This window comes from Argentina silus, assembly GCF_951799395.1.
Source record: "Argentina silus genome assembly, chromosome: 1".
NCBI classification, from domain to species: domain Eukaryota; kingdom Metazoa; phylum Chordata; class Actinopteri; order Argentiniformes; family Argentinidae; genus Argentina; species Argentina silus.
The window spans coordinates 16,803,462-16,946,542 of NC_139655.1; the positions used below are offsets into that span (position 1 = coordinate 16,803,462).

At 40.9% G+C, this 143,081-nt stretch overlaps 11 protein-coding genes across 14 annotated transcripts; 9 read left to right on the forward strand and 2 right to left on the reverse strand.

Moving 5' to 3' along the window:
• Window positions 1-3,101: 3,101 nt before the first annotated feature.
• Window positions 3,102-4,167, forward strand: LOC310807180 (putative nuclease HARBI1). Its single transcript, XM_083673524.1, has 3 exons — window positions 3,102-3,390; window positions 3,501-3,803; window positions 4,032-4,167. The coding sequence occupies exons 1-3, from the start codon at window positions 3,239-3,241 to the stop codon at window positions 4,072-4,074; spliced, it is 498 nt and encodes a 165-aa protein (XP_083529650.1). The 5' UTR covers window positions 3,102-3,238; the 3' UTR covers window positions 4,075-4,167.
• A 4,195-nt stretch (window positions 4,168-8,362) lies between these two features.
• On the forward strand, window positions 8,363-10,770 carry gdf15 (Growth differentiation factor-15). The gene is made up of 2 exons (XM_083683479.1): window positions 8,363-8,748; window positions 9,339-10,770. The coding sequence occupies exons 1-2, from the start codon at window positions 8,400-8,402 to the stop codon at window positions 10,133-10,135; spliced, it is 1,146 nt and encodes a 381-aa protein (XP_083539605.1). The 5' UTR covers window positions 8,363-8,399; the 3' UTR covers window positions 10,136-10,770.
• A 5,327-nt stretch (window positions 10,771-16,097) lies between these two features.
• Window positions 16,098-37,105, forward strand: crtc1a (CREB regulated transcription coactivator 1a). The gene is made up of 14 exons (XM_083668755.1): window positions 16,098-16,232; window positions 18,206-18,322; window positions 18,429-18,574; window positions 18,904-18,957; window positions 19,129-19,223; window positions 19,754-19,839; window positions 19,931-19,974; window positions 20,263-20,480; window positions 20,888-21,039; window positions 21,293-21,523; window positions 24,837-24,941; window positions 27,143-27,226; window positions 28,478-28,658; window positions 30,711-37,105. The coding sequence occupies exons 1-14, from the start codon at window positions 16,107-16,109 to the stop codon at window positions 30,914-30,916; spliced, it is 1,845 nt and encodes a 614-aa protein (XP_083524881.1). The 5' UTR covers window positions 16,098-16,106; the 3' UTR covers window positions 30,917-37,105.
• A 555-nt stretch (window positions 37,106-37,660) lies between these two features.
• On the forward strand, window positions 37,661-42,472 carry crsp7 (cofactor required for Sp1 transcriptional activation, subunit 7). Of its 2 annotated transcripts, none has more exons than XM_083675550.1 (3): window positions 37,661-37,927; window positions 39,029-39,106; window positions 39,195-42,472. In XM_083675550.1, exons 1-3 carry the CDS (start codon window positions 37,856-37,858, stop codon window positions 40,881-40,883), a joined length of 1,839 nt encoding a protein of 612 aa, XP_083531676.1. In that variant the 5' UTR covers window positions 37,661-37,855; the 3' UTR covers window positions 40,884-42,472. The 2 variants fall into 2 exon arrangements, with proteins under 2 accessions (XP_083531676.1, XP_083531677.1); XM_083675551.1 differs by having other exon boundaries at window positions 39,032-39,106.
• A 3,365-nt stretch (window positions 42,473-45,837) lies between these two features.
• cnn2 (calponin 2) lies at window positions 45,838-53,804 on the forward strand. Its single transcript, XM_083676649.1, has 7 exons — window positions 45,838-46,029; window positions 49,848-49,969; window positions 50,317-50,383; window positions 50,687-50,824; window positions 51,107-51,223; window positions 51,877-52,023; window positions 52,257-53,804. The coding sequence occupies exons 1-7, from the start codon at window positions 45,973-45,975 to the stop codon at window positions 52,554-52,556; spliced, it is 948 nt and encodes a 315-aa protein (XP_083532775.1). The 5' UTR covers window positions 45,838-45,972; the 3' UTR covers window positions 52,557-53,804.
• A 2,763-nt stretch (window positions 53,805-56,567) lies between these two features.
• On the forward strand, window positions 56,568-58,364 carry rps15 (ribosomal protein S15). The gene is made up of 4 exons (XM_083667423.1): window positions 56,568-56,612; window positions 56,981-57,066; window positions 57,555-57,789; window positions 58,189-58,364. Exons 1-4 carry the CDS (start codon window positions 56,610-56,612, stop codon window positions 58,300-58,302), a joined length of 438 nt encoding a protein of 145 aa, XP_083523549.1. The 5' UTR covers window positions 56,568-56,609; the 3' UTR covers window positions 58,303-58,364.
• A 587-nt stretch (window positions 58,365-58,951) lies between these two features.
• Window positions 58,952-77,417, forward strand: LOC310812422 (dipeptidyl peptidase 9-like). 3 transcript variants are annotated; one of them, XM_083680971.1, is made up of 21 exons: window positions 58,952-59,083; window positions 60,474-60,557; window positions 60,868-61,106; window positions 61,431-61,543; window positions 64,400-64,573; window positions 64,913-65,084; window positions 65,510-65,620; window positions 65,892-66,020; window positions 67,145-67,206; window positions 67,321-67,421; window positions 67,752-67,929; window positions 68,268-68,427; window positions 68,945-69,024; window positions 69,653-69,805; window positions 72,103-72,238; window positions 72,788-72,933; window positions 74,232-74,378; window positions 74,634-74,786; window positions 75,433-75,575; window positions 76,035-76,146; window positions 76,432-77,417. In XM_083680971.1, exons 2-21 carry the CDS (start codon window positions 60,502-60,504, stop codon window positions 76,522-76,524), a joined length of 2,658 nt encoding a protein of 885 aa, XP_083537097.1. In that variant the 5' UTR covers window positions 58,952-59,083; window positions 60,474-60,501; the 3' UTR covers window positions 76,525-77,417. The 3 variants fall into 3 exon arrangements, with proteins under 3 accessions (XP_083537097.1, XP_083537099.1, XP_083537098.1); XM_083680973.1 differs by having other exon boundaries at window positions 64,916-65,084; XM_083680972.1 differs by lacking the exon at window positions 58,952-59,083 and adding an exon at window positions 60,138-60,253.
• Window positions 77,418-79,258: 1,841 nt separating this feature from the next.
• angptl4 (angiopoietin-like 4) lies at window positions 79,259-86,244 on the reverse strand. Its single transcript, XM_083667610.1, has 7 exons — window positions 85,646-86,244; window positions 84,712-84,822; window positions 84,522-84,612; window positions 81,767-81,880; window positions 81,423-81,518; window positions 80,689-80,967; window positions 79,259-80,553 (listed from the first exon to the last, which is right to left on the reverse strand). The coding sequence occupies exons 1-7, from the start codon at window positions 86,156-86,158 to the stop codon at window positions 80,369-80,371; spliced, it is 1,389 nt and encodes a 462-aa protein (XP_083523736.1). The 5' UTR covers window positions 86,159-86,244; the 3' UTR covers window positions 79,259-80,368.
• A 23,117-nt stretch (window positions 86,245-109,361) lies between these two features.
• On the reverse strand, window positions 109,362-112,385 carry rps28 (ribosomal protein S28). The gene is made up of 4 exons (XM_083680999.1): window positions 112,317-112,385; window positions 111,989-112,036; window positions 110,837-110,962; window positions 109,362-109,482 (listed from the first exon to the last, which is right to left on the reverse strand). Exons 1-3 carry the CDS (start codon window positions 112,353-112,355, stop codon window positions 110,840-110,842), a joined length of 210 nt encoding a protein of 69 aa, XP_083537125.1. The 5' UTR covers window positions 112,356-112,385; the 3' UTR covers window positions 109,362-109,482; window positions 110,837-110,839.
• A 2,856-nt stretch (window positions 112,386-115,241) lies between these two features.
• Window positions 115,242-117,935, forward strand: LOC310808046 (potassium voltage-gated channel subfamily V member 2; the record flags this gene model as incomplete). Its single annotated transcript, XM_083674743.1, has 2 exons — window positions 115,242-116,564; window positions 117,609-117,935. 2 exons carry the CDS (start codon window positions 115,242-115,244, stop codon window positions 117,933-117,935), a joined length of 1,650 nt encoding a protein of 549 aa, XP_083530869.1.
• Window positions 117,936-120,436: 2,501 nt separating this feature from the next.
• On the forward strand, window positions 120,437-121,314 carry insl3 (insulin-like 3 (Leydig cell); the record flags this gene model as incomplete). Its single annotated transcript, XM_083674863.1, has 2 exons — window positions 120,437-120,626; window positions 121,019-121,314. 2 exons carry the CDS (start codon window positions 120,437-120,439, stop codon window positions 121,312-121,314), a joined length of 486 nt encoding a protein of 161 aa, XP_083530989.1.
• Window positions 121,315-143,081: the final 21,767 nt, after the last annotated feature.

Consider the following 143,081-nt stretch of genomic DNA (forward strand, 5'->3'; position numbering starts at 1 on the left):
TTCTGCCCCAAACGGAGGATTTTGTTGAATTGCCAGCGGTTTGGTCACCTGATTCGTTGAGAATTTGGAATAAATGTGCAGAGAGATACTTCCGATTGTGGCGGAGGTTTTAGGGCTCCCAACCTAAGCAATCAAACCTTTTTTCCCAGGATATCCATGGAAATTGTCAATGAGATTTTTTTTTTTTTTAGCATTTTATCACTTCAATCACAGGTGGAAATGTCCACTAACTGGGCCAGCAGGCTTGCAATTTACAGGTATGCACCTGCCAATTATGAGGTAGGCCTATAACCATTTCAAGGTAACCCATGGCCATCCTCATTTGTTGATATACAGTGCCCTGCATACGTAATATGAAATCAGAGAGGGGACTATGATTCGGTCTCTGTCCGTTCATATGTCACAAGCTTTTTCTCTGACATCACTGGGACAATTTTCTTTTTTTTTGTTATTGCTTGGCTACCTGATACAGTGCTTTTAGGCAGCTAGCAACGATTATGCAGACACGAACTTTGTAGGCATTTCTGGAATAATATTTTATGAGTGAGATAATGAATAAACGTCTTGCCTCATTCACAGGTTTCTTCATCACTCTACTGTTATAGATAACTCTACTGTTATCATTGGTGGGGGACAACATGTTTACTGTACACTTGTTTCTTTTGGCTCTATACTCCAAATGTTTGAATCAAACAATTAATATGAGGTTAAAGTAGCTTCAGCTTGTATTTGAGGGTATTTGTGTACATAAAACATAGAAAAATTACAGCACTGTAGACATAGTCCCCCTTTTTCAGGACACCAAAAGTAATGGGACAATTGGCTTGACAGGTGTTTCTGGTAAGTCAGGTGTGTTTCGTCACATAATTTGTACAGGCAGAAGAGAGCTGTCAATGTCTAGTATTGATTCTAGGCTTTGTGTTTTTGGAGTCTGCTATTGGTGTCTGTCAACCTGAGGACCCAAGAGGTATCAGTGACAGTCAAGGAAGCCATTATTAAGATGAACAATCAGAAGAAAACAACTGAAACATGGCCAAAACCTTGCCAATATCAACAGTTTGGAAACATCATTAAAAAGAAAAAAGCTGGTAAGCACAAACAGGCTGGTAGGCAAACAAAGACTTCTACAGTGGATGACCAAAGATTTTTGAGAAAAATAAACTAATAGAAAAAATACTTAGTAGTTTGACCTTCCTCTCAGGTCTTCCTCGACAGACTCCACAGATTGACTCCTTTATCTTTGTGTCAGGAGGCTGTCACAGAGGCTGTAGCTCTATGACCGTCACGATAGAAATGCAGATTCTGTGATTGCTGATGACTAGCAGGGTAGCAGCCCCTCCCACCTAATGATCAGTTAACGACCAGACAGGTTTCATGTAAATGTAATGTAAAAAAAAGATTTTAGGCAAAAATACCTCAAAACAAAGCACTTGAAGATGGCTGCACTACAGGCCTGGTATAGCATCACCAGAGAAGATACCCAGCGTCTGGTGGGGTCAGTGGGTCGCAGATTTCAGTCAGTTATTGCATGTAAAGGATTGTCGACCAAATTAATGCTTAATTTGGACATTATATTAATCTGTCCCATTACTTTCGGTGTCCTGAAATAGGATAACTGTATAACATTTTTTGTCATTTCTAAATGTTGAAACCAATAGGTACACACATATCATCAAATAAAAGCTGAGAATCTCTACTTTAACCTCATAGTAATTGTTTGATAAAATCCTAACTTTTGGAGTATTGAGCCAAAAGAAGACAAATGCTTTACTGTCACATTATTTACACAGGGCACTGTATGTTGCTACCACATTCCATGTTGAATTGCAAAAGGTTCATATAATCCCATGAATATGTACACTGTGTTGTTTACTACAGGACTGATCACTTACATGATCCCAAACAACGTGTTTTTGTGTGAAGAGAAACCTTCAGAGGACCACAAACAAGGCTGGCAGTTGAATGGAAAAATGCTTTGATTGATGATACCAGTCTCCAAGTGGCACCATCCAACAATGGCTGTGTCTTGTCATGTGGTGTCACACGTCCATTGATGTTAGTGTGAATCCTCCGTTGTTCTCAGCTTTTGCTTATTTTGGGCGCTGACCTCAGGTTTTTTATGTCACCCTAGTCATAGGCTATGTCTAGTAGAGATTGTCTAGACTCTACAGTAGAGATTTTCAATGTTATGGTTGTGTTTCCAAAAATACTCAGACCAGAAGCACAGAGTGGTGACGTTAGTCATTCACAGAGCTATTTGGGAGTGGATAAGTACTAAGTAACTGCAGATATAGCGAGGAGCAATTCTCAATAAAATGTGTTGAAAGGTTGTTTGACTACAGTAGGTCGCAGAAAAGCTGGTCAAGGGGGTTTGGAGGGTTATATTTGACTCTGGACTCTAACTTTACAAACAGTCTAGCCGCGTCACACTTCAGGGCCCGTATCTCTAAAGAATTTTTGTGCAAAAAGTGGCTCCTAGCGGCCAAATTCTAAGAAAATTCTCAGAGGCATGACGTTTTCTTAGAATTTCCCCTAAAAGTGACACGAAAATCCCAGTTAATATAAAAGCTATTCCTCAAGAGTCCTAGCGCTTAAAAGGGCTCCTAAGGCGAGATCTGCTAAGAGCAGGGAAGAGGACTTTTAGTGGCTTAGGAGTTACCCTAAGCAGCTGCACAAAATGGCCAACAGAGGAGTCAGGAGAGATGTCCTGCAAACACTGGATGACAGGGAATTATTGAGACGCTACAGATTGGATCGTGCAGGAATCATGTTTGTGGTGGATCTCCTTAGAGATGCAATTACTTCACCAACTCGACGCCACAACGCTATTACACCGGAGAAGAAAGTAATCACAACCCTGAGGTATTTGGCAACAGGGAAAATGCAACAATGCAGCAGTGATGACTTCGGTCTGTCCCAATCCTCCGTCAGCAGAGTCATCACCCAAACACTGACAGCTTTGTCACAACCTAATATTGTGACACAATTTGTTTCATTCCCGCTGGATGCCCGCACTTTACACACACATAAAAGGGCATTTATGGACATTGCAGGATTCCCTGGCGTTGTGGGTGTAATTGATGGAACATATGTGAGAATAATTGCGCCATCAGAGGACGAGGCTGTCTTTGTTAACAGGAAGAATTTCCACAGCATCAATGTGCAAATAGTGTTCAATGCGGCCTGGAAGATTTTGGACATTGTGGCTAAATGGCCAGGCTCCACACATGATGCGAGAATGCTCTCCGAGAGTGGCATCAGACAGCTTTTTGAGAGACGCTATGTGCCAGCTAATTGCCACTTGTTAGGGGACAGTGGCTATCCATGCAAACCATGGCTCCTTACACCTTACCTCCAGCCACGCCAAGGGCCCCAACTAAACTATAACAGGTAAGCCAAACAATACAAAAATCATGGAAATGAAATGCAAGCAATATGTTAGAGCATCCAAGTAGTGCAATATTTCCATCAAATAATTAAAGGTCTGTATTCTATTGTAGGGCCCACAAGACAACAAGAGCGGTGGTGGAGCGTGGCATAGGCCAGCTTAAGAGGCGCTTTCATGTTCTCCACGGAGAGGTGCGGCTGAGGCCTGAAAAAGTCAGCAAAGTCATCATAGCCTGTGCAATATTACACAATATTTGCAAGGTTAGACAGATTGCAGAACCTCTGGAGGATGGCGATGAGGATGAGGATGGAGACAACGATGAGGATGGTGGTGAAGAAGATATTCACATTCCACAGGGGAACCTAGCCCAGAGTGGACTGCCTTACAGGGCAAACTTCACAAATTTACATTTCAGGCAAGCTGTAGCCCCATGTCATTTGAGAACTTGTGATGGTATTAAGAACTACCACAGTTTTACTGCACATCACCTGCAATTGTTAAATGCAAGACACAGAACACAATCTCTAAATGGTTTATTTTTTAGGTGTTCAATTTTAAGGCGGTAGTACTCCTCCTGAAGGGAAAGGACTTTTTTTTGTTGTTCAAACACATCAATTGTGAGTTGCAATCTTCTCTCCAGCAGGGATGCTGACGGAGCAGGTGCTGCGGATGGGAATGGTGTTTGATCCGCCGGGCTATCCTGAGTAGCAGCTGCAGATGGTTCAGGCGGCAAACTTGATGGGCCCGGTTCTTGTGATGGCTCCATGCTACAGAAATACATAGGCCTAGTTTAATTATTGTTTTGATTAAATTAATTTAATACAATGAGCATGGATAACACATGAAATGGCTTCTGCAATGAATAAACACTGTTGATATGAATAACCCTGTGTCCTACCTTTGCTGCATTTCAAGGGCCTGCATCATTGACGTGTCAATGCCTGTTGGCAGCCCGGTGACACTGACCTCAGAGTGTCCCAGGACTTGAAAGACAGTGTCGGCCACCTGGGACAGCCGCTTTGCAGGTGGTCCACCCCCTAGAAAGAAACAGTCAATGAACACAGTACTTAGGCATGTAAATTAACTTTGCCAGCAGGAGCAAGTTGCCAGATTATGTGGTAGGCCATAGTATTTTGCTCACCTGTGAGTGAGGATTCCCGCTTGTGTGCTGCAATCTCATATTTTGCCTTGGACTGCAGCACATACCACCTTTTCTCACAATCGTCGCCTGTCCGCACCACCAGTGGAAAAGAGGCATTGATTGTTTGGGATATTGTGTCCCAGGCGCGCCTCTTGCCTTGGCTAGTGACAGTTGGGCCAAATTTTCCTCGTAACATACCTTTATGTTCGTTCACCAACTGGGCCAGCAACAAACCTTGCTCCTCAGTCCAGTTCGGCTTGCGATTCCTTTTTTTCTCCATTTTCTGTGTTTGTAGGATATTTGTTAACAAGCCTTCATAAATAGACCAGCCAGCAATCACAGACATTGTTAAAAGCTGAGCTGTGTTACCCTCGTTAAGTTCACACTGAGTTGTAACGTTGCAATTTCTACTTCATTAAGGACAGCTCCTTGAGATAGGCCATCTTGTTTTCAATGGGGTCCATATGGAAGTGAAAGTACAAAATATGCCAGCTAGGATATTAATATGAGCAAATGAGACACAAATCATTATTTGAACAGGGTGTAATGAGCTTAAGTTTTCACATATTTTAGATTCTAATGTTAGGCTATAACCCCTACAGCTTACTATTCATTTTCCAGATATTTTCTTGAATGTGAAATATTATTTACAATTATAGTCTGCATAAGATTAGAGTGTATAATTATGTTTATTGATTTGAGGGTACATCCTTTGCTCATTATCACCAAAAGTTCATTTTCATCAAACTTGTAGGATCAACCAATCACGGCTTTTGAAATGATGACTCATACCTAGCAACGGGGTCAACCACACCCCCTCACTAAGATAGGATTTTTCATCCATTCCTGGCTCAGAGTTCACTGAAAATGTTCTGGAATCACTTCTAAGCTAAAACTCCTGGCAAGGAATTTTTAGGTTAAGTTAGGAGCTCTCTGAGAGGATTCTCAGAATCTTTAAGGATACGGGCCCAGATCTCTAGAGCTGTGTGAAATGTCATATGTCGTGGCACATGGGAAATCAGTTTAGGAGGAGCTAAGAAAATAGAATGTATCACTGAAAAACACATACTTTGACCTAAATGGCAATTTTCAGACTTGAATGTGCAATAACCTTGTGCAGCACCAGGATGTCATATGCAGTATCAGCTAAAAACATCAAAATGACAAATGTGGGCCTTTAACCTTCTGACTGTTAAATAATAAATAATAAAACATTTTATTTTCATGATGAGGATATAAACAATATAGTAAATCTATGAGCCATTGTATTCTTCCTCTTTTTGTTATGTGGTATTTGCATCCGGATCCAGGGCAGGTCAATTGGAAATGATCTGTGCTCGTTAGTGGAACCAATCAGGCATGAAAATGTCATCCGAATCTCAGAACCCAGAATAGTGAGACTACCAGGAGCCCATTCTTTAGCAGATTGGAGGACCACAGTATTTTCAGTGCCACTAGAGGGGGCCATGTAGCTATTCTACTGTATGCCCAAGGATCCCAAACTGATACATACCCACCATGCTTGCTTAACAATCTGTCCTGAGGCACCTTACAAGCAGTGCATTTGTGAATATGTTTCCAGACTGCCTCCTAATGGGACGCAACACAGTGTTCACACACACACACACACACACACACACACACACACACACACACACACACACACACACACAAGAAGGTCTTTGTGAATGGAGCATGGAGCTGCCACTGCACCATATGTTGGCATGGCAAGGCATCATCTTGCATTCTACAGGAGCTCATCTCAAATGCCTGTCTTCTTTAGGAATCAAATTACTCTTTAAAGGGGCAATCTGGGATTCAAACAACAACAAAATGTATACCATGCCACTTATTTTGCCAAACATTTGAGGGATGGGGCTGGAGAAATGTAACCACTCTCCCAATTCTTAGACGGAGCTATGGATGCAAGGACTTTAACCATGTTTTGAAGCTATGCAGTGTTTCTTTGCAATTACATTTTTTACAAAGAATTTCGTAAACAAGCTTATATTTTGAGTTCTGATGGGGTAAGACAGTTTAACTAAATTCATTAGGTATTATACCGATTGCCTCTTTAATCCATGTCATACTTTATTGTTTTAATGTGTTTACAAACTCTCAAGTTCATATGGCCATTCAGCCCTGTGCAAATGTCTAACCATGTTGTATATGATACCCATTCATGCGGAGATACTGTATTTTTTCATGGATTGAAAATAATAATGATAAATGGTTAAAATCACTACCAGACACTTTAAGTAAATTGACATACTCTTAGAAGGAGCCTGCCTACATAAAAACCCATATAAGATGAGAAATGAGTGGTCACTTACATCTTCACTCCAAAGCAGATACTGCCCTAGTCTAGCAGAATGTGCTTGTGATAGGGAGTGGTGGCACTCTAGCAGCAGTTTACATATTGTATGATGAAATTGTTACAGTTTGCCTCAGTCTCAGAAATAGCACCTTCCTTTTGTCACGCTGACAGCAGGCCTTAGCCTGATTACTCAACCCTGTTCTGTTTGCTCTCGCTTTCTCTGTGACATGAGAAAGTTATTGTCACAGTCAGTCTGTATGAATCATACCCCATCACCTTTATCACACTTTCACCCCCAAGGAGGAATCCACAGAGCACATGATTATTTCATCATGACAGTGACTCATCGATTGGAAAGTCCAATAAAGCCTTACGTCAGAAATGGCATTAATCTTGGTTCAAGAATCATGTAATGTTAAGGTATCATTGTTAAACCCAATGGGGGGAGGTAAGAAATAGTACAATATACAATGTATGTATTAATCGAGCAAAGTATAAAGAATAGAGTAATTGGGGAGATGTTACAACTGTATCTTTGTTCCAAAGCAACAATACTCGCAGTTTCCATGATGGGTTTCCAGACTTGGTGCTCTCCTTTACAATGTACAGTATGCAGGAGACTTCATATAACCATAAAGTAAAGTCTCTGTTTGAACACAACTGTGGGATTGGAAGAAGCCGTGACGGGAAAGAATAAGGTCAGTCACATTGGGAGACACGTCATAGGGTGGGGTCACCACAATAAACACGGTGTACTGATCCTCCTCAGATACTGGTTTAAGAAGCTTGACAGACTCCCACATACTCTGGAAAAACTTCCAAAACTTCCACTTTAGAGATGGAAAGAATTAACTGTATAGTATAAGTGTCACCCACAACATACAGATCATTTTGGTGCACCCAATTACATCACTTGATGTGGAGTATGTGTAATAAGTGGATATTTGCTGTGGTACTTTCCCTTTTGAGGCGGATAAGGCAGACTGAGAGGCATCATGAGGATACAGCCAAAAGGTAAATTAGGGGGTAATTACTTGATACTCATCCAGATGATTATAACATACAAGTAGCAGACCAGTTACTGGACCAAATGATCTATATTTTGAATAATTTGCAATGCCGCTGATGAAAGTTGAGTCAACATGTTTCTACTTTTCTAATGTAATCATACTTACTAAACCTTATCTTCTTCATCCTGGTTGGGAATCCTGCTGAGAACCCCTTGTAGAACTCAATGGAGGAATTTGGAGATCCTCTTCCCAAACTTTAATGATATGAATACCATTTGAGAAGTGTAAAACTAAGTAAAACACGTTTTCCCATCTTGTGGAACATAATTTCTAGATAAACATGTAATACATGCTACATAACCCTGTATGTAATGATGACAATACATAAGCCATAAAGGATAAGCCATAAAGGAGTGCTCACCTGACACAGAGGAGGGGTGTGGCTATGCAGGAGCCATATAAATGAAAGCATGTCTGGAATTTCATTCATAACATTGACAAACACATCTAGGGAGCTCCACTTAGAACCAAACTTACACTAACATGCCAAGATCACTCGCACTGAGCTCTCTCCTTACCTGGGTGGCCCTCCTCTCCAGCCTCTGTCGGGGGGAGAGCCAGCCCCACCTGACCCAGGGAGATCCACCCCCCCTGGGCCAGGAAGTGAGCCAAAGGGCCCTGCTCCTTGAGGTGGTAAAGACAGGCATCCTGAGCTCAATTGGGATGGAGAGGGAGCCCAGGCCCAGGGAGAGGGCATCAGAAGAGGAACTGAGGAGGATGCATAGGCTCTACAGGGAAACACTGAGGGAGCTGAGAGGGAATTTCAGCCAGGCAATGGAGGAATCCTGGCGATCCAAACAGATAAAATCCACTGTGCTTCTCCCAGCCACAGGTGAGTCTCTCTCTACTGTCTTAAGGAAACATAGCTACAGTACTGGTTTTCTAAGAATACCTTACCCTGATTGTTCACATTCTAACTAAAGATAATGATCTGACTTCATGGAATTTTAAGCTTGATATTAATAACCTGGTGAAAAGGTCAGCAATGGAAACCTTCCAGTGGTCCTTGTCAGTGGCATTGTAAAATACAATGACTTACGAAACACTGTCTATAGTTTGTGTCTTAGGTATATTTGAAATGCTCTTTTTGACAAAACAAAAGAAAAGCATTCCACACAAGCTTTCATAAGTCTTAAAGTGTTTTGTCAAGCCACATGCCGTCAGAATGTATGAAACATTGAGCAGCAATTCTATCTGAAAGTACTTTGTTTTTGAGACATTTAGGCTTCATTGGTAAATTGTAAGTGAAACCTACAATTATATGAATTAGAATTTAAGATGAGGTTTGATGGTTATCCTGATACGCCAAAGCCTTTATTTCAATTTTGAAATCCATTGCTATTCTTAAAAACACAGCTTATCCAAATCAAAACAGTAAATCCGAAACTTTTGATTGACAACCCTCTGTTCTATCTGTTTCAGTGGAGCCTGTAAAAGTGCTTAGGAACGAGGAGGAACACCCAGAATCAGATCTGCACTGGTACAGAGCAGTCTTCCATGGGAACTCTAACATTAAAACGGAGCTCACACTGGCCCGAGCTGAGCTGAAGCTATACAGAAATCTATTGAACAGCTCCAAGTCTGCCCAGCCTCATTTAGGACAAGAGGTTCAGGTTAAGGTCTCTGAGATGAAACCGCTGAACTCCACTGCATTAACCCACATTGACACATTCATTCAAACAAATGCTTTGATGACTGGCGATTTGACTTTGGACATTCGATCTGCGGTGAATAGGTGGAGAGGGAGGTGGGGTGTCCACTCTCTGGTTGTGGATGTGGGATTGGTTATGGGAGAGGAAATAGATCCTAAGGTGATCCCTCAAATGATTCTGGAGGTAGGCCTCATGGAGGCCAAACCGGTGGGGAGAAAGAGGCTGACTCGCTCAAACAAGGAGGACCACTGCGATGACGATGGACGGTGCTGCAGAAAGTCTGTCAATGTCTCCTTCAAGGATATTGGTTGGTCGGACTGGGTAGTGGCCCCCACTGGTTACAACATGCACTTCTGTGATGGCTCCTGTCCCCAAAACTATAAGCCAGCCAGCATGCACACTCAGGTTAAGTCCCGTCTGCACCATATGACCAAGGGAGCGACACCTCGCCCTTGTTGCGTGCCGGCATCCTATGAGCCCATGATCCTCATGCACTACGACAGTCGGGGAAAGTTGATACTCACGCCCTTCAACGACTTGATTGTCAGTAAATGCCACTGTGCTTGAGGCCTCCTAGGCTCCAAGACTAGGCAAGGACAAACAAAGTCTGAACAAATGTTCTACTTTTGTCAAGCCATTTAGATGCAATTATGCCACATGCTAAAATAGAAAGGATCGTGTTTTCAAAGGGCTTTAGAAAATAACATTTGTCATGCTCAATTAGTAAAATTCCTTGCATTCTTTTCAACGGTTAAACAAACAAATATACCCATCATCATCCATCATCATGTGGATTTTGAATTGATTGCTGTTTCATTTGGTGGATAAAACATCAGGCAATCCATTCTGTTATATCTTTCCAAAACATATGATATTATTTATTGTAATTTATCTCTTATTTAAAAAACAAAAACATATGTGTGTTATTTGTAGTTTTACCAATGTTACAATCTTTGCAGTACATCATTAAACTGTAAAGGTTTTCTTCATCTGATGATTGTATTGCACTGTATCAATTCCAGATTGGAGGTTGGTTCAAACAGAGAAATATTGGTCTTGATGCTTTTTTAAAAACATTTCAATAATGAAAATATGAATGTTAAATACTATTTATGTTGGGTTGTTGTGCTTGTAATATGTACACATATTTTACAATAAATACTTTTTACTTGAAAATGTGTTCAATGTTTTTCAGATTTTCTGGAATTTAAAATTGCATTTGTAATTTTAGACATTGACAGAACAGTTGTTTGAACTAATGAATAAAGGGCAAATGTTCCTTTATAATTAAGGTACTATTTCAAGGGTAGGGTGTGCCAGGAAAGACATGTAAAAGATAACGAATATCTTCCAGCTGCAGCCTTGAAATCATTTACACTGAGGCCTTGAGGAGAAAGTGAATGACCTACAGGGCAAATTGATTGATTTTTGCATGACAGTAGGCTTGCAGAAACAGCACATATGACACACTTTGTAAACTCAGCACTAAGAATAGATTACATATCCTTACAAGTTACTCTAAATACAATTTCATTTCAGATTATCAAAGGTAATGTCTAGATAATCAGTATTCAATATTATTGAGATAAGTTATGAGGAATAAAGAGAGAACAAATATGATCTGAGATACTGTGTGATAACTATAAGCATCATATCTCCGTTTTGTTTATCTACAGTGTGACAAACAGAACATAAACAACTTACGAGTTACTTTATTTGATTGGTTTCCAACAAACAACCAAGCTGAGAAGAATATTTTGACAAAACACCCCAACAGATGTACTGTAAGCAAGTTGGGCTGGAAAGCAAGTTGGGCTGTGAATATTGAGTTGGGATGGTCTGTAAGCGAATTGAACTATTGGGCTGGAAACTTAACCTAACAGTATTTTGGTATGTATTATTTAGTAAATGGTGAGATTTTGAAATAAAAGCCAAAGATAAGGCTACAAGAGAAAGAACAGACTTCCTTTTTCATCCATTCCATTATTATTTTTAAAAACACACACAAAACAAAATAAATCCAGTATTTCAAACCATGGTATTTCAAATCATCAAAACATATTGTACAGTATTGAAGTGGCATACACATTATGTAGAGCTACAGTGATTGAGTAGCTTTAATAAAGGGTGTGGCATACTAAGTGTCTCCGGAAAGCTGAACATTAATAGGTAATCAATCTCTGGGCATACACAAATAAGTACAAATATTGCAGTCTTCTTACATTATGGTAAATGGTTCGGTAACTCCCCAAGTTCTTTGTTCAAAAAGTACATCCTCTTTTATTTCTCCACAGCCAAGACCTGATGTTAATGTCCTCAATCTTACATTTTGAAAGGTCTCGTTACCTCCCAAAGTATACAGTTAGGATGGAATCAAAAGTCAGTGTCACTGTGCAAACTGGGGTGGGTGGCATTGGATCTTGTGTTTGGCAATTCAGGAGGAAATATTAAGCCATTTTTAAGTGTCTCTCCCTCTTTGAGATGAACTCACTGAGGCTTGATAAATCTGAAAAGTATCCCACAACTGTAAAGTGCAACTAGGTCATCAGGATATTTTCTTCCTTTCGATGTGTCTCCTTTAAAATATGAGTACAGTATAGTACAGTACAGTACATAAAATTCAACCTTTCAATCCCACAGGGAGACCTGTGAGTTCATCCTAAATGTTTGTTGTATGTATTATATATTTGTTTATAAAATCCATAAAGACCACTGCTTTACATATATAATATTGTATAATTTGTTCAAATAAAGGTCACAAGTAGGAGCAGGAGTAAGCATTGCAATTTCTTTATCCAGCTCCTACTGTATGCCATGTTTGGGATGTTTTGTTCATGTTGAGTTCATAAACAGGTCATTTGAATATTCTCCTCATATATCAGCGAGGTTGCTTTTCAACATCTCTGGCGCTGTTTATCATCAATGTATTCATTAATCACATGAATTAATACAAACTTGCATTCTGAGTGCAAGAGTATTATTTTTGTTTTGACCCCAGAATCGTGAAACTACTTCTCTGATTGAATAAGACCTTTGAACTTTCAGAACAGACCCGACTGAAGGTATGACTTCACTTCACACCATTTGTTAACCCACTGTCAGATTCAGAAAGGGTCTTCTCCTTTTTACATTCAGTTATTTTCTAAATATACAAGAAAGCAGAAGTTAAGAATTGAAGCTATCAGCAACTCTGTAGCCACCAAGTGCAAGGGAAAAAGGGATATGGATTTGTGTATTGAGCAAAACAGGGACTTCCTTCTCAAAGATTTGAGAAGTACGTCAACTGCAAAAATAAAACCCTAAATGATTGCAATTTAACTGTTGGTTAACACTTCCTACATAAGTAGAAACAATTTTTAAGACAGTGTTTTCCCCTCGCCCCTTACTATAAAAAGATGACTCAAGGTTGGTGGGGGATATTGGGACTCTGATAGAGTCATCTTGGTCACTAAACTTATAAAGCATCAGGCATTATATAAAGATCATCGTCCTCCTGGGTGTCAGGCAGAATAGCAAGGCTACAAGATGGGTCATTGCTGTAAATTGCGTCATCAGGTGAATCACACTGCAGATATAGTTCTTCGGGCTCACCAGGTGACCTGGAAAGACAGATGGGCTAACATCAGGTGCTTCCCTGTATAGTTACACCACAACAGACATTCTGTAATCCATGCTAACTGTTGTGTCATTCACATTCCTCAGCCTTGCAAAAGTCCAGTTTTGAAATTAATGGTCTACAGTAGAATTAATACATTTCAAATGTGAAACTCAAGAGAGTCATGAAATCTCGGAAATCTCAGCAAAAAGAGAAAATTAAAACCCCTGTAATGCAGCTTACCTGTTCATGTCTACGACAATCTTGGTGCATTCAGTGAAGTTCTCGTAGATGGGGCTCTGCTCAGTTGACTGAGATCTGATCATGCCAGTGTACTGAGAAATCTCCTGTTTATGTAGATTATCCTCTGTGGTCTTGAGTTTACCTAACTGCAACATGTTCCTTAATTTACTACGCTGGGTATACACCATCAGCGCAATCACTATTCCCAGCAGCAAAAAGAACACAGGCAGACCCACAGAAAGTCCCAGGGGAGAACGGATCGAGACCAAGCACTCTGTTGTAGAGTTTCCATGGGGACAAGTCACATTAAGAGCCATGACCTGTGAATTAATTAAATTTGGATGATTGGATGACAACAGTTCAGAGGGACTAGGTTGTAACAGTGCTATACAAAAACATCTAAACATAATTTGTTGAAGAACTGATCAAAACAAAACAAAACCCAAGTCATTGTGTAAAAGAGCTTGTTCCCATTAACTTCCTTAGCTAAATAACAGTTTAATTGATAAACACAGTTAAAGTTTTGTTTATCTCAGTTTAAACAAGATATTGATTAAAATGTGGATTCTTAATGGATGTCTTTTATTCCAGCATTGAGAGAATAGCACCCTGAGAGAGCACACCAAGAGATATAGATTAAAAAGATCAATAAATAAACAGTAATGTCCTACCAGGCAGGGTGACACAAGTTGTCTGGTCAGAGTCTTGAGTCTTTTGATCAGAGATGATGACGTTTTTTCACAAAGTACCCTTACAGATGCAACTTTGAACTTCCCTTGTCCATGGTGAAACAGTGGAACTTAGCAAATAAGAAATGAATATCTTAAAGATATCCTGTCTCATTGTCAATTTTAACAGTAATTGTCTATTTGCACACTTACATTGCCCATACAGTAGTTCTTAGAAACTAAATCAGTGTGCAATTATGTTTTACAAATCACTTCTTTACAGGAACGCTTTGACATGTCGTAACCTATTACACATTTGATATTGGGTTTAGTGTCCATAAAAACTCCTGCTGACATATTTAAAAAATAATCTGTTACAGCCAAATATACTGAATCCAATTAGTATAATTCTTATGCAATATACAGTTTCCATAGGAATAAACTGTATACAAAAAAATATTTGAAGGGAACAGTACAAGTATAATGTGAGCATTTCTACATGTATTCAAACTTCCTGCTGTCAGTGATGAATGTAAAATGCTATTTTACAAAGCATTTGAAGGAAGTACACCACAAAAAATGTCTCATCCGTTTCCAGAGATTTCTGTAAGGCTGTGTGAGATGCAAATTATGTATCTCTAACCAGGTGTCAGTCAAAGCAAACATTACAAACATATGAAGATAACAGCTCATTCTTCCGCTTTTGTCAATTCTCTTGCAAAATAAACACCTTTCTTTACCACAGAAGCCTTTACTGAGCTGTCAAGGTAACAGACAAATCCAGCGTTTCAACAGCTCTTATACAGTACCTCCCCCTGCTGACAACTTTACATTAAATTGTCTTGAATAATAGTTATTATGCTTATCCACCTCAACCTCAAATGTATTTATTCTCCAATGTGTTTATCTGTTTATATCAATTTATACATTTGTCAAATTCATGTAAATTAAGCATAACAGTAACCTTAATGTACTATGTCTTTTGTGTGAAAATTCTTGCTTGCCTAAATGTTTTGAAATATATCAGACAGGGCACTTAAAGGCAGGTGAAGTCTGGGTGGAATGACTTTGAAGCATAACATAAGACACTCAAGCATAACTGACATCCTAAAGAACCCCTTTTATCATTGTACTGCATGTCTATGCACATGGACGTCTGCTGTCTCATGCTTTTGAAATGCTTGCTGCTCTCATGTTTACATTACAAGCTGAACATAAACAATATCTGAAAAGCAGGACACAGGAATCCACTAAAAATTGTCCTTTCTCCATTTTACGCCTTTTCATTCAGCAAGCTGAACTTCAAGGTTTTTCCAAAGCTTAGTCGGCAATAACAGCATAATCCCACACTCCTCCCATTGCTCTAGTATCACCTATTTTTCAATGGTTTCCTTGGTTACTTTACAGCCAATTTATTTTCACTACTCTGAATCGCGGGTGAAACAGCATTATTGCCTCATTATGCTTTGCGCCTGTAGCTAAAAACCTCATCTTTGGCCTTGAGCATCTGCAGGAAAAAAGAAAACCTTGAGATTTTTGAGCCAGTATTGGTGCTTTAAGCTTGTATTACTGATGTGGTTTACAGTGCATCTTCCCATTCACTCCATTCAGTTAGTCTGGTCAATGGCCACAAACACTAGACACGAACAGGCAACACACACAGGCTTTCATACACTTTCAGTGTATTCATTTATTCTGAAGCAAAGAGGGGAAACAGGATAAATATCTAGTGATATACTCACACAAGGCTACTGAAATGCACTCACATTATAAAACATGTTATTTAGAGGAGTAGGCCTATAAAAGTTATCTGTTTGCTAATTGTCCTTACAAAGCGTTTGAGTGGTGAACCTTAAAAAACATTTTGAAACAGCAAGAGGAGGGTGAAAATGATCCCACTACTGTACCCATCCCTGGTGAAAAAGGTGGAGAATGCGGGCGTTCCAGATGTGCGTGTTAACTACGCCCACGCGCAAGGACGTGGGCACGCAACGTCTCATTGAAGGGAAAGCGGAGCAGCAGAGGAGCGAACATGGCGACATCGAACAATCCGCGGAAATTTAGCGAGAAAATAGCTTTACATAATCAGAAGCAGGCAGAGGAGACAGCAGCGTTCGAGGAAGTGATGAAAGATCTAAGCATTACCCGAGCAGCGAGGGTAAGCGTCTCTGTTTTAACCGCATTTGCCGTTTGTTGCCAGCAAGCTGTCAAATATGCAGAAATAATGCGCGTAGCTTGTCCAGAGAGATAAACAATAACAAACAGCCACTCAGTGCCAACAATGAGTCTCGTTCCAAAGGGTAACGAATAGCCTAATGAAGAGATACGTGTACTTATTCTAGAATGGTGAGCTATCACGAGGCTCGCCGTCCTAAAGTTGCACAATACAGCTCTAGTGAAAAGCAAACAGCAATCTAATGGGGCGTGCATGCGTGATTGACAGCACGTATCAAAATAGAGTTGATTTTTTGTGTGCTAGTGCTGAAGACCAGGCAATTTCTGCGCATTATTGCATTGGACAAGCAATGTTTTGCGTCTATGAAATGTAAGAACCTTTGAATGTGAAATAACCTAGGCAGGGAAAGATTTGAGCTTGTGCGTTTATTGTGAAACTGGGCTTTTGTACGCTGTAAATACGATTGACAGCGTCACATGAAAGATGAGACCCCCCCCCCCCAGATTATATGATAAATCGAATACACGCCAGTATTGAGATCGGTATCAATGTCAGTGTCTTTATATGGTTACAGCAATGAAACATTGCAAGGGGATGCTTCATGGACGTTTAGTTGAAGTGCCTTTACAAAATGTGTGTGACAGGGAATTGTCCATCAACGTTGAAGAAATTGGCCTACTATCCTGCTTATATCAATAACATCAGCATTGGGTTGTCTATTTTGTGTAGGTATTATTCATTTATTTTGATGGATGTCATGTCATAAAGGCATACCTGGCAGTAGCAGTTGGGAAGTGACACAAGGGTATTCACTTATTTCACATACTCAAGTGTCTGCACTTCATGGATTGCTTGTGGCCCAAATATGGAGAAAAAACAAGTAGCATATCAACTTAATTGATAAAGTTGACCTGTATATCCCCATTTGTTCAGTTTCAGTTTTCACAATGCACTCTTGAGGCCCTTTCACATCAGATTGCTTGTAGATTGCTTGCGTTCGTTCCTGCAATTGCTGAATTTATTATTATTATGCTGTTATTCACAGGTCTCCAGATTTACAGAAATAGCCCTGTAGTTGGAGATTCACCTGTCTTCTCTAGACTATCTGGGTATGGTAGTATTTACAAAACACAAGATTGACTGCTTGCTCTCTGATCCCAAAAGTATAATGTATAATCCTTTGTCAACACAATTAAGGTACATAGGTAGATCTAGACCTATTCAGAATTGACTCTCGATATTGAAATTAGTGTCCTGTTAAAATACCCTGCTGATAGCCCAGTCTAGGCTTAGCTTGTTATGATTAGAATTCATTCTCTGCTTTAGTCAATGGTGGATTACCATTAGCATGAGAAATTGGAATGGCCATGGTCTGCATACAGATAAAGAAGTTCAGAGCTATTTGTCAAAACAATTAATATTGTTTACATTAACTATAATAATAGGCATGCCTTAAGGGATCTTCCTGCCCTAAAAATGGTTACCATTGTCTCATAATGTCTAATGTAATTACCCTGTTTCTCTAGTGCAATTGGACAGTAGAAAACTTCCTGTAATATGTGTGGCCTCCACCTGAAATCCCAACCAATCACAAGTTATCTTTGTAAGTTTGTATTGACAACAGGAGAACTGTTGAACTTACAAGGGTGTGACCAGGACAATTTGTGTGTATGGCTGTTAATATCCTGATAATTATTCTATTGTAATTAAGTAGGCCTAGATGTGGCCCCATTCAGTGACACAATTAGTTGAAAGGTGTGTAAATGTAATTTTCATTTAATTTAACTTTTACACTTTGTCAAACAATTAAAGTATTGTGAATCTTTCCATCCAGAACAGCCAGTTTTGTGCTATTTTTTATTTGATTGCTTTTTCAGTATTTCATACTGTACCTCATGTAATCTTTATCTTTATTCTGTGCTATTTGTTTTGTCTGATCATACCCCTTTATACAGTTACAGTTGCAGAAGACCCAGTATTTACAATTGGGACAAAACCGTGGGCAATACTATGGTGGATCATTGCCAAATGTCAACCAGATTGGAAACTGCACCATTGACCTACCCTTTCAGGTAAATGCTGTTTTTTGGACTCTGTTTGGCACTCATGGGGTCTTACCATAATATTTTAAATAACCATTTTAAATTCTTAAGGTTTAAGGTTAACTATTCTGTGCAGACTCCCTTTGAAAGTTCAGGGCTTGACACAAGCAGAACAACCCGGCACCACGGGCTGGTGGACAGAGTTTACAGGGACAGAAACCGCATCACTTCCCCGCATCGAAGACCCCTGTCTGTGGACAAACATGGCCGCCAGATATCCTTTCCTACCGGTTTGCACAGCACTTAAGTAGCTTTTCTTCATTTGATGACTAGCTTTACTTAATTTGATGCCAACAGTGAATGCTTTATTTTACCATCTGCTATTACCTGGAATTTTGTATAGGCTATGTGACAGTGGTAATTACATAATAATTAAAGTACTTACATTATTAAATTATGTTTTCTTTGGGATACATTAAAACCATAAACTATCAACAGTACCAAACAGCACTGTAGTAACATGCACTGCAGTTTCTCACATCCATTGACTTCAGTTATGAAATGCATGCTACAGGTTTTTCCCTCCTTAATGTTGGCCCTCACATTGATAGCTGTCCATATGGCTCAGTGTATCTGTCACCCCCACCTGATACCAGTTGGAGGAGGTAAGAAAACCCAGCTCTACTGTTGTCAAAAGTATATTTTGATGAATAGGTTTATACTTTGCAGAAGCAAGTTAAGAACAGAGGAATGGATGAATTTTGTTTTTGTTATCATTGGTGATACATCTGGTCACCCCACTGAATGCATTGAGTCTATTTTTCCTTATGCTTTAGGACTAACTCAGACTCAGCACTCCATCAGAGCACTTTGAACCCCAACCTACAAGACGCATTCGCTGGAGGGTCACAGGAACTGCAGCCTAAACAAGGTTCAGTTGATACGAATTTGATACCTGTTTACGATTTATTTCCTTTCCGTGCTCCATTACAGCAAGGATTGAGTAGTCATTACAGGGTGCAATTGCAGGGTACATTTCTTGCACATACAAGACCCCCTCCAGAGGGGTGAAAACTGTTTTTTGTCACGTGGTATACCTGGCAACCTGTACGTTTCAGGTGAGAGTTGGCTCTGTGGTTACTAGACTCCACACAAATGAATATGCAAGACCGTGGGGGTAACGTTAGATCTTTTGTTTTGCAACAACCCCCCCATCCCTGGTCAGTGAAACAATGGTAAACAGTGACTAGTGGCACCCTGTCCTAACGGACAGTAAAAAAAAAAAATCATTGGATCTGTTTCCTTTGACTCAATTCTTATTCATTCTTATCTTATTCACTACAATGGCAATTGGACATATGGGACTATGGTAATTTCAACTAATTGTGAACATGTAACTCATTTGTGTGATTTCTCTCTCTTTCTCTCTCTCTTTCTTCTTCTTCTCCTCCTCCTCTCCAGTGCTCCTGCTAACTGTACCAGGGTCAGAAGAAACCAAATCAAATATGGACAAAGATGAACAAGAACAGATCTGGGACGGCAAAAAGGTGAAGTACGGTCCTATTAGAGGCTGCACCTCCAATGCATTGTTATGCACCCATCTGTTCTAATTGTATCATCATTTCTATATTGCCTCAGAGTGTTCCATCTAGGTCCAAGCCCTGCAAAGTGCCTGGGATCAAGTGAGTAGACTGTGACATCTAATCTCCTCTGCTTCACTAGAACTTTGTTCGAGAGTCTAATTTTGATACATTTGATACAACATTTGGCCAATTACAACAGTTGACAGATTATGGATGCCTTAGTGATGTGCTACTGTATTTCAATTTGGTGAGGAAGAACAAATAACCCGCTAGACAGCTTAGATTTTGGAATGTCTCAGATTTGTGTGCATATGCTCTCTAATCGATTAGTAGAGCTTAGTCATGAAGGCTACCTTTTTTGCCCACCTTCTCCTTTTCTGTTTGCAGCATATTCCCTTCCCCAGACCAGGAGCTGACTGCTTCCCTGATCCCAGGGGCCCACAACACAGGTGGCTCGCTGCCTGACCTGACCAACATCCAGTTCCCCCCTCCGCTGCCCACCCCCCTGGACCCTGAGGACACAGCCTCCACCCTCAGTGCCTCCAACAGCACAGGCAACCTGGCCACCACCCACACGCACATGGGCCTTAGTTCTGCCAACCAAGGTGACCACTTCCACCCAACCATACCATAGCCATAGATATACAGTTCAGCATATATATATATATATATATATATATATATATATATATATATATAGTTCAGCAAACTCAGATTTTTTGAGATTTTTAATTTGTATGGACAGCCGTGTTGGCTCCAAATGGTCCCAAGACCAAGGTAGGATTTGTTATTTTTTATATTATTTTTTTGCCAACATACATTTGCCAGTTTCAAATTATATATCTTTGGCTGAACATTGTGGTGACGTTAAGTGGTTAAACTTATTTGATCTATGTACAGGCCCAATTAGTGGAATCCTAAACTTTTTATCAATCTTCCCATGAAACAGTGGAACTGAACTGAACTGCTTGGGAGATTTAAAGGAGATCTTTGCTGTTTTGGGTGCCTGTAGGAGTGACCACCTCACAGCCCACAGTAACCATGAACATGCAGCCCATGCAGGACAACATTGTCCCCCTCATCCTCAATGCAGACTCCCACCACCAACACCAGCCCCTACAGCAGCTCTCCCCAACCCTGTCGCCACCCCTCAACCTTGCCCAGGTAATGCATATGGTACGCTTTTATTCTAGCAGTATGTGAGCGTCCCATTTCTGAAGATTTGACCTACAGTAATTATGAAGTATTATTAAGTATTATGCAGTGGTTTGCCCTCCCTGTTTGATTGTACTTAATGACTAGTATGTGAGTCCACAAAACACACAATATAAAACAATCATACACACAGAATGAAACCACACATATAGACAGGTTGGTAACTGTTACTGATTGTATTGATTAGTTATCTCTGTCTCAGGAGGTGACCATAGACGCCATGATGCTGGAGCAGCAGCTCTCCCAGTACGCATTCTTCAGCCAGCCCTCTTCCCAGACACAGACCCAGGTGGTCAGTGGCCTACAGCAGCAGACAGCTCCAGGCCTGGCCAGGCTGGTCCAGCTCCCGTCCCCACCCAACACCACCTCCACACTGGCCCAAACCTCCCCCGGCAGCCAGACACAGACCTCCGTGGGCATGGACATGAATTCGGTGAGCTCACCTTCTTGAAACCTCCCGTACTCAGACATCTCTCTAGCCATGCACAATATCATGCAGCCCAGTGCAAGCCCAGTAGATGGTAGATGAAGTGCTGTTGTTTCAGTGCTAGGTTAGATGAACTTCTTCAAGTACAGTCATGAGAAAAAGTTAGGACACCCCCCAAAATATTAAGTTATTCTCTTAAAAATATGGACATATCAATATGTTATCTTCTTTCTAACAATGTCTATAGATAAAGGGGATGTAATTGAACAAAAAACTATGAAAATGTAACTTTGTAATCATTTATTTAACGAAAAATTAACAATAATGCCAATTCCTACTGAGGAAAAAGTTAGGACACCCTATGCCCTAATAGCTAGTATTGCCCCCCTTGGCTGAAATAACCTCAATTAGACGTTTCTTATAACTGTCGACAGGTCTCTGACATCAATTGGGAGAAAGTTTTTCCCACTCCTCCTTGCAGAATTCTTTCAGCTGTGTGATGTTCGAGGGGTGTCTTGCATGCACAGCCAGTTTCAAATCAATCCACAGCATCTCAATAAGATTAAGATCCGGGCTTTGACTTGACCATTCCAGAACTCTCAATTTATTTTTCTTGAGTCATTCCTTGGTAGATTTACTGGAATGTTTTGGGTCATTGTCATGTTGCATGGTCCACATCTGCTTCAGCTTCAACTTTCGAACAGATGGTCTCACATTTTCCTCAAGCACCCTCTGATACAATACAAAATTCATAGTGGATTCTATGATGGTGAGCTAACCAGGCCCTGCTGCAGAAAAGCAGCCCCAAACCATGACATTTCCACCCCCATGCTTCACAGTTGGTATGAGGTTCTTGTTCTCAAATGCTGTCTTGGTTTTGCGCCAAACATGTCTACTCTTACTGTGCCCAAATAGTTCAACTTTGGATTCATCTGTCCAAAGCACATTGTTCCAGAAGTTCTGGTCTTTCTCTAGGTGTTCTCTGGCAAACTTTAGTCTTGCCCTGATGTTTTTTTTTGACAGCAGGGGTTTCCTCCTTGCACACCTCCCATGTAATGCAAACTTGTTCAGTCTCTTTCTTATGGTGGATGCATGTACTTTGACATCAATTGTGGCAAGAGATACCTGTAGGTCTCGTGATGACATTCTGGGATTGTTGGAGACTTCTTTAAGCATCTTTCGGTCAGCTCTTAGGCTGAACTTGCTTGGGCGGCCTGACCTGGCCATGTTGGTGGTGGTTTTAAATGTTCTCCACTTGTAAATTATTTTCCAGACAGTGGAATGGCCAATTTCGAATAGTTTGGAGATCTTTTTATATCCCTTCCCAGACTCATATGCATCTACAATTTTTCTTCTGAAGGCCTCAGAGAGCTCTTTTGATCTCGCCATGGTGATGCAACTCACTTCAACAATCAAGAGCAAACCAAACTAAATATCTGAGGTTTAAATAGGACAGGCTCCTCCAAAATCCTCTGTAACGATGTTCTAATCATTTGCACCTGATGTGGTGCTCTTTATTATAATTTTAGGCATTTTAAGTGGAACTAAATGTAGGGGTGTCCTAACTTTTTCCTCACAAGAAGATTGCATTTCTATTAATTACATTTTACCAATAATTTTTTAAATAATTTGTTTCAGTTGTATTTGTTTAGTTATATTACCTAAATGTTTCAATATTGTTCAAATGAATATCAAATGTCCATATGTTTGAATATGTTGAAGAAGACAAAGGTTTTCATAGGGTGTCCTAATTTTTTCTCATGACTGTATACTGTATGTTGTTTTTTGCTGCAGGAATATAGATTTGTGAGGTTGCAACTCTGTGAAATCAAACAGGTGTAGTGGACTCAGATGCACTTAAAAAAACATGATGGACAAAGAAAACAATGAAGGGGTTATATCAGAGGCGCTTGAGGGAAAAAAGGAAGATGATACACAAAAATGAATTATGAAGATAATGACTGAGAAGGCATTTCTTTTGAGTGCCTTTCACCTTTTGCATACCTGAATACCTGAGAACTTATGAAGTGACGCTCCTTTGGAACAGCATGTGAGGATTTTTGATTATATTTTGTCATCACACACTAATGATTCGTATTGCAGCAGCCAGCTGTATGTGGCCTAATCCCCATAAGATCCTAACAGGAATAGTGCAGGCCTATTGACCATACCTATCTGTAGCACAATGTTGGCCTATATTAGTGCATTACCTGCGCACATGAAGGTCAACAGCTTTATCTTTTGCTACTAATATTTTGATATCTTATCTGTCAATTGATTACAATTGCAGCTAGTAAGTTCTTGGTCCATACAGATAATGCGAGAACTACTACCACTGTTGATTCACTTTTAGATAATGGAGCTACTCACTAGTGTATGCAGTATTAGGCCTACATGGTGCTGGTCCTGTTTATCTTCCATGCCAGCTGATCTATCTACAATTACGCTTACTGTTGAAGTTGATTTGGTAATGCTCTGGAATTCAGAATATACAGTATGCTAAATATGGCTTTGCTTAGCATTTATGACTACTCTCTTATTAAACATCTCTTTTATGTTGTGCCCCAGACAAACCTGTTTTACAGGCAGATATTGGGTTCTCCATTTAATTTGGATTGACTCGTATAGATAGTTTGTTGATAATTTGATCATCAACTGCAACTCTGTTGACATGCAACAATTTACTGGGGTTAGGCTGAGGGTTATGGATAGGTTTAGGGTTAGTTTTGGGGGGTTTTTACCTGCAAATGAGTTGCCTAAAACTATTGCTGAAGTAACAGATGTTATTGCTTTAATTCACTACATAATTTATTCATTTATTCATTAATACAATTTATTATTCATATACCCTTAGCTGGGGTAGATAAAAGGTGATGCTGAACGTTTCTATCAACAATGTGTTGTATGGTATATTACGCTAGGTATTGGGGATTGAGTATTAACATTCATATATGGGTCTTGTGGAAGTTTGTCAGTAGACTGTTGTTTCGAGGTGAGAGCTACTGTAGTGTAAACCTGAGTGACTTGTATAACAGCTGGATTTGATGATCACTGAAGCCAGAGAGCCAACAAGTTTCTTGAGTCATTTGATCGTAGTGTTAATTGTGATCACTTTGCACAGTTAAGAAAATCACCCCTTTCAAAAGGCCGTAATAATTTCAAGTCAACATACAACAACAACTTTGGCACTGCAAAAGACATTAGCCCCATTCCTTGTGTGTTCCTCCCCATAGCCAGCTAGACACACACCATATAGCTGCTCAGAGGACCCTTAAGGGACTCCTCCAGTGAGTCTAACCCAAGTATTATCCTGTATCAGGCCTCTTCCCTCCAACAGTACCGCAGTAGGGCTGAGTCCTCGGCCAATCAGTCTCCAACCTCTCCAGTCTCCAATCAAGGCTTCTCTCCTGGAGGCTCGCCTCAAGTAAGGGCGTGTGACCAAACTTGCCGAATGTGTATACTGTTACTCCATCGTAGTTCTGTTTTGTTGCCGAATGGGCCCCTGGCTGCCCCTCTCGGCTGCTCTTGTGTCACAAACAACCCCACCCCCCCACCCCCTCCCATCGTTGTGTCACTGGACCCCCCATGCTGCTTCTGTATCTGCATCCCACATCGCCTCGTACCGTAGTCTCTCTCCTATTGCTTCATTTGTAATGTTTAGCTATTAAGGGTGGTAAAGCAAATTGAGTGATCGAGCATCATATGTCTGTTCAGATTCTTACACAAGCCTCTGTAAGCTAGGGGTTTCTAAGTTGTAAGTTCAATAAGTATCTGTATACAAACCTTGCACAAGCCCTTACTTGTTTGGAGAGTCAGAAAAGCTTTCACTCAGTACTTACTTGTATTGTGTGTGTGTGTGTGTGTGTGTGTGTGTGTGTGTGTGTGTGTGTGTGTGTGTGTGTTTGTTTATGCTTCTTCTGTTGGCTTTGCCCAACGACTCTTTGTCTAACCTGGCTCACCTAGAATGTGATACGATATATGCTGCAATTGACAGTCCATGCTCTATTATTATGCTCTCCACTGCAGTGCTTTTGGCTGAGCACAGATAATTTGGTTTTGAACAAAGAGTGGCATAGCAAAGGCTGCCATACTGATTCAGACTGTGAATATGATCCTATTACTTATACATTAAGGGGTCGATGAAAGAGGAAACTTTGTGGGTTTAATAAGGATTTAAAAGTAGAACTTAAAGAGAATTACTGGATGATTTCATGTTTGGGTTATAAGAGCATTAGGCACACAAGGGATTTTATATTATTTCATTTTATTTTCAAATGACTTCAACTACAGTACCTGTGTTATTTCCCATGTAACTCAATTTGTGAATTAACTGGGGCTTCATGACTGAGACATACTGATTGTGACAAACATAACATATTTTTCACAAATAACATAATTTAGCCAATTTAATTCCACATGTAATCGAGGGACGGAATACAAAGGGCGAATTATAAAATGCGTATCCCTGCCTGCAACCAGTTTACAATAATATGTAGCCTAGGCTTTGATCAAACCCCTTCCGTTTGAGTTTGACCAATGTAGGATGGCTCCATGTTATAAATAAAAGGACAATCTTATTTCATCCTTAGAAATTATTTCATAAGTGAGAAAACAATTCCAATGTAATTATTTTATTATCTGAGATGATAGTTTTCATCAACTTCATTCATCTAGGCGGGTGTACAAATTTAGGCAGGTGGTTTCGATAATTCAGATGGGCGGGGGAACAGAACCTCAGACATGATGTTTTAAACCATATTTTTAAGCTATACATTGTTTGTTTACATAGACTTGTTTACAGGTTAAAGCAACCTTATATTTTGGGTTATGACAGTAGGACAGTTGTACAAAGTTCGTTTGGCATATTCTTCAAGAATCAATAGGTAAATATCACGAATTGAAATAATACTTGAACAGCAGAATAAACCCCAAATTGTGCTTAACATCAGAGGAACAAGAGGGAAATGTAATTTATGTGTTTTGAGTCATATTTAAAGGGGAAATCTGAGATTCAAACAACAACAAAGCAGTCACCCTGGGGGATGGGGCTGGAGAAATGCAACCCTCAACTTCATAGACGGATCTATAGATGCAAGGACTGACCATCCATGAGATCAAAATGATAGTTTAACCATGTTTTGAAGCTATACAGTGTTCAACTCCAAACAATGGAGAAAAACAAGTTTATATTTTGCGTTCTGATTGGTTAGTTCAACTGTGTTACCCAATCCCAGATGGCCCCTTTCAAGATTAGGTGAGAATGGATCAGAAGAGGTTGCCATGACTAGATCAACTAATGGACGGGCTTGAGGTTGATGGCTCAGTGAATTAATTGATGGGCTAGAGAAATATGATTCTTGCTCTGTTTGTTCTGTATCATGCTTTATCTCGGCTATGCAAATATTTGTTGGAGGATTGTTGATGTGTGCAGTGGTTTCTGTGTTGCCTAGAGCTCAATGATGGAAAAGAAAAAAAAAATCCTTTGATTTTAGAAATGTCTTATGAATTGTGAAATCATTCAGCGAAAATATTTCAATGCTTCCTCTCTCTTTCTTACATCCTGTTTTACCCCTGTACATCATTTTAGTATTTTTAACAAAAAGAGGTGATATGCTTTTGTTCTAGCACACCTCCATATTGGGCAGTGTTTTTGCGGACTTTTATGACCAGCAGCTCACATCCAGGCAGACCAGTGCTCTCTCCCAACAGGTGAGCAAGGATCATCATTCAACCAATGGTCAGTTTTGTAATCTCATATTCTATCATTTCTAATAAATGTTAAATCAATCAATATCATTAGTTTTATTAGTCAGTCCTTCTGGACTAATCATGGTAACTAATATTAGTTTAGATACTTTGCAATGAACTATACACCTTGAAAATATTTTTGAATCTCCACAGTAGTGTAAGGTGTATCCAATGCTTTAGGCTCTTTGAATTATTGTCCCCCACCGTTGAAATCGGAGAGGGGACTATGATTCGGTCTCTGTCTGTTCGTATGTCACCAGCTTTTTCTCCGACACCACTGGGACAATTTTGATGAAACTGGGGTGAATGATGGGTCTTGCCATACAGATGAGACATGTACGAAATTTCACTAATTGGCCCAATTTTGACGAAACTATGGTGAAAGATGCGTCTTGCCATAGAGATTGTTTAGGAGTTTCCAGGTGACACCGATTCGTCATTAAACACGTCATAATGGGATGCAAAGTGGAGATCTACGAGTGTAGTTAGCGTGGTTAGTTTTGGAGTTGGGAGGCCAGTTGTTGATATTGTGCTCCTAAATTAGGAGTCTGCTGCAAAAAAGAGCATTCCACACAAAATCGGTCATTATCCTGTCCTCTGCTTCCATTCCTCACAGAAAAGATCTTATGATATAGTGCAGAAGAAAATATTGCAAAGCATTGCTCTTAACTCTTATGGTTAGAGTTAGAGTTTTTTTAACATTATGAAGTTGGTTTGGTGTTTCTATAGCTTCAACAGTGTAAAAGCAGAGGGGAGTCTTCAATCTACTAAACGTCAATTAAACCTTATGTCAACAGTAAATGTCATTTCTATACATAAGTTGTTGAAGAAAGAGATAGTTACAGATAGATATGGACAAACAGTAAAATGGTATGAAAATTATTTTGCTTAAGCAAGCCCACTAATTAGAAAGAACAATAGTTGGACTTACTAGCAAGCCAACTAATGCATCATATGAATAACTATAGTTGAACTTGCTGATGCAAACCCTGCTGGAATTCCGGTTAGTTACCCAAAACAACGACAATTGGCCCAGAACTGCGGGAAGTTATGCATTGCACTCCCCTTGCTCTTAGATTATTATATAATAGGTATGATATAAATGCCTGTTTTAATAGTAGAGAAATTAGAACTTTCTTTGCGTTGAGTATCTGCTACCTTTAACATGTGAATCAATGGTAATGTTGATATTTTGTTTTCTCTGGTCCACAGCTGGAGCAGTTCAACATGATGGAAAGCACCATGAGATCTAACACTTTTTATGGCCAGGTCTCCACTCTTAACTACTCCCAAGCAGCAATGATGGGTTTGACGGGTAGTCAAGGCAACCTGCAAGACTCCCAGCAGCTGGGTTACAGTAGCCATGGCAACATCCCCAACATCATTCTCACAGGTGCTGTTCCTACCACACCAGGTGGCTCACTCAAGTCTTTACAAGGCTAGAGGAATAGAGTTCACTGCATACAAAGCCACCTTTGTTTTGTTCTATAGCCTAAATCTTGACTTAATGCACTTCTCTACCTGGTACTGGCAGTTATTGCCTGCATCTTGAGATGTTTAATGATGCTATACTACCTCCATAAGTATTGGAAAGAGGAAGCATTTTGCTTAATTTAATTCTGTACTCCAGCAGTTTGGATTTGAAATCAAACAATTACTATGAGGTTAAAGTAGAGTAGTTAAAGATTCTCAGCTTTAATTCAATCTTTTCTTTTTTCAGATTGGTTTCACCATTTAGAAATTACAACCCTTTTTAAACATAGTAAACATTTTAAACCTATTTGAGGGCCCCAAAAGTATTGGAAAATTGGCTTGACAGGTGTTGCTGGTTAGTCAGATGTGTTCCGTCACATCATTTGTGCAGACATAAGAGAGCTGTCAATGTCTAGTATTGATTCTAGCATTTGCATTTGGAGTCTGCTATTGGTCAAAGAAAGTCAAGGAAGCCATTATGAGGCTGAAATATCAGGTAAAATCAGAAACAGCAAAAACCTTAGACTTGCCAAAATCAACAGTTGGTAACATCATTTAAAAAGAAAGAAATCACTGGTAAGTTCAGCAACCACAAACAGGCTGGTAGGCCAAAGAAGACTTCTACAGTGGATGATCGAAGAATGCTTACCATAATATATATATATATATATATATTTTTAAATAACTGTCCCACATATCAGGAACACTCTCCAGGAGGTAGGCGTGAAGGTGTCAAGAGACTACCATCAACAAAATACGTCACCATCCAAACTACAGAGGCTTCACTGCAAGGTGCAAACAACTAGTTATCCTCAAAAAGGATGGTCAGGTTACAGTTTGCTAAAACGTATCTAAAAAGCCTGCAGAGCTCTGGAAAACGGTATTGTGGACAGATAAGACTAATATTATCATGTACCAGAGAGGAATGTTTGGAGAAAGGATCTGCCCAAGATTTACAGCATACCACCTCATCTGTGAAACATGGTGGAAGGGGTGCTATGGTTTGGGCATGTATAGCTGCCACAAGAACTGGCTAACTTGTCTTAATTGATGATGATGTTACTGCGGACAGTGTACAGAAACATCTTGTCTGCTCGAGTGCAAGCCAATGCTTCCATTTCATTTACATTTATGGCATTTAGCAGACGCTTTTATCCAAAGCATCTTACAACAAATATATTTGTTTAAGTAAGTGAATCATCTATCCATCAGTCATCATAAGATAAAGTAATCAATGCTCAGACCAGGGGCCATAGGCAGTCACAATGCTAGAAGAAGGAAAAATTACCTTTTTTTTTTTCTTTTTTTTTTTTAAACAGGAGAGAAAGTTGTAGTGGGGGTGAAGAGGTCTTTAGGAGGGACCGTTAAGATGTAGCCTGAAGAGATGGGTCTTCAATCTACGGCGGAAGATTGGTAGTGACTCTGCAGTCATGACAGCAGTGGGAAGCTCGTTCCACCAGCGGGGCGCCAGGACAGTGAAAATTCATTGGATGGCGCTTCATCATAGAGTAAGGCAATGACACCCAACAATACTGCCATAGCAACTAGGGAGTTTTTCAGGGCTCCAGATTTAAATCCATGCATTTCATTTGCTGATGATAAGATTTTAGGCAAAAAGACCTCAAAACAAACATCTACTGCAATCACTCTGGTACATGATAATATTCGTCTTATCTGTCCACAATGCCTTTTTCCAGACCTCTGCAGGCTTTTTAAGTGTTTTTTATAGGGGGACTATATATAAAAAGTGTTTTCTAAATGGTGAAACAAATATGTACACAAATACCAAAAGCTGAGAATCTCTACTTTAACCGCATAGCAATTGTTTGATTTCAAATCCAACCTTTTTGAGTATAGAGCCAAAAGAAGAAAAAATGCTTCACTGTCCCATTACTTACGCAGAGCATTGTATCTGGGGTGAATGATGCTACCAACTTGACCTTTTTGCTTTCTCTACCGCTTCATGCTTTAGTGACAGGAGAGTCTCCCCCTAGCTTCTCCAAGGAGCTGACCAGCTCTCTGTCAACTGATGTCAGCTTTGACACAGACTCTCAGTTCCCATTGGATGAGCTGAAGATAGACCCGCTGACGCTGGATGGGCTGCACATGCTCAATGACCCTGACATGGTCCTCACCGACCCCGCTACAGAGGACGCATTTCGAATGGACCGGCTGTAGCGCCACCAATGTGACTATGTTAGAGAAACCCAGGCCTGAGGGGTTTAAGGCTTGTGTCCGAAGGGGAGAACACTATTTTTGGGGGTGGCCAAGGCCCCAGCTGTGCAAAGTATTCATCCCACACTCCCATCTCCCTCACCAGCTGCCCTTTCAAAGAGCTACAGAAAGATATGCTAAGAAAAGGAGTTGGTCCAGAGATGGTTGCCACCATTTGCTTTCTCTCTTCAGAAAGGGAGAGATAGCATCTTTGTCATATCTGGTGGAATTCAGCTTAGGGTCTTACGACCAGTCTGTGCTAACCATACATCCTGTGTCTGTTTTGATTTGTATTGTTTTGTTTTTTAACATGTGAACCTCCCTACTGGCCTTGTTTTGGATGCTTTGGATTTTGTAAAGATGAAAATGTGTAGAGGCGCCAACACTACATGGGTCTGGCCAGCTATTTAAATATGTTTACTGATTGAAACCATGTCTGCAGTGCAAACTGTTTACTTTCATCCTGCCAACCATAATAGATTAGCATCACCACCTGTGTCATGTAATTACCATTTTGCTTTTGTGTGACCACAAAGCCCTCTTCCTGCCAATCACATTCTCACCAATGCTGTTAACTGCTCTGTTATTCACTCACCCTAGTCATGTTTATAGTTGCTTGGTTTTAGTTTGTAGTGCTAAGCCTCCGTTTTAGTTTATAGTTTGTCAGGACAGACCAACTTGCTGTCTAACACACCTCATAATTTCTGTTGTTTTTTCTACATTTGGATCATGACTAACAACTATGTTTCTAGACCGTAAAAAATGCCTCATAGTGTCACTTTGCCATGGCATCAGCCACACCTTTATGCATGAAATCACATTTCAGCTGTACTATGCCACTTTTGGTAGCTGGTTTTTGGTGCAAACCAGATCAAAATGAAATCTGAACGAATCACTGTGATACCGGTTTCTGCCTTACATGACTGACATTCAGTTTTCAAACAAAGGTTACATGATATTGGAACTTATCATCTTAAACTGGTCTGTTCAAAAACATTGCTGTTCAAAAAGTTATTGCGCAACTTAAGCAGTGAAGTGCAAACCTTTATAAAGAATCACTCATTCTACTGTTATGATGCCTTGGCTTAACTCACCTTCATTGGCACTATAGTAACAATATATTCATACAAAGGGGAGGTTACTCTTTATATTGTCTATATTATATTGTTACCCCCAAAATCATGTTTATATTTATATTAACACATTTTGTGGTACTTTGCAATGTCAGTCGGATTGAAATGAAAAAGAAAACTGCTTAAATATCACAGCACATATACATATACATATACATACATACATACATACATATATATATATATATATATATATATATATATATATATGCCATTTAACAGACGTTTTTATCCAAAGCGACCTACAGTATCGTAAGTACATCAATGTTTTGTGTATATGGCCACAACAGGAGTTTAACCCACAACCTTAGCGTTGCTAGTGCCATGCTTTACCAACTGAGCCCCACAGGACCAGTTCTGATGCTCTTGTGCTGTAGTTGTACTGTCAGTTGTGAATGAGATGTTTTGGTCTATATATATGAATTTTATTGGATTTTGCTTAAAGGGATAGTTCACTATTTTACACCTTATAGTCAGATGGTTCCCTACCTTGAGTAGTAATCGATGGGCCAGGAGAAACTCTTATCCGTGGTTCAGAGTTGTTTAAATAGCCATTACTAACTAAAGCTAACTTTAGCAACTGCTAACAAAAGAACAATGGGAGTGGTAGGGGAACAAAAATAAAGTTCAACATTTGTGGACAAATCACCTCAAAGTAACTTCCAACCAAGTCAAGAGTTCATTCGAGGTGATTTGGCCACAATGTCACATTGTTCTTTTGTTAGCGGAGGCTAAAGTTATCTGAAGTTAGTAATGGCTATTTAAACAACTCCATAGATTGCAGTTTCTCCTGGCCGATAGATTACTTTCAAGGTAAGAAACTATCTGACTACAAGTTGTAAAATAGTCAACTATCCCTTTAAGGATATCTATGCAAAACTAATTATATTAATTTGAGCAGTTACAGTATTAGTATTTCATCAATATGAGTACCTAAACTACATATTACGATAAGATGACTTTAGACTTGTACAGCGCCATTAAGAAAAAATATGTATTTTGGCATGTTTCATATACCTCTTTGATTTACAGTTAGGCTTTACACTTCACAAAGGAGAATGCACATTATATATTCTGCATGTTTGCTTTGGCAGAACCTGTAAACAACATGACAAATAGAAATTTGAGGATTATAAATCTGTATATGTTAAAAAATTCACCCTCTTTATCAGAACAGCATTGCTGCAACCAGAATGTATTTCATCACATTCATAGAGTGTTATCATCATCTTGACATCTTCATGGGAGCTAATTTCACAACTTTACCCCATAGTTGTTTTCAGTTCAAAATCAAAAGACATGACTTATGATTTTGAGCTTGTTCGGTACTATCTATCTCCCTGGCAGTAGGCGTGCGTGCGTGCGTGCGTGACGCAGCCTAAGCTTTTCCCCTCCTTGCCATTGTTCTCCATCAGTTTGTTCTTCATCTCTGTAGGTAGTCTTTTCTGGCTTTATACATGGTTGCATCCATCTCTGATATACTGTCAAGTGAGCTTGCTTTTTTGTTAGTGATTCCCTTGGATGCACCAATGACATTATCCCACATTTTACTTTGCACTTTACATGCAACTTATGTGCAGCCGACTGTTATGTGCACTGGACCTGTTTCCCCCCCTGTATTTTGTCAAACTTGCCTTGTTTAAAAAAAAAAAAAAAAAGAAAAAAAGAATAATAATATTTTTTTTAAAGTATATGTGTATAGTCTATTTAAGAGGTCATTTTTACTTAATCAGCAAGAATGTTTTGTTAGGTGTCTAATATTGTAATTTAATTATTTACATTTTTCAAAATGCTCCAATTTTGGAAGCTGATATCCACTTTGTATTTTTGGATACAAGTTAAGGAGATTTTTCTCTGCACAACAAATTTGCTGGTCATGCTCCTGTCATACTGCTTTTTATGCCAATGTCAATACATGTGGCATGAAAGCATACAGTATATGTTAACATGAACACAGTTGTTGAATGGCTACAAATTGAAATCTATTGAAGTCATGTCGTTAGGCGTTGATAGAGGGCTGTTTTTGCACATAATCGCAAGGGAGCAAATCTTTATACTTTTTGAGGTAAATCCTACTGTATAACATGTTCTTTCTGAGATTGTCCTTAAGATGTACAGGAGTATGAACAGCCCTGTTGTACAAAGAGACACTGTAAACAGCCCCCCACTATTAAGTATATAATGTGCACTATTCAACCGTGTCATTCACAAGTTACAGAACCTTTTGCATACATTCACTCTGAAGAATTACCACTAGTTGTGTGATTATGTTGGAATGTTGCTTGTGGAAAGAAGTATGAAAGGTTCCCTTTCAAAATACTGATTGTTTCTTACTTTTCTTTGTTTTGTTTTAGTGCAGAGACATTTTTATTTTGGCTTGTTTTTTTTATGTCTTATGTATGTTTTCTTTCAAACACAATATCATGAAAACATATTATATCCTTTTTGGTCAATTGTCTTTGTCTTTATTTAAAGGGTGGAAATCACTTCATAAACAAGTAAACTGAAATGCTAAAGCAACCCAAAAGCAACAGAAATATGTTTTATCTTCCATTCATGCACATGTAGATGCAATTCTTTGGTATGTAATTATACATTTGTACTTGTATGTGCTAGATTCCCACGTAATTGTAACATATTTGCAGAGTGTACACTAGCTGTTTATATTGCTTTTTGGTAGAAATAATGTTTTTTGTGCTCTATATGATGTCAAAAGTGAAAATTGTTATTACATGCACTCAAAATGTATGTGCTGCAATATGTCATTGTGGCTCTGTTATTCTGTTGTGTCTTTCTGTCTTTATGCTAGTATTGGTTAACCTAAAGATTATGCAGTGATTCTAACTATAATGCTTAATTGCAGATGTTTTTTTGTGTGTGTGTGATCTATTGTAACTGCCACCATTCATGCATCAATATTCAGGTGTCTACAGATAGTTCCCCAAATGTTTACAGACAACAGTTTGCAAAGAATGGAACAAGTTACAAACATGTTTTATGACTGTCAAACACTTTAATATAAAGTTTAAAGTTGAAACATAACTAATCATGGGTAGTTAATTATAAACTACATATGAACTGGTGATGAAGGACTGTTTTATGTTCTCTTGACTTATTATTAATTTTAATACAATACAATGCAGTTATACAAAAAAAAAATGTTGTGTCAAAATGGAAATGGCAAAAACACTATCACACTACAAGAGGTTCTCTTATTGTCATGGATGTCCAGACCTCCAAGTTCTAACATGTATAGCCCAGTTTCTATCAGCTATGGCCAGCTCCCTTACTTCATGAAAGCAACCATGTAGCTCCCCAGTGGTGATACAGATAGGCATCCAGGCTATATTGCAGAAAATAATAGGGCAAACAACACTATTTGCCAGTTATTTCAAGATATAGATAGATATATAGATTTATAGAGTTATATATGCTATATACTATATCGTGTATGCAGTTGTACAGTATGCTCCCCCTCACAGAGAGTGTAAGTGATTGCTGTTCACTGCTGCTGTTAAATTCATTCTTCTACATGGAATAAAATAAGTCACACTTTCTCATTGGCCATAGGCCACTTGTAGAGTCAGGAATGAAACTTGGTATTTAACTTTTTTTTATTGCATTTCTATATTTAGATTAATGTAGGAACCTGTTTTTTTCTCTTGTAGTTCCATCCCCAAGCACCAAGAGGGCCACATAGTTCCCCCTCATGTTGAGTTGCAGTTACAAGTTGCAATACAAGTTGCAGACCCATAATGTTTACAATATTAACCAGAATACATATAAACTTCTCTTTTAACAATGTTCATAGGATGATTCCAACCATATAAGCACATTTAAAGTAAAAAGAGTGAAAACATGCAGTTCCACCTTGAGGATAAGCTTCGAATTACATGTTTATAATGTGAGAGGTCAGGTGGTCAAGAATTTCTCTAGTCCTTAATTATGAGCACCATTTATTTTTATTTTTGCTTGCAGTGGGTGAATAATTTTAAATAAGCCAAAGTTCATAAGTCGTCCCTTTAACTCTTATCAAATGTACATGTAGTGCACAATGAGAGCGCTTTGTTAATACGTGTACTGACTGTAAATGTATTTCTGTCAAAGGTTATTGTTGGAACACTAATTTACCCAAGTTTCGTTCAATGAATTTGTTTACATTTAGAACAATATGTATGATGAAAATATAATCTGCTTTATATTAACATTAATTTGTTGCTGCATAATCTAGCGCTTAAGACCAGACAGACAATTTCTGTTTGATACATGGGGTATCTCTTTCTGCATGGTTCTGAATTTAAAAAAAAACAAAAAAAAAACAACAACATTCGACTCAAAAAGGCTTGGCGTAATGTTTTGCTTTAGCTTTGACTAGGTTACCTTAAATGTGTGCACACAGTGAGTATCTTTTGTAACGAGAAGTTCTAGAACTCAAGTCATCTCCTACAGGAGAAATAACGATAAGAAAAGATATATATTTATAAAAGATAGATATTTATCTAAAAATTAAACTTAAACAGACAGAAACTAATGGAAGTCATTGAGTTATCACACACAAATTAAAACTGCAAACCCTTATATGTTTAATGAGGATGGCCCACTGATGTTTCAGTCCTCATACAATGGCAGCTAAGTTGTATTATATCGTATGTTGTTTCTGAGTATTATTACTGAAACGTTGCACATGCATTCGACTGCAATGTCTGGATACTACACCTACCCAGTACTCACAGCAACAGGACACAGTTATGCTCACCAAATATGCAAAATCTAGCAGCAGCACAGTTTGGCAATCCTGTATTCTTGTTGAGCTGACCTTTTAAAAATGAATGGATTAAATATATATATATATATAAACATTTAAAGAAATATAGATATACATATACATAGATATATAGATAAAAAGAATATAGAGAAAACAGTCCCAAAAAATCTAATTGGGCTGTATATGTGTGCTACTGAGAAAGGATATTCAGCTTCGTACCTAATGCATTTTTCTTGTGTGAAAGCTTCTGTCTTTGTATCTTTGCATTACTGTTTGTATATTAAATGAGATTAAATAAAAATGTAAGTAAGCAAATCAATTGTTGGTCAACATTATAGTTTAGTATTGCTGTGCAATGTCGCCATCTGCTGAAGAGAATTAGGTAGGCCCATAGCACCATTTTCATAGCAAGTTGTTTCAAACATATTGTCACTAAAACGTTTATGTATTTTCATATCAACGAACACACTTTCATATTTCTCTTGGTTATTATCAGTTTTGTAGAGAGAATGACTGCATTTAGCTCCCCCTTATTGATTTAGTGTAAATGCATCCTTTACCCAAAGTTTCACAATGGAAATCACCTTATTCACCTGCTCCTATTTTCTGTATAGCCGCCCATTTACACACAACATAGGGTGGACATTTCAGCAATATAGTAGTTTGGTGGAAACTGCAGGTGTGTGTGTAGGCGGGGGCACCAGGTATGTGTTGGCTGTACGTGCAGGCAGGCGTCAAGTGAGTCAATTGCATCCCAGAATGCAATAGGAGGCCGTTGTCATCCAGCAGCTGGCAGTGAGCGCCGAGAGGCAATAGCAAGCGACCAACGCTACACAACTCCGAATCCATGTGACATAAAACTACCATTTAAGCGTACAGGCATCAGATGAATATGCGGGTCAGGTGTCTTGCATATATTCTAAAAGGCCTGTGAGTGTCTACAAGTCACCCAGTCTTCATTTTGGAGGATTCCTCCCCCATCCGCCGGATCGCACGGAACAGGCAATGACAACGGCCTCAGCAACTCCGCAGCAGATGAGAGACCGGCTGCTGCAGGCCATCGATAGCCAGAGCAATGTGAGTAGCTAGCTGGTTAGCCATACCTTGTTATCGAGGTAAATATTGCCGATATTTAGTCATTTTATAACAACATGCTAAATATCGAGTCATACGTGGTGATACACGCTTGCGAGTTGATACTTTGTGAGTGTAACGTTAAGCTAGTTAGCTACCCAGTTGTCGTAGCCAGCTAGCGTTAGCATTGGCAAATTGTATTCTCTCTCCGTATTGCTGCCACATAACTGCTTTTATTTTTGTTTACTACATGGTAGTTAACGTAAGCTAACTGGTAACTTACGTTTCAATAGACGTTAGAAACAAGTTAACTAATCTAAAAGTCAAAGAATGTCAACCAAGGAGCCAAGCTAGCTTAACCCTAACGTTATTAGCCAGCCAGTCCTCTCCAAGTTGACACTTGACTTTTCCCTTTTCCTCCCGTCATACACGTTGCGTAGCAAGCTCAAACTAGCTAGCTGGCTACTACTAGCTAGCTAGCTATAACAGTCAGTTAAGGATAGTTTGATTAGATGGCGAGTTGGACTTTTTCCGCAACTGAACTGCTTTAGCTATCTAACTAACTGGTAAACGAGGTGTCTGTGTAATTAATCAATACTTGTGTAGCTAGCCAATCACATGACATGGTATTTTAGCTAGCTAGCTACATCATAGTTCGTTAGTATGGGATTTTGGCTGGCTCTGTGGTTTGTCAATGGGTTAGTTACTTTGTTCTGTCCGTTCTTTCCTTGCAATCCATAATCCAGCAAACTAGCAAATGTCACTAGGCTAACGCGGTGTTATTAGCTTGGTAGTGATGGCATTGATGCAGTTTGTCTGCTTGCACCATGGTTGCCAGGGTGTCCGATTTCGCTAGTGTTTTGAATGGTCCAAGGGTGAAATTAAATATGCAACCTATATTGTTTTAAAAAAAAAGTTACTGATGGCTAGATCGCCAGATAGTCATGTAAACTAACTGTTGAATATTGGGCTCAGAAGTAGGCCCAACAGTTGCTAGCAAGCAAATATAAGTTGCCTGGCACCATCTTGCATCTCTTGACTGTATAATTCTAATTCAGCAATTATTTGCCTCACATTTTCTGATCACTTGTTTGTTCCCTCCAGCAGATTTGCAACATGGTGGCAGTATTAGAAGTAATTACTTATTTGGAGAAATACCATATCACCAAAGAAGCACTTGAGGTAAGACACATGAAGTGTTGTTGGAAATAATCTTAGCAGTGACAATGCTTGTGTGATTCCTAAAATATTTTTTCAATCACCAATTCAGGAAACCCGCTTAGGAAAACTGATCAATGATGTAAGAAAGAAAACCAAGGATGAAGACCTTGCCAAGCGTGCCAAGAAGTTGTTGCGGAACTGGCAGAAGTTGATTGAGCCGGGGCAGAATGAGACTCCATCACGGGGGGCAGCAGCGAGTGTCCCTGGCTCTGCCAACGGTGGTGCCTTACCCTGTCGAACAGACGTTCCACCTCCAGAAGTCTCCCTGGCAGGCAAGGGTGTCCCAGAGGTCAAGACCAGAAATGACATCCACAATACCTACTCGCCAAAAGCGGAAAAATCGAGCAGCCGAAAGCGCAGGGGGGAGCAAAGGGACGGTGTGCACCTACCAGCAAAAATCTCCAAGATGTTCCCCTACGAGCAGATGCACAACTCTACCCCACCACCCACTAATGGCATCGCAGGTAGTCCTGAGGTTCCCCCAGAGCAAGAGGCTACCCCATCACCAGACAGGGCCAGAACAGAGCACCTTGAGAATGACAAACACAATAGAATCCCAGTCAATGCTGTCAAGCCTCACCCCAGTTCCCCGGGGCTCACTAAATTACCAAGCACTTCCTCCTTACTCAAGACTGCTGTGCTGCAGCAGCAGGCAAGGATGGACGAAGGAGGGGGGCAGTATCAGGCCAAAAGCCCCCGCTGCCTCTCCTCAAGTCCGCGGAGTATGAAGCAAGAGACGATGTCCAAGCGCTCTTCAACATATGCACCAAAAGGGACTATCCCAAGCCCGTCTTGGAGCGCTCCCATGCCTCTGTCCCAGCCTTTAACGTCACCACCCCAGACCACTCATGTGGACGGACCACCACCCCCTGCGCATAGGTCCTCAATGCACTGGTCCAGTTCTTCAGAGGTTACCACCCACCCCCCACATAGCACTGCAACACTGGAACCCACGTCTGTCTCCCCTCCCTCCTCCCAGCTCACCCAGTACAACTCTGAGGGCGTAGGACTCCACAGACCCTTATCCTCTGAGATGGCTGAGGCTGAAGGGGCAACTTCCACATCAGAGCGCAAGAGGAGGAAGAAGTACAGGTCAAGAGACTACTCAGTCAACCTGCAGGGGCAGAACACAGAGGACACAACAAAGCCTGTGCGCTTAAAAGAGCGCAGGCTAACATTTGACCCTGTGACAGGGCAGATAAAGCCTTTGGTACATAAAGAACCCTCTCAAACAGAGGAAGTCCCCAGGCCACCTCCCCCTGAGCCCCAGCAGAGGACTGAGCTTCTGCTGCCACTGCCCATGCCCCTGCCCCTGCCCCAGCAGCCCCCTGCTCCCACCCCCAGCCCATTTCAACAGACTAACTGGAAAGAGCTGTCCCGAAACGAAATAATTCAGTCCTACTTAAACCTTCAGAGCAATGTGCTCACATCCTCAGGGGTCCGGGCCCCCGGCGCGCACTTTTTCATGTCGGAATATCTGAAACGGGAGGAGCATGACGTCAAGGAGGGGAGAAAGACGCACGTCTTGCAACCTGACAGCTTGGCAACAGACGCACCTGGGGTTAGCCGGGAGGTGACCGGCGAGGACCTCCACAAAATACACACTGAGCACTGGCCAGGGGTGAATGGCTGTTCTGACACAAAGGGCTCCTGGTACGACTGGACGAAGTGCATATCCTTGGACCCCCATGGGGACGAGAGCAAACTGAACATCCTGCCATACGTTTGCCTAGACTGAGGAGCTCATGGTGTCATCTCTGTCATTTGACAGAGAACTTGTGATATTTTGCCCACTGTGAGTTGGGGAAAGCCAGAACCGCTAAACTCCCTCCATGCCTCCCTCTTTCAAAGATAATCTATTGAGGTTTTGGTGGAAAAGTTCATTTTGTCAAAGGGCTGTTTCAGTTCTATTTTTCAAATAATAAAGTCGCAGGAAAGATGTGCCCCTGTTTGCAGAGTGCTGCTACTAACAAGGAATTGCAAACTAGGGTTCTAATAGAGGGTAGGCTGGGTTTTAGCTGTCCAGTCGAGCCACAGTTTTGTGCTCAGAAGGGGGTTTAAAGAGTTAATCTAGCACAGGTAAAGCTGAATGTGTCCAGCAAGTGGAATACTGGAGCTTATTTGGCAGTTACAAAAAGCTTTATGTCACAAAAATAAATTATAAAATTTCTTAACGTTTATGCATCTATTTATTTGACTTTCTTTTGGGAGGTTTATCTAAACAGATTTTCCTAGAGCTTTTCTGTTTGCATCACATCATCTTGGCCTGTTTTGCAATGCAAAAAAGGCATACCATTTTTTTTTTTGCACGTTCTTTCTTTTGGGTTGGCCAATGCGATAGCTACCAACATTCCATACTCCACCTGTCACCCTCTCTCTCTTTGATGTATTCATGCCATCATAATATCTTCTAGGAGGAGGTTCTGCAAACAACATCTATTTTGAATGTGTTTAATCAAAAGGTATTTTACAAATGTGTTTGTTAATGCATTACATTTTTCTGTATGTGTCAGTATGTTGGCTATCCCTCCCGCCCCATAATCATCTCCCAAGCTGAAAATGTGAGGGAAAATGTCAAAACAGAGGGTGCTAATACATTACAACTGTACTGTGAAGACTAGAAACGAAGGAACATGTTTGTATGCTGGAACTAAACTTGTTACCATTCCTTTATATCCTTTGCCTTATGGAATTCCATCACAAGATTTTACTTAGTGAATGAGCCTTAGTGAATGTACAGAAATGAGACTTCTGTATTTACTGATTCAGAAGATGACATGTTGGTAATTTAATGATTGACTTTTTTAAGGTGTGTATATGAAAATGTACAACACTCAAGTTCCAATTTGTGTACATAGTTTTGACACCCATGTCAAAGTTCCCTTGACTCTCTTAAGTGTTTCTTTTGCAGGAATGGTATACTCATTTAGAGACATGCATGATGGTGAATAAACAAGCTACATTTCTTTTGCTTTTTTTGTTGAAACATACACAAACCTAGAGAGAGAGCTGTGGTACTATCACACATTCTAAATTATGTTTTCCATGTGACAAAAACATGACTGATAGTTAAGAAGTTGTTTTTCTTTTGTTAGTCCTCAACTTGCAATTCCACAGTTTCCCACAAACAACATTTCTTAGGTTGGCTGAGATCAGACTGTGTGCACCGCTACATTCATCCCTACCAATGTGCCTTTGATGTCAATTCTGGATTTGCTTCCGCATAATATTCCTGTCCTTGGAACTAGGTCTATGTGTGACAATTCCAAATTCCATGTCTGATATAAACTGGAATATGCACAGTTTTTTCTAAGCAATGGTCCTTAGTGAACACTAATCCAGTACGGTTAAATTACAGACAATGAGACGCCACACAAACACACAGCTCGCAATAAAGAAATGCTAAAGGTGGTTGATCTGGTCAGTTTTGACTGGGACATCTTTATTTGTTCAGTGTTTAACATCTCTCAGTTGTTTGAAAAATAAAGTGATTTAAACCCTCTGCTCAGTTCACTTGTCATGCAATTTCTGTCTTGCATATACCGTTTTGTAGTACTAATAACTGTTTAACCAACAAGTATGGCACAATTATTCCATTGGTATGTAGTTTCCGTGGGGGGGGGCGTTAGTTTTTGCAGTGAACATGGATTTGAGTAGCTCTTTAATGAGTGCTGAAGAAGCTACTGTCACCTCTACAGTATGTGTTTGGATAGTTATGGTAACATTTTATTTTTTGTGCTTTACTTCAGCAAATAAAAAAAAATCCTTCTACCATCACGACTGCCTATGGCCCCTGGTCTGAGCATTGATTACTTTATCTTATGATGACTGATGGATAGATGATTCACTTACTTAAATGTATTTGTTTTAAGTCGCTTTGGATAAAGGCGTCTGCTAAATGCCATAAATGTAAATGTAAATGTAATGCAAATTGGGTTTTAGATCAAGTGATGACCATGAGGGATTTGAGTAGATCTTTAATGAGTGCTAAAGAAGCTACTTTCACCTCTACAGTATGCGTTTGGATGGTTAGGGGAACATTTTATTTTTTGTGCTTTACTCCACAAATTGGGTTTTAGATTAAGTGATGACCATGAGGCAAAAGTACAGTCAGCTTTTATTTTAGGGTATTTTCATATCTATTTGACCATTTCAAAATAAAAGCACTTCCCTGCATCGTCCCCCCATTTGAGGAAGTCATAATTTGGACAATTTAACTTGGTAAATAATGATGGAGACATTTTCATGTGAGCAGAGAATATGTTTCTGAACACTTCTGAATTCTAATAATGCCATGATTATGAAAATGTTGAATAATGTGCATTGTCCCTGTAAAACTAAATGTTATAAAGTACAGTAAAAGTCATAAATGAATCATGAACAATGGTGAGTGAGAAGGTTATGGAGGCTAGACCAAAAAATGCTAACCTCCCCTGTCTGTGGTTACTGCATTTCCAGTAACCTGTGTAATTTTCTCATTCATCATTATTCATGATTTTTCATAACCATCAGAATGAATTCAAAAACATCTCTGCTCACTTCCAAAAAAAGTGTCTCCAGACATTCACCATTCACTCACCACTGAGCAAGACACAATGTATATGGGACCAAATACTAACAATTCGACTTCATGAAGTTAATTTCGAAATATTTTGATGAAATAGATAGATATGTAGTAAAATACCTACATATAACAGCTGATATTCTATATATCTGTCTCTGGAGTAGGCCTGTAGAGCAATTAACTGTCCAAACACATGGATGTGTCTGTACATGAACCATAACTTCACGTCTTTGAGTCGTGCACATTTACGTCATGAGAGGCGTTATAGTTACTAAACCACTGTTAGCCTACTTCCAGAACATCCCTCCCCTTTAAAACATGAATCACTACACCTCCATGGTATCACCTTCCTGCCCTTTGACAACCAGCTGTTCTTCTCTGACTCGACACCACACTACAAGCTCTTCCCGTACATATCGGATGGCCTACCGCATTTGGAGTTACAACCAACCCCCTTGTACAGTATCAGCAATGAGGCCTTAAATCCAGTACACTGCTGCCTGTCTGTTAGATTAGCACTTTATTTTTCTAGAGGAACTTCTTTTGTGGTGTCACATACAGGAAATGATAATCAGCACATACAGTGTAAGCACATAAACAGTTACATAGATTACATATATTTACATCAACCCACTACAATAAGGTGCATAGGTCTAAATGGTAACAATGCTTCTCATTCAATAGCCTTATAGAGGCTGGCACAAAGATAGTGAGCCCTCTTTTGGTCCTCATGGGCAGAGACCAGATATTGCGGCCTGATGGTGGGTCTGCTATTATAGCCTTGCATATCACCATGGACACTTGATAAAATTATGTCAGACATGACATAAACACTCACTGCGCAGTTTATTAGGAACACTATACTAATACTGGGTAGGGCCTCTCTTTGCTCTCAAAACAGCCTCAATTCTTCGTGGCATTGATTCCACAAGATGTTGGAAACATTCCTTTGAGATTCTGGTCCATGATGACATTGGACCATTGGATTGCATCACGCAATTCCTTCAGATTTTTCAGGTGCACTTCAAGCTGTGAATCTCCCGTCCTACCACACCCAAAGATGTTCTATTGGATTCAGATCGGTGACTGGAAAGGCCACTGAAGAACACTGAACTCATTGTCATGTTCATGAAACCAGTTTGAGACGACTTTTGCTTTGTGACGTGGTGCATTATCATGCTGGAAGTAGCCATTAGAAGATGGGTAAATTGTGGCCATGAAAGGATGCACACGGTCAGCAACAATACTCATTAGGCTGTGGCATTCAAACAATGATTGATTGGTATTAACGGGCCCAAAGTGTGCCAAGAAAACATTCCCCACACCATTACACCACCATGATAAGGTGTACAGGTGTTCCTAATAAAGTTCTCTGTGAGTGTATATGCAGGACTGTTTTCAGTGTCAGTTGTGAAGATTCGTTCATTCTTTCCTGCCCACACGCATGCGCATCACTCGCAAAACTCAGAAACACTCGTACTTTCTTCCCACGAAACACAAAGATGTGGATTCGCATTGGATTCCGGTTTTTAATAGGGTAAAATAAATCTGAACTATTACAACCGGCCGCGCGCAGTCCGTAAAAATTACTGACATGACGGAGCTGCTCTGGTTACATTACCCTGCCTCCCTTTGTAAAACTAATCCTGTCCGAATAGTTCTATTGGTTTACAACATTTGTAACAAGTACTACAATTATGTACCACGATATATATTATATGTAAGATATTCTGCTCCAGTCAAGTATTTATTAATCATGTTTACAGTCAAATAAGTATTAACCATGTTTGTTACTTTCTTATGATTTCATTGAGCGTAAAGCCCAGGAAAGAGTAGAGGGGAGCTTTTTATGCACTGAAATGTGGCTCCGCAGCAGTATCATGACATCATCCAGTAGCTCATTGTACTTTGGTAGTACCTCAAACTTTTTTCTACGGTGACTCAAGATCCCCCAACTGCTGCTCGTCTGGCATGCGGAGTAGGATACTCCCACCATTCAGGAATTTGGGACTTTCATTCCATATAAGGACTTTTTGATATCAATCACGACCAAGAGAGAAAGGGAAAGGTGGAGCCTAAAATCGATTAACGAAGAGTACGTCTTCGTGTAAGCGTTTTTATTGGTGGTTCGAAAAAAGAAAGGAAGTATTTAGTTCGCTCCGGAGTTTCATTGAAAGAGAAACGAAAATAAAAGTGTACTATCGTCCTCGCTCAAAGAAACTAACAAAAAATATCATCACCAAAGTAAAGGTACACGTTCACAATGTCTGGCTTTAACAAAGGTCCTGCCTATGGGTTTTCTGCGGAAGTCAAAAACAAGGTAAGTGAATAAAATGATAATATGCATTTGCCTGGTAACCTACAGCTTGTATATATTTTTTTAAAGTATGTATACAATTCTATATAAATAAATCATGGGTGTGTATCCAGGTCATTTTCAGATCACGTCATGTGGGCCTGTTGACTTGGGCTTAAAATAAAATCATCATTCAAAACGTGTGAAACACATGCATATTATGCACGTGCATGAATATTACTTTGATAATACATTCTAAGAATGATACCTATATTATTTAGTTTAGGTTTTAGGTGAGGTTGGCACTTAAAAAGTAGGCTATGGGCGTTGCCCTTATTGGCAGTGTAAATGTCCTTGTGGCAAAAATTGAAATCCCTATGTACGATTCCATTACCGTGGTACACTGCAATCACACATGTCGGTACTTGTCATCCACTATGTCCCTACTGCAGTTGATGTCATCCCATCCTGCGAGGTCACTGTCCTGCTTGTCCTTCTCAGATAACTTACTGATCCTGTGGCGGACGCATGTGAATCAATACGCACTGCGCTGAAGATGTAGTGCGCCTCCCATTAAAAACAACAACAAAAACGTCTCCGATTCAAATTTACGTATAAGTTCAGATGCATCTTAGAAAGTTATTCTCGATAAAAACAAAACAAAAAAAACGGGGTCATTGTTATCTAAGGCATATCCTCCACACAAAACAAAGCCTCCATGTTGACATAAACATGGAGATATAGGCCTATTCAGAGCAAATAACTATTCAACCTTGTGTCATTGTCTTTATGCCTGCATAATAACAATGTAGGCCTAACAGGTGAAGTGGAATTGAAACTCTCCAGAGTCGATTTTTTTAAATTTTATTTTAACCATAGCTCCACCAGTATAAACAGACAACTCATTATTGTCCTTATTTTACCTAATAAACTATGTATATTTTTCCCATGATGTTCCAAGTTAGGTTGATAACTGTCCTCTCTCATTGGCTGTAGTAATCTGTTAGATACCGGTATGCATTTGTATGGTCTGTGTCTGACACACACAACAATGTGTATTTGTCATTCAGCTGATTTATAGTTTACATTCCTTGGCTATGTCCTTGTATGGGAGACGGGTCCCTTCCCTTCTCCACAGTCAGCACCATTGGGTCGCAGAACACAATCTACTTGATGTAAAGCTGTTGGTTTCCTCACATACCAAAGATGTTCGTGAGGGTAAAACCAAGAGCTGTGTGGTATTTCCTGCCATTGATGACGTAGCCTGCTCTATGCTATGTGTGGTATTTAAGGTTTTCGAGTTTTCCCCTCCTTGACTAGGCCCTGTCAGTGAAGAGGGTAGGCTAGGTTAAGTCAATCTTCTGGTTACTGAATTCAAACAAAACTGACCCTAAGAAACAGCTTTTGTGGTCCAAGTTCATTCATTTGATTGACATTTAACCCAATTTCCTAACAGCTACTTTCCCTATTATCCAGATTGGGCCATGGGTTGAATTCCTTGAGTTCAACATGTCTCTCTGAATTACATATTTCAATGTCTTCATGGGGATTAAAGCAACTAATGTTTTAAATTGAGGGATAACTGACTCAAGCAAAAGTAATTAGAAGACTTGCATTCCTAGAAAGTTCAACCGACTGTCCTTATTTGGTTGCACTTGAAGCTCAGTTTCACATTGCCTTGGAGAAAAAATAGGAGAGAATGCTTTGACCCTACTCCTTGCAGAATTCATGTAACTTCAAAGGTGCATTATCGCAATACATTATTTTTTTTAAATTATTTGTATCTATATATTCCACCCAAGGCACTTATACACTGTTTGACTGTTATTACTTGATAGTGTATTGTTATTATTCTATTTTATTCCTATCCTTATATTCACTGCACTGTTTAGAGGTAGTTTGTAATAATCATTGAATTGTCCGTTTACAGCTGTATCCTGTGCACATGATAAATAAACTTTGATTGAGGTGCTATCATAGTTGAAAGGGAACTTTTCAGGTCTTTTTGCCTAAAATCTTATCATCTGGAAATTAAATACATGTTCAATTGGATTTAAATTTGCCCTCAGCAGTTACAATCAATAAAGACAAGTTAGCAAGTTCTAGTGGCAGTGTTACGTCCCCAAGTAAGGTCTAGGGGATGAGGGGAGTAACAATGAAGTGGACCAGGGGACAAAGAAGCGGAGGCAGACGGGAGAATACAGATAAACCAATAATTTATTGATCATACGAAATAATAGCAAAGTTCTGAGAACTTCCAAATACAAACTGAAAACTACCTTCTCGAAAAGGGGAGAATGCGAGGACTGGTTTAACAAAAGATAGTAGTTATAGAAAAATAAGGTTGACACCGTAATTAAACACTCTCAAAGCGAGTCAAATTTACCGACACCAGCACACACTACCACTGTAGTAAAGGGGCGCTATAGCACAACACGATAGGTTGCTGGATGGCCCACTGGCAACATCTGTGAGTTCTTCCCAGCCTTTTATAGTCCACTCTTGATGACCAGGTGAGAACAGGTGTGCACACCTATGCCATCACCATGGCAATAGGAAGGGGAAAGGGCGGTAACCTGGGAAGAGGCACAGGAAACAACAAAAACACACACACTACAGCCGTAACAGGCAGCTATACATGCCCAAATCTAACACCCCCTGCACCATGTTTCACAGATGAGGTGGTATGCTGTAAATCTTGGGCAGATGCTTTTTTCTCCAAACTTTCCTCTTGCAATCACTTGTAACATGGTAAATTATCATATTAGTCTTATCTGTCCACAAGACCTTTTTCCAGACCTCTGCAAGCTTTTTAGGTACTTTTTAGCAAACTGTAACCTGACCATCCTTTTTGAGGATAACTAATTAGTTATCCTCAGCACCTTGCAGTGAAGCGTCTGTAGTTTGGCTTGTGACTTATTCTGTGGATGGTAGTCTCTGACACATTCACGCCTATCTCCTGGAGAGTTTTTCTGATTTGTGGGACAGTTGTTTTGGGTTTTTCTTGATGGTGAGCATTCTCCAGGCATCCACTGTGGAAGTCTTCCTTGGCCTACCAGCCTGTTTGCGATTGCTGAGCAGCAATGCTTTATTATTTAATTTTTTAATGATGGTCCAAACTGTTGATTTTGGCAAACCTATGGTTTTGGCACTTTCTTTTTTCTGATTGTTCAGCCTAATGGCTTCCTTTACTTTCATTGACACCTTTTTTGTCCTCATGTTGACAGACACCAATAGCAAACTCCAAAGGCAAAGCCTAGAATCAATACTAGACATTGACAGCTCTCCTATGCCTACACAAATGATGTGACGGAACACACATGACTTACCAGAAACACCTGTCAAGCCAATTGTCCCATTACTTTTGGGTACCCTAAAATACAGTGACTATGCATAGAAAGTATTGTAATTTCTGAATAGTGAAACCAATATGTACACAAACGCAATCAAATCTCTACTTTAACCTCATAATTATTTGATTTAAAAAATGCAGTAAAATGCTTTACTGTCCCATTACTTACACAGGGCACTGTATGTTATCATAGCATTTACAAATCATAACATCACCTTGAACACTTCTCAAGAAGTCAGTCTGTGCACATAAAGTTGACCGTGACACTTCACCAGCTACCCTGCTGTGCTTCAGGGGAGAGAAGAATTAAGTGGTTGAACAAACAGGATGTGTGTGTGCGCGCACGCACATGTCAATGTCAAGTCTGAGTGCTGTAATACACAAGAATATCACTTATAATATTCCATTTAGTCAACACTGTGAAATGTACAGTAATTGTAAAACATCATTATGGCTGCTTATAAACATTTTTTTTATCTCCCCCCTCCAGATTGCTCAGAAGTATGACCCTCAGAGGGAGGAGGAGCTACGGGTCTGGATCGAGGATGTAACTGGTTGTGCTATTGGTGATGACTTCCAGAAAAGCCTGAAAAATGGTGTCACATTATGCGAGTAAGCGTGTATCATACACTCAATTGCATGCGTCACCTGTCAAGCCAATTTACCAATACTTTTGGTGCCCTGAAATAGGGGGACTATGTATAAAAGGGTTGTGGTGAAAGCAATCTGAAATAAGAACACATTGAATAAAAGCTGAGAATCTCTGCTTAACCTCATAGTAATTGTTTCAAATCCAAACTGTTGGAGTATAGAGCTAAAAGAAGACAACATTCCTTCCCATACATATGGAGGGCACTGTAGGTCTATTGAGTATATTACCCTCTGATTTATTGTGTAATCTGTAATCTAAGCAATTAACTCCTACTGTAATCTAAACAAGCAAACTCTCTCTCCCTTAGACTGATCAACAAACTTCAACCTGGCTCTGTGAAAAAGATAAACCAGTCCACTCTAAACTGGCATCAGGTGAGCTGGTGGGATGTGTTATCGCTGCTGTACATCAGACAAGCTTAGTCATGAACAGACTTCACCAAGTTTTGTTTATTTTTCTAGTCAAAAAACATGTCTGAGCATCTGCTTGTCAAATCCGTTATAGTGGGGGTGCAACTTTTGGGCTAGTGAATATGTACTCAAATGTAAAGAGTGGATTATTAATTTATTGTTTTCTTGGGCAAAGGGGCACATAATAATAATTTTCCTGAAATCTATTCCTGTGTGATAAGCTCTTTTACTTATTGAATGTCATCTGGTGTACGTGTCTGATTCTAGTTGGAGAACCTGACTAACTTTACCAAAGCCATCACAACTTATGGACTGAAGCCACACGACATCTTTGAGGCCAATGACCTGTTTGAGAGTGGAAACATGACCCAGGTCCAGACCACGCTCCTGGCTCTTGCCAGCATGGTAAGACTTTCAGTTATACACCACTGTTGGAAGTGAAACTTGTGAATATGCTTTCTCTCAAGCTGTGTAGCAGCTCACATAAGTATAGAGAAGGTTGTTAGCCAAACTGCACTAGCGTGTTGAGTTACCTTGCCCTACCATTTAGCTGAATGGTCTAATTGGGTCTCTTGAGTCCATCTTGATTTTAATACCCCATCTGTCATACTTGAATGATGCCTAACAATTCAGTAATGACTGATATTTTTGGGAGTCCAATATGATGGTCTGTGCAATTTCCAATAGGCCAAGACCAAGGGCCTGCAGTCCCGAGTGGACATTGGGGTGAAGTATGCAGACAAACAGGAGAGGGCGTTTGATGAGGAGAAGATGAAGGCTGGACAGTGTGTCATTGGACTGCAGGTAAGAGAATGTGCAGATACACCACAGTGGATATTTTTCTTGTGATCTTTTAGCTTCCTCAATAGTCTCCTCAATAGCCAGCTTTGTTGTTGTTATTAGTATTGGTGCCACCTAAGACAACAATGATGGATAATGCTGGATAAGACTGGCAATATGGTTTTGTCCAAATGTAGTCCATGAATGACTTCCGGTTCAAGCCGAAAAATCTCCATACATTTTTCATACATGCCTTCTGTTACACCTAGGCGTACAGTTGTGCTTGGTTCGGGTAACCATTTCTCAATTATTTTGTCTCCAAGTCAGAAGTTGAAAATCAATAAGTTAACTTAGAGACTAGAGAGCCAACTTAATGAATAATCATACGCTAGTGAACCGGACAAGAAAACGTACAAGAAACTGGACACCTATGTTACACAATGCTTATGTAAATCCAGATAATATATAATATGAATTGTTTTTTTTGCTTGAATGGCATGCTTCGGAGCTCTGGCATCCAGATTATTGTTATTTTAAAGACTTTGCTGTTCTGACTTTGTTTTTCTAGCTTTAGTCTGAACATTGATTTGATCTACACAGCAAGATTAGTTGTCAACAATGTTTAAGAGGGGTTGTTATATCCGACTTATCCTGCTGCCCTTTAATAACTGATATAGATGGGGACAAACAAGTGCGCCAGCCAGGCAGGTATGAACGCGTATGGCACTAGGAGACACCTCTACGACGCTAAATCTCACATACTGCCCCCCATGGACAACTCCACCATCAGCCTCCAAATGGGGACCAACAAGGGGGCCAGTCAGGTAAAAGTCGCATTTTAGGACTGGTCATGTCAAATTGTAGTGATTTGTTGGTTTAGATTTCCTTACAGTCATATCTTCAGGGATTATCGAAGTAAAATGTATAGAACAAAAATGGGGAGATTGATATTCGTAAATGAAATGGTTGTTTGTTCACTTTAGCTTTTACTATTAACAGCTTCTTGCGTGAAAAGTTCAATGGATATATAGTAAACCTCTTTCTCCCTATTTGTCAGGCTGGCATGACAGCCCCAGGTACCCGACGCGCCATCTATGACCAGAAGTTGGGCACTGACAAATGTGACAACAGCACCATGTCCCTGCAGATGGGCTACAACCAGGGTGCCAACCAGAGCGGGCAGAACTTTGGCCTAGGCCGCCAGATCTACGACGCTAAGTACTGCCCTAAGAACGAGGAGGGTGAGGAGCAGAACGGAGCTGGGTCCTGCGACTACGTTCCAGAATTCCAAGATGAGGGTTATCAGGGATACCAGGATGATGCGCAGGTATACCAAGAAGAGGGGCAGGATTATTAAAAGGGGAGGTTCCGTAAAAGCGTGCTGATTAGAAAACAGAAGAAACCTCAAGGCTTTTTATATATTTTATTTTTACATAAGATTTTCACCTTTTCCGTGATCTGCTTTTAGTATTGGAGAAAAATGCCTTCTTGCCCTCATGTGGTTAGGATCAATTTCACACCTATCACAATTATCCATACATTCCATTAGTACATTTTTATGAGTGTTGAAATGGCTATACAAAGGTGTTTTTTTAAAAAGTGTAACCACTAAAGCCAGTACTTTGTCTGAGCTGTGATTTGTTTTGTAAAGTGCCAAACAATCCTTTCCTAGTTTCCCCAACCTCTATTAACACGTTTTGCAACGTTGGTTACATTTTAAAGGGATGCCAATGATTTAATCATCAGCCAAATATTAACTCATGGAATCTAGTATATTGCTAAGACAAGATGTCTAAAAACCCTCTGTATTGACACAGGAAGAACATGGAATATTGATAAAAAAACGTGTTCTATTGTTGGAATTTGCCCATTCTTGTATTTATGCCTAATAGTCATGTTCATAGTCTCTCAAGTCAGACGTGTTGCCTTCCACTATTTACATATGTTCCCAACTGATGCGGATGGCTCGAGACTATATTGATAATGTAAACTATACATTTTATATTTCTTTAATTGATGTGAATATGAATGTGAATTTGTTACAACTGCTTGTATTTTTAGTTGCTAATATAAAAGGCAATAAGTAGTTCTTATTTGTTGAGACCGAGGGAAGAAAATGTGTTTGTCGGAACAAACCACTGTCTCAACTGTCATTCTGTTCCTTTTTTTTGTACCCCATATAGGCTTTTTGAGAGGAAGTAATTCCTGTTTGCAAAACCAGTAGAACTGAAACCAAGCTTTTCATTGGATTAGAGTATCTTGAGAAAACATTTTTCAACATTCCAAGCTGAATACTGGATTAATTTGTCAATTCTTTCCACATTGTTTAATGTTTTAATGGAATCATGTTTCACTGATGATTGAAAAGAGGACAAGACATATTTTTTAGTCAGTGATTGTTCATATGTATTTTGTTTGAAATGTATTTTCTACACTCTGAAGGGAAATTAGCTCTTACTACCTTTGGTATTATCATCATACATTCCTGAGCTTTCGTTTGAATCCATCATTCATTATATAATGGATAAACATTTGTTCATATTGAGAAATGTATATGTGTGAATGATGTGTAATAAAGATGTACATTATATACAAACTTGAATAACATGCATATAACTTTCTCAAATTTGGTTAAGAAGTTGATTTGACTATAAAATGCTGCATTATCTAGCCATTATAGCTGTTATCTGTTTCTCATATTACCTGACATTCCCTGTGCGTACCATAACATTGGTTCGCTGAGGGGAATGACATAAGCTAGGCCATGGCGCCTCGTAACAAGCCAAGGTTACAAAAATAGATCTGATTTACAAAGCCACTGTTCAACACTGTTAAGCCCAATGATCTACAGTGCCCTGCATAAGTAATGGGACAGTGAAGTATTTCTTTCTTCTTTTGGTTCATGTTGGTTTCACCATTTAGGGTTAGTTACTAACCCTAACATTTTGTATACATAGTCCCCCTATTTCAGGGCACCAAAAGTAATGGGACAGATCCATATAATGTCCAAATTAAGCATGCAATAACTGCCTGAAGTCTGCGACCCATTGACCCCACCAGATGCTGGGTATCTTCTGTGGTGATGCTCTGCCAGGCCTATATTGCAGCCATCTTCAGTTGTTTGTTTTGAGGTCTTTGTGCCTAAAATGTTATCAGGAAATTAAATGCATGCTCAATTGGATTTAAATCTGAAGATTGTCTTGGCCAGTCACGAACATTACACTTTTTGGCCATGAAGAACTCCCTAGTTGCTATAGCAGTATGTTTTTGGATATTGTCTTACTGTATGATGAAGCACCATCCAATGAATTTGGAGGCATTTGCTTGTATTCAAGTAGACAAGATGTTTTTGTACACTTCAGAATAAATGTTGCTGCTGCCATCAGCAGTTATATCATGAATTTAGACAAGTTAGCCAGTTCTAGTGACAGCTATACATGCCCAAACCAACTCTACCATGTTTCACAGACAAGGTGGTATGATGTAAATCTTGGGCTGATCCTTTTTTCTCCAAACTTGCAAACATGATAATATTTATCTTATCTGTCCACAAGGTCTTTTCCAGTCCTCTACAGGCTTCTAATGTACTTTTTAGCAAACTGTAACCTGACCATCCTTTTTGAGGATAACTACAGTGAAGCCTGTAGTTCAGCTGGTGACGTATTCAGTGAATGGAAGTCTCTGACACATTCACGCCTAGTTAATTATGGTGAGCATTCTTCAGTCATCCACTGTGGAAATCTTCCTTGGCCTACCAGCCCGTTTGCAATTGCTGAGTTCACCAGTGCTTTTTGTCTTTTTGAATGATGTTGCACCGTTGAGTTTTTGTAGGTCTAAGGTTTTGGCTGTTTCTGATATTTCTTTCTGATATTTCAGCCTCCTAATGGCTTCCTTGACTTTCATTGACACCTCCTTATGTTGACAGACACCAATAGCAAACTCCAAAGGGAAACATAAAGCCTAGAAACAATACTAGACATTGACAACTCTCTGCACAAATGATGCGACAGAACACACCTGACTATGCATAAAAAGTGTTTCACCATTTCTAAATGGTGAAACCAATATGTACACACATAGCCTCAAATAAAGGCTGACATTCTTTACTTTAACCTCATAGTACTTATTTGATTTAAAATCTAAACTTTTGGAGTGTAGAGCCAAAAGAAGATAAAATGCTTCACTGTCCTATTACTTACGCAGGGCACTGTATGTGCCCTAGCAGTCCAGCAGTCTCTCATCAGGGTAATTAGGATATTAGAATTACAAATCCTTAAAAACACAAATACATTGAGAGGATTAAATGTTTATTTCCAGAGATAAGTTAAATATAATTTGTGGTTCCTTTTCCATATTTACTATTTCTAAATGCTTAAACAAGTTCAACGTGGGCGCTTTTATTTTGAAAAAAATCCTAATTTACATACACCTGAGATAAGTGGGCGGAGTTCCACTTCTTGGGACACTGATATGATCCGCTTGGTTGCAGTGGTTAACATTTTCCATAGATCCTGAGCAAAATCAAGATTGGGATAGAGGATAGGCTACTGTCATTTATATACCAGGTAAGCAGGTGTTGATTTCAATCTAATAAATAACTTAATTTCGTAGCATTTTGCAAACATGAAAATAAATGGTTAATCATCTATTAACACATTGATGCATCAACTGTATTTTTCATGTGTATATTTCCAGGTTGCCCCTCCAATGCAGAGGCTCTGCTATATGGGACCTTGTAGTTGCAGAAAAAGATCAAGATCAATCGAGAAGAATATGAAGATCTGGTATCACAAATGAGGACCTGTTTGTTAATGGTTATTTATAGTTGTTGACGGGCGGTTGTGTGTCTTGTTCTCGAACTAGAAAGAATACATCATTGATATTTATTATGTATGATAATAAAATGCTTTATATTCTCCTTTTTTCTATCTTCATTCTTGCTCAAAAGTCATAGTGCCATGTATTTTTGGATGACGGCTGGATATCATGCAAGACAATGCTACATATGCGCACACACATACAAAGATAAGTCTGCATATCTAAATAACATACATACAATACCCGTGACTATCAGAGATAAATAGAACTATAAATCCTGAATTATGCATGTGCAGTCCAGGTCAGGTTTGAGTCACAGAAAATAAGTCATTTATTTCTCTGTTTACTGTGAATAGATTTGCATTTGGTGTGCAAATAAAAATTCTCCGGTATGTCAGTGAAATTCCTACTCATTATGCCACATTTTCACATGATTAAGTTGTGTTGTCTAACAGCGCCACCTACTGTGCCCCCAAAAATACATTTTATGTGACAGGAAATAGATGTCAATATTCCGGATGCTCATTCGAGTCGCGCGATATCAGGACCGACGAGACTTTCACATGTTCTTTTCCCCGGAACATCAGGCAAGATGGTAGGTGATCGAGTTTTTCTAGAACCCATCCATGACAATCTATGTTAATCTCAGCTAAATTGACCGTCACAGTTCAAACTGAGTCAAACACCTTCACATGTCACTTCTTGATATTACATACAGTGATGAATCTCAGAGATGGAACACTAAATTAACCCTCTTATCTTGGGATGTATGCTAGCTCAGACGAGCTAACCTACGGTGCTTTCAGTTCGAATCCGGTCTGGCTTTAGTGTTCATGAAAACCAGCCACTTCTATTAACAATCCTTTTATAGAACTTTTGTGAACAAATTATCAACTGTTTAAAGAGTCAATTCAACGCCTTGTCTTGTGAGTTAAATCCATGTTTATTATTTTTTCCCCCCAGGCGGATACTGAGATCAAGAAGAAACGTACCTTCAGGAAGTTCACCTACAGAGGTGTGGACCTCGACCAGCTCCTGGACATGTCCTAGTGAGTTAATATCGTATTATTATATGCACCACTTTCTAAGTGTGCTGTTACTAATACTGCAGCATGCATTAAGATATGCAAGTGAAACCTCAGCAGTCCCTGTCCCTGTACTAACCATCATCCCAACTGGTGGCTAGATAAGTCCCATCTGGCAGAAGGGACAGGTTTGTGGTCATGACACCATCTTCAAAAGTTGGGTACTGGTACTTTGTTTAGATAACGTATGCATTCATTAGTGATTTTGTATCCATAGCAAAGATCACAATATAATTTATGGCCATAGTGTTTGGACAGCCTACTAAAATGGGTCCAAGATGTAAGAATCAAGGGTAGGGGCATCTGAAAGTATGTATAACAGTGTGGTGTTTTGATATTGTAATTACTATAAATTTTCCTGTTGGAGGTAATTTTGTCCGGAAGCAGTGTTCCCTTTGACACTTTGACACACCGTAGTTCAACTGAGACTATGTCCCTCCGCTTTCCTAAAGTGAGCAGCTGATGCAGTTGTACTGCGCACGCCAGAGGAGGAGGCTCAACCGTGGCCTGCGCCGCAAGCAGCAGTCCCTCTTGAAGCGCCTGCGTAAGGCCAAGAAGGAGGCTCCCCCCATGGAAAAGCCAGAGGTGGTGAAGACCCACCTGAGGGACATGGTCATCCTGCCTGAGATGGTTGGCTCCATGGTCGGAGTGTACAATGGCAAGACCTTCAACCAGGTTGAAATCAAGGTAAGCGCTGATGGACCTCTTCAATGTACACACTTCTAGCATAGCGCTCGTGATTGAAGTTGTTGTAGTGTTATTAGGAGTGGACATAATTAATTGTTTTACCCTTGGCCACAGTCGCTAGACTGTTTCATGTTCTATTACAAATTGTGACACTGGCGGTCTAAGTGTGATTGGCTGTCAGTTGTGTCCATTTGATCGTTTTCCCTAAATGGTCATCAGTTTTTTTGCATTGATACTGTGTGAAAGCATCAAAGTTTTATCCTTTCTACTATAATTGTCGCATTGTGGGAATCTTGGGAAGAACACTATCAATAAAAGGCATTATGGTTGTGTTTTTGTTGATGTGATGGACCTGAGGGATTGGCCTGCTTGGCACTAACATTAAACTTGTCTTTCCAGCCTGAGATGTGTGGTCACTACCTGGGGGAGTTCTCCATCACATACAAGCCTGTCAAGCACGGTCGCCCCGGTATTGGAGCTACACACTCTTCTCGTTTCATCCCACTGAAGTAGAATGGCTGCTGTCTTTGTATAAATAAAATTTGGCTTCACCACACTGGTGTTTTTGCTTTCAATTTTGATGTTTCATTCTGTTTATTTGACCTGAGACTTAAGGATCAGTTACATATTGGACATTCTAACTTGTGGTATTTTGAGTTTGATTTGAGTGTCAACACAATTGCATGTAATCTGTAGAGTAACACTGTCTGAAGAGATGTTTTTCAAAATGGGCCAACCCTGGCATGTCCCACGGTTTTCCACAGGTGTGGTCCGGTGAAGGAATGAAATGATGGCATAGAAATGATATCACTATATGAAATACAATGGGTTATTGGTACATGATTATTGTAGGTAAACGTTACACTTCACATGCACACACTCATGGCTTTTGAGTTGGGGTTAAAAGATAATAGCAATTAGTCATTTGAAACGCTTATTTCCTAATGCAATGTTCTTGATTAATGAACATCGGTATAGGCAAAGATTATATAAGTTAAACCCCTGAGGTGTTTAAATGTCTATGGTTAATATTGTAAACTGTCTAAACGCTGTGCAGCGCTTGTGCTGCATGATTCCGGCGAACGTCACGACTGAACAGCAACTGTGCGGCCCTGTAAACCCACCGAAGTATTATCCCCCGGGTTAAAGGTTCCTGGATTCTTCGCGATCTCAGCGTTTACGTCTGGCCGTATTGTGGGCCATGGACACAACCTTTAGCGTCAGAAATATTTGTTTTTTAATACCTAGCTAGTAAAGTCGATGTTCTTTGAGAAAATAAATAGTGGCTGGATTGGTAAGTATTCGCTTTTATCTCGTTTCCTACATGATGCAGTGACAGCTGTGGGGTGGAATCAGCTATAATTGTAGCTAGCTAGCTTCTCGAGTCATATATAGCTGGTAAAAGCGGAATGTCAGGAAAGAGCTGTCATGTTACATTGTATCCGAGCCAGGCAGCAAGCAATAACAGCTCGATAGATGACGGTTTTGATGTAACACTTATGAGCAAGATGCAACGTTAAGATGACATCGATACCAAACATCGGTAAACAAATATTGAGCCACGGTTCTGCAACATGATGAGAACAAAGATAGCTAGCTACGTCGATGTTAGTTACCGGTCAGATATTAACATTTATTGATTTCACTGACCCTCCTGTTTCCTTCCCTATTATTCCAATGACGGCTAACATGTAAAATGTTAAAGATTTGTCGCCTGTTACATATCATATAGTTCTCATGAATGAATTATGATTATTCTCTATAAACAAAAGGTTAAGGAAATTACATTGATATTATGTTGTAGACACCTACCGGCATCGCGATCTGAGAGAACAGAATAGCAATGTGTCAACTCCACCCTAGCTTACCTAAGAGTAATGTGGGGCTATTATTACCATAAAGATGGCACCTATCAAAACATTTCGGATCTTCAAGAGGGAATAGTTAGCCTAATGACCTGTAGGTGTAGGATTTGGCACCAGTGCGGTCCCTATAGGCCTTTAAAGGGCAAATACAAAGCACACATTCCACCCTGTCTCCATGATATGGAAACATCCCTACCTCCATTACAACAGGGCTTTCTGGGATGTACGCAGCACAGTTTTCTTTGCAGCTCAGACCATTGAAAATGTAGCATAAGTTACAGGAGCGTTTATACATGGTCATTATTCATTGTATACACTTTAATTCAATCTGAAAGCAAATGGTAAATGAGTAGCAATAGCACCCAGAAGTGTACTGTATTTATCCCTAGATTGCATGAAAAATAATTCCAATCAGACCATGAGTCCATCACTCAACACAGAGGGGCCCTCAGAGCTTTTCCAATACTGACTCCCAGTGACATAGTAACTCTCCTCAGAGTAGGCTTCATTTGTTTACCATGGCTTTACTATACTAGGCCTATAATGCTTGCAAAGAAATGTTTCCTGCATTCCTGTAACATCCAAGTATACACACAGTGGTATGTGGGACATTCCCTATGCCTCTATTTAATCTACTACTGCATGCATATGTTTGTGTACAAAGACTTATGTGTAGGCAGAATAAGTAAAAAATAAATAAATAAAAATAAAAAGCATTTGACATTCACATGCTTGAAGACAATGTTTTAGTTGTTTTTGCTTGCTAAGAATGTTTCTCTTCTATTGATTGATACTTATTTAATTTGAATGTTTTTGCAGAATTTGGCTAAGGCTTGTTGGCCAGTGAATGCATAGAGTTAAAAAGGTCAAACTTGGAGACAAAACAGAGGGTATCTGGAAAAGGTATGGATTCCTTGCATTTTCAAATGTGTTGCAGTATGACTGTTAATCATTCTTATGTTGAACTTATGGTTTAAGTTATTGTCAGTGTATGTACTTTTTGTGTAGATAAGATTGCTTGAAAACCTGTTCCATCCATTCAAAATATGTCTGTATAAGTAAAGAATGTCTGTTCTGTTGTGTGCAATGCATGCCCTTTATATGTAATTTAAGGTTATGTATGTGAGAAAATGGAGTGGGTTTGGATTTGTGGTGGTTTTCTGCAAGCAAGTGCCATCGTGCATGCCACTGATGCGTGTGCGTGTGTCCTCAGTTGTGTGACAGTCAGTATGACGGCGATGGATAGGCTCTCAGACAGCACGGAGGTGGTGGAGATGGAGGACATCCCCTCCCAGTTCTATGTGGAGAAACACTCGTGGGACGGCCTGCGTGACATCATCCACTGCAGCAGGAAGTACTCAGGAATGATCGCCAACAAAGCGCCCCATGACTTCCAGTTTGTGCAGAAGAGTGATGAGTCTGGCCCCCACTCCCATCGACTGTACTACCTCGGTGAGCCACTCTCTACCTGTCTCTGACACAACCAGACATGGGTAAAATAGTAATAACAAAATTACATTACATTACAAAACTAATAATGTAAAATAGCTTGTTAAGTTACATGATACAATTGTATCAATGGAATAGTCCCACAAGTGCAAATTCCAAGATAATTCAAGCACACCTCAAAAACTACTTGTATTTGACCCAGGACTGCTGACAACTACTGTACATGTGTATTAATTTACTCACACAGAACATTCAGTATTGCTATTGCATCCCTAGCTAAATACAAACCTCAACTCCCTATCTTGTCCTGTCTGTCTATCCTATCAGGAATGCCTTATGGAAGCAGAGAGAACTCGCTGCTCTACTCAGAAATACCCAAGAAGGTCCGGAAAGAGGCCCTGTTGGTGCTGTCGTGGAAACAGATGCTGGATCACTTCCAGGTGAATATCCTTGTCTCCTGGCCAGTGACCCCCAGTGGGATGATGTCAACTCATGACATATTCCCTCTCATAGGCCCATAGTTTATCCAGACCACATGACATTTACATTTTTGACATTTAGCAGATGCTTTTATCCAAAGTGACTTACAACAAGTACATTTGTCTAAAGTAAGTGAATCATTTATACATCAGTCATCATAAGAAGAAAAATTATGCTAGGACCAGGGGCCATTGGCAGTCACAATGCTAGATTTTTTCATTATTAACAGTAGAGGAACTGTACAGAGGGGTAGTGGGGGTTGAAGAGGTCTTTAGGGAGGACAGTCAAGATGTAGCCTGAAGAGATGGGTCATCAGTCTATGGCGGAAGATTGGTAGTGACTCTGCAGTCTTGACAGCAGTGGGAAAGTCGTTCTACCACCGGGGTGCCGAGACAGTGAAAAGCCATGACTGAAAAGCCGTGACTGAACAGCGCGACCACTGCATTCTCGTAGAGGTGGCGGTGCCAAGCGGCCAGCCGAGGTGGAAGAACGTAGTGATCGGGCAGAGGTTTGGGGGCTGATCATTGCTTGCAAGTAGGGAGGTGCTGTTCCCTTTACCGCCCGGTAGGCGAGCACCAGGGTCTTGAATCTGATGCGAGCTACTACCGGGAGCCAGTGAAGGGTGCGGAGGAGGGGAGTGACATGGAAGAATTTGGGGAGATTGAACACCAGACAGGCAGCAGCATTCTGGATGAGGTGCAGAGGTCTGATAGCGGAAGTGGGGAGCCCGGCCAAGAGTGCGTTGCAGTAGTCAAGGCGGGAGATCACAAGTGCCTGGACCAAGAGTTGTGCTGTGTAGAGGAAGTACCTACAGGAGCACGCTATCGCTGTGATGTTCGCCATACAGGATAAATGGTTGTCAAGGATCACCCCTGTACGCGGTGGTATGCTGTGGCAGCATCAAGGAAGGTGACACCAAGAGGCTGAACAAGCTTATTAGGAAAGCAGATTCTGTCCTCTGTGTCACCCTGGACACTGTGGAGGAGGTGGCCAATAGGAGGATGAGAACCAAACTCCTGGCCATCATGGACAATCCCTCCCATCCCCTCCATGAAATTGTGGCAGAGCAGAAAAGCTCCTTTAGCAACAGACTACTACAACCACATTGCACTAAGGAGCGCAATAGGAGATCTTTTCTGCCTGCCACAATAAGACTGTACAACTCCTCCTCCGGCTGGCTTGATCGGGGTGAGTCAGGCTGGGGGATGTTAAATCACACTGGACTGTTCTTACTGTATATAATGTTTAAGATGTCTATTTTATTCTATTGTCGCTTTATTTTGTTGTTGTTGTTTGTGATGCTGCTGTAACGCTTTAATTTCCACTCATTAAAGTACCTATCTATCTATCTATCTATCTATCTATCTATCTATCTATCTATCTATCTGTCTATTCTTGGCTGTCTGGGAGGAGGTCACAGTGGAGTTCTCTACTGTGATGGGGAAGTCTTGGAGAAGGCAGGCTTTCCCAGGGAGGAAGAGCAGCTCAGTCTTGTTAAGGTTGAGCTTGAGGTGGTGGGCTGACATCCAAGCAGATATGTCTGCAAAACATGCAGAGACATGTGTCACCACCTGTGAGTCAGAGGGGGGGAAAGAGGGAAAGAGTTGAGTGTCATCAGCGTAGCAGTGGTAGGAAAAACCATGTGAGGAAATTACCGAGCTAAGAGATTTGGTATAAAGGGAGAACAGTGAGGGCCCTAGGACGGAGCTCTGGGGGACCCCAATGTTGAGGGCGCGTGAAGAGGACAGCGACCCTCTCCACATCACCTGGTAAGAGTGATCGGCCAGGTAGGATGCAAAACAGGAGAGTGCAGAGCCAGAGATGCCCAGTTCTGAGAGGGTGAAGAGAAGGATCTGGTGGTTTACTGTATCAAATGCAGTGGACAGGTCCAGGAGAATGACAACAGAGGAGAGGGAGGAAGCTTGAGCAGAGTGGAGGGTCTCCATGACAGCAAGGAGAGCAGTAGAGTGCTCAGCCTTAAAGCTGGATTGGTGAGGGTCAAGGAGGAGAGGAAAATGTGGAGAACAGTTTCCTTGGGTCTGAGGGAGAGACTTGAATTTTGGAATGGTAGTAAGAAGCTTTAGCAGCTGATGCGGAGGAGGTGTAGTTGAGGAGGAGAGAGAGATGAGGTTTTAGGTCATCAGGGAGGGAAACTGGAAGAGGGGTAACAGTAAGGTTGGAGGTATGGGAGGATCTGGTGAAGATCTGATTGCCCGCCTTATGAGTCGGAGGAGAGTGTGAAAGGGTAAGGTCGAATGAGGAGAGAAGGTCAAGTAGTCCAGATGAGTGAAACCTCTCTGGCTGGATGTTGAAGTCACCCAGTAATGTGAGCGGTGTGCCGTCCTCAGGGAAGAAGCTGAGAAGGACATCCATCTCTTCCAAGAAGTCACCAAGCTGACCTGGGGGATGATAGATAACAATAATGTGAAGTTTCACAGGGAAAGTGACAGAAACAGCATGGAATTCAAAGGTGGATATGGACAGGTGTGACAGGGGAAGGACATTATGTGACCACTTAAGTGAGATGAGGAGCCCTGTGCCACCCCCTCGACCAGAGAGTTTAGGGGAATGAGAGAAGGAGTAGGCATCACAGAGCGCTGCCGGAGGAGCTGTGTTTTCCATGACCTGATCAGGGTTAACTCCGGGCCCTATGCATACAGTATCAGTTGTTGTTTGACCATATGTGTGTGATAGTGAATTTCCCCCATACAATGTCAAACACATTGAGTTTGAGAAAAAGTATGATATAACAAATGCCTATAATTGCTATTATATGATCTGTATTAAGGCATGATTATGTCGTCATCCACTTTCAGGCCACACCACATCAGGGGGCCTATTCCCGGGAAGAGGAGCTGTTGAGAGAAAGGAAGCGCCTTGGAGCGTTTGGGATCACCTCCTACGATTATCATGCCCAGAGTGGTCTGTTCCTCTTCCAGGCCAGCAACAGCCTCTTCTACTGTCAGGATGGAGGCAACAATGGGTTCATCGTGAGTGTTATCCTTTACACTCTCCCCCTACCCAAGCTGAAAGGCTGTTGTACTAGTAGATTATAGATTCTCACATATGCGATATCTGTCTAAAATAGAAATCTACGCAGGCAGTCTACCATTTTTTACCGTTTTATCAATATCAGAGAGCAGGTATTATTCATTTACGTATAGTTGGCTCTTTGTTGGACTTTAAAAATCTTGTGGAGTAGTAGGGTAGATGGAGAACTGAACTCGTGCTGAAATTGCACCACACCAGCCATGGCAGCACATTAACATGAATCTCACTGTATCATCAAGTGTTCACCATATGGCTGAGAGTGTGTGTGCTGGTTTTAGCAGTCTGCCCCTATGAAGCCGGTGGAGATAAAGACACAGTGCTTGGGGACCCGCATGGACCCCAAGATCTCTCCTGGAGAACCTAACTTCATCGCCTTCATTAACAACAACGACCTGTGGATGGCCAACATCAAGACTGGGGAAGAGAGGAGACTCAGCTATTGTCACAAAGGTTAGAGAGCAGGTTTTTTTGTGTGTTTAAGGCAGTAGAGTAGATGTAACAGAGTTGCGATGGTAAACTCACTCCTCAAGTTTGAATGCCCCCACCACGCCATTGAATTGCTAGCTTTGCAGCATGACGCCTGTTACATGGACAGTCAGATACCAGCCCTGATTATGTTAGATGGGTGGTCTTCTGAAGGAGGGGAGGAAGGAAAGCATCATATTGTTGACAAATTACATTGGTTGTGAGATATGACATTGTGAGAAGTGTTTGTAATCTTTTCGATAATTCTTAACTGGGATTTTTTTTTTTCATTATGGATGTGTCAAGTCTTGATAATGTGTTATGTTCGGTTACAGCCAAAGTGCAAAACCAATGGGTTTTTTATAAGGCGGTGTTATGTTTTACTGTGTTCTCCCCTCTCTCTGTCTCAGGACTGGATAATGTGAAGGAAGACCCAAAGTCTGCTGGAGTGGCCACGTTTGTAATCCAGGAGGAGTTTGACCGCTTCACTGGGTACTGGTGGAGTCCCTGTCCTGTAGAAGGTGAGTACAGCACTTTTCTCCCTGTTTTTTTTACTAGAGCAGGACAGGTCATCACAAAGAAGAGATGGTTCAATCACTCCGAAAAAGTACCTTGTCATTCATTCCTCTATCCATCCATCTATCCATCCAATTTTGATATGACAAATATTCTCATTGTCACTAAACATTATATTGGCTATTGCACCAGCTTTACCTGCATGCATATAAAAGAGCATTTAACCAGTTATACTGTATTTCTAGTTATGTCTCTCCCGTTTTCTTCCTCTTTTAGACCCAGATGGGGGGAAGACCCTGCATTTGCTGTATGAAGAGGTGGATGAGACTGAGGTAGAGATTATTCATGTGCCCTCTCCGGCACTTGAGGAACGGAAGGCTGATGCCTACAGATACCCCCGCACAGGTGAGAGCCCCCTTGCGCTGGGGATTCCCCCTCACACAGATTAGAACCCCTCGCTAGGGTTGGGGCAGAGCATATCATGATATTTGGGACATATTGTGATATTATTGTTGTAACAGAAATTAGTCTGTAAAAGTGCTCCCGCTTTTTGCAAGGCAAAGTTGTAAAAACGTCTCTTTAGCTGTGTCCGAATACTCATATTGCCTCCTGTCTTCTTAAAGTATATACTGTATACTAACCATAATACATATTGTTTAGTGGGCCCTATTCAGTATGTAAAATTGCAGTATGCGGAAATATCTACTTACTCATGTAGTGGAAGTGACAAGTTATCTCTCAAGTAAAACCTCAAATTTATTTAACAGATTTTTCGATAGCAGCTTTCCTGTTCTCTTTTTGCAATATGACGCCTTACCGTGCTTTACAGTATCCTTTGTCAGTCCAGCTATTACTGGCCACTAGAAACAAAAATACGCACCTAGGTTCACCTCCGTCTGGTCCAAACAGTCATGCTAATAATCACAAACCTTTTAAGCACAACTAAACTGCAAACACACAAGCTAGCTAATTGCAGGGGACCGTTTCCTTAATACCAAAAAGTAAGGTGTCTTGAGACAGGCATATCCACACACCAGCATGTAATAACATGATAGTGACGATGTGATGTTATCACAAACTTTTTAGGCACACCCAAATTACTGACAGACCAGCTAGCTAGTTTCAGGGGACAAAACACATGATACACGGTTTGTTTCATAAAAGGCCGGTGTCAGAAAAAGACATGGCACCTCCTCATTATAACCAAGATATCTAGTAAGCCAGACACCAGCCATACACTGATGCGCTGCACTTCAGTCATTCTTGCTCACACTGGCTCCACCATACTGTACTTCAACAATGAACGATATTATCATATATTGTGATATTTTCTAAAGTAATAACAAAATGTAGATATTGCCCAACCCTGCCCCTCGCGCTGGTGTGTCCTTGCGTTCAGGTTTTTCTTGCCAAGTATCAGTGTAAGAATCTTGTAGGCTATGATAGAACAGCTTGGGTCTCATCTAAGTTCTGAAAATGATGCCTCTGTTATTGTCTTTTTCCTAAAATGTAAGTGTTGTAATCCACAGGCAGTAAAAATCCCCAGACTACCCTCAAACTAGTAGAAATAAAGACAGACCATCAAGGCAGAGTAAGTAATATGTGTTTTAGGCCTCTCTCACTTTCTCTGCTCATTGTTTTGCGCTAATAATGAGGAGACCTTGTAATTCAGCTTGTGTGTGCCTGTCTGGTTCTGTGTGTCCAGATCGTGAGCACACAAGACAAGGAGCTGGTTCTCCCCTTCACCTCTCTGTTCCCTGGGACGGAATACATTGCCCGAGCAGGATGGACCAGTGATGGCAAATAGTGAGTGTTACGAAATAATGTTGCCCAGGATATGCACTCAGCTTCTTAAAGACAGAGATTTGGGCCCTATCCTAGCTCCTCCTCCCCCTTTTGTAAATTTGAGAGGATTGGATAGGTATAAGCAAGATGGCAGAGATTCCACCTTGCCTCTCAGAGGACACGGTGGAGATACCACTGTCTAGTTGATAACGATCCAATCTTTTCAGATCATTCATGTAGGCCAAAGGGGCTAAGGGTTGTTTTTGGGCAGGCTCTTGGCATTCTCAGATCAGAAGTGACTTGTGTGTGTGAAGCAGTTAATGAGGGTGTGTTCTCTCCATCTCCCCCTAGTGGCTGGGCCGTGCTGCTGGACCGCAGTCAGAGGCGGCTGCAGCTGGCCCTGCTGCCCCCAGCCCTCTTTATCCCTGTGACGGAGGACCCTGGCCAGCGGCAGGAGAGCCTGGAGGCAGTAGCTGAGGCCACTCACCCCTACATCATTTATGAGGAGACCACTGACATCTGGATCAATGTGAGAAAAAGGGCCAGGGGATGAAAATGAAAATGGGCAAGGCAGTCTGGAAACAACATGACCATTTAACAGAAGGAACACATGCCTCTTCAATTTCATCCAGTTGTATGATGGACTTTTATCAGATACTGGTATACAGCTGGTTTGTGTTATGCCGAATTGGTCCCAGACTATACATTTGGCCATTGATGTAGACTCAAAGGTTGTAGGCTTGTGACACCTCTAGACCTTAGAACATCTATTTTCATGTATGCTCATTGCTTTGCAAGGAATAGTCAGGCAAGTCAAAACCAATGAAGCGACCATTTGAAATGGGGTTTTTTCTCGGTTATCCACAGGTTCATGATATTTTCTATCCCTTTATTCAAACGACGGAGGACGAGTTCTCATTCATTTGGGTGAATGAATCCAAAACAGGCTTCAGTCATCTTTACAAAATCACATCAACGTTGCAACCTGGCTGCTACCACTGGTCGGAAGACTACAAACACACAGAGGGTAAGAGATTAGAAAAGATGTAACCCCTTCTTCCTCCCCTCCTTTCTACAGATAATTACAGATAATCATTGATCTGCATGTAATATGATAGATTAAACTAAGGGTCTTAACTTATTGCTTTCCCTTATCTAGCCTGATAAGATCTATGGATGGATAGATATGTTCAAACAGGGTTAGAGTGTCCAAGGTCTTATAGGCAGCAGAAGTGGATATGACGTCTGGCTCAGACCTCGAGCTAGCTCTGCTCACAAATGGCATGAGCCATCCTATCCTACATTGTCAATTCATAAAACAACAATAGACGATAGCATGATTCTCTAATTTTTACTGATGATCGTCAATGCCATGACAAAATCACAAATGCCATGACAAAAATCGACTCAACAGATTCCTTATAATTGCAAATGCAAAACACCTCAATGGGTTTTAGAGCACAGGCTATTTATTGTCAGATCAGTTAGCTTTTTTTTAAGGTATAATGTCAACTAGTGTCCCATATTCTTTGGTCTCATTGCAGGAGATTTTAAATGTGCAATCAAGGACGAGGTGACTCTGACCAGTGGGGAGTGGGAGGTGTTGGCCAGGCATGGCTCCAAGGTAAGCCCAAGAGGCAATTATGTATCAGATGTATTTATGGTGCCATTCAGACAGAGGCAGATAAAAACGTTTACATTTGGAAGGACAGATATACTGTATATAATATACTGTATATACTCAATATACTGTATTAGTGACTTGGGCAATCTGGGATTGGTACATACATATTTTTGGACTTCTAAATTAATGATAAATAGCCATTGATTCTTGATGAATATAACTAAGAAATGCCTGAGCTCAGTTCAACTGTCTTACCCTATCAGAACCCAACATATAAGTTTGTTTTACTCCATTGTTTGTAAACAATGTAATTGTAAACATTGTTAAAACTATCATTTTGATCTCATGGACGGTCAGTCCTTGCATCCATAATTCCATCTATGAATTTGAGAGTGGTAACATTTCTCCAGCCCTATTCCTCAGCTATTTACCGGAGTGACTATTGTTGTTTGGAATCTCAAATTGCCCCTTTAATGGACACACAAATTCTGTCTGAATGGCCCTGATGTATAAATTGACATAATGGATGTATGCATGTCACTGATGATAGAAATCACTCTCTCGCTCTCTCTGGTCCCTCTGATTCCTCCTCTCCCCCTTTCCATCTCCCTCTCTCTGTTGTCCTTAGATCTGGGTGAACGAGGCCTCTAAGCTGGTGTACTTCCAGGGGACCAGAGACACTCCCCTGGAGCACCACCTCTATGTGGTCAGCTATGAGTCCCCAGGAGACGTAGTGAGACTGACCAAGCCTGGCTTCTCCCACAGCTGCTCCATAAGCCAGGTAGGCTATTCTATCCAGCTTTTCACCGTTCTACATCACAACATGATTTGTGTGGAGTCACATGCGTGCATCATAGTTTGGAGGATTCACCCTAATGTAGAAATCTGCACCTAAACCCCCGAAAGAGCAAGTCAATGAGACAGCAGCAAAGATAAACTAAAAAGTGGCCCAGCGACAGATTACTGTATACCCAGTTTTATTGGATTGCGCTTTCTGCATTTGCCATTGTCTTTGTGGGCATCTTGCCCAACAAAATAGGGATGGTACAGCCTAACACTGAAGGCCCCAATTTGCTTTTGCTAAAGAGTGCTGCGCAACACTATGTTTTAGTGCTCATGGCCACTAAATTGATCATTTCGGTTAGCAAAGTTTCAGGCAGAGGTCAGGTCTCTAGCAATGAATGGGTGGGGATAATTGAATATGTTATGAAAATTATCCTCGCCGATCAGGATTTCACTGCAAATGTTGACAAATTAACTGCCCGTACTATCAGATGTAGGCAACAAATGTAACCATAAGCTGAAGTGTCTATGATATCATAATCTAAGCACTCAATAAGGCTACAGTTATGCGCCAAATTCAACCTGATGCACGTCTCCAAATGCTGTAACAGTTTAATAAACCCGACTTTTCTAGTTTTTTTTTTTCATTTGCATCAGTTAAATAAATAGCCAATTCTCCTTTTATCTCTTGCAACCCCAAGTCATAACCGTAATTACCTGTCTTACAATTGCCTACATGCATTTATTTATATAATTTCATTGGATAATGCAATGGATAATATTCAAGGTAAAAAGAAATACATGATAGAGTCTTTAGTTTGTGCGTAAAGGCTCGAAATGTATTTTCTATGAAGGAGGTATGCATATTTTTCTATAATCTACAGTATACATTGTTTTATATATTTGATTTTATACCCTATCAAAGACATGAACGGTTCTATGATTTAATTTGTAATCAATCAATGTATGCAACATTGGTCATTTGATGTTTTAGGCTTACAGAATGTAGAATGCGAGAATATATATAAGGCCTACTTCCACATATTTATAGAGAATGTACAGGTCGTCTGAGGGATTACCCCCGACAGGCGACAACTGCTGACCGTTATGATCAAATAAGAGTACATTTTCGCCTATTGGTAATTATTGAATGTGGAACATCAGAGGTATTTGAATTGACCAACTCCCCTTGGCACATCCTCCATTTACTGCCCCATCTATATTGGTGCAAAGTTTGTGCTTGTCGGGTTAGATTCACTTTGAGGTGACACCGAATTCCCAAAACGGTCTTTGCATATGGTTTTATTCATATGTTGTGCAGCACTCTTTAGTCGAAGCAATTTGGGGCCCTGAAACTGCAGCACCTGGGCCGCAGTCAGACGCACCACATCAGATCATGCAACTTAAGTAGTTTAGAGAGGGCGTTCACAGGAATGCTGATCTCCTCCCTAGGAGCAGCCTGGTTCAATCAGGCAACGGTGTGTTTAGGCCCCTTGTCATGCTGTGTTACCATCTGCACATACAGGGCAAGTGTATGAGGCCTAGGCCTGGAGGACACATGAACAGAAACACTGATTTAGTGCCCACACGCCATGATTAGCCTCAGCAAGGCACTGCGCAGATTCGCTGATATTGATCAACAATCGTTTATTATTTCTTGCAGCAAGGATTTGCAGATCAGTGATTCTGCACAGAGCCTTGTTCAAACTGACCATCAAATGTGGAGGCTATCTCAGGGAAACAGACCTTTGCAAGCTGTGCGCATCCAGGGCAGATGCTCAGAGGGCACTGTCTATTGCGTGTACTGCCTGTGCCCAGCGTGGTTAACTTGTCTTTTATGTCCCAATCCTTACATTTTGATATAGGCCGAGTTCTTGTCATAGGATGAAGAGATTTGAGTCAAGTTCCTATCGTAGAGTAATTCAACCAGAAACACGTGACTTATTATTCCTTTTGAATTGTTGTTGCTGGTATAGCTCACAGCTGAGAATATCTAAGCATCCCATTCCCATTGTAGCTTGTCATGTTGAATACCCTGGATACAGGGGAGTAGATACAAGAGAGAAAATGTTTTTATTTATTTAACAGGTAGTTAAAGTTATAGTCTTAACAAAAGTTAAAGTTATAGTCTTATAGTCTTATTTAACAGGTAGTTAAAGTTATAGTCTTTTCCTCTCTTTCACTCTCTCTCTGTCTTTCGAACTTACTCCTTCGCTCATCCCTTCTTTTCCTTCTTGTCTCTCCATCCCCTCCTCTCCCTTCTCTCTATATTTCCCTCTCTCTGTCCCTCTGTAGAACTTTGACATGTTTGTCAGCCACTACAGTAACGTCAGCACGCCACCCTGTGTCCACGTCTACAAGCTGACAGGCTCAGAGAGCGACCCCCTACACATGGTGCCTGAGTTTTGGGCCAGCATGATGGAGTCCCCAGGTAATTAGGGCCTGTTCCAATAGAAAGATATATCCTTATAAACTATCTTCCTTAGAGTACCTAGGTATGTAAGAGAGGGACCTGGGGTCGGTGCCACTGCTTTATTGAGATATATCCTTACACAGTCCCTTCCTTGGTAGTAGTCTCTGACCTGACATGACTGGATAGGTTCAGTTTCAAATAGAAACCTTAGATTGAGGTCATTGGACAAATTGTTTCATAGCAACCTTTGTACTGCCGGTGAACCCAGCTAAATCTAGATATTAGATAATCATCTTTTTGGGGTTCAAGGCCTTTGTACATGTACATGTTGCTTAAGAGTATATTTGAATTGCTGGAGTGAACTGTCATAGCAAATGTGAAGGTCGTCTATCTTTTTTAGGAGCAATCAATAGAAAGCAATGTTGGGTAGAGTTGAGGACTGTGAGTCAGTCAGTCAGTCAAGTTAGTCTTCTAGGATTCATTTTGGAATTAGTGAGCAATGACATCATTTCAAACAATAATCTGCAGTATTAACTACTTGTTTTTGTATGCTTATGTGTAATAAAGGGTGCCCTGGAGATTACAACCCTCCGGAGATCTTTGACTTCCCAGGAAAATCTGGCTTCCAGCTCTATGGAATGGTCTATAAGCCTCACAACCTTCAGCCTGGCAGGAAGCATCCCACAGTTCTCTTTGTTTATGGAGGGCCGCAGGTTTGTCACTTCTCTGTTTGATCAGTTCCATGTTTCCTTCCCCCTAGCTCCTAATCCTACAATCTTACTGACAGACCTGAGAGGAACTGTATAGGTGAAAGCAATACGGTCATGGTCCTATATAGCCCTCCAACCCTATTGCTTTCACCTATAGTACTCTGATCCTGTGAACATTTAAGGGGGAGAAATACAACCAGACCTCAAGCCTCTCAGAATAGGAAACAGCTCATAAGTGCTTGAAAATTCAAAGAGTGACACATATTTGGAACAAATTTTACGCATATGAATAAAAGCAAGTTATCAGGATTCATTAGACAAAAAAGCTGTCATAGCTCTGCTAGTATGTAGGAGTCCTTGAGGTGTCCTAACTTGTTATGAGTAGTCTATGAGTTACCAATAGATGGCTGTATGCACAATACACACACATTTCAGGATAGGAGGGATGTTTTACAACATTTGACAACGCAGAACTCTGTCAGTCTACTTAAATGCATATCGGGTAACGTAACCCCTTAACCGTCTTGCAAAAAACATTACATGGTATTGCCAAAATGAACCATAAACATGATTTACCTTCAAGTTGAAAAAAAGGTGGAATCCATCATGCATTGTTATGTTCTTTTGTTATTATTTTAATTTAGAGAGTGTCACTACAGCAACATTGGATATTACATTTTTGGAGCAAATCTGATATGGGAGCAAACTACAAGGAACGTCATCAAAATGTCCTTTACGGCTCCAAATATGTTGTAAAATAGAGAAGAAATTAATTCTTAAGAGTTGGTCCTACTCATTGCTCAGAGTGTGAGTAAGAAGCTTGATGATCCACTTCCACTGCTTACTCTGTCATAACTGCGCTTTAAGCACGATTCTTATGAGTAATTGTGAGAGGCTTTATAACTATGGGCCCTGTTCTCAACATGTCATAGCTCAGTAACTTGGTTTTAATTCTCAGTATGTGTCCGCTGTGATAAATTAATCTAAACACTGCTCTGTTATGAGTTATTTGTCCTCATATACAGTACCAGTCAAAAGTTTGGACACACCTTCTCATTCAATGTTTTTTCTTTATTTTTATTATTTTCTACATTGTAGATTAATATTGAAGACATCAAAACTATGAAGGAACACATATGGAATTATGTAGTAAACAAAAAAGTGTTAAACAAACCAGAATATGTTTGATATTTTAGATTCTTCAAAGTAGCCACCTTTTGCTTTGATGACAGCTTTGCACACTCTTGGCAAGGTGTGTCCAAACTTTTGACTGGTACTGTATGTGTTTTTCTGTTTTTTAGGTCCAGCTGGTGAATAACTCCTTCAAGGGGATGAAGTACCTGCGTCTCAACACACTGGCCTCCCTGGGGTACGCTGTTGTGGTCATCGATGGGAGGGGCTCCTGTCAGAGGGGTCTGGAGTTTGAAGGGGCCTTGAAAAACAAAATGGTAAGAGTGGTTAGAAAGCAAGGTTACAGCTGTAAAATGTCATAACGGTTATATTTTATTGGTAGTGATATTTGTTGGTCCTTCTTTTCTAAATGACTTGTTTTATGTTTGAAGACTGCATTGAGAGTTTAATTCAAGTCAAGCGAATGGTTGTGAAGTCATAGAGTCTTACCCATCTGATCCACATGTGAATTGACAATGTAACTAAGATCTCTTGATGACCACCTCTCTCTCTTTCTGTGGCTGTGCCTGCAGGGCCAGGTGGAGATCGAGGACCAGGTGCAGGGGCTGCAGTATGTCTCAGAGAGGTTTAAATTTGTAGACCTGAGTCGTGTGGCTATCCATGGCTGGTCCTATGGAGGCTTCCTCTCCCTCATGGGACTTATCCAGAGACCCAATGTCTTCAAGGTAAATCCCAGTTCAAAGGACATCCGACTGAATTGCACTGTTTCGTTGGGATTCAATTCCCCCTACTGAATAGGGACTTGCTATCATGCTATTGTGTGTGCCAATGGCACTTGTTGTGCCAGTCTCAATAGCTTGTCGGGTTTTGTGTGGGTCAGTCCCAGATTGTTGGACGCTGTCACTGACAGGTCGTATTAACTGTGAGAATTGGCCTAAAACACATGGAGGTAGATGGAACAACTTTCTGAAATAGACAGCCCCAGTTATAAGATCATACTTTGAGAATTGTTCATTTCTCATTCACGGTTGCGGCTCATCAGGTGCAGTATGCTAGGAGTGTTGTTAGCCCGTATGACCTCATGGTGTCACTGTTGTACTCTGATGCACACTGCAGTACTGACAGATGTCAGTAGTGCACACTTGTCCTTACTTGTACTGTTGATGGGTTCCGTACTTTGCCAGAATCCATGCTCAAGGGAAGCATGAAACGGATGTGTGGCACTCTTCAAAGTACTGTATACTGCATACAGTATTCAGCACTATTTGAGATGTATACATTTCTCTGAAAAGCAACACTACACTCTTGAAACAATTCCCCCAAAGTTTCTCTGCTGTGTGTGACCTGTTATGCTGGTTTCCTTCCTCTCAGGTGGCCATCGCAGGTGCCCCAGTGACTGTGTGGATGGCCTACGACACAGGCTACACGGAGCGTTACATGGATGTGCCTGAGAACAACCAGCAGGGCTACGAGGAGGGCTCTGTGGCTCTGCACGTGGACAAGCTGCCCAGCGAGTCAGTCCCATATTTCCATATTTCACTGTATACACAAACACTACACTGTAAGACAGGGATGGGAAATGGAGGGGACCATGTGGGAAGTTCAAACATACAAACAGCTTGGAAGTGTACTATAGGGCTATAGCGTGGATGACACTTTTCTAGTTTGGCTAGGATGAAAAGAAATAATCAGCCTGGGTCAATTCTATATCAATCCCCTTTTATCTTTCAGCCATTTAAAACTTGAAGTATTTGGCTTAGAATTGACTGCAATTGATACTGTACATTACCTTCTTCAACTCTTTTTATGAAACTATTTTGTGTATTTATCTGTGCAATTTCACTCCATATACATTCAAAAGGGAAAGAGCATGCAAAAGTTAACCAAGACTCAGCTAAAGTGTGTTGGTTTGAGTGTGTGGTTGTGGTTTTATATTTGTTTCAACTCCATTTAAAACCTCTTTTTCTTCTCAGGCCAAACCGCTTGCTGATCTTACATGGATTCCTAGATGAGAATGTGCACTTTTTCCACACCAACTTCCTAGTGTCACAAATAATTCGTGCTGGGAAGCCGTATCAGCTACAGGCTAGTATTTGCTATTAACATTATTGTTAATTGATGTATTGGTGTCAAATCTTTCAACACCTATCAAAGGTCACTGTTAAAGGCATATCATGGAAAACTACCATTGTACCATAGTGGTCTTCACCTTGAACTCTTGTGCCTATAAGTGGACCCAGTAGACCTAAGCATACCTTAGACCTAAGTATACCTTACTAAATAGATAACCCAATAAGCAATGTCTCTCTAATGTCTAGGGTGTAAGATAACTTATTTCTGAAACAGGAGTCATCTGTTTTTTCTTTACAGGTCTACCCTAACGAGCGACACAGTATTCGCTGCCCTGAGTCAGGAGAGCACTATGAGATCATGCTGCTGCACTTTCTACAACAATACCTCTGAGACAGAGGGGGCAATTTCCCCCCCATCACCCCTCTCCACCCACACCCAACTCCCCTGTCCCCCTCCTCAACCCTGGCACAGTAATGTGGCACTCTGCAACCACACCCAACCCTATTTTACCATGAACTGGAGATCTCACTTCACAAGCATACATCCTCCTCCTCTTTCTCTCTCTCTCTGTCTCTGCAATACTCCTCCAAACGCTCCTGCGTTTGGGCGGGGTATGGTTACTGAGGGTAATCTAGGGCAGTGTAATCATGTTTCACCTTGAACAGTGGAATGAAAGGGTATACACTATCTGCAGAATATACCCTATCTCACAATCATCACTCTCCCCATTCTTTCCTTATCTAGAACCATGATTATTTTTTGCCAAATGTTTTTGTTTTTCTTCTATATTATTCATTCAAGTCAGTGGTAGGAATGGATTGCCTCAAATATGAAATGGAATCTACACACACACACGCACACACACATACATACCGTATACATACTGTGAGTTTCAACAATGACAGTAGTGTAATGGCTTAAGGAAGAAAACCAGCCTCTTTTTTGCATTAGCTATTTTAAGTGTGTATTGTTAAAAGATAAAATATTTTTATGAACTCTTATTCTTTTATAATGAGTGTCAAAGTAAAGTCGCTCATTGACATAATAAAGTCTTTTTTTGCACCCTTTCTCTCTCTCCTCACATTACATTGCTCAAGGTGTCGGCTTGCCTTCTGAAGACATATATGATATTTGCCAAAGTACTCCTTGACTTGATCATGCTGGTATTTCCTTTTTTACTGCAATAAAGATGTGAGTGTGAACAGCGGAGTCTTAAACAGCTTTGTACCACCTGAATACAATTTATACATGATGATGATGAATAAAATGTATGATGAAATGTCCTCTTTGTTGTGTATATATTGTTGTAATGGTATAATGTTGTTTATCACAGAATGACATATAGAGATTAGATAGATTTCATTAATTACACAGACATTGTATGCTATAGTAAATATATATTCCATGATGGCATATACTATTCCATATTCCACTCTTGTTTCCACTTAATATTCTCCAGACCTAGCTGCCTCATTGCAAATATAGGGTGGAATATCCTGTCCTTACAATCAGAGGCAACGGCCCTTTAGAACAGTAAGTGCACTCAATCACTAGAGCCCCACACAGGTGCAGAGGCATGATAGGGTGTCCACCCTCCCTTTGGGGAGAACAGTTGCCAAGGTTACGAATGATTAATGCTCATATTTTTATATCCTAGCTAGCTTGGGCATTGGTGCTTGGAAGTGATTGATGTTACAGCCTTGATCTTACTTAGGAGGATCTGCTGTCCTTATATGAGGCTACAGTATTGGTCATTTTGTGCACAGGGCTCAGAGCATCAGAGTCTAGGCTATTGGGCTTTAATTGGGCTCAAATCTGAAAAGCCAGGACTGGGAACAACAACACCACTACACATTTGATTGCACATCCTCTGCAAAGACACTACTCTGATTTGTATGTGTGTGTGGTGTGTGGTGCGTATGATAGTAAAGAGGACACTTGTAAATCATAATTCACTAATTGCTTTTGCTGGCATAAAATGTTCATTCACTAACAACAACAACACTTTATCTGTGTCTTGCCTTGTTTTGCAAGATAATGACAAAGTCGGAAAAAGCAGAAACCTACTGGCACTAGCATTTGATAGAGATAAATCAAGTCTTGGATTTGGAAGACATGCCTGTCGCTCTCACTCTCTCTGAAGTGATTATTGGAAAGCACATTAGCAGTAAGCTTGACACATGGACCTAGCCTGCAGAAAGACAACTAAGCTGCTAATTTTCTTAAGGCTAGGGAATAAGTTAGATCCACGTGCCTCTAAGACTCTGTGCTACCGTTCTAACTGCCCTGCCCTGTTTCAGAGAAGGGCAAGGTGTGAGGATACTGACTGTACAGTATATCAGTTATCAGTTATTCAACCCAGTTTTTATATGAAAGGCTGGAATTTAATGCAAATTGATGAATCACTTATGTGTATTGGTGCAAAACCAAGCCTAGGGCCAAGATGTGCTTTCACTCCTGGACTGAATTCAAACCTTTAGGGAAGGACTGAATGTTTTAGTCCTTCCCTAAATGTTTAACCCAGTGTGGAAATCAGGTGTAATTTAATATTCGGTCAATATAAACTAATTGGAAGACCTGGAATTCAGCCATACATTCCAAACAAATACCCCAGCAGCCCATCTCAGTTCAGAATTTGTGACATTTATCTCTCAAGCTGAGGGAGGAATATTTATGTTTTAGATCCATCTGCTGTTAATGTATTTGGGCCTGTTTCTTAGCTGTGGGCGCTGTTGTGCAAGGCAAACATAAGCATGGCTGGGACATTCTTTTCCTTCACCTGCCAGCTGGGTAGTAACGTGGCAACATTGGTTTAACCCTCACTGTACCAATGACATGGACTAGTCTCCTTATCCATCTTCCTATCGATAATCTGAAGGGTAATATGGTCATTTGACTGTTTTAGAGTACTGTACCATGTTCCATTGAGTACTATGTTCATTTAAATATGTGATCATTTGGATGTTGCTCCATTGTAGTGAATTGCTTGCATTTGAATTATGTCTCTATACAGAATCAGTTTTTGATCAGACACCAGATACAGGATTTTTCTTTAAATCACTTTTATTGGCTCATTCAAGCCAAAGATCTGTTTTTTACTCTTTTAAAAAAACAACTGCAATTGTACATCTGGAAAAAATGAAATAGACAATATAAATTACAAACAGGCAGCACCAGAAACATATATTGATTCTTTACAGCATTTAAATAAAACAGGGAACAAAAACTTAAGTCACCAACGAAAACACAGAATGTTAAGATAGGTTACAGTGAAGGTTCTGAAGAGACAGTCGACATTCATTCATACACTATTTACAGAAAGAGATGACTCTTGTATTGTAAGGGCAGTCAATATGACTGAAGGATAAAAAAAACAAAAAACTGAAAATTCAGCAGTGTAGTGGGAGCGTACTTTGATTCAAAATAAAACTGCAGTCAAGTAGTATTACATTGTACAAATGGCTGGAATGGTTTTGGTGCTCCATAGAGTAACATTGTAATACTTCCATTGTTTAACATGTTTAACACAATTTCTGTTCTAACGAGTACTGTATCCTTTGGATATCTAATGCCATTATGTTCATGTGGAAACAAAAATATCGGTTTAAGTCACCATTTGGTCCATACAATTGGGGTTAATGGGCTCTTCTGGGTTTCCCCACCTTCATAATGAAGGCCTTGTAAAATGGAGGGCAGTGTTTACGCTGACAGTGCTGCGTGCTAGCTAAAAATCACTGTTCAACCTTGATAAAAGCTCTTGCATTAAGAAACCTATGTCTGATGGGTCTTAACATGTGGAAAAATGCTTGGTTTCTTGCAACACCTAACACGTTGGAACACGCCTCTCTCTAATAGCACTCCTTCTAAAGCTGATGTACCAACAGACCTAGAGGCCCAATTCTGCTTTTATAGAGTGATTAACAGTGATCACATTCAATAGCAGTGATGCAACACACCTGCTAATTTTCCACTGCTCCATTCACCTGTACTTAACAAACATGTCTTTGTTGTTCGGATGTCTCTTTAGCAGAGAAAACTGGAGACCTTTTGAAAACAGAGCTTTGGAAACATGGAGCTCATTCAAGTATGAGTTCTTTTGGCTTTTATGATGGCCTTGGCTCTATTGAGTCTCGCTGGGTGAGGCTTCGACTGAGAGGCATCTAAACCCCCTCATTGGCGGACCACCTCAAACAGTGTTTCAGTTCAGAAAGTCTGGAGAACAAGTGTCAAATTTTTATGACTTGTTCTCGATCTCAGCGGGGGCGATCATCATGACGGTGGTCTTCAGGGGATAGTAGCGGCCCCGCCATGTCTTCCAGAAGACCCCCTGCTTCCTCTGATGCCTCTGCTGTGGTGGGGGGCTCTGGAAGTATCTGCCATTCAGGTTGGAGCGGCCACAATTGCTGAACCACCAACCACCTAGAGAGAGAAGGTCAACATTGTGGTTAGATCAGCATCAATGTCACAGTTGGACTTTTCATCCACGCTGGAGTTTGAATCTTTGGGATTCAACCAATAGTATCTGAGGCTTGAGGGTGGCAATGGGAGACGTACCGGAGAGGTGTTTGGCACAGTTGGTGTCACTCTTCTGGTCGTTGTCTTGGTCACGGGTGGAGAAGGGCAGGCCGGAGGCGTCAGTAGCCAGAGCGGTCTCCAGGTTTCCGGTGGAGGTCTCCTGGATGTGGAGGGCATAGTTAGTCTCCTCCCCGCCCAGACGGAAGGGATAGCGGATAGATTCGGCCTCATCCCTCCAGTCAGAAAACTGAATTTTGAGGATGTAGTCGGCATCTTTGACCACAGAATAGATCTTCTCCAGACCCAGCCAGAACTCACCTAGAGAGAAAGAGGAAGACATTCACAAGGGTTAAAACTCTCTGCGGTGGAATGTGCGTCTATCTGTGTCTTAATTAAGAAAAGTCTAAATAAACTGGGCCTGGTAATCTCTTGATTGAATTTCAAGGGAAAAAAACCAGGTGGTTTGGTTGCTTCTGGTGCCCAAATCCACCAATGACATTCAACCTGGAGATTAGACAGTGTTTCTGCTAAACCTATCCTATGAGGATCTACCTTATCTCTCTTGACATCTAAAATCCTGCATTAGTGTTGGTATCACCCCTTGTTAATCAAACTGTACTGATGGGGGATTTTGGCTCAAGTGCTCTGTACTGTTCTATTCACTACTGTACCTGTGGGTGGTACTACTGTGTGAACTCCGGGGTGACCCCTCTAGCTAGCTCCAAAGGAATTCAGTGAGGGATATGAGAAAAGACAACAGAGGATATATTTACCATTCAGACTACCAAAGCCGCTCTGGTAGGCCTGCCATAGCTGGTCAAAGTCCACCGAGCCATCCTGGCGCCTCTGAATCACGGTCCAGCCCCCTTCTGTACAGAAGAGAGAAAGGGAGAGCAAAGGGATTAGTCATGACCATGATCACTTCAATCAGGCAACTGTCATACGTGCAATGATGTTTTTGTAAGATACAGAGTCTCTATAGAGTGATCAGGACCTTTAGAGGCTTTGAGGTATTCTTGTACTTCAACTTTATGATTGATTGTGGGACTAGTTAGTGATTGTTCATTAAGCCTTGTGAATAGAACACAAGGGCACCACCCTGGCTAGCTCCACTTACCAGCTGTCATTTCGCAGAACACTTCAAAGGGTTGGGAGTTCAATGGTTCAATGGTGTACACTCCGCTTGCTGTCTCACCTCTTAGGAACAACTCGTGGCAGTCTGAGGCCATCTCTGAAAGAACAAAAGACAGAAACTACACAGTTAACACAAACAGTTCTTTCACACCTCATATCTCAGCCAGTCAGTCAGTAAATGTTCAAGGTCTGTGACCTAACAGTGCTTTGGCCTTTCCCCCTACTCTGGCACATATACCATTTAGAAATGACTCATTCAACAGTGGTCTCCAAAACAAATACTCCGTTTTTTGTATTTGATCTCGAGTGCCTTGAACTTCAAACTGTTGAGGTAGGTAACAGCCAACATGGATCTTGTTTGTGAGCTATGGGGCAAAAGTCCATTTAGCCTCTTTGCCCACTTCACTTATTATCAACAGAGAGATTTCTCACCTCAGTTTATAAAAGTGGGGGTGGGGTGGGTCCGTAGCACAAGTAGTTAAAACCAATGATAAAAACAATGTCTATTCAGTCTGACAATTACGGTTTAGAAAACATTCATGAAGTGCCAATGTAAAACATTTACATTCATCTCTTATAATTAGGCCAGACTCAGTTTGGGATCCGATTTGTTTCTCTATTGTTGCTTTGCACCTCTATGAATGCTGAATGTTGGCAAAAAAAGGGCTTAATTGTGAAGTCATCTTATCGGTAGCTCAACCTAACAAAGATAAGTAAATGCCTACAAAAGAGGGCTCCTTGCTTAGTAGTAAACATGACCTTTCTCCCAGTTCCCAAGCAGCTCCACCCAACCCCCCCCCCCCCCCCAGCTGCCCGGGCTATTGATTACACACAAGTCTCCTCGCATTCCTCTACCCCCCTCATATCCCCCTCTCCTGTTTGTCACACCTCCCTCACGTGCACAGCAGCCAGTCAGTGACGTCGGCATGCATGGCCACTGCATGCTCAGGCAGTGTCCAGAGAATGGTGAGTGAATGCTGTTGCTATAAGGCACATACATAGCATCAGAGCAGCATGTGATTTAATCATCTTAATTGAATTAGGGTCAATCAATGTTATTCTTAGATTTGATTGATATTGGTCTTTCTTGGTTTCTACTTGTTTTCAAGCACTGACTTGAAAGCTGACCACAAGACCAAAATACAGCACTCCTCCGGAATGACCCTGCGCCTGGAGGCATGAAGTCTATTGATTAGTGGAGGGTGGTTGTGGTCTGCCTTGGGGTCAGAGGTTCTCCTCAACTTTGGCACACTTCTCATTTCATCTGCTGGAATGGGGGAGAGGGGGAAGGAAAGGAGGGATGTCTGACTCCCTGACAGATCTGGGGGAAAGGTTGTGCATTCTTGAGGGATGTACTAGTGTTGGTTTTATGTGAAGGAGTAAAGAAGGGGAGGGTTGGAAGGAGCGACAAGGCAGCGTCTTCAAAACAACAAAGGATGTGTGTACAAAGTTCACCCATCGAAATTAGACCACCTCCCTATCTTTTAGTTCTTTTCTTTCATGTATTTTTCTGGCTCGAGCCCAGAGAACATAATCTGAGGAACACCCCCACCCCCCAGATTTGCGAGTAATCCCTCTGTGCTGGGGCTCTATTGTGACCCTGATTTAACACTGTCCGAGACTGCTGAACTCTCCCCTATTTGGAGCCCAGCCAGGGGGTTTGTTTCTTTTACAGCATTCCTCAAATCCTGCTGATGTCAGAACTTGCTGTAAGAGGTCTTTTTGTGTTCTGTTGTGTGACTGCTCGGTTCCCTCATCTCATGGCTCTGGGCTACGAGTTCACCTTTCACCTAATTGTCTATACACTGCTATCAAGACATACATTTGGTGAAATTGTGTAAAAATACACTCTTACTATAGAAGTTCTCTTGCTTGCAATTGAGGGGAAATATTTAACCTTTTCTTTTTAAAAGGGTTTTACATATGTAATCTATATTGAAAATGTATTTAGCAAACACTTTTAGAATAATTTCTCAATCAACTAAGTAGGTCTGACACATCCTAGTGGCCTGGTTAGCATTGGTCTTCAATAAAGAGTGAACAAATTAATGATTGTGTTTCAGGATAGATGAAATTCATTCACTTCCTCAATGCTGACTTTTAACTCTGTGACCCCTCTGTTGAGGACTAAACAGGAACGTGCCTTCAGTTCATTGTTTCATTGGCAGAAACAGTGTCTGAACTTTTCCCTAGTTGGCTGCCATCCAATTCTATACAGCCCTGAAAGCAAGCATTATGAGTAAGCCACTGTAGGCCTAATTCAGATGAGAACAGCTGCCTAGCGTGGGTGTAAATTGAGGACACAACTAGCTTTCAGAATCAGTATTTGTGATGACTGACTGAGTCAAACTACCATATAATGCATGTCTGATTTCCATTTATCTGCGAGCTTTCCCTGTCCTAGTGTGGGTATTTGTGATTCGTATGAGCCCATCGCCAATTTTTTTTGCCTAACATGCAATTCAATTGTACTCATGGATGGATTCCAATGGATCCACGAAGTAGGGGCATGGGCTACGGTGTTTCAATCTCAACCTTTTTCGCGCTACTATGCAAATGATTTCAGAGCATTAATTTCTTCACATCATGCAAGTAGTCTACTCATGTCAGCCTTTATTGTGATTTAAGTTTCTTGCTGTCCATTCAAAGCAGGTGGCATATGGCTGGCGTCAGTCTTTGTCTGGGCATCTTAAATCAATGTAATTAAGGGATTTGACACGAAACTTGGCTTTACTTACCGATGGGTGAGTCGCGCTGCTCGACGCTGCCATTTTGAATGGTGTCATCTGCTTTACGCCTAAAAGCCGGTCTCTCTTTTGTCAACTGAATCTAAGAAAGCAAAGAACGTCATTAGGCCAGTTTACTGTACATGAATAAATATTTTATGCACGTATTAATATTTGACAGAATGTTTCTATATAGGCCTACCTGGTTTTGAAGGGTCCTGATGCGCACGTTTTGCTTGTCCAGCTTTTCTTGCTGGAGTTGGATTCTTTCGACCAGGCCATCAATACGTTTGTTCTGAGCTTCCAGCATCCACTGAAATAAAACAAGATACCCTATTGTACTGTATTGTTTTTTTCCTTATGGGCTGATTTTAAAGTAGCCTCAGCCTGTGACTATATTGTCCAATGACACCTGTGACAAACATTTTAAATAGGTCTACTGGTTAATACTTAACGCATTTTGTGCCAACTTTGTGCTTGCATTTTTAATTGAAGTTAGTCATTTCACCCCATAGGCCTATGTACGTGCACATTTCCAAATGCAAATTGTATTTGTCTTTTCCAGTTATAACTGCGAGGGATTTTTCCATCCCATTTTAGAAGCACAAGCACAGCTGATGAAGTTAAAAAAAACGTTTCTCCCAACATGTCAATCATGGTCCTGATTTCGAAATATCACAGCTCTAAAAATGATTCACATTCTCGAACTGATGCATGCAGTTCCTTTGTCTGGCAACGTTTAGCGTTTGCTTTGCACGTACTGCACGCAATGCACGCTCGTTAACACACCTACCAGCGGTGCCTTCTGTACATTGCTGTTCAGGCCTTTTGAGTCTATGGAAATAACCCCAAGCCAAATGTTCTTGTCCATCAAAATGTGTTTCATCCCTCAGTTGTTTTTCAGGACACTTAAGGTAGGCTTATCAAATGAGCCCTTTGTTGAAGAAGGCCTATGATAAGGGTTGTTGAATGTTGTAGCCTACTTTATACTTGGAGAGATAGCTAATGTTAATCAATGAGGATATCCTGTGGTGTTTTGTCATGTTAACAGCAGGCAGTAAACAGGCTACTTACTTCATGCTCACAAAATGCTCAAAGTATCAAAGAAGGCTCAGAGGTATATTGTTTATCCTTACCTGGATGATGCGAGCATCGCTGTAGTTGCCGTTGCCCATGCCAGGCAGCCCCTCTCCCTGCAGCATGCCGTCCACCTTCTCCTCCAGCCGGCTCATTCTGTCGCCCACCTTCTTCCTCTCCTGCTGCATCTCCTCTGCCTTCTCTCTCAGCTCGGCCGTCACGTTGAGCACCTGTACCTCTCTGTCATCTAGCCCCTGGACTCTGGCCTTCAGCGCCTCGCCCTCCGCCTGCAGCTTCTGGCTCTCCTTGCCCAGCTCGGCCACTGTGCCGTTAAAGGTCTTCAGCTTGGCTGTGATGTCCCTCATCTGGCCCTTGGTCTTGTCCACATGCTCCTTGAGCCCCTGGCCCAGCTGCAACAAGCCGTGGGCGATCACGTTCACGTCGTCCCATGCTGCATACTGCACCCTCTTCTCCTTCCCGCTGTTGGCTGGCCCTCCTTTTCTCTCAAAGGGGAAGCCAGTGGCCATCAGGATGGCCAGGCACAGTGTCAGGGTTGCTAGTGTTACCTTCATTGTTGCTTGATTGTTGGTTCTTAGGTTCTTTTATTGTCAAGTGGTTGCAGAAGCACGCTAGATTGTGCACCCTCTTTTTCCAGTTGGTTCCAAGAGCTCAGCTCCTTCCTTGGTGTGCAGAGCACTTCTGTTTTATACTTTCAGAGCCCTCAACTCCAGCTGGTCGACCGCTCTGATTGGCTTGCTGAGCAGAGGGGGAGTGGAGTTCCTCTCGGGTTTCTCTCTTCTCTGTTAACTCTTTATGTCAGAGGCTTGGGAGGAGGGACATGATGTAACAATGGAACCAGTTTCCATCATTACCTATAGAATACAGCTAGAGAGTGATTGTATTTCCATTGACACACACACACAGCTGTATGATAAAAGAAAGCGTTGTGTAAACTCAAGAGAGTCACTAACACCAAAAGTCAGTTTCCTGATATGGATTTTCAGCAAATCAACAGTGTTGGGGAGTAGTGCCACTACATGTAGTTCAACTATCAGTTGGACTGCATTTTGCAGTAGCATGGTGGTAGAAATTTAAATCCTAGTAGTATTTCCAGTAATTACTTAATTAATAAAATAAATGTTTTGCCATGTAGCAGTTTAATAAGGTACTGTCACTACTTAGTACATTTTTCCAAAAAAGCCCTTGAACTTAAAATGTCCCTACTATTTCTTCCTTCACTGCCTCTGGTCTCCCCACTTTGCTTCACCTCATCAGTTTTTCATCTCTGTCAGTGATTTCAGAGAGTTTCAGTTGCACGCTTTCTGTCACATGGACTGGTCATCTTTCAGTGACTGTTGTGTGTTGGATGAAGTAGTTTTGATGTAGTTGAACTACTTTTTCAAAGCAGCTTTACATGGGTATAGGTTTGATTTTATATGTGGGGGGGGGGGGGGGGGGGGCACTTTGCTTGGTATCTGGGGGACATCGCCCCTGATTTTTCTTTTTTGCAATTTGAATCGTATTTCCTGCATTTCTACACAATGTAACAGGACTCATGGCACCTCTAGTAGGTCATATAGAGGACAGCAAAAACAATGTAAAAATTGTGTAATTTTTTATCAGAGATGAAAAGTAAGAGTTCTATATATAGGTACATTACAATAACATTGATAATGCATAGCACTAGAACAGAGTTATGTCAACTATCAATAAGGTAGTATTTAATTTAAGATTTCATTTGGAATGGCCTCTTTTCAATGTCCAGAATGTAATTGAGTATTAAATTAGCTTACACATACATAGAATACATGACTTTAGATAATTGAAATAAGTGAGTTGATGGAAGGTTATTTTTCAATACACAGTGACATGCACAGCTGTGTAATAAAAGATTCACTTTGTGTCAATACACTTTACAATGTCCCAATGAACATGATGTAACATCGAGGCCATGCTCGAAAGTTCATACTGCGACCTATTTAGTAGGCGTTTTCAGTATGCAACGTTTTTTGTAATACTCAACATTTTGTATACTCAAAATGCCAGGTTGGCATACTAGATTCGCCTTTCCATGTAGAATAAATTCACTGCACACTATTCAGGAAATACTTTTTTCAGATTTTAGGCCCACATTCAATGAAGCAGGTAGAGGAGACGGGCATGTAGTGAAAGTTCACCTATTACCGTGAACCAGGTTGGTATATTAGAAGAGTGGCGCTAATGAAGGGATACATTTTCTGTTGGCTAACGCTTAAGGACTCAAATAGTTCCTTCACGCAAACCTATGGAGCAAGTTGCCAGGCAACCGTTTGCTTGCTTGGGTAGCCAGTCTGAGAAATATTGCTAGTTTAGATTATACTTTTCGAACTGAATAGATAATGTAATTTCAGCTGTTAAAACATCATAGCTATACTAAAAGTTGTGTGGTTAAACCAATTCAAGAGAGATATTTTCCAAATGTGTGTTAATTTTATTGCTTTACTAGTAGCCATTACGTTTTGGGGCTGAAACTGCCTTTTTTCGTCCGCCATTTTTCGCCGTCTGAAGTATTGTTAGCCCCACCCACTTACATATGTTAGTCCAATAAAAAGTTTAAATAAAGTCAGTATTGGGTAAATCAGGAAGACATTCTTGAAACTATTTGAAGCCTCCATTTAATTGGCGCCACTCTTCTAATGTTCCACATTGTCGTGAACAACATGGTTGACCGACAGATGACGATTTCTTTTTTAGATGATTAGATTCAACTTTATTGTCATTGTGCAGAGTACAAGTACAGAGACAACGAAATGCAGTTAGCGTCTAACCAGAAGTGCAAAATAGCAGAAAGTGCAATGAACAGTATTTACAGGTAGTGCAATATATGATCAGTAGTAGTGCAGTATAATATAGTATAATATAAGCAGTATAATATAGCAGTGCAGTATAGCAGTATATGAGTAACAGTAGCATTATAGCAGAATAAATAGTTACAGTATGAGCAGTGTAGCAGCATATGAGCTGTATGGGTAATGCAGTCTAGCAGTATATATGTATTAACAGTAACATGAGGTAGATGCAGAATAAATATAAATATGGAATGCCGTATAAACATGCCGTATTGAGGTGTAGTATGTTCAAATGTGTGCTTGCTGAATACATTTCACTAAACAGTAGGCTCTAAATAGTATGTAGTACTATAGTTAGTATGCAGTATATACTTTAAGTAATCAGTAGGCAGTATGAACTTTTGGACATGCCCAGAAAGTGTTCTTACGTTTTTTTTTTTTGCTTTATGTGTAGTAACTTGACAAGCTATTTAATGTATTCTTAGCAGTACAGACACTGTAACTGACCTTTCGTGTAAACATCTTCCCTTTGCTACTAAAATATGCGCTTACTTGTGTCTTCTATGACGTAAAGTTCAACTGGTCCTCTGAATCAAGTACTTTGAACCACATATCATGATACACAAGCACTGTATATATTATAATTTATAAGAAAACATCAAGTACAGAGAAAATGCTATTGAAGAAAGAGCTATCTGACTTGCCTAATCGCATTGCTTGGATAAAGTGAACCAGACTGCGATTATGTGAAGTCATTGGCACCGCAGTGGACGTCAGGGAGAACATCCTGTATTATTTGGCCTTAGGTGCTCCTCTGTAGGCCTACTGCGAGGCAGGAGTAGTGTGAGAATTAGGGGAAAGTTCATGCACAGAGAATGCCCACGTTATATGGCAAATCCCAAGGCCCAGATTTTAACACCCACCTTCCAGGGAGCACGTAGGCGATACATGAGCTGGGGCCAGACCACAAAAGAAAAGGAATTAACCCCCTCCTGTCTGCAGAGGAGGCTATCTAGGTGAAAGGTAACCCGGGTAGACTTCCTACAGTAAAACACAGGTCCATACTTGTGTGGCTGGAATGTAACAAACAACTATTATTTGTTAAAGGCTCACATAGTTTAAGTAGAGTCAAAGAACAGTTACATTTCAGCTAAAAATAGTCTTTTCTCCCTCAATCATAGGAATGTTTTACATTGAGGTCAAATTAAAAACAGTTTTCTCTTGTATGATGAAGCTTAATTAAAGGTTAACAGGCATTATTCATAATGTTTCAGTTACTATAAGATTGTAGTTGAATAGAAACAGATCTTGTGTTGCTGAAGCATTTTTTAAAGCTAAGAAAAACCTGAAAAGCTGACAACTATTTGTCTGTGGCAGAAAAATGTAGGAACAGTGTATCCTAACCACAAAACTGTGGGCGTCCCTCCACACTAGAAAGATTGAATATTGTTAATGCTGAACAAATTAAACCTAAATACTGACTGGTAAGTGATTTTACATGGAAAGAATGTGCATGCTTCTAGAACATTACAGATGTAGTAAGGAGGGGTCCCGGGCAATTAGGGTCATAGGGGCCAGGACAGTGTGTTTGAGCATGCACTCGCACTGGGTCTGTGGCACGGCAGTTTTGCTGCAAGCCATAAGGGACAAGAAGTGGCCTAGTCCTGCATGTACTGTAAAGGAACTTGTCTGTCTGATTTTAAATGGTACTTTCGGAATGAAGCAGTTGTTTTGCTCATCATTTCACCAATAACCACCAAATGTCAAGTGGCAGTCAAATTGAGTGTCAAATGATATCTTGGTAATGCTTTTGGTTTTACAGATGCTTTCTCCTGTTGATTTATTTACAGTGTTATTACAATCTGCTGTAAAAGAAAATGTTTTATTTACTCTCAATCAGTTATATCAGAATTTTTATTTCATGTCTTCATTGGCTCCAAAAGGCTGTACTGTACATTTTTTTGTTGTACTGCACATTTATTTTCTCCCTAAATTCAATTGTATTTATTGGAAGAGGAGCAGGTGCAAAACCAGCATACAAATCAGGGTAGGAAGGAATCAATAGTTCCCCAGAAACACTAAGCAAAATCAAGGATGCTGGAGGCTAGAGGTAATCTGCAGCCTTCCAGCTGTCTGTGACTGATCATCACCGGAACCACACCTACAGCTGCTTATTCAATTCCAAAATGGCTGCTTCCCAGCATGACAACCTTTCACCCAGATTCCAAATTCAGAACATCTGTATGGCCCATTGAAGCCCACATACTCATTCACATAGGGATAGAAGACACGTGCTGGAAAGGCATGTCAAAATGGTGAACCTTGGTTTCTATGGATATGTAATGTTCTTTATCAGTTGTATCCTTATTTCTGAGATACAAACGTCTTATATTTCACAGATTATCACAATATTAAATAGCAATTAGATATAGTTTTGTAATACAATTTAGACTGGTCTTTTTGGGTGAATTCACAAAAACTAAGTTGACAAAGAGATGTTTATGAATTCAACAGATAAATATTACATGGATTAGTCACACACTGTCAGGTTCCTCCTCCTGATTAACTGTGTTAGACTCCTGTATCATATGACAGAGGTGTTTTAAGGGTTAAGTTGAATGCATGTTTGTCTTGTAACGAGACATAACTTCTTCCAGCTCAGTATTTAGTGTAGGCCTAGAGGCTAAGTGAAAGGTGACTGACTTTTGACTAAGATTCCCATTTGGAGCAGACGAGAGAGTCCAGAGTCTGGATGACTTTATAGTCACAATGGCTGAATAGTGCTCATGACTGTTTGTCTTGTGATTGAGCCGTCTAAACGGGTTCCACAGGTTTGAATTCTTGTAATCATGGGAGTCCTCCTCTAATTAAGATGTCACAGGGTGTTAACCGTTGTTCGTTGCTCATTAAAAAGGGTGTGAAATGGACAATGTGCACACAGTAGTGATCTGGTTAATTGTTCTTGAAAATCGGGCAGACAAAATTAAATGGATAGGCTTAGACATTTTTTTTTTGTAAATCACCATGGGCTTTCTATGGAGTAGAAATGCTACCATAATTAAGAATATTCTGTCCATTGTGGTCACACGTTCTCATGTTTAGCTAAATAAATGATGATTTAGTATGATGATGTATGAAATGAGATTTGTAATCCTTAGTATTGTGTTGTGTTATATTTTCTCAGGTACATGTTGCACTACCACTTCTCCTCTCTTTCTGGTACTCCTTACTCATAAGTGATAAAAAAAAAAAAAAAAAACTTCCACACATACTCAAATGTGTGTTCTAGTGTAATTTTCCTAATTTAAAAGTCTGGTTAGTGAAGCCAGGTTGTGGTCCTCTGTGGCTCAGTTGGTAGAGCATGGCGCTAACAACGCTTAGGTTGTGGGTTTGATTCCTGCTGGGACCATATATACTGAAATGTATGCACTCACTGTAATGTAAGTCGCTTTGGATAAAAGCGTCAGCTAAATGGCATATATATAGAGAGAGAGAGAGTAATACATGGTAAAACACACTCCTGTCCCCTAGTGGTACAACAGGGAAGATGTTTCTGATTTTGGACTTGGCCGCAGCTGTCTCTATAGGGCCCCATTACTGGCTGCCCTACTTCTCTCGCCTCAATGTCTTCATACCACATGACGCAAATGGAAATCAGGAGTTTTTTCCCTTATCCCACGAGACAAGATGTATTTCATTTCACCGCTGTGTACACAGCACCTCCCAGGCAGTGGTAAGGGATAGAGGATTTCCTGTGAGGACTCTACAGATGCTGTCTATCTTGGATGAAAACAGTCCCCAACATGTAGGAACCCACCTCAGAGGCTCCCCTCTCAAACAGTTCACTCCTGATTTTTTATGAGGTCATTGTGCCAAACTTCCTCTCAGATTTGCTTGTGTAACCTCCTGTGTAACCTCCACCTCTCTCTCTTAAAATCCATATGTGATACATTTAAAGGCCTCTACATTTAAAGACACACCCAAAAAGTGGGTGATGTGGTATGGAGTTCATAACAGTTCATAAAATATACAATGAATACCTGATAACATTGGAGTAATGATATGATGGTGACATTTCACAAAAAGGCTTATGATAATGACCAAATACCAAATCTGTGAGATATTGTGTAATAAAGATGTGCCTATCTGCTTGCAATGTTTATATGAAGTCCAGAACCCTGTCTCTCCCCGACAAGCTAAATTAATTTTATGCTCAGTTTGAAGAGAGAGATATGGGGCTCCCCATCAAAGCTCCTGTTACTAGCGAGGTCTGTGTGCTTTCACTTACTTAGGCTGACGTGTGTAAGATGTTTAAGTGGGTCAATATCAACAAAGCAGCCGGCCCAGATGGCATCCCGAGTCGGGTACTCAGATCATGCGCAGACCAACTGGTGGGCGCTTTCACAGACATATTCAACATGTCCATGTCCCAGTCTGTAATCGCCACCTGCTTCAAAGGGACCACCATCATCCCGGTCCCTAAGAAGTCCAAGGCTACCTGTCTCAATGACTACCGCCCTGTGGCTCTTACGTCAGGCATTATGAAGTGCTTTGAGAAGTTAGTCAAGTCCCATTTAAATTCCTCTCTACCAGCAACACTGGACCCCCTTCAATTTGCATACCGACCAAATAGATGTACTGATGATGCCATTTCCCTCACACTACACCTCTACCTCACCTGTACAAGAAGGGCACCTAGCTCAGCATTCAATACCATAGTCCCCTCCAAGCTCGTCACCAAGCTCAAGGTCCTGGGTCTCAACACCTCCCTATGTAATTGGATCCTGGACTTCCTGACGGGCAGACCCCAGGAGGTGAGGATAGGCAGCATCACCTCCTCCACTCTGACTCTCTGTGCTCAGTCCCCTGCTGTACTCCCTGTTCACCCACTACTGCGTGGCCATGCACAGCTCCAACACCATCATCAAGTTTGCTGATGACACTGTTGTTGGTCTGATTTCCAACGACGAGTCAGCCTACAGGGATGAAATAAATGTCCTGGCTGACTGGTGCTGGGATAATAACCTCTCTCAATGACGGCACCGAAGCATTCAGACCCGGACCAAAAGGTTCCGGAATAGCTTCTACCCTCAGGCCATTAGACTGTTGAACTGACACCCCCCCGGTATTCCATCTCAGGCTCTCCCCCAATGGACGACACCTACAACCCCTTTCTGCTCAGTGACATTGCACACTGCACTCTTGTACTATTACACTTACTACACTTTACTTTACTACCTACTGCTGCTACAATAATTCTGTATATTCTGTATATTTTTATTTTATATTTTATTCTGATGCTACTTGCTCAGGTCATTGGCTGCTGTATGGTTGGCGTCACTGCGGCATGCTGTCCCAGATCACATTCTATATCACTGGCGTATTCATGAAGGGAGGACATGGACTGAGCACACCTCAAACTGGCTCAGGAACCAAGTCAGCATGCACCCTGCATGCCAGGAGATACCCCCACTGATGGTGGGTGACAGCTGTTCTTCAGCTCCTCTGTGTGAAGTGTCAGATTGGCAGGGCATTCTAACATGCAAATGTGCTTACTAGACAAAGTGAGGGTATACACACTTCGAGCGAAAGAGTTATTTATGGAACCAAAAAAGGTTCTATACTTTGATACATATAAGCACTCCTAAAGGTGTTTTAAATGGTTCTTATGAAATAACCATAGGGGGTTCCTTAAATGTTCCTAGATAGAACCATGTATGGTACCATTTATGTATCATGGTGTAGAACCTTTTTTATGTCTAAATAACCTTAAGTGGTTCTATTTTAAAGTCTAAGGAACCTTAAATGGATCTATTATGTAGATATCTTATTTTTAACTAGTAGAAGTAGTAATAGTTGTAGTAGAGAGCTCAGAAAAGGTCAAATTGTCAACCTGCTAGCCAATATACAGTCATGAGAAAAAATTAGGACACCCTATGAAAACCTTTGTCTTCTTCAACATATTCAAACATATGGACATTTGATATTCATTTGAACAATATTGAAAAATTGAGGTAATATAACTAAACAAATACAACTGAAACAAATTATTTAAAAAATGATTGGTAAAATGTAATTAATAGAAATGCAATCTTCTTGTGAGGAAAAAGTTAGGACACCCCCACATTTAGTTCCACTTAAAATGCCTAAAATTATAATAAAGAGCACCACATCAGGTGCAAATGATTAGAACAGCGTTACAGAGGATTTTGGAGGAGCCTGTCCTATTTAAACCTCAGATATTTAGTTTGGTTTGCTCTTGATTGTTGAAGTGAGTTGCATCACCATGGCGAGATCAAAAGAGCTCTCTGAGGCCTTCAGAAGAAAAATTGTAGATGCATATGAGTCTGGGAAGGGATATAAAAAGATCTCCAAACTATTCGAAATTGGCCATTCCACTGTCCGGAAAATAATTTACAAGTGGAGAACATTTAAAACCACCACCAACATGGCCAGGTCAGGCCGCCCAAGCAAGTTCAGCCTAAGAGCTGACCGAAAGATGCTTAAAGAAGTCTCCAACAATCCCAGAATGTCATCACGAGACCTACAGGTATCTCTTGCCACAATTGATGTCAAAGTACATGCATCCACCATAAGAAAGAGACTGAACAAGTTTGCATTACATGGGAGGTGTGCAAGGAGGAAACCCCTGCTGTCAAAAAAAAACATCAGGGCAAGACTAAAGTTTGCCAGAGAACACCTAGAGAAAGACCAGAACTTCTGGAACAATGTGCTTTGGACAGATGAATCCAAAGTTGAACTATTTGGGCACAGTAAGAGTAGACATGTTTGGCGCAAAACCAAGACAGCATTTGAGAACAAGAACCTCATACCAACTGTGAAGCATGGGGGTGGAAATGTCATGGTTTGGGGCTGCTTTTCTGCAGCAGGGCCTGGTCAGCTCACCATCATAGAATCCACTATGAATTTTGTATTGTATCAGAGGGTGCTTGAGGAAAATGTGAGACCATCTGTTCGAAAGTTGAAGCTGAAGCAGATGTGGACCATGCAACATGACAATGACCCAAAACATTCCAGTAAATCTACCAAGGAATGGCTCAAGAAAAATAAATTGAGAGTTCTGGAATGGTCAAGTCAAAGCCCGGATCTTAATCTTATTGAGATGCTGTGGATTGATTTGAAACTGGCTGTGCATGCAAGACACCCCTCGAACATCACACAGCTGAAAGAATTCTGCAAGGAGGAGTGGGAAAAACTTTCTCCCAATTGATGTCAGAGACCTGTAGACAGTTATAAGAAACGTCTAATTGAGGTTATTTCAGCCAAGGGGGGCAATACTAGCTATTAGGGCATAGGGTGTCCTAACTTTTTCCTCAGTAGGAATTGGCATTATTGTTAATTTTTCGTTAAATAAATGATTACAAAGTTACATTTTCATAGTTTTTTGTTCAATTACATCCCCTTTATCTATAGACATTGTTAGAAAGAAGATAACATATTGATATGTCCATATTTTTAAGAGAATAACTTAATATTTTGGGGGGTGTCCTAACTTTTTCTCATGACTGTAATCTCATAAAATGCATATGCCATATCTCAGAATCGATTGGGCTTCCCGAACATAGTCTGTTTGCTGTGACAGAACATTTCTTTTTTTCAGAGATTTGCTGTATTCTACAAAGTTCTATCTAGTGCTGCAGTGAGAGAGGGAGTATAACCCTGTGACGTTGTTCTCGCTCTGCTCTCCCTGAGTGAGAGAGGTGTGCATGTCGACAGACTGTCCTGCACTGAGTTAGAGAGGTTAAGGCACATTGTTTTCCTAATTTTGCAGTTGTTCCCCTTTAAGAGCTAGCAGGACATTGGGAAAAAACCTTCAGTGGTTACACAGTGTTCCTCTGTGACAGTAAAGGAAGATCTGACCCCACCACAGCAGCTGTGCTCTTTTCCCAAGCAGTGAGAATTTCCCATGAGTGATTCACTTCCTGCAGACTCTTTGAGGAGGACATTAAAGCCCCAATACAGATTTATATTGAGTCAACCCTCACTTGCCCACAGAACTGTGTTTACTCAGCATTTTGCACCTGTTGCTTTTAAAGGGGTAATCTGGAACAACAACAAAACAAACAACTTTTTTTGGTAAACAGCTGAGGGATGGGGCTGAGCAATGTAACTACCCTTAAATTCATAGACAGAGCTATGGATACAAGAACCATGGATCCATGAGATCAACATTATAGTTACAGCTACACAGTGTTTGTTTACAATTACATTGTTTACAAACAATGGAGTAAAACAAGCTTATATTTTGGGTTCTGATGGGGTAATGAGGCATTAGTTCATGAGGCATTTATGAGCTATATTCTTCAAGAATCAATGGCTATATATCATTCATTTATATACCAATTCCAGATTGACCCTTTAAAAGAAAGGTAACTGAAATGTGTTCTTTTGGCTTTGTTTAGTCCTACTTCCACTTGCAAAGAACAGGCGCAAACAACTTAGCTCTGATGCAAATTCTAGATCTTGCACATTGTGGTTTCCCTAGTTGGTGATGTATATATATAGGATTAAGCCCAGTCCTGGACTAAATCACACTTTCAATGGCAAATCTCCATTAAGGGTGTCTTTTAGTCTAGGACTAGGCCTAATCTGTGTCTGAGAAACCAGCCCTTATAGTTTAGTGAGACAAATGGTTGCTCTGAAGGTGCAGAGTGCTGGTTTAAGCATGGCATAGAATCCTGGTGTGGTTTGTAGCTTCTAAGTTCTTATGGCACTCACCTGAAATAAATTCCCATTGTGTCAAATGATAACTTCCCGCTTGTTTATTTTACAAAAATGAGTGAGAAACAAAATTATATGTATTTTCAATTATCATATAATAATAATTCAGTGATGTGCCTTGTTGTTGGAGTGCCAACAAAATTGTCCAGCTCTTTACTCTGTTATGGCGGCTAAGTGGTGTTGGCTTCGGGCAGCAGAGAGGACGCAGTTAACTAAACTTCATCCCAACTGTGTTTACTAAAGAAGGGAGGTCATGGCTCTTCAAAACAGCGGGTTTTACACCCCCATCCCTCAAAAACAGACCTTACAACAACAGCAACATGTCTGACCCTGCCTTGTGTCTGCTTACATGCTGTTGCTTTTTGCACCTGCTGTTTGCAATGTTGTTGAGTAGAGAATTGTGGGAAAATGATATACAACAACTGATATGCGGTGTGGGGGACTGCACCTTTGAAAATAAATTATGTTCTATGTATTTCTTTGGCCAAGGCTATTTGTATGATCTGGTTGAAACAAAATGTGACATTTGTGAATACATTGTTTTTCTAAGGCTGGTGCAGTTGAAGTACATCTCACCCTTCCTGATGACTATGTAAATATATTTTTGCCACACACAAATTAAGGGCATTCTTCATGTAATGTTCATGGTTGCATTAATGTACTACATAAGATAAGCTCTGTTGTTTACAGGTAAACTAGCTAGCTCAAGTTAAGCACACCCTGTTGGAGGGAGTGCCTGTGGACTGTTGTTAATGTCTCATCATGTTGTTACTTCTTTCTTTTCTTTAACAACCTCCTCTTACAGATATGTCCTTTGTTCATGCCCTTTGAGCGGTGAAAATGTTGCTGCCTTCCTGAAGCTTAATTAAACCTGCTTGCACTGCAATTAATGACAGGAAATGGATGATCCCTGGTCCCTGCTCTAGGGTGTACTGAAGTTCAGAGAACTAGCGAATGTCTGCTAGTTACCTCAGAGGCGATTGTTTCCCTTGCCTCGCTCTGTGTCCTAAGAGCCCCATTAGTTAATGTAAGCAACAGGACCAGGGTCACTTTGGGGTCAATGATAGGAAATCAGAGGCCTCTCTTCCCCAGGAGGCTCCTTGACCTTCCAGCAGCACATCCTGCTACTGTACCACAGCTAAGAGGGACAAAGGCTCTGCGAAATTCTTCAGATGCCTCAGTCCAAATGTCCAACTGTATGTATAGGGAATATCTTTTCTCTAGAGGCACAGAGTCCAATTTTAGCACTGACAAAGTTTGATACGCAGCTGTCCAGCTTCCAAACAAGGTCAAGATATGTTTAGAGGAAACCAAAGAAGTGGGTTAGGGGGGTGGGCAATCCTTATGCCAACAAGTTTGCCTTGCCTAGTGTCTCATGGAGCCATTTAAAAACAATAGTGTACAGTAAACAAATGATGTAGCGCCCCTCCTTGTGTGAATTTCCATGTCAATTGGCTGTTGAAATCGCGTCCAGAGAACCGGCCAATTAAGGGCCCAAAATTATAGTTTGCTGATGTCAGTTGAGGTTGTTGAAAATATGTCTTTGTTTAAACGGTCACATTTCAAACTCATTTCAACATGTTATATTAATTACCCTTAATTACACTAATACAGTTCTAACATATTGAAATAATAACATGATTTGGGTCTGCTAACTGTCAAAACCTGCGGTTCAAACAAGTAGCAAGTTTTAGCAGGATGCAGATGTCATCGCCATAGAGGCATCATGTTGTAAACGTGACGACCCTCTCTCTGGCAGCTGATTTCCCTGTTGACTGCCAATCTGGTTCAGGGAGCCAGTGTGGGCGGAGCTGGGAGGGTCATTGGCAAATGTGGTTCACCTGTGCAGGTGTGGCCTACAGGCTTTATATGGTGAACCCCATCGGCCATTTTGGCTCTCTTTTCTCCCACGGGCAGGTTGGTTTCTGTGGTGGAAGTCTAGAATTTACTAGTGATGGGCAAATGAAGCTTTTGTGAAGCACTGAACCACTTGAGCCAATTGTTTCGAAAATGGGTTCATTACTCGAAGCTTCAGTTACAGTGACCTCTCCTGGCAAATTAGGCAGGCTAGTTGGTGGACAGGAGGCTTTTAATTACACGCACGCACGCACGCACGAACACACACACACACACACACACACACACACACACACACACACACCGCAATGAGCAGTGTTGGAGAAACTACTTTACTTTTGTAGAAAAGATCTTTTGTTCTGAAGCATCTTTGCTTTGATCACCCTTGGATTTAAAGTATTGTAACGACCCTGTGAAAGGCCCGTTAGCAATTCCGCCAAGGGAGTTATCGCTCTTGGTGTTGTGGCTAGCGCGGCCGGTTTGTAAGCGAAAGATTGCGAGTTCGATACCCGCTTAAGACAAGCTGCTCTACCCCGCCGTTCGCTACAGTATCTTTGCTTTGATGAAATTCTTTGATGCACACACACACTAAGACTGAATATCATGTTCTATTTACAAATAAAGATTGATGAATGTGTGTATTGTGTTATTGAGGAGAGAGTGCTGGGGAAAATATGGCATAGGTTGGGTGTGTTTGTGTAACTATGGCAGCGGGTGATTATGTGGGATGGGGAACACTCAAAGATTACAAGAAGAACACTCAGAGAATACAAACGCAATACCAACAACTCAACAGCAACAACGCACCTACTACGACAATCCACAAATTGTGCATTGTTTAGAGCGGTTATAAAGTGTTGAGGCACTCAAATTCAAAACTGTCGCAACCTATCACCTGTCAGAATCGAGACGAGGCAGTGCCAGTGAATCACCTGATTGGACCGCGAACCAGTCAGGTGATTCATTCAGGCAACGAAGCAGTTGCTGCTTCGGACGTCATATGTCACGTGATTTTTTTCGCACCAAAGCAAGCTTTGAAGCAGTGCTTCGATGGAATTGTTGTTCAGTGTTTGAAGCACGTATCGAAGCTTCAGTGTCAAACTGCCATCACTAGAATTTACCACTCTGTACTTTAGCTCTTCAGAAATGAGATTCAAGAAATAAAGTCCTGAGTAGCCACAATATCTGAGTCCAGTATTTATTATTGCTTGCAAACAAGAGACAAAAGCCTAACAGCAGCCCAGTGTAAATCTGAGGGACGATTTAGCTCAAGTCTGAAGAGGCGATTCTCAAGGTTGTCTTTTATAGAGATGAAACAACAAATGGTGGGTGCCACAAAGTCTATCACCTGGCGGGCTTGTGCTTACACAAGAGGTAGCGGGAGAGAAAGAACAATGGGGAGACTTTCTTATTGATCAATCGGCGTTCAACATTTCACATCTATCCACCTTCCTGTCGGCAAGATGTGTCTGTCCTTTTTTTCTCTCTCTCTTCCACCACTCCCTCCGAAACCACAGCTATCCATATGGTAATCATATGGTGTTTCTCAGAACAATGGCTATAGAACTTTAGAGGTGTGGTAATAAAGGAGAAAATGTAATCACAGTATTACACAAGTTGTATCAGTCATATGAAAGTGTATGTTCTTCAAACAGTTCTATCAATGTATTTTCCATAACGGTTAACATCATACAACATCCCACAACACACATTCCATTTATCCATACACTACACACACTACTGATTATACAGATTTCACCTTACGTTCTTATATTGTTTATCCTTTAAGTTAATAAATATATTACTTTAAACCTTGATCATGTGTGGACTCCCCTTTTTGTTGTGACCACGGGCTTGGTCGTAACAAAAGGCAAACACATATTATTGATCTGCTGCATCATGCACATCTCATGCTTCGATTAGGATTTCACCTAGTAGATGCACGTTTTTTAAATCAAATTATATTTCGTCCAATTTTGGGTTTTGGGACATAACATAACTGCTTATCTACCATAGAAAGCAGTTAGACAATCTTATACCTCTTTGTTGTGCTTCACATTTAACAGATGCAAGTCTTATGTTCAGCAAAGTTGTGCCACCTGACAGGAAGTTATAATGCGCCATGCATGTTGATAAGTAGTTCCCTGTAGACATGTCCATTAAATACGTTTAACCCATTTTGGGGGTATATTTACAGTATGTATCTAATTTTAACATATGTCTAAATACATCGATATGTCATCATATTGTTCATATTGTTAAAATTCAATGTTTTGTAAGTAGAGCCTTTTCAAAGACGCATTCTGAATGTTGACATTAGGGCCAAATAGGAGCCCGGCCAGCACAGACGCATATAGAACGATATTTCGGCATCCAGTCTGTTTTTGAACATATTTTTATTGCAAAAGAATGCAGTACAGATTTGTTTTTCCTTTTCAGCCCTAGAACAATCTAACAGTGCCCACCCTTATACCCACCCTTTACACCCACCCCATTTCCCTTATGTCTCTCTCTCACACTCACACACACACGCACACACACACACACACACACACACACACACACACACACACACACACACACACACACACACACACACACACACACAGTTATAGGGTAATTTGGATGACTCAAACAGAGGCTATAGGCCTAGGCTACATCAGTCTTTGTTAGATGTGAGAATCTCAAATAGTATATAGTGGAATCTCTGGTGGGAGAGTCGGTAGACTTTCAAAATAAGAAATAAAAGGTTGCCACTGGGAAATTATTTTTTTGTCAAACCTTTAAGTGTGAATTTGATCTTCTCAAGTTTAAGAAAATACTATACATAACATCATTGATCTTTTTCCACCTTAGTTGCCGAGGGAGAGTCAGGGGATTTCCAACAAAGCAAAATTCTGCACTTTGCCAACAGGGTAGCAAAAGCAACAATATCTGTATCTTTGGATGTAGAGAGAGTATCAAAGTCCTCTCGAACTCCAAAGACAGCTATGTGAGCTGAGGGTTCAAGATGAACTGACACCACCCTTGATAAGGTTTCAAATACAGAGGTCCAGAAGCTAGTTAATTTTGTGCATGACCAACACATGTGAGTGAGATTGGCAGGTGATTGGCCACAGCGATCACACCTATCCTCCACATCTGGGCAGATCTCTGCCAATCTAGATTTACTAAAGTGTATTCTATGGAGAACTTTAAATTGAATAAGTCCCAATCGGGCACAGGAAGAAGAGGTGTTCACTCTATCTATTGCTCCGTCCCATCACTCGTCCCCAAATGTAGTACCCAGCTCAGCCTCCCTTCTATTTCTAGTCCTAATAAGGGATGAGCCGTCAAGGCTGCTTACATCTCGGTACAGACATGAAATCAGACCTTTTTGGTCAGGTAGGAATGTAAAAATGTTTTCCCATGGCAGTATGTTAGGCATGTTTTGCTGCTCTTTTTTTTGTCAATTTGTAAATTTGTTATTGCTATTTTGTTAATATTTTGCTATTTTGTAAATTTCTTTTCAATATTTGCTATTTGTTTTTTATGTCCATGCACCAACCTCACCAAGTCAATTTCCTGTATGTGCAAATATACTTGACAAAATAAAATAATTCTGATTCTGATTCTGATTCTGATCTGGGGGAACTCAGGAAACTTGCTTTGGACACAGTGCCTAATCTGAAAATAACAAAAAAGACTGTGTTGTGGGAGATTGTATTTGGTGTTGAGAATCTCAAAGCTATGAATTTGCATGGCGCTGTCGTTAATTTGATACAACTCCCTTTTCTGGTAGTTAATATAACCAGAAAAGTTTCCTTATATCCAGAAAAGGTTCCAAACCTCTGAAGGAGGGCTATTATGTTGGGTATGCCAGTTACTGAGATAGATCAGTAACTACTAAAAGATCATCGGCATATAATGAAAGCTGAAATGTAATGCCACCACGCTGTTTTTAATGCAATAGAAAGGGGCTCGATCGCAAGAGTGAACAGGAGGGGAGATAAAGGACGAACCCTGGCGGGTACCACGTGTCAAGGGGAAGTAAGCAGATCTGAAGTTATTGGTACAGACACATGTTTGGGGAGAGGTGTATAGTAAACAGGAAAAAACATTTTTCGCCAAATCCAAATTTCTCCAAAACTGAAAATAAGTAGTTCCACTCTATTCTGTCGAATGCTTTTCAGCATCAAGTGCAACCATGTCCTCTGGGGATTTAGATGTTGCTGGGGAATAGATAATATTGAAAAGTTTCCTTAGTTTCGAAAAAGAGTGGTGCCTCTGAATAAACCTAGTCTGTTCTTCAGCAATGATACCCGTAGAATCTTCTCTAAATGGACAGAGAGGGTCTTAGCTAGAAGTTTACTATCTACACAACGGAGAGAAGAAGGGGGGCTAATTTAGCAGAAAATTCTGTTGGTTAGCCATCAGGGCCGGGAGCCTTGCTTTTTTGCATTAGCTTAAGTGCATCCAATAGTTCACCCAACTAAAGAGGTCTATCTAAATTCGCAGAATCAGTTGGATCAATAGTGGGAGTGACTAAACCAGCCAAGAAATTTGTTGTATCCTGAGTGTTCACAGGGGCTTCTGATGTGTAAAGGGATGAGTAAAAGGACCCTAATGCTTCATTAATATATGCTGGAGTAGAATGCAAAGTGCCAGAGCCATCCCTTATTTGTGGAATAACGTGGGTAGCAGCCTGTCGTTTCAATTGGTGGGCTAATAGTCGACTGGCCCTTTTACCATATTCATAGTAGGAGCCCTTTGCCCTTAAAGATAGATATTCAGCTTTAGAAGTTGCTAGTAAATCAAACTGGTCCGGGTGTTTTTTTTATACAACTGAGGATCTAGAGTAGAAGCATACTCACGGTCTATGTCTGAGATTGAGTTGCTCAGATTTTCAAATTTAGATATTACTACTGTTGGAGGAAGCAGAATATGAAATAATCTGTCCTCTGCAAAAAACTGTAAGTGTCTCCCATAAAAGGGAGGCGGAGGTAGAATCTGTTTTATTTGTACTTAAAAAGGAATCAATAGAGTCTGAGATAAATTTACAAAACTTGCAATCTGATAGAAGTAAAGGGTTGAGCCTCCAGGGTGGCCATCCCTCTGATACTTGGATAAGTTGAAGTCTAGAAGGACAGGCTCGTGGTCCGAAATGACCATGGCCAAGTAGTTACATTTTTCCACTGTCCTCATGAGAGACTGGTCAATGAAAAAATGGTTTATTCTGGAGTATGTGTGGTTGACGCTAGGGTCAACACAACCATTTTGTTGCATAAAAGTACTGAAAGCTTTAGACATCATTGATTGTGATTGAGATCTAGGACTCAAGCAATCTAGTAAGGGGTTAGTTACACAATTAAGATCTCCTCAAAAAATATGATAATGGGTATTTAACTTCAAATTAGAAATATAACTTTTAGTTCAACTTTAGGGTTGAAAAATCGGAATAAGAATTAATTTGACCTAAAGTAGCGAAAGCCTCCCCCAGACATGTCTGCCCTCTTTCACATTCAACCAGAAGCCTCTGGCCTGTCAAATGTTTGCTGGGCAGTCTTGTTTCTTACAGCTTTGCATTTATTTTAAGTCTGCGAATTTGAGGTGGGCTAAAAAGTTACCGGAGCTTGAAGTGCTTATTTGATTTTCAAATTAATTATTATTTGAACAGTCAATTGGCCAAAAGTTGTGGTCTGAAAAGGGTTGTACTCTCCTCTTTGGGTGCTATTATGACATTTTTATTGATAACCACCTATCTCTTTAACCGTACTTTCACAAGATGAATTGGTGTCACCTTGAAACTCCTAACAATGGATTTCTATGGCAAGTTTCATAAAAATTGGGCCAGTGTCTTAGATAAAGCATGTGACATATGAACGGACAGAGACCAATTCATAGTCCCCTCCCCGATTTCATCGTGGGGTACAATAAGCTTTAGCGATCTATCAGTGTAATGTAGGTAGTCTTACATCTAATATGTATTTAATCTCCTTATAATGATCACTTCTGATTTGAACCTTGTCACTTTGAGGTCTGTGTGACTTGTGATACAATAAGTCAAACAATAAAATGGAAAAAGCACTTAAATACTGAGGAATATGTTGAAGACGCCCTCCAGAGGGGTGAAAATTCTTGTTTGTCACATGATATACCTGGCCACCTTTTCAGGTGAGGGTTGGCTCCCACTTGGAGGTGTGGTCCTCAGAGCCATGTGTCTGCTGGTATTTGTCCTTTCCTGACCTTAATAACCAAGTATGTGGACTCTCTGGTCAATCAAAGAGCTTTGATAAATCAATGGCTGTGGCCCTGAAAGAGTTCTGAAATACAGAGTCAAGTAGAGCAACACACATCAACATTTTATTGTGATATACATTACATCATGACATAAGTACCTTTACCTAACATTACCTCACTACATAATGTTTTCCCCTACTGGGACAGGGTTGGCACGGTGTTGTTGACTACTGACATCCCCAGCAGCCAGATTTACCCACAATCACCCTGCTTGTTTTTCTCATTGCTCGGTATGCAGCCTTGGAGGCTTGTAAACAGACAGGGAGTGGCGAGAGAGAGAGAGAGAGAGAGAGAGAGAGAGAGAGAGAGAGAGAGAGAGAGAGAGAGAGAGAGAGAGAGATATTACACCCAAAGGAGAGGTGTAGAGTGATGAGAGAGCAAGTCACCACCTTGTTGTTTTCACCCCTTTTGAAGATGTTGTTGTTGAGTAGAAGCCTGTTGAGTAACATGCTTGGAATCTCTGTCGCTCTGGTGTCAACTGCCAGCCTGCTCTTCCAAGTCATTGGTATGTTAAATATGATCGAGATTTGTTTATGACTATTGCTGGTAGGTTATCAGTTTACCCCCTTTTAGTCACTGTGAATTGATATCCCCTGGTTTAAGCCCCTACAAACTGCGACACCACAACAATGTTTTATTTGACTTGTGTATTTTTATTTTAAAGGTGCAGTCTGTAACATTCAAGCTTTCTAAGGGCTTCATAATAGTTGTAATAACTATGTTTAATCGGTAGCGATCAGGGAATGAGATCCCTTGAAAGAAATATTTATTTCGCAAAATGCTGTTTTGGTGCCAAAAAGTGCTTTCTAAAATGGAGTGTCATATCTGACAATCGATTTGTATACAAACATGTTGTTACTGGTCAGGGGTATTCTAGGTGAGCGGACTCACCGATTTTTGCCTCTCTGCCTCTTTGAATCACGCACACATGCAGAAACACAACAGCTTATGTCCGACACTGCAAGTCCATCTAGCACTGATATGTGGTTTGATTAATCAAAACCTCACAATCAACATGGTCACTGCAAAATGGGATAATCTTGGTAATTAAAACAGAATGTTTACCCCTTGTTTTTTAACCGCCCGGGTTCTGAGAAATGAATGACAGTGCACGATATCTGCCAAATGATACCCATGTGTTATTGGACCCACTTTAAAGTCTGTGCATAGCTTGGCAAAGGCTGTCAATCAAATCAATGATTTCAGTTAAATATTTCACTGTTCGAAACTTCCCTTGTGTTATTAATTATTGGTCAACCTTGGAAAGCAACCAAGGATATTATTGTTTCGTAAAAAGGTTAAGGGTACAAAACTGTGTACAGAAATAGCACTATACCAAGTACATATTCCAAGACAAAACATTGGCGCACAGAAGACGTCGATCACCGAAGCTGATGTGATATTTATTAACGTGAAATAATATTATTCGGGTCTAAAATAACAATATATACAATGTTATTATTATAAATATTACAAATTAATTGTGTGATCAAAGCCGGCAAGTGCTGAGTTATATTCTTAATTGTATCAGTGTTGAATATCAGTCACCTCAGTTTCAGCCGCTAGTCGCTCTTTCACATCTGTCGTTCGACATACCCACTGTTATCAGTCTATCCAGAATAAATGGGGAAGTCTGTGTGCTGGGCCTTCACTCCTGCATGGCTAGATGTATGCAGCTAATTACTAGATGTATGCAGCTGATCACAACTTAATATTTGGCGATGATTAAGCATGTTGGAGAGAGGGTCATGATGAACAAGTGTCTAGTGCGTGCGGAGACTCAGCACCGGAGCGACGCGACCTCCAGTGAAATGTAGTTTATGAGAGCTCTTCGCCGGTTACTGACTCCTAACCTTTTGTTGTACACTTGTATCACACATAACGCAGTGAACAAGCGTTATGTCTGATATAAGTATACAGCAAAAAGGTTAGGAGTTAGTAACCCGCGAAGAGCTCTCATTAAGGCCACAACGTGTTATTGGCCCGGGAGCGTGATTTGAACCAATCCCTTGTTATACAGGTTGGAAGTCCAGCTAATGAGGAATTGAGAGGACAGACATGCACTTCTGGTACCAAAAATAAAAGGGGCGGAGCCGACTTCGGCTCTCTATTCTCTCTCTCGAGCCGACGACACCGAAGACGCTCAGCCCTGGAATGATGCTACCCTCTACTGGACATAGTGTAACCCAACAATATTAATTTGATATTGCATCATCACAGGATTGTCACAGATAGCTTTAGGTTTGGGGTATTCTCTTATCGTATAATACTGCCATAAAGTAAATATGATGGTAACAGTGAAGTGTTTGACCTTGCATTCTGGGGCAGTGAAACTCTAGATTTGGCTATGACCATGGGTATAAGGTCAAGTTCAAAAATAGAACCTGCGTCTAGTCTGGTGAAAGTTAATAGCAACTACGGGACACTGAGACACATCCAGTTATGGTGGATATGTTTGCCGCAGGCAATTAACAATATTAACATAATGACAAATTGTACCTGTCTCATATTTCATTGTTTCGATAGTCATCCCTTGAATAACCCTTTTGGTACATTAAATAGTTAGATTTTCTGGAGATATGAACAGTAACTTTGTTTCTATACCTTAATGTGATAGCAGTTAACATTGTCATTTTAGCTAATGTGTCATAGCAAAGGATAGCAAAGGATCTGAATACTTCTGTACATGAGGTATTTCTGTATTTCAATTTTAATAAATTCACTGAAATTTCAAAAAACCTGTTTTCACTGTCATTCTGCGCACAGGGAGGGGTTTTCTCTTGGTGCGATCACCTTCTGTGACCAAAGAGAAAAAAAAAATTTGGGCGCCATTAGGCTACTATCTTACTTACTCTATTTATATAAGACGCCTTTACTTCAAACCCAAATTTCACCAATAGGACATGTCTGCACAGCCAAATTATTTGGTTATAAATGTGGCTGGCAATTAACCTAGGTTAGACAACTCTGGTTTTCGTATTGACATAGGCCCTAGGCCAAGTGTCAGTATTAAATTATGCTGCATAACAGCATGATGTCACTCACAAAATATTCCTAAATTAATTAGGCTATAGGCCTACTACATCAGGCTACACTCCTACAGCTGCATTCATAGCTAGGGTTAGGGTTAGGAACCTGTAGTGCTTATTTGACCAGTTTATCAGTCTAGCTTCTTACAGCTTTGCATTGATTTCTCAAAATAGGTACTCATGCCGGAAGCATTAAAATCCCAGAAATCTGAAGCCAAGGCCCTACTGGGATATGGTAGTGATGGCACTACAAATAGCTGGCCACTTTTGACATTAGCTACTGTTGTTCTTTTTATGTTTCAATAAACTTTTTGGGGTGTCATTATCAAAATAGTTAGCGGTCATCACCATCAATCAACTGCATCAGTTAAGAGACGATTGTATGCCACTGGAAAACACATTAGAAACCCCACTTCCATACCCCAATAGAGCTGTGAAACGTCACTCCATATCTATTAGGCTACACTCCTAGCTCTCCACTTTGCACCCTATGATGACATGTTTAATGATGAATCGGCATCACCTCAAAATTCTTTCGAAAATGTCATGTCCGTATGGCAAGACTGACCATTCACCAAAGTTTCATCAAAATTGTCCCAGTGGTGTCAGAGATAAAGCATGTGACATACAACAGACAGACTGAATCATAGCGCAAAAGTAGAAAAATCTAAATGACTGAATTTATTTCTGAGACCAATTTTGTCTGCACCATGTGAACTTCCCCAAAGGCTAACCCAGCACTCTATTCAATATGTATTTGTAGTTCATCATCTAGGTAGAAAGGTTTTAACTCAATTTGACAATGTACTATATATAGTAAATTGTCTCCATTGTACACACTTCCTGTCAAAATGACAACCCACAGAAGGCCAGGTACACTTAACCAGTGATGTAGTGGTAGAAAGTGTCAGTAAATGTGAGACTGGTAAAAATCACAAATGTTTACATAATTGTATGTTAATGGGATTTACCCGAATTACATCCCTGCTAATAACAGCATTTTACATTTCAGTTGAAAAGATCTGCATACAAATCAGCCATTGATTTGACCACCAAATAACCAATTTTATTTCAAAAACATTGCACAAGTGATACGTGGGCCATTGCAGGGCATGCATCTGCTCCACAAGCGCTGGTTTGGCATCACATCTGCACCGGGCACTGCAAGGAAAGACAGGAATGAATTAGTGCATTAGAAAGTATTCAAACCCCTTCACTTTTTCCACATTTTGTTGTTATAGACTCAATTTAAAATGGATTGAATTAAAATAATTTGCCATCAATCCATACACAATACCCCAGAATGACAATGAATTCAGGTGATACAGCAAAGAAAGTGGCTGGAAATTTGTTTATTTGGTTTTACTACAAAGCATTGAGTTTAGTGAAAATCCAGCACATGCAAGGATGTGCACCATCTCTCATGTGAAGAATAGTGGTAGCTGCATCAAGTTATGGGTATGTTTGTCACCGGCAAGAACTGGGAAGTTTGTCAGGATTGAGAATTATGAAATTTGCTGAGTTGGTAGTGACATCCTAATCTACAGTGTGTAATTGACCCCTATGCAAATCAGAGACCCAATAAAAACAAAGATATTAATTCCAAAATTACATGAACTATTATCCTTGCATTAAGATGGACTCAATTCAATTTATTGAGTGATTTGTTGATGACATTTTTGCATTTTAGCTCATTTTAAGAGTGTCATAGCAAAGGGTCTGAATACTCATGCACTCATGCAATTTTAATAAATTTACTGAAATTTCTAAAAACATGTTTTCGCTTCGTCATTCTGGGGTACTGTGTGGGGATTTATGGCAAATTCTTTTAATTTAATCAATTTTAAATTGAGTATAACAAAATATGGAAAAGGTAAAGTGGTCTGAATACTTTCCGAAGACACTTAACCATTTGCAGATGTACCACAAATCTATAAATAAGCAGAGACCTAGATACAAACATGACAATCCAATGGAGAGCATGAATAAGAGTAGATGGCAGCTCTTTGTAGTCTCCCCATGCCATTACTTTTCTAATGTTATTACATGAAAATGATGGTTCCTTGAAACACCATTGATTGGTAGCATGCATCACCAAGGTTTTGGCAAGGACCTTCGTTTGTTAGCTTTTTTTTTTAACTGTACCTTCGGGTGGGTAGTAGTATTTTTACAGTTTGTGGTGGCTTAAAGAAAATTTATGCTTTGACTGCACAGACTGAGTTTGGTGGCATGACATGTCTATGGTTGGGTGATGAATAAGAAAATGTTTACTATACTACTTAAATATCACAACATACAATAATATCATTCTTTGCTAAAGTATGGTGGAGACAAGCCAGCATGAGCAAAGATGACTTACTGCTGCACAGCGTATGGCCACTGTTGTAAATAGGCCGGTGAAAAAACATTTTCATCTCTACATGCTCTGAAAATACTGCCCTTATGCACATATCTTGAGTTTTAAAGTTTTAGACTTTTCTGTAAGAGATAAGGGACATTGGACAGAGGCAATCACCTTCTATCGCAGCCTCCTGGCTTCTCTTTCAGATTCTAGAAGGGTCAACACATCACCCTCTCTGACTGGCCCCTTCACGTTTCTGATGATGGAGCGGTTGCTGTCATCCATGAACTCAACGCGGACCTTTAAAGAGACAAACATGGTACATAACCCAATGCATACAATAAGCCTTGCAACAAATCCAAGGGCTACATTATTTCTGAGGTGTGGCCTATTAAATGAATACACCTAATCTCAGTATAGCAGTACAGAGGCCCATATGACTGCTTTCCGCAATTAATAACATGAATAACGTGCCATCTCTGGCCTGTGCAATAACTAATACTTTTTTTTTTAGCATGGCTAGATAGATAGGGTGTAGAGTGTCCCACCCACTCTCCCCAGAGTGAGCGAAGACGCCCGTTGGTGATGATTTCACTAATATCAATATGAGCACTAGTGTTGTGAATCATTCAGTGGGGTATTTCTCTAACCTATAATTGACATTTTATTCCAAACGTCTAATTTCGTAACCTACTACATCTGATAAGCACCGAGCACTGTTGACAGAGCGGTGCTGCTGACTAGCAGCAACTATTGAAAATGTACATGTTGTGGTGGTGGTCGTCTTCAAAGTCGTTTCCGCGGTTCACAAAATGCTAAATAAATATGACGAGCTGAATTAACGTAAAATGCTTTGAAAACGCTCCGTTGACATTTCACAAAGATACGATCTGTGAGAAGTGTCTTAACACAAATTAAGTGTTTATATGAAAAGCGTATACTAGAATATGAAAATACTACACGTAACGTCTCAAAATCAATACCCATCTCACCTGTTTTGTCCCCCTTCGAGAAGAAACGAGAGTTCAACGAGAATGTGTGCCTGTCAGGTAGCCTAATGAGAGTTACAGTAGTAAGCTAGCGCTAATTATTTGGGATGCTATATGCTTAACCACTTTTTTCTCTGGCCTCCATTGATTTAGTCACGCTAATTTGTCCATACTTCAAGGGAAAACGTCTGAATAACTTTAACAGATTGTGATAGACATCTGGTTTGGATTATTTGCCTTCGTAGATGATCATCTACACAATGAACACATTTTAGCCTGGCATTGGTAGAACACCACATAGGCAGTTAAGAGGACATTGCCAACACGAATAGCATACCTGGGTACACTGTCCCTGGGAACCGGTTCTTCCGAGCACCTTGGTGACCTGAACATTTTAATAGATAAAGATTTAGAATGCTGGATGTCACATTTGCAAGGCTGCAAGTGAGATACATGTAAAAACAAACAAATATTATTGAAGCTAGTGTGCTGGCTGGCTAACATGCGCACGCCACCACGAGAATGAGAAGGCCTAAGGCACCGTTCAAGACAGCTAAACACGTTGCATTAGGTTCATGAAAATGTGAACATATGCAACACGGAATACTAAAGAAATTCTCAATCCATTTAGAGTAGTTAATTCACACAGTATTTAATTTTCTTACTCTGGCGAGCTTGATCGGCTGCACGCGGCTGGCGTCCATATTGTTAGGTTAGTCCGGAAAGGAAGTCACGTGGTGCGGGTACGCTATATATTCAGACTGCAATCCAAAATATTTTTGAATTCTTACAAATTAATTTACTTTATATGTATACTAGGGTAAATAAGATATGCCCTTAAGTAGAAAACAAAGCTAATTCAGTTAAAAATATATTTAAAAAAAATTATATTTCCGTTTCCGGTATTCTGGGCCATCCCGACTCGAACTGCTGAGGTTCGGGAGGTGTGGGGGAGGGGCGTTAGTGTAACAACGGGTTAAGGTTGTTTTGCTGCATTATTTGTCAAATAAATACATAAATAAAAAAGTACTTTTATGTCAAATGTATTTGTATAGCGCTTTTTACAAAGACAATTGTCTCAAAGTGCTTAATACAAATACAATACAAACAATATCAACTAACACCCAATCATAGACCCCCAAAAAGCAAGCCAAGGAAAAACTATCATGAACTGTTAGTCCTTGCGTCCATCCAGAGCTCTGTCTATGAAATTGAAAGTGGTCACATTTCTCCAGCCCCATCTCTCAACTTCATAATATGTGCTGTCCAGCCATTTGGCTGAAAAACGAATAAATATTGCACCTTTGAAATATACAGTATGGTGATTAAAGAGAGTTCCGTGCCACACAGATATGAAAATAGTATATGTCCTGCTTGTTTTTGCAACCACTTTCCCACAATCAACCCTCGGTAACACGTTACATTAAGTTGCCCCATACCTGTTTAGTAAGGCTGTTATTATTGTAGTAATTGTATTATTGTATTAACATGTTGTTACACAGGTTATTACATAGCATAGGGGTTGTGTGGTTGTTCCACCTGTGTAATAACAGTGTTGTTACTAGTGTAATTACAAAGTTACTACACAGGTGTAGGGGCAACTTGTAATGTGTGATCCAACATCCTCTAGTCTAAATCTACCTTCTAACGTGTAGCTGCCAAATGACTCTAGTATTGGACAACAGCAATGCATTGGCAAGAATGTTATGTGATCTGGCCTATCAGATCAAGCTGTTGAGCTGGTCTCAGACACATTAAGCAATGATCTCTCTCGCTCTTTTGGACATAAAACCCAATACGGCCACTGGCACAGCACAGAAGTTCAAAAATATGATGTCACACTTACATTTTGGTTCATTAAGCTTTGGTTAATTTCTTGTTTATTTGTTAGTAATGGACCAATATTCAATAATATACCATTACTTATTAAGTGACCTCCCAATGTGGAAGAAATAGATTTAAAACAGCAGAAATTGACTTGTAAACCACTCAGACTTTGCTAACTACTGCATGAATTACCTTACAAAAGCTACAGTGGCTTCGGAAAGACACTTTTTCCACATTTTGTTGTGTTATAGACTGAATTTAAAATGGATTAAATGTATTTTTTGCCATCAATCCACACACAATACCCCATAATGACATAATGACGTTTTTAGATTTTTTTTTCAGATTTTCAAAATGTTATTGGCAAGGGGGCCAGACATTTTCCACATACATGCAAACTGTAGGCCTATACACTTGCAAAACAACACACAAACACCACTATATTAGTATAAAGTACCTTTAATTAATACAATAAATGATGTGTATATTATTATAATATATTATTATAATATTATATTATTATTATTTATTTTGCATTGACCTATATTAAGTTTATACTTTTCTTTCTTTTGAATAACATTCTCACTTACTATGAAGCCAGCTCACACAGTTATCTTCTTCAGTTACCTTCTATTGACGGAACTTGCACTACTTTGATTAGGCAAGAGCAGAAAATTTCGATTCATTTGAAGTCAGGACAATTTTCAGGCAATGATGAAGGTGTTCATTTTTCAGGAAGGAACGGGTGTTCGTTTTAATAACGTTCATGTGACAATCATGCTGGATTCACGTGTACGTTGATGCAAACATAGTCAGAAGAAAACATGACAACCTTCTCCTGTTTGGGAATTGTTCTCGATTGACATGCTCAGTCCAAATCTTCGCACACAGACTGAAAAGCCTGCCTCTGATCAGTCTCGCAGCGTTGCAAAATTCAACGTCGATGACTGTCGAGCGAACGCTGACTGGCTTTAAACTGGTAGGCTACCTTGGTGATATTGATTGACAGTACTCAATGGGCGGGACTACAGGGAATAACCGCTTTTCCTATTGGAGGAAATTAATCTCGGGCTCATTTTGCCACCAAATATCGGATTTTTGCGGGGATTTTTTTGCAGATGTTTAGTAATATCCAAAATTGATCAACAGGGCCAGTATACATGTATGGGCGGCCGGATCTGGCCAGTTGAATAAGCCTGCTATATGGGATAGATGCATCAAGGGGCAAACAGATGCAGATGGGTTGCCCCATCTGTTTATACCGTGTTTATTTTTTATTATTTACTTCACATAATGGATGTCAAGCCATACATGAGGTTGATTTTTACCGATTTGTTTCTGTCCGGTTTGAACTGCATGTACCTGTAAGCCTTTAATAGCCCTGTCACAAATGGACGACTGCTGTCTCTCCTCTGCCTTTCCTCCTCTCCCAAAACCAAATCCTTAAATCACAACACTAATCCTCACGGACAGTATTTTTAACTCCCGTTTGGACAGCAAGAACAGCAATAGGATTAGAGAATCAGTTAGGAGGATTCTCATGCTCTTGATCTTTCTCGCACGCTGAATCAAACACGGAAGCTTTTTCTCTCCCTCCAGAAAGCTGAATTTCTGGGAGAAGGAAAAGCTATTTGAATGGAAGTCTTGTGGAATATTGGAGTTATTTTCATTAATTTACTGGCTCATCTTTGACTTTTCTTTGGTGGAGCTTTATTCAGGTCTCACTGCTCATCATATTCCTTGCCCTCTGAGCAGTCATCGCAATGGATGCCCAAAGGAGTAATATAAAAAAACTGAAAAAGCGCCGCTCCAGTCTGTTTGCCAGCGTGAAACTGAACAGCTTCTCCAAGAGCATTGACATTGACGAACAAGAGAGTGCCTTTCCCTTTGCGCAGGACAGCTCTGTGAAAGCATGGACATCTATGGACCACCTGGACAGTCCAGCCCCTCAGCCAGAGGGCCCAAAGAATAAAGGGTCTGAGAAAAAGGATGAGAAAGAGAAACGACACCTGAACCCAAGGCAATCAAACATAGTTAACATCAATGTTGGTGGGAAGGTTTTTCACATCCCAAAGCACCTGGTTCTTCGCTACCCCAAAACCAGGATTGGCATTTTGGCCCTCTGCACTGATCCTGTCAAACGTTTGACACTTTGTGACGACTACACGGTCCGCAACAATGAGTTTTTCTTTGACCGAGACCCCACGTTCTTCCACTACATCTTCCATTTCTATTCCAGCAATGTCATGTGGGTGATGGAGAGTCTGTGTCCCATAAACTTTGAAGAGGAGATGGAATTTTGGGGGCTACGCATGAGGGACACCCCAAGGTGTTGCCGTATCCTGTTTGAGGAAAAGGTTGATGAGATCAAAGACCATCTGAAGGTCAACCAGGAGCTGATAGATGAGATCAAGCCTGTGCATGATGAGGAAGGCTTCAAAACCATGTTCCTGGGGGGGTTTCGTAAGGCCCTCTGGGATCTTATGGAGAATCCATACTCTTCATTGTCAGCCAAGGCCTTCGCTGTGTTCTCCAGCCTCTTTGTCCTCATCTCCATCGTCGCCATGACCCTCAACACAGTGAAAGAGCTGAAAATGTACACAATCTATGGCAAGACTTACATGGAGTGCGTGGAGATCTGCTCCATCCTCTTCTTCACCCTGGAGTACTTCCTGCGTTTGCTCACCACCTGCGACATCAAACATTTCCTGAAGAGCGCCCTCAACTTTGTGGACCTGGTGGCTGTCATGCCCTACTTCCTCCAGATCATCACAGAGATGTTCACAGATGCAGAGGACCTCAGTGTTCAGGAGGACCTGAAGACCATGGCCAGGGTCAGCAAGGTCAGCAAGGTGCTCAAGGTGGTCAAGCTCATGCGCATCTTTCGTATCCTCAAGCTGGCTCGCCACTCCACAGGCATGCGGGCATTTGGCTTCACAATCCGGCAGTGCTCGGAGCAGGTGTGCTGCCTGTTTCTGTTCATTGCCATGGGCATTTTCACTTTCTCTGCTCTCATGCACTCTGTGGAGGTGGACAAGCCTGGCACCCCATTCAGCAGCATACCCGATGCCTGGTGGTGGGCAGCGGTGAGTAAACCTCAACCCACTAAATGTATTGTTTCTCTGTAAACAGTATACCCTAGATAGTTTCCGTTAATCAATATGTTTTACCACATACTTTTAGTTTTAGTTTATTTCCAATAATATATGATATGACATTCTGGCTTGTTTAAAAACAAGACATCAATATTTATGCATACACTTCTGTTCAGTAACACTTTACATGAAGTTGCCCCTATACATGTGTAGTAACATTGGAATTATTGTAGTAACAACATTGTATTAACATGTTGGTACATAGTCATTAGGTAATCAGTACATAACAGTACATAGCATATAAAGTTGAGCAGTTTGTGAACAGTCCCTATTCTATTATTATTGTAATAACATAAATTGCTCAACATAAACTGCTCGACTCATTATCCTGACACATTTTCCTGACATTTCTTGTATTGCTGAGTATGATAACAGTGTATGTAATGCAGCAGATCGTATATGTTTTATTTGCCTCTCTTTACATGGGGCACTCCATTGTGTTTATCGTCATCGTCTGTGTGTCTTCCTCTCTGGTTTAGGACATTAGGCTTTATCCTCAGGCAGCTGTTAACTTGTATGTGTCTAATCTGGTCTTATACCATGTAATGCCTTTCATTTCAAGCCATCTACAGTGATTGGAAGAGTTGGAAATGTTCCTGGATTCCAGGAAGTTGAATTTGTCCTTGTTATTCCCAGAAGAGTTTGCTTGCATGAGATATACAGTAGTACATGATTAGTGCTGTCACAATACATCACAATACAATCAATGACCTCTGGGAGTAAAGGCCAGCCTCATGGCTTACCCTCAAGTACTGTGTGAACAATGTTATATATGACGGGTTAAACATTTTTATGTTTACAGTGCTCAGAAGCAAGAGTAAGGGTGAGAGATTTGAGGAAATACTGTGTATGGTTATGGGTTTGTTTTCCTTCATCTAACTATACTTGGATTACTCACATGATTGATGAGGGTATGGCTTTGATGGAAGTATTATTTTTGAATAACACAACATCATTTCCTTCCTTCTACCATAGGTGAGTATCTCCACTGTGGGCTATGGTGACGTGGTGCCCATCTCCTATCTGGGCCGCTGTGTGGCATTTTGCTGCATCTCCTTTGGCATCATTCTTAATGGCATGCCCATTTCCATACTCTTCAACAAGTTCTCAGACTATTACGCCAAGCTCAAGGCCCAAGAGTACACCCAAACCAATGTGCAGCGTACCCTGCAGCTCAAGAAACGCCTGCGCAGAAAGTTCGACAACTGCTTCGAAGCACAGCCAGAGGACTCAGATGAAGATGCACCCGGGTATCAGCCTTACAGGCATGCTAACCTTGCTAGCCACCCAGGCAATGAGTGAGCTTTCAACCTCACTAACCTTAAATGCCTTTTTAGCCCTTTGACTGGAAACCCATCTGCCTCCAACTATTCTGAGCTTGAGGACCTAGGAAAGTTAACGTTGAGGGGAAATGGAGGCTGAGCCAAGGGGAGATAAGCTGTAAGCTTCAGCTTTAGAATGTAGCACGCTATGGATGACTCCTCACCCCCCCTGTTGCGATCTCCTTTTTTCGAAGAATAGCACCTGCTGCATTCATGCCAGGATGAGCGGTTCATGATTTATGTATGGTAAAAGGAAAATAATTTGGCTTTTAAGCTATTGACTGGATGATACTTTGAACAGTACAATCTGTTTCATTTTCAGTAAATTCTTAAAATTAATATTTAATATATTAATAGAATTTATGTCAGAGGCTATTTTAAAAAAAATCTTTATTTAAAAGTAGTTACTGTTAATTACTGTCAAAATCAAAAGTGACTCTACCCTAAATGTGACACTATTATCTTTAAGAAACATGGTGTTTTTATTCTCCATACTGAACTTGTAAATAGATATATAAGATGGAACTTCTTTGTATGGTTCCCTTTTTTTGTTACATTTATGGTAATGTGCCACCAGTGTAATGGTGTGAACCAAATTTACATAAGAGCAAGTATCAATCCCTCAACCATAGACGTCGTAAATATGTTCATATATTTTTATATTAATAACTACATTGGTTATTTATTGCATGAGTATATTCAAGCAAATAAAGTAATGTATCCAGTTAGTGGTCATACGATACAGAGAAAGCGAAATATACTGGAGAATGTCAACTGCAGAAGGAAACGTTTTTGTCTATAAAAAGAGAAATACAATCTTTGCTGCTCTCTCTTTGTAATATGTTTGACACAGCCATATTTAAGGTTATATCATTGGTTGAAAAACCGGAAGTAGTTTGTTCTTACTTGTACAAACTGAGTATTGATAGGAAGTCCAAGCTCACAAGCTGCCAGACATCAGTTTCATACAGGACAAGAAGCCAACTAGCTGTCTAATAGGATTTAAGGATAAGACTAGACTACCAATGCACAGTGATGGTTTCAATGGTCTGTTCAACATGTTCTAAACGTGTTTTCAAAGCTAAGAGATACTGAGGGCTTTTGACAGTTGCATGGCAGGGGCTTTTGGTGTCAACCTTAGGCCTTCACCTGCATCACAGCAAGAACAGTGAAGAGTGAGAGGGGACAGACCCAAGGCTAACCACGCATATGCAGGCATTCAATCTTTGCAGATAAGATGAGATGACTTTTCTGCACTGCAAGTGTGTTTGATTTGCACAACTGTATCTTGTTTGGTAGGAGTTCACATTTAGATGTCGACAATATACACAATACTGTATTTATATTCACAATATAGAAATCGGCAGCCCTGTTGCGTGTTCTGGATGACTTCTCAGCCAGGATCACTGTCAGTGCTGAAATGCACTGACACGCCTGGAATGATGGTTCGGCTGGACACGCCTGGAATGATGGTTCCTAAATTAAGTATGAACTATTTCCATGCGGGACACTGCTATGCAGTGATTGAATACAGGCAATACTCTATGTGAAAGTATCTATCTACAGTATGTGATATGTCAACAGAGACTTGGTTTTGCCATTTTAAACAACACATTTTGAATCCATCTACATGTTAAACTTGAAAGGCAGTTTGACAAAGCATGAAGCTACAGCCTAATAGCTCAATGCCAAATGTTGCGTATTTCATGTTTGAACTATAAATCTTTCTAATTAATGTGTATGCATGCCCATGGCTGTCATTATCCTTGACACTCTGTTTTGCCTCTGCATCCTGGCTCAATTAGCTTCAACCCTTCAAGATAGGTCAAGATAAGTAGTTACATATTAGTACAGTTGGTAAACAAAGTATATCTCCAAGGAAGTTATTTAATCACATGAAAACTAACATGAATTATTTTGGAATAAAGGTTCAGATGTATGAAGAAGCTAAGCTAAGACATGTGCTATAACTACATATGATGTGCACAATAGGATTAGATATACAATCGTACATAGTGTAAGAGGTATAGATAGACAATCTATTTTACTTGAAGTTCATGTGTGGGTCATGTTTTGGTTTTGGAGTCGTCTTCAATAGAAATGCTTTTTATATCAATGTGCGAGTTATCTGAATGAATATATCAGATCACATGGAACTAGCATTTTACTCATGCTAGCACCATTAACTCCAATTTGGAGTCCCCCATGTCATAGATCACCATATGACAAGTATTTATCTCAAAAGAGAGTTCCAGCCTTGAGGGGACTTGACACCACAATGTTGATCTCAAGACCAGGACATGCTTTTCTTTGGCCAAGGCTGAACAGGTCCTCACAAGAATCCAGGCCTGGCATGGGGCTTCTACTGTATATAAGCCTCCAAGAGGACCTCACAAATAGCCACACATCGCATCCGTCCTCACCTCTCCTCACCTCTCCTCAAATCTCCATCTCTTTGCTGCTTGACTTTGTGGCAACATCATGGGTGCCAAGTGGCTTGTGTCTCTCATGGTTGTTCTCATGGTTGGGGTGTATGGGACCCAGGGTCAGGACACCCGGGTGAAGCTGTGTGGGCGAGAGTTTGTCCGCATGGTAGTCTCATCATGTGGGAGTTCCAGGCTGAAGCGGAATGCTTTGGAGTTTGGACAACAACATCGCACTAACCCCCATAGTAAGTACCATTCTCCCAAAAGCTTAGAAGTTAGAAGTTCTTTTTACCACTTAATAAATATAAAAGAGATTCTAGATGGCAAATTGATGTTTTATTAGCTGTTTTATGTGCTTTATTAGTAAGGTCCTTCAAGATGATGCTTTGACGAAGGAGCTTGCTCCGAAATGCTTAAAACATCTTTGAAGGGATCAAGTTGCTGTCCAGAATCTCTTTACTTTATATATACTTCATATTATATGGACTGAGTAGGCCTCTAGCAGTCCAACTAAAATTAAAAAACCCTAAGTTTTGAGTGCCAGCACTTTTCAGAAATCTTTTTGACACTGTCAGATCTAGACATATGGCATCTCTCCAAATCAGAAATGACAGTTGAATTTTTTTTCTCATTCCAGGGGCCATCATGGACTGGCTGAACAGCAACCAGTTTGCCAACCTGAGATCCCCAGAGACTGAAGGAGATGTCTTGAGAAGGAGAGAGAACCAGAACCCCACAGAGAGGCTGACCAATGAGTACCAGGCCACTTCAGGGTTCCCCAGCAGCACGCCTCCAAAGGTTCCGGGGGAGATGGAGCCCTCCAACGCCTCTCAGGGATACACAGTGTCCTCTCGTACCCGCCGTGATGTAGGACTGGCTGGGGTGTGCTGCCGCTCTGGCTGCACCATGAATGAGCTAGTCCAGTATTGCTAAACTAAAGGTTGAGAGATACATTTCACAAGTAAATTGAGGCACCTAATGTATCATGGAATGTGGTTAGCCATTAAAATTATTAAATGGGGTAAACATCAGGGTAATTTCATTTTATTGGGATGTTTGCTTTTGCATTTTCGCAGTACAATATAGCTAATCCAGTCATACTTAGTTTCTTGACTAAAATGTGCATGTTGTTTTCTTGATACCATAACTTGTGTGTTCATTTAATCATAAACATTTTGTTGTTGACAAATGACTTGTTAAATGACAGACAGAATCAAGACTGTAATAGATATTGTAGATGGATGCTTAATTTATGATAATAATCTATTTATTATTTGAATACCAAACTTCATTTCAAAATGGATGTCAAAGTAATTCCACAAAATTGTACCTGTTCACCTTGAATGACATAATAACAAGCTTTTGAAGATCATTCTTGATGTTGATTCTTGATAGAGTGATTACTTATAGATATCTGGCTTACACAGTGCCTTTTTCAGGCTTCAACTTGGCACAATACTCTTCACCTCTCGACTGCGATAGCTGATGGGTGAGCTCTCTGGCACAAAATGTTTTCATCCATCTTATGTGAAAGGCTTTGAAAAAGACTTTGATTTTAACAATGCAAATCATTTATTTATCACAGACCACCCCAAAACCCCTCTTTATGTCAACCCCTCTGGGTTTGTTTAGGATCCAATAATCAGCTAGTTCATTCACTCTACTCTAAGCAGTTCTCGATCGCATTACAATTCTCATCAGTGTACAATAATTGAAAATGCAGAGAAAATTCCATAACATTAAGATAGAAGTTCGATTTTGACTCCCTATACACAATTTCTGAATGTAACACTCTCAACTCGGTGGACTCTCTCTGATATAGTAGGAGAAAATCTGATTGAGGGCATTGGTCAAGTCTTTCAACATCATAACAAAAATCACATTAACCCCTCCTGCTCCTAACAGTAGGGTGTCCGCTAATCCCCATCTACAACAAACATACACAGACTGTATGGCATTATTGTAACATTGCAAATCATAAAGCATAAATTAAACTAACCCTTCCAAAAAGCAACCTCCTGTCTATGTATATGGTATAGGCATAACTATGGCAGTTGTGTGTATGTCTGGTATTATATATTACATTGGTGAAATGTGAGGGATCAATACATTGCACGTGTTGAACAAAAATGTAAAAACAAGCTGGACACCGTTGATCATGTATCAGACGAAAGTGATAGCTTTGTCTAAGGGTTAAGGGTAAAGAAGCATATACTGTATTTGATTACATTTTATTAGTCAATGGGGCAATCTGGGATTCAAACAACAACAAAGCAGTCACCCTGCCACTTTTTGGGGTAAACAGCTGATCGGTGAGGCTGGAGAAATGTAACCACACAAATTCATAGACAGACTGACCATCCATGAGATCAAAATTATATTTTTTATTATGTACATGTATGTCTATGGTTTCAACAATGTTTTGAAGTTATACAGTGTTTGTTTACTATTCAATTGTTTACAAACAATGAAGTAAAACAAGCTTATAGTTTGGGTTTTGACCGTTGAATTAAGCTCATTCAATAATCAATGGCTATATATCATTAATTTAAAAGTCCCAAAATGTATGTACCAATCCCAGATTGCCCCTTTAAGAAAGTTGTGATGGATTCAGTAAAGTCAACATTTTACTAAAATGTCTTTTACTAAGTAATTACCATAGATGTATTGATGGGCTACCATGGGATGGTGAACAAAGTGCACACTTCTGTTTGCACCTCTAGTTATCTTCATTCATTAACTGATTTACTGAATTAATCTATCCAACCAGTCTATTACCAACTGATCCCTCTTTACTGAGAGGTATTTTCCATAGATGCTCTTGGAGTTGAAAAACTCATTAGTTGAAGAATAAATTTAGTCTTGACCAAGTCTATCTCTGTCCAGAAAGTATGGTTGTCAGTACTGTATGTTTCTGCTTTAGCTGACATTTCTTCACGTTGAATGCAGAAACAGTAAGTTACAGTACCTAGGCGACAGAAATTACTGAAGTGAAATGACAACCTTGATGGTAGGCAGACTGATACTTTTGTAGTATATTTTACTTACCACCAGAAGGTGCCAGATATCATTTATAGATATTATGTTGTCTGAACTTCTATTGGTGGAGTTTCCCTAGTTTGACCAGATGCCCACTGATTGTGACATCTGGCTACTACCAAATCCATTTCTGTGATTTCTGCTACCACAACCGATTGAAATCTTCGATCACCTATGCAGATACTTGATCTCTCCCTAATAAATCAAAAAATATGATCATAAGGTCATCATCAGTATAACCAGTAATTATTCATAATGAACACAGGGAGAAATTTCTTTTGATTTGTGGTTGTGGGGTTGCTATTACGTCTATCTGGTCAGTTGAGAGTGGTACCAATGCTGCTAAAGTTGATTATGGTAATGAGATTGAAAGTCTCTCTGTCAGGCTAGCTTGTTTTAGAGAGGAGGAAGACTGTATTAGAGAATAGCACCTTCACTGAGTGCCCACAGTATATGGCACACTCAGGAGAGTATGTTGGACTAGTGGTGGGTGTCAATTTGCATGTAAATGAAATGGCTCTCAGGGGTCCTGTTTCCAACTGTAAAAGTGTCAATGCTAGAAATTCTGTGTGTGTGTGTGTGTGTGTGTGTGTGTGTGTGTGTGTGTGTGTGTGTGTGCAGGCGCGCATGTGCGTGTGTATGACAGTCTGCAAATTCCTTCTATACATTCTCTACCTGGGCTTTGTTGTGCTCTAAGACAACTATTAAATGACATGGCCACTGACAGCTGCAGCAGAAACATCTTGTAATCACGCTCTCCATGGGGATTCCTCCTCAGGTACAGAATAGCTGAGTGGGACAGATTTACCCACAGCGTTGTCTCAGGCGGTTTTGAAATGCCTGGATGACTAGAGGTATAATCTGCACCCACTATTATATAACACCTAATAGCAATGAAAGTGGAGAACTTTATTGGCTCACTCATATAAATGGTGTTATGCATATAGAGACAGTGGCAATTAAATTATCAAGTTGATAACTGTGCCTAGTTTACAATATTGCATAGCTGGTAGTGACATGTCATGATCACCGGATGGCAATAGAGGCTTTGTTGGTCCCTCTGTAAGACAGTTGCCTGTGTCTTTGCCTGTTTTGCAACTCAAATAGGATATAAGTACGAGCTCAATTCATGAATCTTCTTCATTTTCTAATACAGTCGATATTGTTTAGGTATTTCTTACAAGACATTTTGGTATTTTTACCCCCTCAGCACCTAAGATACACTTTTCTGGGATTCCCTCCTCCACATCATCTCGAACAAATCTGAAAAAGTCCAAAAGAGATGAATACATCCAATAGCCATAAAGAATTGTGAAAATATATATTTTTAAAAGAATTTTGGCATAATCCTTCAGATCCGAATAGTAAATTACTCTAATGGGAGAGATTAAGAAACTTAAGCATTGAGGACACTTAAGACCAAATTCGGATTTCCTTGAGCTTTGCACCTTTTACGCACTTCTTGTGCACACATTACAAGATTTGGTATTCCCATTTTAAAAAGGTGCGCACATATCTGGCCAAATAGGCGTTCCACACTTTAAGCACACACCCTCTCATCTCTGAGTTCAAATCTAAATAGATTTGTCTGAGGAATAGGGTTAAGGTTAGGCATTAACTTTGAGTGGTAAGGGTTGGGGTACAGTATGTTGTCAGGGGAAGTTATTAGCAAACATTAGCATTTAACAACAATAAGCAAACAAAAAAACAAAAACCTACCAGCTACCACCTAGCAAATCAATCTTTCTTTTGTAGCCCAAGTTACATTTGGCCTAGGCTAGGCTTGCCTGTCTACTGTTGAATCAATGGTAATTGGTAAAATACTAGTCTCGCGTAGCCATACAGTGCCTCCAAATTGCTTTATTCTCACGCTTCATTTGGAGTTATGGAAAACTTTAGTGACTGACTTGGATTGAACCTGGACTGAGCGATGGAAGAATGTGCTCGCAATTTCATTGGATGTTACATTCTAAGAATGGAATAATTGTAATGTTTGCGCAGGGATATTACTGTAACGTATGGTAAACAGGAAAAACGTGTCATAGCTGTTACTTTATCAGGGAATAAAGCACGGCTTCTAACGCCTCTCGGCCAATCACAATTCTCGTTCTGATCAACCTGTTGTATAAACACAAAATTTAGTCAATGAAGGCATTAGGTATTTGATTGGTTTGACGTGTGGCGAGGCGTCAATCATTTCAAACGGGTTTCCAGCCCTTTGTAGCTACTTTCTGCAAAGGTTTTCACCAGAAAAGCCTGGTCTCAATGAGGTTAGTAAAATACTAATAGGCTATCAAAAGATGCAATTTTGAGCCCTGCTTGGTGCTGGAAATACCAGATGAGAACACAAGTAGCCTATCTATGATATTCATGCGACACACCTCTCAAATCATAACCTGCAGTTAGAACAATGGCAGGTACTGGGCTAACATAGACCCTCACAGAGTGATGTTCCACAATGGCCACACCTCTCTACTGGGGTACGGAAGTGCCGTTTCCAATGGGGTTTTCTATGTGTTTTCCAGTGGGGTACAATTGTCTTTTGACTGTAATAGAGGTGATTTATGCTGATGACTGCTAACTATGTTTATAATGACACCCCAAACCCATGGAAAAGTTTATTGAAACATAAAAATAACAACAACAGCGAATACCGCAAGTGGCCAAGTAAGCTATTTGTCAATGGGGAAACTTGACTTCCGTACCCTAGTAGAGGGGCATGGCTTCAGATTTCCGTGATTTGAATCCTTATCGAATTCATGCTTGAGATCTGCACACACATTTGGTGCGTAAACCACAATCTACTTGTGTAAAGGGCTCTACAAGAGAATATGTAAGGGGAGGAACCTAACACTTGAGAAAAGGTTAATGTCTCTGCATTGCCACGTGGTGATGTCATTTTCGTCAAGGGGCGTCCCCTTGCTTGCGCTTATTGCGGGCGTAGCTCCCAGCTGCAAGGCAAACTTGTAATTTAAGACCTTTTTTTCTTAGTGTCACAGTGGATTGGATTTCCCACATACTCACTGTAACAATGTTCGTAACACAGAGTCGGACTTTGGTAGTGGTAAGGGAATCAACCCGTTTATTATTCAATATTATTATTATTATTATTTGGTCTTCTCCTCGGTGACACACACATCTTACACCATTCGTTAACGAGGCTTCATTCGCAACAGGTGTGCGACAAAGCCTCGCTCCCGCACCCTGGCCACGGTCCTGTAGCACCCTCTACAGGCCGAACGCTGCATGTCCCCCCACACTCACATATTGATCGATAATAGTATGTGGCATTGGCCAATAATACACATACATTCAACAAGAAAAATGGCCCCTCATCATTGCAAATTTGATGATTCAATGTTTAGAAGGCTCAGAAACATATTTTGTGTTAACAAGCTGAAGAGCAGACTGTGTATAGTGATCTACATTCCTTGACATTATAGCCTCGAGAAATAAATGTCTGTAGGTACATAAAGCCTTATTTGAATAACTGAGTATGAGCCCTTGTAAGTCTGAGGGACAAGTGTTTTATCTTATGTTGTCTATTTTATCCTAAAAAAGATCGCTAGCATGCAATGCTAACTTCAATTTACTTAAGTATATGTTAGCCTACAGCGAGTATCATGAATGGTGAACTGGGTATGACTCCAGAGGAACGACGCCTGATCTCGGATGGTTGCCAGAAACGGGACTAGAATGGTTCAGGGGAGAGGACGTGCACACCACTACCGAAGGGAGCGAATAAGGGAAGTAAAGCCTGAACCATCCCGTGATCGGCCATGGACCCCACAAGCGACATGGAAAAGGAAAGTCAGGCCTGAAATATCCAGTGACCTGCTGGAAACTAACCCTAACCCTCATACCTGTCTAGAAATAGGATCCGAGAGGAAAAGTATAATTCCTCTTACATTTCCCCTTGTCACTAGTCTGAGGAGAGCCTTGAGCCGTGCTTACCTATGACCTCTTATCCCGACAGGTTATGGTTTGGAACCCTAATCCGATTAACCATAAGGCTGAGGTTTGAGTTGTTGCTCTGCTTTGGTTATTCCTTGTGGTAAAAGCATATGTTACCGCAGGGATTTTGAACAATATGTTAAAAGTGGATCCAGGATAGGTATTGGTGGTGTAGCATCGCCAAGGGCTCTGAAAATAGGAGATTACCTGAGCAAAACCTAATAAAAGAAAAACTGGGCAAGAAATGTTTGGCATCCCTGGGTGGGTTCGTCAGCAAAGGATCAATTAATAAGCTGAAATAGGTCCTGCAAGGAAAACAGGCTCAAAGAGTTAAGAAGGTAAAATCTCAAGGAAAAACATCCACGTCTCTATATACACTCACCGGCCACTTTATTAGGTACACCTTGCTAGTACTGGGTTGGACCCCCTTTTGTAGTCCATCTGCTTCAAGGTTCGACGTGTTGTGCATTCAGAGATGGTCTTCTGCATACCTTGGTTGTAACGAGTGGTTATTTGAGTTAATGTTGCTTTTCTATCATCTCGAACCAGTCTGGCCATTCTCCTCTGACCTCTGCCATCAACAAGGCATTTTCGCCCAGAGAACTGCCGCTCACTGGATATTTTCTCTTTTTCGGACCATTCTCTGTAAACCCTAGAGATGGTTGTGCTTGAGAATCCCAGTAGATCAGCAGTTTCTTCAGCCCGTCTGGCACCAACAACCATGCCACGTTCAAAGTCACTAAAATCACCTTTCTTCCCCATTCTGCATTTCGTTGTCTCTGTACTTGTACTCTGCACAATGACAATAAAGTTGAATCTAATCTAAAAAAAAAAAAAAATGTTGCTCGGTTTGAACTTCAGCAGGTCGTCTTGACCATGTCTACATGCCTAAATGCATTGAGTTGCTGCCATGTGATTGGCTGATTAGATATTTGCGTTAATGAGCAGTTGAACAGATGTACCTAATAAAGTGGCCGGTGAGTGTATAACATAACATCATTTGTAGTTGGCTAAAAACCTATGCTTAAGGGACCAAGACCCTGGTGCTCGCCTACCGGGCAGCAAAGGGAACAGCCCCTCTCTACTTGCAAGCAATGGTTAGCCCCCAAACCCCTGCACGATCACTCCGCTCCTCCACCTCGGCTGCCCGCCCGGCACCGCTGCCTCTACGTGGATGCAGCGGCCGCGCCACTCGGTCATGGCTTTTCACTGTCCTGGCGCCCCGCTGGTGGAATGAGCTTCCCACCACTGTCAGGACTGCAGAGTCACTACCGATCTTCCGCCGTAGATTGAAAACCCATCTCCATTTCACCCCCACTACCCTCCCTGTACTAACCCTAACCCTAGAGACCTCTTCACCCCCACTTCCCCCCTGTACAAGTTTTCTCCTGTTAATAAATAATTAAAAAATTAAAACGACTACATTTTACGACTTAATTAATTACGACTGCCAATTGTCCCTGGTGTGAGCATTGATTACTTTGTCTTAAGGTTCAGTAAGCTCGACGCTTCGTCAGGTTTCTGGCAACTCAAGCTAGAAGAGGAAAGCTCGAAGCTATGTACCTTCAACACGCCTGAAGGCAGGTACCGGTTCCTTCGTCTGCCATATGGTATTTTGTCTGCTCCAGAGGTCTACCACAAGACAATGCACATGATATTCGAGCACATACCAGGAGTTGAGACCATGATGGACGACGTAATCGTATGGGGGTCCACCCGAGAAGAACACGACGCAAGACTGAGACAAGTGCTTGACTTGACACGAAAAGTCAACCTGAAACTGAACAAGGACAAATGTGAGTTTGGTGTGAAAACACTTACCTTCGTGGGAGATGTAGTCACCGAGGCAGGGGTGAAGCCGGACCCGAGAAAGACATCAGCCATCGAAAACATGGAGCGGCCCCAGAACAAAGATGAGGTGAGATGGTTCCTAGGGATGGTAACGTACCTTGCAAAGTTTATACTGCAGCTATCAACGCAGTCAGCACCTCTCAGGTGTCTTCTCGAACAGAAAAATGAGTGGATGTGATCCCAGGAGCAGGAACAATGTTTGTGTGGCTGGAAGGCTAGTGGCCCTTCTGGGTGGCACTGACTTTATCACTCAGGGGTCAGGAGCCAAGGAGAATGATTGGGTAATGTCAAGGTGCGCCATAAATCAGATAGACCCTAAGCAGGAGGGTTATTGGACCCACAGTTGTTCAGCAATCAAGGAAAAAGGAGCTACCATAAAAAGCGTCCTCTGCACTGAGCAAATTGTCCAGATTAACCGGAATAGGGTGTGGTGGGGATTGCAGGCAAGTGAGGTGATAAAATATGTAAGTCCTTGTCTGAATATTATGAGCAACTATTGGATTAAATACCAATATTTGGCAGCGGTATATTCTGCAGGAGAAACCTACAGCATGTTAAAGCAGGCCCTGTGTCTAACCAGTCCTGTGCTAACCCCGGCTCCTTGCCAGATGAAATATCACCAAGACAAAGGGCTCCATGCAATATGGAAGGCACAGGGTAACCTATTCTCATACAATATAGAAGTGGCCCAGGTCTGGAATGAGACTGAGACCCATCTCCCACTCCCACCAGTGCAGAACCCCTGCTTTCCTCGCAAAGGGCAACATGAATGGAGAAGAAGTCTCTGTGAGGGAAGGGCAGTAGATGGTTTTGAGTGGGTAGGGACCAACTGGCTGTTCTCAACCTGCAAAAATGCAGTACAAAACTGGCTACAATGTGAGGGCAGAGACTGTACTAGGAGAGAACTCTGGAACATTGGGGTAGCTGCAGGGGCAGAGGAAATTATGGAGAAAGCAGGTGATGAGGAAACGGTTATGGGTAAATGGTTACTGGAAGTAGGGTGGAAACAGATGTACCGCAAGACGGTGGGATTGGAAGAGGAACTACTGAAAAGGCTGCTGGAGGAGGGACGTAGTGATCAGATAAAAGGCTAGGTTAGACCTTACATGCCTCACTTCCAATGCTTGACCCAGAGCACACTTGACCCGGAACCAGGAACAATGAACAGACAAATCAACAAGACCAATGGCTAACAACATTACCAACCTTACTAACACCACTGAGTTAGGGCCAATGTCTCCATCATTTCCAGGTGGAAAAAACAAATCAGATTAGATCAGATTAGATTTGTTACCCTAATGGATAGATTGATAAAGGAATTATTGAACTAGGGGATGACTAGGGCATTGGATCCCGTGTGATTATCCTGTAAATTGATTTATGACGTACAGTATATAGCTGGGAGGTGTTGGTTCGAACCCAGTACATATAAATGGGCACAGTATGGTATAATAATACTATGGGAAATATTAGACATTATTGCAGAAAAATTTACTTTATGCAAAGGAGCTAGCCTGATCTTGGTAGCAATTATGACACGTACTTAGGAAATGACGTGGCCCTGTACCTAAGGATGGGAAAGGGGCAAGCAGTGTCAGCATGGACCAAGAGTTAGATTGCCCTCATGGCAGCCTGGCTGTCAGGATGGGTGATACTAGGAGGACTGACATGGGTGTTACCTCCCTATACTCAATTGGTTTATGTTATGTTTATTTTGTTTACAGAGAACCAGCGGGGACCGGAGCTTGGAAGTGACACACCCCAGAGAGCTATGACTCTCTGAATGTAGTATATGCCATAAAAGCATAACAATGGGGGAAGGAGCGGTCATAAGATATAAAAAATAATATGCGTCTCCTGTCACTTAAGTTCAAGTTCAAGTTCCGAGTCAGAGTGGAGGAGGTGATGCTGCCTAGCCTCACAACCTGGAGTCTGCCTTGTCAGGAAGTCCAGGATCCAATTACGCAGGGAGGTGTTGAAACCCAGGTCCCTTAGCTTGGTGACGAGCTTGGAGGGGACTATGGTGTTGAAGGCTGAACTGTAGTCAGTAAACAACATTCTCACATAGGTATCCTTCCTCTCCAGGTGAGATAGAGCTGTGTGTAGGGTGAGGGCAATGGCGTTGTCAGTGGATCTGTTGGCATGGTATGCAAGCTGGAGAGGGTCTAGTGTGGCAGGTAGAGGGGAATTTATGTGAGACTTCAAATCAAATCAAATTTTATTTGTCACATACAGCCATAATTGACATAGTGAAATGCTTTGCTCCTCTCTCAATAACAACAATCAGCAACATTCAACAAGTCAACACTAAGAGTAATCAGAAAAAAGTGACAATTGAAGAAAAGTGACAATAGTACTAGTGCAATAATGTCAGGTGTGCATTAATAATGTGCAATAATGTCAGATGCCAAAGGGAGGGGGGGTAGGACTTCACCAATCTTAATGGGAATAGGGCAGTACATGACAGCGCACAAAACCACAATGTGGCCAGAAGGGTCACTAGGAGTGAGGTCCGTGGTTAGCAATAACAGGGGTTATAGGAAACTCTGAAGCAAGGAATGGTGAACATTGGGTGATGCGATTCAGGGTGGACCCAGAGTCAGAGGAAACTCCTAGGAGTTCTGAAGGCCTCATGCCCTCCCAAATGGGAATTAGGGAATATGCATGGAGGGCTTGGTGGCAGCAAGAAGTTATATGTGCCCAGTGTTCCCTAAGAGGGATAGCATTACCAGTGTACAACATAGTGGAATTACGGCCCAGTGGCCGGTTATGGGAATTCATCGAACCATATAGAAGGAATAAGCGAGGACTGGATGCCAATGCACTAGCAGGTCATGCTATATAAATGATGATAAGATGGGGGCTGCACTCTACACCAGACCCAGGATGAGTCATTTAATTGGTGGGTTGTAGAAGTTGAATCGTGACAAGGAAACAATGGAGGTGGACTCATCACTGAGGCTACAGGGCCGCATACAAGGCCTGGCCAATTGGGCTTTGAGGCTTGTTACCTTTCTGGTGTCGAATCTCACTCCTCAGGCCTCAGAAACAGAAGGAGCTGGCAGCCGGAAAAGGGGCTAGGGGCAGGGGCTGTTTCTGAAAAACCACAACCTCTGTTGGTGACAGCGGTGCTGAGGCTATGGATATGAAGGGATGGCAGCCACTGATGCCTTAAACAGAACACGTGGGGAAATGGAGCAAAGGGGCTCTTAGAAGGTATAAACATGACTATCAGGATGTGGGAGCCCTAATGCTAACAAATTATCTTTTCACCCTATAGGGGTGGTGCAGGGATTGTCAGATGGATCACAGGATGTGCCATTTCCTCTGGCTTTTGCCTGAGAAGCCAGTCTGCACCAATTGTCTGGAAAGAGGGGGGATTGGTCAAGACAAACCCATACTGGAAGGATGGGGTGTCATGAATGGTGAACAGGGGACCAGAAAGACTCAGGGGAGAGGGAGTGCATGCCATGGGCGAATAAGGGAAGTCAAGCCTGAAATATTCGGTGACCTGCTGGAGACCTTGCAAGGCATGAGGGGAGGGTTGGACCCTGCATGCGCAAGGGGTGAAGCAACCTTTGAGGAAACTGATGAGCCGCAGGATTTCAAAGAAGGACTATCAGCACTAAAGACAATAGTTGAAGGAATCAACAGGAAACACGTGCTTCGGATGTGAGTTAGAGGAATGTACAGTGCCTTTGGAAAGTATTCAGACCCCTTCAATTTTTCCACATTTTGTTGCGTTATAGACTCAATTTAAAATGTATTAAATTAAAATAATTTGCCATCAATTCACACATAATACCCCAGAATGAACCAGCCATTGATTCCTATGCAAATCAGAGACCCTATAAAAACAAAGATATTCATTCCAAAATTACATAAACTATTATCCTTGCATTAAGATGGACTCAATTCAACTTATTGAGTGATTTGTTGATGACATTTTTGCATTTTAGCTAATTTTAAGAGTGTCATAGCAAAGAGTCTGAATACTTATGTACATTAGGTATTTCTGTATTTCAATTTTAATAAATTTACTGAAATTTCTAAAAACTTGTTTTCGCTTTGTCATTCTGGGGTATTGTGTGTGGACAATTTTAAATTGAGTCTATAACACAACAAAATGTGGAAAAGGCGAAGCACTGTACATGTGACAGGGTGTAAAAGTATAAGAGGGGAGCAGAGAGAGCATAGGCTGGTTCTTTTACGTTACCCCACTCTCGCCTTACCCCAGATAATGCAGCTTTTTAATTGTTTATTCTACAAGGAAAGGCTGTAGAGTGAGTGTGATAGGTCTTGTCATTGCCCTGTGCTCTCAATGCTGCTTTTACCTTCTTGCCATTCTAGCCCTGGTGTTACACTCCTCTACTGTAGCTAACACTCTGTGCTGTGCTCACTCTGTTCACTATACACTGATGCTATCTGTTTGTGTATGCTGACTTTACTCTGACGCAACGCCATTTCACTTGTCAGCGGCAACTCTAATGTGATGCAATTACCCCAGCCCTGCACTTGCTCTAATGCTGATGCCATGGTGGGTGTCTTCCAAGGGGCTGCTGTCTTCAGAGGAGCCACTGTTGAAGCTGATTGGAGCGGGCACACAGACTCAGCTGTACCCATGTCTGCCCTAGAATGCAGACGACAGGCACCCGTGCCATGGAAATGCCTCCACCTTGTGCAGACGGCGATGTGACCTGCCACAGACTCTACACAGCAGAAAATTTGAGAGAGAGGGGAGAGAGGGGAAGAGAGAGAGAGGGCTGTATGTGTGTGTATGTGTGTGTGTGTGAGAGAGAGAGAGAGAGAGAGAGAGAGAGAGAGCAGGCAGGGCCCCAGACACACGATTACCCCAGCTGCTCTGTCACAGCTGCTCCCAATCGCACCACTGCACCTCCATCCCTCCATCTCTCCGTCCGCCCCTGTGTGACTGAGCTGTTTACTGCCAATGGGATGTTGACAAAATACTCCTGAATAGTGGTGCTTAGCTGGTGTCACATGCTATTTTTAGTCTGTCTCTATGTTAATTTATAGATCAGAAATTATTAGAATGTCAATTGTAATACCATGAACTAACATCTTACTGTATTGAAATGCTGTTGAATGGTGATGGTTAAATGGAGTGAGCTTAGTTCAGGCAGGACACTCTACTGTAAGTCAGTGCTAGCTATCTGTCATGTTGATATGGCGGCAAGTGGTCAGTCTATACACCTTTGTGTAGCCTACAATATTGTTGCTGGTACTGTTGGTTGTCACTGTGCAATGAGAGTGTTGCTAATGTTTTTGTTGCCAACACCACCCCCAGCCTCCACCTGCGTTGGTTCTGCTCTGTCTGTATCTATCAGGGGTTGATAGATGTATGAGCTCCTTCTTGGATGGCTCCTCAAAAGAGCGGAGCCTCCAAATACACCAGGCCTGATTGATATAACCATTTTATATTCAATAAATGGTTAAACTAATACTTGAGTGTTCCTGACTGAACTGGTGTCCTTCTTTTTTGGGGATGTAGAGATAGTGTTTTATTCATCAAATTTGAAAATGTATTTGACAGGGACAATGCATATTTTTCAATATCTCAGGTTACACATCAAGGTGAATGTGCCGGAGTAAGCTAAATTCCATCCACTGTGCATTTTAAAACACATGATTACAATAAAATGGTCACAATGTGAAACTTCATAACACTAACATCTCTTTCGAAATCAACAAAAATACATAATATTGCGTGTTTAACTAAACAGATGGCAATGTTCACATGCAATGGTCACCAAAGCCTTTTCAACTCCCTCCAATATCCTTATCAGTCTTATCAGCTCCCTCGATCTCAGTAAGAGCCGGCCTTAAAACACGAGCCGTTTCATTCAATACCGGTCATCTAATCACCACCTCCTTGTGTAATGTTGCCAGTTCAATGCCACAACAGCGCTGTGTGTGTGTGTGTGTGTGTGTGTGTGTGTGTGTGTGTGTGTGTGTGTGTGTGTGTGTAACAGGAACACCCAAGACTGGAGCGTAGCTGCAACTGCTTTTTAAGAAATTAAAGCATCTTAAATGTGTTGCATGTAGTTTGCGTGTTGCTGCTCTCTTTGGCGACACAGATCAATATGCAATGTCTTTTAATAGTGGCAAATGTGTGCATATCCATGTAAACAAACAAAACATACAATGGTACATAAAGACCAGTGCTTGACCACCAGATTTTAGAAAGCACTTTGTCTGGACAAAAACAGTGCTCTCCAGTGTTGGAGAGTAGTTCAACTACATTTTGCTGTAGCTTGGTGGTAGTGAAACTAATAGTAGTAAAATAGTCTTAATAGTGTTTTCAGTACTTAACTACTTTTTTGCAATGTAATCATGTAGTGAGCTGCTGTCACTACAATATACTCACTACATTTTCCTCCCAAAACAAATGTAATTAAGTTGAATACACATTTAGTTAAATACATTTACAGTGTCGCTTCCCCAACACTGGTGCTCTCCACTCAACCTTCTTTATCACTGAAGAACGTTTTAGCTACCAATTTATCATGGCCATTAAGCACTATTTTAAACCTCAAATCTACGTACTGGACCTCCGGAATTTATAAGCGTAAGGGCCTTATGTTTGGTTAGGTAAGGGAAACTACTTCAAGGTCTCAGGTTAGCGACATCACTGCTGCACTGATTACAGCCATCCACTACATAAAACTGCTGCACTAATTAGCATATTCACTTCAGTAATAGAATCACCTGACAATTGAATGGGACTCTGTATGTATCCACCACCACCACCACGTCCTATGCCTCCCTTTGTCCCCCTTGAGCGTCAGAGACAGACAAAACCCTATCACGCCACTCCCACCCCTAATCTCTGCTGGCCCCCCTACCTCCTTTTCGCCCCCATTTCCTCATTCTCCTGTGTGGGTGGGTGTAGTCTCTCTCTCGCTCCAGCTGCTATGCATAACTAAGGTCAAGGTGCTCTTTGTATCTCTCTCTATCTCTGCAGTGGTGGCGGATGGCGATGGCACGGGCAGCAAGCAAGCCTCAAGACCTCTCTCCCAGGCATGCACGCCGCTACCTGCCTCGTTAAGTGAGTATGTTAAAATGTTAAATCAGACCCCCCCCTTATACCACGAGGAGCTCTGGTTTCACTTAGCACTGTCACCTTATCCAGCCGCGCTCATTAATACACAATGCAGGAGCTTCAGTGGCAGTAGCCTGGGCCTGGGTCTGGGGCCTGACACCGTGTTAATGCAACCCTGTGGATGATGGGTGGCTGGGGACCCTATATGCTCGACCCAGCTTATCAGTTAATGCATTTTCCAACAGCTCACCACTGCTATTGGCCATCTGCATCATCTCCAGCTAGGCATTACAGGAAACAGGTAATCTAGCTGGCTGGCCAGTTATTCTACCGAGGCATGGTAGATAGTCAGTTCTTCCTAATTCTTCCAGTAGTATAGGTGATGTTGAAACCCTCACATTTACTTTCACAAGAGACCGTCAATACAAAACATAACTGCAGCTATTAGACTACAAGTCCCACAAATCACATATGCTCCCGGCAAACAGTTTGCTTTACAGTTAGCTTCTATGTCCTATAGACAGAATGGGAGGAATGTGCATGCACAAGAAATCTGCCATAGTCAATCCTCGGAGCCTCCTCATCTGATTCCTCTATTTAATTCTTCTTTTTTATATATATATATATATATATATATATATATTTTAGGGCATTTCTGCTTTTATTGGGATAGAGATAGTAGAGATTGACAGGAAGGATGGGTGAGAGAGGGGAGCGATAACATGCAGGATATGTTGCTGGCCAGAATCGAACCAGGGACCTTGCGATGATATGGTATGCGCCTTAGTGTGCTACGCCACTGAGCGCCCCCTCCATTTAATTCTAAGCGCCACCTAACCAAACTCCTGATTTCTTGGGAGACTGTCTGCAAAATCTTTTATAATACGAAGATGGTTGAGTGCCTCGAAATCCAATGGTCGCTGTAAAAGGGTAGCCGAAACTAGCAATGTACCCACTGCAGGCATGCGCAGAAAGGTTTGTCACAGATAGGTTTCATATTTCGTAATATACATTTGTGAAAGTAGCTGGACAACTTTGTGTCCCAAATGTTTTTATTCATGTGTAATTATTCACAAGGGCAGAGGATCTCGCCATACTGCACATGTGCGTAGCAGTCACTCTCCCTAAAAAATGCCTTTTTTTAGCATATAGATAGGCTAACATGTTTCGTCCTGTGGCAGAGATCGTAAGACCCTTAACATTACAAGATCAAGATTCAAGATTCAAGATTCTTTATTTGTCACGTGCATACAAGTATACAGTGAAATGTAAAAAATCAGTGCCAGTGAGTTTCTCACAAAGAGAGAATTTATAAAACACATAAAAGCTAAAAAAAACGCACAGCGTCTGCGGAGCTCTCACAACGGCGACCGGCAACGGCGGCGCCATCAATGACATTTCCTGCCATCAATGACATTACACACATTAAGCTAAAACCAATAAGGACAAGGTGCAAACATGAGAAAAGCACTAATGTTCATAGCCTTCCTATTGTTTTCCAACATTGAAAAAATGACCCAGTCCTTATTTGGATGGAAATGGATGCTGAGTGAGCCCTCTGGCTCCTCTTATCTCTGTGGTGTTTGTCTGTAGAAGACCCTCCCCAGAAGATTTCTTTATCCCTTCTTGAACTTCTCAAAAGCATGATACATTTTTTTCAGACGTACTGTATTAGCCGGCACAGATGGCTAGAGACAAGGCAGCTATGGAATCGTGTGTGGTACCTTACATGGATGGTTCACCCCAAAATCAAAGTATGTCAAACGCTTCCATACCTTGAAAGTGTCTTAAGTGAGTCCATTATCCACCCTACTAAGTGGATTTTATATTTCCTATTTATTTGGGGTTAATAACAGCAGAGTTTTCCAGGAAGACCATATGACAGATGGTGAGCAAACTAAATTCAGCTTGACATTCAACCATTTCTGATGAACTTTGATTCAAGGATTCTTGAAACTATCCCTTTAAAGAAGAGTGCTTTTGTATGCCAAAAAAAACATAATTGAAAATTATTATTACATAAATGAAAATTATTATTTCCCTACCAAGCTGTACAACACGTTTGAACACTTACTCAGAAAGACAAAATTGACATAATGAGAGCATCTATAAAAAAGACACTCCACTACATTTCTCTTAGAGGCCTAGGAAACTCAAGAGATGAGCTTCTGAGCCTTTGCATGTCAAACGTATGCTCAGCACTTCCTGCTCCACACACACACACACACACACACACACACACACACACACACACACACACACACACACACACCGAATCTCTGATGCACAGCTGTCTTCTCTCTTCTTCTGACAGAACTAGAATTTTTAAGCCCTGAAATCCCTCTTTTACGGCCAGTGCTTTGGAATACAATCCCAGCATAGTTCATGATGAGGAGGCAATTGCTGTTAAATCCAATGGAAGGTTTATGGAGATAGAGATGAATACATCTCTCTCTCAGCCACATGACATTACAATTATATCATGCACACACTGTGAGGGAATTCTTAACTGGCGGGGAATCTCTCAGTGGGCAGCACTTCACTGCTGAGTCTGCATCACTACCTGCCTTACCGGGGGGAGCCTCTCTCGGTCAAAGCAATATCCGCCCCTATCTAATATTTATTAGCTGCTGGGAGATTCCTGACAAGGAATCAATTTGATAGGCTGTGATTGGTGTGTGTGTGTGTATGGGCCTACACATGTGTTTCTTTGTGTAGGCCTAAGTGTGTGCATGTGCTAACAACATTGTAGTTGGTGTGTGTGTGTGTCAGTGGGAAAAAATGTTGCTACATCTGCTCTTTAGCAGCACACTCAACCTGTATTACTGCAAGAATGGGCCAGATGTAAACAAACCTAGTAAATAGCATTCAGACACATCATACCATACCACCATCAGTGTTATTGCATAAACCCTATAAGAGCCTCTCTCCCAGCGACACAGAGTCACTGCGATGGAACAGATGTTGTGACTGCAGGCATTTTCATAACACCACATTGTGTGTGTCTGTGTGTGTGTATGTGTGTGAATGAGAGAGACAGAGACAGAGACGGTAGAGGGAATTGACAGGGGACCCCTTCCTCACAGTCTATCTTCCACACACAATAGAAAATTCTCTCTCTCTCTCTTTCTGTTTCTCTCTGCCGCATCCATCACCGTCCAAAGGAATAGATCACAAACCAAATTTCTTTCATATACATTACATTTAAGAAAGAGGAGAGGAACATGTTTAATACCGGGTTAGATTTTTATGTGGCGTCTCAAGGTCATCCATCATCACACTGAGAGGCACCCTTGTGCATCGTGACCCCTGACGAGAGGCTGTCATGGCGTCGCCATCAATCAGCCATCGCTCCCGCACCAACCCCTCTGCCCGATACGCTGGGGTGGGCATGGGCTAGACTGGCTTCTCACACCAGCCCCTTTACCTCCCTAGAGGTGATGCATTCACAGTCATCCGTCATTTGACTGGGGTTGTATCTGTGTTGTCTCCCCCATGCAGTGACCTCTGTTGAAGTTCCTTCTCCCGTGCTCCAGAGGTACAACACAGTAGGGCTGAGAGATAATTAGTGTTTTGGCATTCAGAATAGAGGGGAGCAGTTTGTGTACGGTTGGCTAGTCTCGATTCCACTAATGCGTGGAACACACTTGGGTCAGAGTCAATCAGGAAACAGGAGGTCACCCTTATTATGGTATGTAAACTCCCTACTGTATGTACAACACAGGCATTATGCAATTCAATAGCCTACAAAGGAGATTATACACAATTTCATTATTATTCAAGAAGTAGTAGTAGGATATACCATAATACATGGCTTTGATTTTGACAACCTCTTTACCATATAGCCAGCACTATATTTTCAGTCACAAACACCAAGATGTTGAATAACCTCCCATGTGTAGGCGCTTAAAAACATTTTATTTTTTTATCTGAGTTGAAATAGGGTAAAATAGACACAAGATCCAGCGTGTGGTGCATGGCTGCTCAGGGTAGTGCTAGACTAATCCTTTTTCTGCCAAAGTCAGGGGGATTATGATTTGAGTAACACTCCCTTTGCCCTTCACACTCAGCGAAAGTCACCAACATATGAGCATGGGGGGGCTTAATTAGGCCAGATCAACCCCCCTCCCTCAGATCCCATCCACTTAATGTCCTGTGAAATCATATTTCACTCCCCAGAGAGGGGGGGGGGGGGGGGGGGGAATAAAAATAAAATGATGCCTTTTTTAAGAGAAACAGTGTTGTATGAAGATGGAGAGGGTTGGAGTTGTTTCCAGTTGACAGTTTGTGCATGTCATAGGCCTATAGTTTGGGATGTAATGTTACTGTATTCTTCTCTGAAGGATTAATATGTACAGTTGCTGTGATGTCTGTAAAAAACTACCAAAACTATTGAGCAATATAGAAGTTGACCATGACTTCTGTAGCTAAATTCTCAATAGAAATGATTTCTTAGACTGTCCTTAGACAATTTGTCATTTCTGTAACCAATGACAGCCCTGTGATGTGACAAGCAACATTGTAGAAAGTGCCTTAAAATAAGAACAGAAAGCACTTTGATCAGTGCATTGAAAGTGCCTATAATGCTGTACAGAAGCGTTATTTCCCCAACCCCAACCCCAATCACTAATTACCACCACCAACCTTGGATGAGAAAATCTAACTTTAAACCTGCGGACAGTACAGAAAGCACTTGTAATTGCAGTGCTTTGGGGTGGGATTGCGCACAGAGCCCAGTCAGTTTCTCAGCGAACAGGCAGGCAGACTCTACCTTCAGGAGTCTTAGGCAGAGAACTACTATAGCAAGCTAATCCTCCACTGTGATTACTCAGCCAAACCCTTCAGGAGGAGCACACAGCCCCACACACTCTCCTACCTCTTCTACCACAGGGAGAGGATAAAAGCATTCAGGGGCCAGATAGGATCTGGGGTTTTTCATTAGTATGTAAGGCAGCATTATCGCTCAGAACATCTGAATTGCCACTTTCTATCTCTCCCCTCCCTTATTTCTGATACAATCTGTTTTTATTCCCTCCTTTCTCCTTTTTTTTGGTTCTTTACCTCCTTGGACTCCCCCCCCAATCACAGTGAAATTTGATACATTTCAGTTCCCCATCATATCATCTATGATCAGTTTGGAAGAAATCCATCATTTGTGTCCTCTATGCTGTTGTCATGCAGACCGTGTCCCCTGAAGCTGTAATTTGCTTGAGCTTCCTGGTAATTACACACTTCCGATTATGTGCCTGATTGAGTAATGGAGTTGGGTACTTATCTCCCGCGTTTTAAGATGTGCGGGGTGTCCCCACAGTGCTGACCTGCAGGTGACAGGGAAACCTGCGATGAGTCTGCCCGGAAAGCCTCGCCGCAAACACGGCAGCGGGAGCTAAAAATAAACTCTTCTCGTCGTCACACGTAGTGCAGCTTCTTACCGTGTAATTGGCTATGAATCTAGTGCAGTTTTTGGGCGATAAATATGGACATTTGCGCATGGATGTTGAGCTTGTTATTTTTCTGTCTGTCTTTTATTCCCCAAAGCCATCTTTCTCAGACAGACCTGAGGTGTTTGTCTTACTGAGTATACAAGTGGAGAACGAGTGGTGATGGACTGCACCTCAGAGGAAAATTTAATTTAGGATACAGTAGCCTAGTCAAATCATTAGCTTATGTTGAGTAGCCTATATAAACACACAGCTATATGCTATATATTATCACTTAAATGTCTCTATGTTTAACCTAATAGATGCGCCTCTTCATAAATCAAATCAAATAGCCTAGGTCATTGCATGCTGACAAATTCTAAGCTATGTTACGAAATAATTAATAGTCTAGGCTAAATGAAATAGATTTCGTAAATGTTCTATGTAGATTTCGGCATTTTCTTAAATAATATTATAAAAATGGCAACAACGTTGCCACTCAAAAGAGGCAAAAGCTCTGTTGACAAAATTGAACTGCGCTCTTTGTTTTTCCATTCTGATCCGGTTGCCTGGTCACGATTCAAAGCTTCACCGTAGGGAGCTTTGTGTTCGTGCTGCAGTTGAAGTCTGCACGGGAACCCCCGCGCCCCCCTTCTCCCTTATCCACCCACGCACGGCTCTCCACCGCCAATACCTAAAAATAGAACCAGGAATCCCCGCATCAATTTAGAGGAGTAACGTCACAAGGTCATAAAATCCAAAGCCTTTTTCTATATCACCGCTCCTGTCAGAAATTTTAAGAGACCATCTGCTGTCAGCTTGGACGGGTAAAGTCGACATTATACCGACGCTGTATTTCACATTGAACGCCTCATATTATTAATTTCTAGGGAAATTAGCCCTATGCAAGCCCACAATGAAAAACATGTTTATGCGGTGGAAGTCTGCATGTCCTTATGAAAGCGAAAACACCTGGCGAACATTGCCATGACAAATAGCCATAGAAATCTAAACCTATATCAACATTTTAACATTACAAGTGAAACATGCTTGGTAATCTCCAAAAGCTATAGGAGACTCAGTGGGAGTCTATTATATCAAGGAAGTATCAAGGTAGTATTGATTTTCTTACTGTCGTTTATAATCATTGTTGGATGTGTTACACCAGCAGAAGCTTGCATATCCCAGGATTCACTGATCAGGTAGGTTATTTCTTTCACATTCCTCTTTCCTTCAGAATTAGAATACAGTTATATGAAATGAAATATGAAAAATGTATGATTAGTTGTAAGATATAAACATTTATGATTTCTCCTAATGATTGCAATGCTTAATTAATGATTTGTCGTAATGATTCCCAAATTGCGATGACCACC

What these genes read in the sequence shown, in the direction of transcription:
- LOC310807180 (XM_083673524.1), top strand. Translation starts at nt 3,239, where the DNA reads ATGCTCTCCGAGAGTGGCATCAGACAGCTTTTTGAGAGACGCTATGTG. An exon ending in CCCCAACTAAACTATAACAG is followed by an intron (nt 3,391 to 3,500) that starts GTAAGCCAAACA and finishes ATTCTATTGTAG; the next exon opens with GGCCCACAAGACAACAAGAG. An exon ending in TTCACAAATTTACATTTCAG is followed by an intron (nt 3,804 to 4,031) that starts GCAAGCTGTAGC and finishes TCTCTCCAGCAG; the next exon opens with GGATGCTGACGGAGCAGGTG.
- gdf15 (XM_083683479.1), top strand. Translation starts at nt 8,400, where the DNA reads ATGCCAAGATCACTCGCACTGAGCTCTCTCCTTACCTGGGTGGCCCTC. An exon ending in TGTGCTTCTCCCAGCCACAG is followed by an intron (nt 8,749 to 9,338) that starts GTGAGTCTCTCT and finishes TATCTGTTTCAG; the next exon opens with TGGAGCCTGTAAAAGTGCTT.
- crtc1a (XM_083668755.1), top strand. Translation starts at nt 16,107, where the DNA reads ATGGCGACATCGAACAATCCGCGGAAATTTAGCGAGAAAATAGCTTTA. An exon ending in CCATTGACCTACCCTTTCAG is followed by an intron (nt 18,323 to 18,428) that starts GTAAATGCTGTT and finishes TATTCTGTGCAG; the next exon opens with ACTCCCTTTGAAAGTTCAGG. An exon ending in CCTGATACCAGTTGGAGGAG is followed by an intron (nt 18,958 to 19,128) that starts GTAAGAAAACCC and finishes CTTATGCTTTAG; the next exon opens with GACTAACTCAGACTCAGCAC.
- crsp7 (XM_083675550.1), top strand. Translation starts at nt 37,856, where the DNA reads ATGACAACGGCCTCAGCAACTCCGCAGCAGATGAGAGACCGGCTGCTG. An exon ending in CCATCGATAGCCAGAGCAAT is followed by an intron (nt 37,928 to 39,028) that starts GTGAGTAGCTAG and finishes TGTTCCCTCCAG; the next exon opens with CAGATTTGCAACATGGTGGC. An exon ending in TCACCAAAGAAGCACTTGAG is followed by an intron (nt 39,107 to 39,194) that starts GTAAGACACATG and finishes TCACCAATTCAG; the next exon opens with GAAACCCGCTTAGGAAAACT.
- cnn2 (XM_083676649.1), top strand. Translation starts at nt 45,973, where the DNA reads ATGTCTGGCTTTAACAAAGGTCCTGCCTATGGGTTTTCTGCGGAAGTC. An exon ending in AATGGTGTCACATTATGCGA is followed by an intron (nt 49,970 to 50,316) that starts GTAAGCGTGTAT and finishes TCTCTCCCTTAG; the next exon opens with ACTGATCAACAAACTTCAAC. An exon ending in CCACTCTAAACTGGCATCAG is followed by an intron (nt 50,384 to 50,686) that starts GTGAGCTGGTGG and finishes GTCTGATTCTAG; the next exon opens with TTGGAGAACCTGACTAACTT.
- rps15 (XM_083667423.1), top strand. An exon ending in CAGCTCCTGGACATGTCCTA is followed by an intron (nt 57,067 to 57,554) that starts GTGAGTTAATAT and finishes GCTTTCCTAAAG; the next exon opens with TGAGCAGCTGATGCAGTTGT. An exon ending in TCAACCAGGTTGAAATCAAG is followed by an intron (nt 57,790 to 58,188) that starts GTAAGCGCTGAT and finishes TTGTCTTTCCAG; the next exon opens with CCTGAGATGTGTGGTCACTA.
- LOC310812422 (XM_083680971.1), top strand. Translation starts at nt 60,502, where the DNA reads ATGCATAGAGTTAAAAAGGTCAAACTTGGAGACAAAACAGAGGGTATC. An exon ending in ACAGAGGGTATCTGGAAAAG is followed by an intron (nt 60,558 to 60,867) that starts GTATGGATTCCT and finishes GTGTGTCCTCAG; the next exon opens with TTGTGTGACAGTCAGTATGA. An exon ending in TTGTTTATGGAGGGCCGCAG is followed by an intron (nt 72,934 to 74,231) that starts GTTTGTCACTTC and finishes TCTGTTTTTTAG; the next exon opens with GTCCAGCTGGTGAATAACTC.
- angptl4 (XM_083667610.1), bottom strand. Translation starts at nt 86,158, where the DNA reads ATGAAGGTAACACTAGCAACCCTGACACTGTGCCTGGCCATCCTGATG. An exon ending in GCGATGCTCGCATCATCCAG is followed by an intron (nt 84,823 to 85,645) that starts GTAAGGATAAAC and finishes GTTTTATTTCAG; the next exon opens with TGGATGCTGGAAGCTCAGAA. An exon ending in CTGTGCCAAACACCTCTCCG is followed by an intron (nt 80,554 to 80,688) that starts GTACGTCTCCCA and finishes TTCTCTCTCTAG; the next exon opens with GTGGTTGGTGGTTCAGCAAT.
- rps28 (XM_083680999.1), bottom strand. Translation starts at nt 112,355, where the DNA reads ATGGACGCCAGCCGCGTGCAGCCGATCAAGCTCGCCAGA. An exon ending in AGCCGATCAAGCTCGCCAGA is followed by an intron (nt 112,037 to 112,316) that starts GTAAGAAAATTA and finishes TAAAATGTTCAG; the next exon opens with GTCACCAAGGTGCTCGGAAG. An exon ending in CCCAGGGACAGTGTACCCAG is followed by an intron (nt 110,963 to 111,988) that starts GTATGCTATTCG and finishes GTCTCTTTAAAG; the next exon opens with GTCCGCGTTGAGTTCATGGA.